This window comes from Pleuronectes platessa, chromosome 10 (assembly GCF_947347685.1).
Source record: "Pleuronectes platessa chromosome 10, fPlePla1.1, whole genome shotgun sequence".
Lineage (NCBI taxonomy): Eukaryota > Metazoa > Chordata > Actinopteri > Pleuronectiformes > Pleuronectidae > Pleuronectes > Pleuronectes platessa.
Genome location: NC_070635.1, coordinates 22994646 through 23118671, shown reverse-complemented (window position 1 = coordinate 23118671; position 124026 = coordinate 22994646). Strand labels below are relative to the sequence as shown.

At 40.9% G+C, this 124026-nt stretch overlaps 3 protein-coding genes across 3 annotated transcripts in view; 2 read left to right on the top strand and 1 right to left on the bottom strand.

Annotated features, from left to right (window-relative positions):
- Nucleotides 1-11249: 11249 nt before the first annotated feature.
- Nucleotides 11250-74206, top strand: LOC128449065 (myelin basic protein). Its single transcript, XM_053432065.1, has 4 exons — nt 11250-11557; nt 29580-29638; nt 46595-46691; nt 70425-74206. Exons 1-4 carry the CDS (start codon nt 11539-11541, stop codon nt 70721-70723), a joined length of 474 nt encoding a protein of 157 aa, XP_053288040.1. The 5' UTR covers nt 11250-11538; the 3' UTR covers nt 70724-74206.
- Nucleotides 70856-86712, top strand: LOC128449066 (myelin basic protein). The gene is made up of 5 exons (XM_053432066.1): nt 70856-70975; nt 80335-80439; nt 80562-80588; nt 83067-83147; nt 86470-86712. Exons 1-5 carry the CDS (start codon nt 70856-70858, stop codon nt 86500-86502), a joined length of 366 nt encoding a protein of 121 aa, XP_053288041.1. The 3' UTR covers nt 86503-86712.
- A 5134-nt stretch (nt 86713-91846) lies between these two features.
- The window catches only part of LOC128449792 (zinc finger protein 236), a 56865-nt gene continuing 24685 nt past the window's right edge, over nt 91847-124026 (bottom strand). Inside the window, exons 13-32 of the mRNA XM_053433096.1 lie at nt 121248-121508; nt 120837-121069; nt 120540-120641; nt 117241-117383; nt 114588-114688; nt 112011-112162; nt 111451-111627; nt 110423-110723; nt 109228-109331; nt 106084-106521; nt 104520-104656; nt 102200-102431; nt 101933-102124; nt 101019-101162; nt 99990-100147; nt 99712-99840; nt 99148-99342; nt 97553-97682; nt 95337-95510; nt 91847-92937 (exon numbers count right to left, since the gene is read on the bottom strand). Of these exons, the coding sequence (XP_053289071.1) occupies nt 92816-92937; nt 95337-95510; nt 97553-97682; nt 99148-99342; nt 99712-99840; nt 99990-100147; nt 101019-101162; nt 101933-102124; nt 102200-102431; nt 104520-104656; nt 106084-106521; nt 109228-109331; nt 110423-110723; nt 111451-111627; nt 112011-112162; nt 114588-114688; nt 117241-117383; nt 120540-120641; nt 120837-121069; nt 121248-121508 (3625 nt within the window). The 3' untranslated portion in view covers nt 91847-92815. The remainder of the gene's footprint in view (nt 92938-95336; nt 95511-97552; nt 97683-99147; nt 99343-99711; nt 99841-99989; nt 100148-101018; nt 101163-101932; nt 102125-102199; nt 102432-104519; nt 104657-106083; nt 106522-109227; nt 109332-110422; nt 110724-111450; nt 111628-112010; nt 112163-114587; nt 114689-117240; nt 117384-120539; nt 120642-120836; nt 121070-121247; nt 121509-124026) is intronic.

The window sequence follows — 124026 nt, the reverse complement described above, 5'->3', positions numbered from 1 at the left end:
CAAGATGGATACGGTTATTCTTCTGTGATATGATCATATGAACATTTTGAGATTGACATTTTGTACATCGTATATGTACTATACACATATTTACTGTCTCTGTAATAGCTGTATTCCATGTGTGTTTATATCTTTGAATATTTACTTTTTTATCATTTCTTTATCTCAGCAAGCTCTGTATGTTCTCATGAAGCTGAAGACTGTACACATTTTTTATTACAATTTTCATTGTTTTAATATGCACTCACCGGCCACTTTATTAGGCACACCTGTTCAATTGCTTGTTTACAAAAATAGCGAATTAGCCAATCAAATGGCAGCAGCTCAATGCATTGAGGCATCTAGACATGGTGAAGACGACTTGCTGAAGTTCAAACCGAGCATCAGAATGGGGAAGAAAAGGGATTTAAGGGACTTTGAAAGTGGCATGGTTGTTGTTGCCAGACAGACTGGTCTGAGTATTTCAAAACGTCAGAGGTCAGAGGAGAATGGGCAGAGTGGTTTGAGATGATAGAAAGGCAACAGTAACTCAAATAATCCTCGAACCTTGAAGCAGATGGGTTACAGCAGCAGAAGACTATGTCGGGTGCCACTCCTTCAGCTAAGAACAGCAAACTGAGGCCTGGTCTGATGAGACGCAATTTCAGCCACGACATTCAGATGGGAGGGTCAGGATTTGGCGCAAAATAGTTAAAGGTACCCTGTAAATATTTTTTTATTGGTAGTAGTTGTTATGCCCTCTGGTGGCTCGGGATAGGACATAACATAAATGCAGCAGATTTGGGGAAGTGACAGTGCAGTCACACAAAAGCCAGGACCATGAAGCCATGAAAGTATTTATTTACAGAAAGCAACTCAGGGATCAACAAGGTCTCTCAGTGGCACCAAACAAAAGAACACAAATACCCCCCCCCCCCCCCCTTTACAGGTGCTTAGCACCCAAAAGTACATCGGGTGGTGCTCACTCTAACCTGGGATATTAACAAGAAGTAAACCTACATGTGTGTTAGATGTAGACCCTGGGGTATCTTACCTGTCCTCATAGTCTCTGTGCGCACAACAAAAAGTTAACAAAGACAAAACAAAGTAGGCTGCTAACAACTCAAACAATACAGTTTAACAAAGGTGGTAAAACTAAAGATAAATCAATACACCAGCAAACAACCAAGCAAGACCAAGCAAAAACAATCAGAGCCCTGCCACAGCTCAGCCCAAAAAAGAACACTGTACGTAACAGTAGTGCAATGAAGTAATGTTTCGATGAGTTGACCAACTTTTGCAATCTGCAGGTGGCGTTAGGAGACACAGGAATGCACCAGCAAAAGCAGAGAAGGAGACAACAGATTGCGAGTAAGCACAAACGATGATCAGAATCAGAATCAGGTTTAATTGGCCAAGTAAGTTGTAAGCACATAATAGACTATATAGTTTGAAACCCTAATATTTTTGAAGACACACATAACACATTTTTTACACTAAACGCAGATGTATAAACTCCACAGGAATAATGCAACAATTTAGACTTGATGCTTGAAAGAGACAGCTTTAAAAATGATGGTCAAAGTCGATATCAAGACATCCTCAGGGTGTTGGTCACTAGTGCTGCATGTGTCAATCTCTATAAACACTGAATCTTGAGAAGAGATAACATCATCAGGGTTATTTCTTCTTCACAATAAAAGAGAGAAACACATTTATGCCAAAAAGTATTTTTGCTGGCTGAGTAGAGCAAACAATATGTCTAAAACAATGTTTTGATTTCCAATGTGGGCAATAAAAGTCTTACAGCAGCAATAATAATCAGTTTCAATGATAAGAGATAAACAAGGAGATCCAATAGTTTATAAAAATCCTAGCTGCCTGTTTGTTGTTGACATTTTTTTGGGATATCTTCCACTAGATGGGGCTATTTTATTTTGAAGAGATGCATTAAAGAGTTTTTTTGTAGATAAACATCAGTGATGGAAAAGTATTGTTTATATTTGAATGTTTATGATCTGCCGAATTACTGTTTGCTGCTGTCTCTGGCACTAATTTCCTCTCTATTTGGTGAGCAGTCATCTGTGGAAATAATGAGAACACTGTACCAGCCAATTTGATTTAGGGGAGTCATGCAGGTTAATCACCGTTATTTCAAACATCATTTACATATACAGCTTCAACATTTACTAATGCAATAACCACATTGGGAATGGCCCTGTGCTGCCACTTCTACAAAAACTGGTGCAGTAAATGGGTCTTTTTATGTTTTCGTTTTGCTGCACATGAGACCTTATTTCCCGCATTTGAAAATTTCCCTTGTGTGAATCAGGCATGCTGTAATCTAAGTTTGCTGTCACATTAAAGAAAGTCGATAAAGTCAAAGAACAAGCAGCTGTTATAATTTTTTGAGATTTTTGAGAGTTTGGCTTTAAGTCTTTTGGTTTCTTCTTACAGTCAGCATAGTTTAAGACAATAGCTGCTCACACAAACAAAGCCCTAAAAAGGATAGCTGTGCAAACCCGTGTGTGTGTGTGTGTGTGTGTGTGTGTGTGTATACACAAATTTCTGTTACCTTTTACTGTCTCATAAATACTGGAACAGAACACGATATTGTACCACTCAGGATCAGTACACCTCTTGTGGAACAAAGCCTAATAGGGTTAACATGCCATTTATGTGCTTCCAGTAAAGGTTGGGATAAGGTTTTAGGTAAGCTGTCCATGATGAATGGAAGACGGGGCAAAGTCAATGTCCTAATAAAAATAGCGGCACAAACCTGTGTGTGTGTGTGTGTGTGTGTGTAAGCTTTAGACTGGCTTAAACTGGCCTTTCAACAGGCTGAATGTATTTTTCATTACACATTCAGAAGAGACTAAATCCTTCTATCTATTTTCTCCCAAAAGCTGAATCTGTATATATTTTCGGGGGGTAAATTGGGACTATTCTGTGTATCTGCACCACACAACTTCTATATCCAAACCATTCAACCATATCTATCAGTCAACCAGAGCCTGTGTGAGATGAGAGTCTTTGTGTGAATGATTTGTGTTATTGCCATACCTGGCAGTGGTCGGGGCTTTGCTCTGTGTGTGAGATGTTATCTGAGCTTTTTCCCCCTTCCATGTGATTAAACCTAAGAAGGTGAAACCAGGTAATGTTTAATATCCATCAGTTTTCTTGGAGGTCATTAGCCAAATGTGTAGAGATAAGGTGCAACTGCTCGTCATACGCCCTGAGGTGCCCTTTCTGTGGAAGGGCTTTTTTTCTCAACTATATAATAACTCTGCACATTCAGAGTGAATTAATACAAGCTTAGAAAATGTCATCTTTAAATTTAAGGCACTGAGATGTCTCACATAAAGAGGTTGTTGCTTCAATTGCTTTTCAAATATAACATGTTCCAAATTGCGCTGCTGCCTGTGGGGTTTTATTGAGTTAAATATTTAGCATTTGTTAGAGTATTTAATTGTTGTCATAATTCACCTAGATATAAACAACAATCAATTTCAAGTAAGTGAGTTGGAGTCTTAGGAAGATATTCTAGCTTGAGAATCAAAAAGTTACCTGCGGGCAGGCATAAACTCAGCAGACAATCATAGATATTCTTATTTACAGTTCTCAGCAAACGCCATTTAACTGAGGGAAACACACACAATAAAATAAATAAACTACAATCAAACCATGCAACCATAAATACTGGTGAGAACGCGGCTTCACCTCCCTCTTCTCGTTATACAGGATCTACAATTCCCTTAAGGCCGAATTATAGTCGGGTTGCACGCACGCACGCATGCACGCAAGACACGCAACACGCCCCTTTCGTGCCCTCTGCGGGCTTGCATGCGTCCGCCAATTTTTCTAACTACACGACAAAGCGACGCGAGCCTCTCGCAGCCCGCAAGGCTTGTGATTGGTCTGCTTACTACATCCCGTCCGGAGTCTAGTTTCCGGTTTCATGCCCCACAATACGTGGAAATCACGGAAGATTTAGAAGAACGAATATGGACCAAATATAAGAGCACTTGGCAGAAGAGATCCGAAAGTATGACCACTTGTATAATCCGTCACTGACTGGCCGATTTGTCCGCCAGAATAGGCTATGAGGAGCCGGAGTGGCGATGTAAATAAACAGTCGCTTTGTCGTGTAGTTAGAAAAATTGGCGGACGCACGCAAGCCCGCAGAGTGCACGAAAGGGGCGTGTTGCGTGTCTTGCGTGCATGCGTGCAACCCGTTTAGCGTCTTTACCCACAATACCCAGGTGCACTACGTCACACACTACAAACTTTCCTTAAAGGGGCAGGCCATACCTGCAACACAACAGCTCTCGGTCTCATATACAGACAGCAAGAGAAAGCCGAGAGGGATTTTTACACACTGTCTGATAAAGATTCCGACAGTAAAGGCAAGGGGTAGTGACATAGATATATATAAAGCCTTTATATATATATATATATGGGTAGTGATGGACAAGGTTTTCTTTAACAAGTTAAGTTTTTCATTCTCACTTTCCACCTTAAAACTATGAACTAGATCAGAATTGAAATGATGAACTATGAACGTGAACTATTCATGTTTACTTGTATGAACTGAACTTTGAACTAGTTCATGAGGTTAGGGATACATAAGCACGTAAGGGACCCGGAAGGGCTCTTGCGCTTACGGGCCCGTGAAAACGCAGAAGCATGTTTCAGGCTTTAGACACAGCACTGTAACTCCACAGAACATCTGCTAACTTTCTTTTACACATAAAGAAGCTCATGTAGAAAGCTAAATGGGTCTATGAAAGTGATTTAACTGAAACATTACTATCACTGCCTAAAAATAACAAAAGCAAACTTTCCTGTAGAAAAAAGAAAACCCCTTAATTCCGTTTACACAAGATGGCTGAGCCTGTATACAAAATATTGTATAAAAGCAGGAAGTGTTGGTGGACTAGTGGCAGAAACTTGGACTATGGGCAGAAAAGGTCTCTGGTTCGTCTCTGGTTCGACTCCACAGAGAAACAACAAAAAGACGAACCTGGATTGATCTGTCCAAAAATCGAAGAGGATACTCCCTACCCTGTCTAGTGGCCCTGAGCAAGGCACCTTACTCCCCCAACATCTGCTCCCCGGGCGCCGTACATGGTCGCTCACTGCTCTGTGTGTCCTGCACCAGATGGGTCAAAAGCAGAGGATACATTTCCCTACCTGCATGAGTGTGCATGTGCATGTCTGTGCATGTGTTTGGGACAAATAAATGCATCTTAAACTTACATTGTCCATCTATATATTATGTCTTTTTTTATACCTCAGAACAATGCAATAAACAAAGAGCATGACTTTATTTAATTGGCTTGCTGTATAAAGATATATATATACACCAAGCCAAAACTAAAATATATTGTAATTTCTCACATAGCCATTAGGAAAAAGTCAAAATTGTATTGAAATAAATTCAGTTTTGACTGTAATTCTTTTGTAATGTTTTTGAATCACATTACTAGGCACGAACAAGCCAGAAAACAGCATGAATGAGCTGCACACTTATATAGCTACAAGATCTCCAAGCCAGATCTAAACTAACCTTTTAGTTAAAGATGAGAGGAAATCCTTCTTGCTGCTCCATGCATGAGGACATCCAATCAAGCTAATTACATCCCAGACAAATAGAGATGAGCGCAAGACACCTGAATTTGTTTTCCCAGAGTAATCACGCTAAACATCCGGCGATACATAAAAACATGAAATCATGAGGATTTGTCTGTTTCAGACCTGTACTTCACCATCTGTCCTTCTGTGCACCTGCACCAAAAAGGAACACTGTGGTCCACTTTCAATAAATAACTGAGGATATCACAATTTCTACTTTTCAGGAAATATGACCCGATACATCTTTCTAAGCAATCAGCATAAGTCCACAACACCGATATAGAGACGACAAACAACTCCCCCCTTCCCCACAGTTACTGGGATGGATAATCCATGTGTTTTTAGGCCCATTACCGCAACCGAGGCTGGGCTATTTCCATGACAACAAGTTTCTGTATCAGTGAAAATCGCAGCAGGCTCTAAGCTAATGGGATATTATTATATGACGGAGGATGTCGAGTCAGTTCCTCTGCCTTAAGCTGATCCCCATGATAAGCAATCGGATTGTTGATTCTGCCAGCGACCCCCCCAGCAGGCGTAAACGCTATCAGGAGCTCGGAGTCTTGGGTGGATTGTACCCAGTCCTTCCGGATATATTATCCAAGGCCATTTAATTTCTCTGGCAATCACTGCATCATCGTGTTACAGCATCAAATCTGATCATCTCTAAGCAGGATTTCCGTGGCTCGAATGTGAAGAGCCTCTGAAAATTTCCAATGGAGACATTTCACACTCGGTTGCTGTTAAACTGACACTGGAACTGTTTTACCCACATCTCTCTGAAGCGTTTGAAAAGTTTGGAATGACGGTATGTGGTTGTGTGTCCCCAGGATGACCTTTGTTGATTTATCTAGCACTGCCTCATCAATATTTCGGTTTATCAAAAAATGGTTTCACCCAATGTCAACTGGGATTGGCTCCAGCCCCTCCTAGATAATGGATGGATGACCGCAGTTGCTGCAGAGCTAATGACCTTCCCTTCAGCCTCAGCTGCAATTTCAATCTAATTTGCACACTAACACATCAAGTCATACACCAATCAATCTATCAAATTGTATTTGTATAGCCCATATTCACAAATCACAATTTGTCTCATTGGGCTTTATTCAATTTGTGACATCCTCTGCCCTTAACCCCCAACAAGAGTTAGGAAAAACCTTTTAACAGGGAAAAAAGAAGCTAGAAACCTCAGAGAGAGCCACATGTGAGGGATCCCTCTCCCAAGATGGACAGAAAAGCAATCATGGACAATCCCTCTCACCCCCTCCACAAAACACTGGACAAGCTAAGGAGCAGCTTCAGCCACAGACTCATTCAACCCCGCTGCTCTAAGGAACGATACAGGAAATCGTTCCTCCCAAAGACTGTACAACTCAACCTCTGTCAGAGCCACCATCACAGAACTGCACTAAATATACCTGTCTCCTTGCATTGTGTACCCTGTACAACCCTCCGCTCCATATACTGGAACACTTACTTCACATCATATGTGATATGTGTTAATATAAACCATATTGATATTATATATCATTGATACAATAATATTGTCTTTTGCACACTCTGTCTCATATTCTTACACTCATAGTATATTATATTATCTATTGTATAGTCAAATACTTATATTTATACCTCTACTATATATCATATCATATTATATCACTGTCTAACAATAATATTACCATTATATCCTCAGTACTATTACCATGATCTTACCACTGCACCTTATCTACCTATTTATCTTGTGCTTCTTTTTTTTATTCTTTCTACCTCAATATTTATTTTTATTTTACTCTATTGTATTGTATTTTATTGTATTCAAATATACCGGCTGCTATGACGATTTAATTTCCCTTCTGGGATGAATAAAGTAATCTATCTATCTATCTATCTATCTATCTATCTATCTATCTATCTATCTATCTATCTATCTATCTACTCTGCTTGTAGACACTTTAGGGACAGCATGTAGACTAAAGTCTGGTAGCGCAGTGCTCTAGTGGTGTGATATGGTACTATGAGCTCTTTAAGGTATGATGGTGCCATTTACTGTACTGGTTTAAAGTGGAGAAAACTGATGGCCAACGTAAATAACTACTGTCAAATTTTATGAAATGAAATAAATGAACAGACTATGTCCTCTTGTGCCTTTCAGGGCAGGGGACACGAGTAATTATAATGTTGGGTTAAATTCAAACAATTGGATTTAACTGAAGTTCATCGCTGAAGTCTGATTTAGGTTCACCTTCACTTTCAAAGCCAGGGAAGTTTTTTCCAGTTTTTCTCTTAGAGGATAAAAATAATAAGAGTGTTATTTTATCAGCGTCAGCAGCAGGAGCAGGAGCAAATTTGATTTCAAGGTTCACAGAATTCATGAGATATGGAAGTCATCACAGAGGGATTGTGGGAAAATCTTTCATGGTAATATTTTTTTTTAAACGATACAGAAATGGAAAATGAACAAACCATATAAGACAGTATGATATTTTTACATAAAAAAATATTTATGAGAGAACCTGATATTTAAATGTACACTTTTTAACACTTATACTACTACTACTACTAATAACATACTAACCTACTACTCAGACTACTACTAATAATAATATCTTCATCTGTTGAGCACCTTTCAACACAATGTAAAGTTTGTACTACACAACAACAACAAAAATGGTTGAAATACAGAAGGAAGTACTTACATATTGGTAATAATAACAACAATACCAATAACATGAATAACAATCATCATCATCATCATCATCATCATCATAATCATAATAATAACCTTGCACACCAAAGAGATTCAGGGCTTAATTAAAGGACGTAATAATGCTCTGGTCTCCAGGAATGATGTAATTTATCTATAGAATCCATTTCCCATGACTTTTCTCACAAATCATGATGCATTTAATATTTCCAAGAAAACCATATGGATTTGAAAACATGTCATTTTCATACATATCATAAGTGAAAATACACTTAATTAATTGAGAAACCGGCTAACGTCACGTTGGATAGTAATATAAAATGCTAACTTTGTAAGATCTTAGTCGGTTTGCATGTGTTTTCTTAAGTGTCAGTGCGTTGAGCCGTCAGAGCCTCTGTAAGAAGGAAGGACGACCACCTCAGCAGCACTGCAGCTGTCATGCATTTCATATGAAAGAGTGGAGAGATGTTAGCCTCTTGGAGGAAAAGGCATGCAGCCCGGAAAAGCACAGGTGTAAATAATACTTTTCCCGAAGGCTCGGTTGTGCTTCAGTTCAAGTGAACCCATGTATTCCCTTGACAGTGTGACACAACATCTACAATGCACGGTGACAAATGAAAAGCCTGCCTTCAAAATGATTGAGGCGCTGTCAACATGCACCTTAAGTGTCAGAAGTGTACTACAGCAGAATCGGCTCTGTCATTACTATTCATATTAATCTTGATACGGGCTTGTTTTTTACAGATGCAACTACATATTCTTATATATTTAGATATTTATATATATATATAGTTTTCTGCAGTTTTGTTTATATATATATACATTTTATATTTTATTGTACTATCCACTCCAGCAGCACAAGAACACTTTCCTACTGGACACTGACACAATCACATCATTGCATTCCATACCTGTATCTGTAAATTTGTTCTCCGTATGTGATTTATGTATGTATGTCAGTGATGTGTTAAGTGTACAAGCTACTGGATGATCTGAATTTCCCACGGGATTAATAAAGTATCCATCTACCAATCTATTTATCTATTAATATGTGGGCAGAGTTGTAGCGTTGAGCTCATTGTGATGACTTCACAGTGACGTACAGCTGAGCCAGTGCAGCTGCGACATACATGTGGCTGAATGAAAGTACAATATGTGTCCCTGAAATGTAGAAATTACATAGTATAGTGCAAAATTGAAATTGTACTTTAGCCCAGTAAACATTCAGCCACTGATCAGGTGCAGCAGAGCATGAGTCAGTGGAACCTACTCTGCTCTGAGTGGGTTCAAGATGACTTTGTGTCAAATTCTGTGTGTCTTTGATTAAAAATAAATGTATTCATTAACTGTCATAATTTTTCACTATACTATTTAGAAAAAAAGTTTCTATTCGTTTCAACATACTGTAGAGGGAATCAGTGAGAAAAATTTGCAATTAAGAAAAACACTGTTTCTTTGCTGTTATCAAATCAAATCAAATTTGATTTGATTTGATTGATTGATCAAGTACATTTTACACATTAGCATCTTCTTAGTAATCTCTACAATGTATGAGCGCAATGGTTTCTGCACTCATTAATCATTTTGTAACATTTTGTCAATCACTTGTGAAGCAATTTGAACTGTTTGTTTGAAAGGTGCTATACAAATAAAGTTTGATTGATTGATGATTGTTCAAGCACTTTTACTTGGGCAGCCATCAGAGAATGTTTAATATAAACCAGTGACCTGTTTTAATGTGGCGATCCATGTGCATCTGTCTGACTGTTAGATGAAGCATATACCATCTATATATCAAATATGAATCAAATGTATTTAGAACATCTATATAGTCTAATCTGATCGTAATTAGACCCTCAAATATTAGTATTTTCACTCCAGCATTGTACTTTTCCTTGAAGCAAAATTACAAAGCTACTTAGATCAATTCATCCCCAGCAACATGCAATCATTTTAAAGAGATTGTTCACCAAAAATGAACATTCACTCATGATCTACTCATCACTCTGCCGATGGACGGGTGGGTGAAGTGTTTTAGTCCACAACACACTTCTGGAGATTCAGGGGAGTCCATACAATTCCAGCGTACTGCTCCTGTGGTGGCATCCAAGTGTCAGTTAGCCCCGACATTCATATTCCACTCGAAACGTGGTCATTTAAGTTTTTAGCCCTAATGACCTCTGACATCCTTCTCTTGAGCCTCGTTCACGTTCAAACATCGCTCCCACTTTACACAAGCTCTCCTATAAGAGTATGCGTGGAGTGCACATTAGGATCGCTACACCTGTAGTGGACATTTAGGCTTAACGGTGTAAAAGAAGCCGTTTCAAGGTCAAGGTCGGGTTTGAAGGTCGGACTTACTTATAAGTGGGTGACACCACAGCAGCTGTATGGAGGCCTGTTATGTTTGTAATCTTTATTACGTTTTTAGAAGTGGTTACCATTGACTTGAATTGTTTTTTATGTGGCTGCAACACTGTTTACCCGTGAGACCCCCAAAGCGTTTTGTGGACTCAAACACTTCACAGACCCCTCCATCGGCAGAGTGGTGAGTAGATAGTCAGGGAAATTTAATTTTTCAGTGAACTATCCCTTTAAATATGAATCTATAGTGATAACAATAATAAAATTAAAAAATCCAAAGTGAACAATGTGGGATATTTGGAATACTTCAAGGACCAACCAACCTGGAACACCCTCCTCACACACACTGTCAGAGGAGTTTTCACCCCTTGTCACCTGTTGGTGCCCTTGAGCAAGGCACACAGACACTGTCCAGAGCAAAGCGAAGTGGTGCTGGAGGTGACGCTATTAGATTACTCACAGCAACTGAGACCCTTTTCTGTCATATTTCAAAATCACATGAGGAGACTGGTGCTTGTGTTGAACCTCCTCCTTATCATGCACGGACGTGCACCAGCGTGCCCTGTAAGCCCACATATCTTGGCGGACTGAAGCTGCATTCCGCCCCACCCCTTACAAACATCATCAGCGCCACTGTACCTCAATCAGGAAGCGCCGAGATACGTTTGTGTTTTTCTTTTCTTTTTTTTAACTTTATTTCAGATTTTTTTTGGTCTTTATTGTGAAGGAGTGATCGGGGCAGCGTATGATCAGGAAGGGGGGGCGAAGGTGTTTCTTGTAGCCGAGCACCGTGGATCTGTGCTGGGGGAAAGGAGACTGACAGTTGGCCACATCCAGTCCGAGGCTCTCAGCTGTAGATGACACAACCGGAGAACGGTACGTGCACACACCGAGGCACACCGATGCAAGCGAAGCCCGTTCAGACGAACACATGGTTTGCATCCCACTCCGCTGCTTTGTATTTATTGTGGTTCGCGGTGTAAACACGCGCTCCACGTCCACTTGTTTACTGTGCGTAAGGGACGGACCTGCAGGGGGACATGTGGTCGTGGTGTGGCCGTGTCCTCCCAGTCCACCTTAAGTCAGCCTGAGCATATGTTGTTTAATAATAAGCATCAGCCTGTGTCTCTGTTTGTCATGTGCTTCCACTGTGTCCCCCTCCTCTCCCCGCAACCCCCACTACTACAAACACCCTCTCTCTCTCCGTCTGTGCGGCTGCACCAATCACAGCCGACACACCCGGCACTTTAACGCGTCTTTGCTCAGAAGTGATAGAATTCACAGCGGTGATTGAAGGACGGAGGTCTGATCTCGACCGTGAGAGGGTTCTCTTGAAATCGGCGTGCACGCAGCAAACCAAACAAGACTGTGAGCTCATAACATTCACGTTTCCCTCTGATTGCTTCGTGCCGCTCTCTACCGGAAACACCGCTGTGTTGTGGTGGCAGAGGGCTGGTGCACCAACAGGGAAGCCAGCTGTTCAGTTCAATTACATCAAACATAAGCGTTTACATGGGGGTCAAACATAAGCCGAATTCAATAGTAGGTCCAGTAGATTCTTCTGATGTTTAATGTAGTGTTACACGAGGTATAACAACGTGTTCCAGAGCGTGCCACATTTAAATTAGAGGATTCTAAAGGGAGTTTGCACTCAGGAATGAGAGGGGGATGTGAACATATTAGCACTGACCCACTGTGACTGTGAGCAGTTTTTTTTAATTTAATTATAATGTATGAATGATTCCAAGCACATTTGATCATGTGCATAACATAAAGGAACCAATCATATAGTGATCACTACAACAAACATGTCCTCATGTGACATCTACTTGGAATTTACCACAAATACAATTGCATCAACTTTAGAATACTGAATCATTTCCTGTAAATGTTTTCACTACTGCTTGCATGTTAAAGACATGTGGCATGTCTTCTATTTAAGAAAAAAAAAAATGTGTTCAGTAGAAAGTCACTCAGTAGAGCACACACATCTGCCAAGGCCCAACAGTCTTTTTTCACAATTTCTTCTGTCTCGCAATATTAAAGAAAGTGAAAGAAAATATTCCTGGATCCGCCACTGCTTTTGATCCACACCAAAATGTAGCGGGTTCTTCCCTGATGTACACCGCATCCTTCCATCATGTTTTCATGCGTTCAGTTGTTTTTATGTACTCATGCATACGAAACAAGCCACATAGCAAACAGAGGTGAAAACATAACCTCCTTCAGTGTTGTCTCTCTTGCCGTCTGGTTTTCCGATCCTGTATTTTCCTGTCTTGTCGTGACCAGTGGACACACTGGTCTGCTGTTATCCAAAAGACAGAAACATACATTGTTAAGCCTGGAGGACATTAAGTATTACATCACTGTGTATAGGCTAGAACCCGTCGGCAGGAAGCCCCACTTGTTACTTGACTTTACATTAAAAACAGAGCAACAGGAAGTGTACAGGCTTCATAGGCGTACGTGTAGAAAGCAGCTGTTAACCACTGCACTGTCGGTGGAAAGAACAGCAGTATAGGACAACAGTCGAAGATCCCAGGACAGGCTTTGAGCTCTATAGATTTACACATGGTTACTTCGATATAAAACAAGAGATCAGAGGCCAAAGCTTTAGCGATCTGCTAACGCACTGTCACTGTTATACACGGTCTATAAATAAAGAGCTCACACATGAGTGGCCGCTTATGTCTGAACTGCACTGATTTATTAAAGCCTGCAGCCCTGCAGATCCTCTGGTCAGACAACACTCATCAAGGTAACCTCTGGCTCTGGTTTGATGCACATTACATACGCGTTTATTCATCATTGTGTCTATCTTCAGAGGATAAAGAGCACAAATCATGATTTGCTGAAAAACAGAGGAATCTCACGTTTTAATTAGCTTCACCATGAAATTTGAATAACACGCCGTCACGGTCACAGCATTGTCAGATAAGATGATTGTGCTAATAATATTTCACTTTAGTGACAGATTGGAGCAGCGGTGATTGGAATCTCTTTTGGTAGGATCTTATGGATTTGATGGGAGGTCAATGATTATTAATGGGACAGAAAGAGCTTCGAGTGACTGTAGATGCCGTGGAAAGGTGCCAGCTATTGAAATGTAACCTTCAGGCAGTGTTGGGAGAGAGCTGTGTTTGCCTGGCGAATACCTGCATTCCTTTGCCTTCTTACAGGATTGGCCTCAGCTCAGCTAGGGGAGAAAATGCCAAGAGGTTTTCTCAGCCGTCACGTGTCTCACTTGGCATTCCTTTGTCTTTAGGCACAAGACGGGCTTATAGCAGCAAACCGACCCTGAGTGTAGTTTTGCAGACACTTATATGGAAAGTTGGCTGGTTCTTTCATAATTTCCCGTAACGAATGAAGCTTTTCTTTCTGCTCGCTTTATGTATGAGTGACTGCACATGCACCACATCCACATCTGCTTTATCTTTGCAGGTGATGCACTGAGGTTAGTCAACTTCCGTCCTCACTGACTCGTACACTTCCTCTCTTCTCTCACTTCCCTTCCTGTCTGCGCCTGTTCTTGGCAGACAGGTTGAGTCACATTACCTATAACACAATCGTCTTGTGAGTTTTTGCCTAAGGCGTGGTGCTGTCACTGCGTCGCCTCAGGGTGCTACGGTGACAGCGTATCCTGTCCTCTGCTGTGGCGTCACAGCCTGTAGTGTGTCAGCTCCTCATGGAAATCACACCAGATGGTGGAGTTGATTCTATATTTTCCTCCAGATCCAATGGAGAGGTTGTAGCTTGGAATAAGGCAAACCCCAGGTGGCAGTGGCAGTATCTCCACTTTAAGCCTGAGGTCCTATCACTAGAACCCCCCGGGGAGTGACAGGAGGTGCCCATGCATAACGAAGCAAAACAAATATGTGCTTGAATTACCAAAGCGATAATTTCAGAAAGCACTAGACCCCTGGGGGCTGGGAGTATTATCCCCCCACCATTTTTGTCGGTAAATGTGCACAGTAACAGCTGTCCAGATGTTCGCACCCCCTCCATCTATTATCTCGTGGTAGATAGTACAGATCTGAGAAAGCGCTGGTCCTGATGCTTCAGACAGGCAGCTGGAACCCAGAGGCGTCTTTCTGTGGTGGAGCTGCTGTTCAGCCAGACAGTCACGACTCGCCGGTCACTGAGCTGACAAACCTCTGACGTCTCCTCCAGCTTCATTCCAGTGCACCACTGCCCTCACTTATTCACAGAATTGAGCTCCAACCACACTGGCTGACAGTGTTGCCTGGGAGTGGTGATGGTCATGATGAAGATACGGTGATGTTAGGATGAGAAGGGCTTTATCGTGTATTCCATATGATTGTGACAGTCAGAAGTTCTCCACAGATGCACCCTCCATCTTAAAGTGAAAATTCACACTTAATCTCCTCCCCACTAAGCCTCAGATGTAATAAAACAACAGAAAATACACAACAAGCCTCCATACTGCTCGTGTGGTGTCATCCAAGTGTTCGAAACGAGGTCATTTCCACCGTGTTTTAGCCTAAAAGGTTTTCTGGAAATAATGCTCATCATTAGTCATCAATCAATGAATCAGTCTAGCTTTATTATTATATTGAAAACAGCTTTTAATACAGGTTTGTTCAATTCAAAGTTCTTCATTTTAAAAGTTGATTAAAGTATAATTGATTTAGAAAATAAAAAATACTCCTAGTATTATTAGACGGATAAAATGGTTTACAAATAGATGAAATAAAAGTAGTTAACTACTTAACTGTAGTTAGTTGGGTAGAAAGCTATGAAGACATAAATCAAACAAATTTCTTACATCGTTGCATTTGTATTTCAGGTTTTGTCAATGCTATGAAAAAATGTAGTATTGCTCTTAATAAAGCCATGTTTTGATATGTAGGGGAATCCAGAGCTTGAACAACTTGTTGTGGTAACTGTGTTTTCTAAGCTGCAATTGTTGTTATGAGAATAGTTTTGGTGATGGTCACTTTATTATTATATTGCCAGGTTGACATTAGTTTTGTTGTTTTGTTCCTCTCATTGTTATGTAGAAATACAAATAGGTTAGATTGAGACACATGAGTTTCAGGAGTCAGTATTAGACAAGCCCCAGGCCCTGCGGTCATGTCTTTATCATCTCCTCCCTAAAGAAAAGGTGTGTGGTGCATCACATGTTGTGTATGTGCATTGTATACACCCATACAATGCATGTTGTACCTTGTTCCTCTTCTTCACTTCCTCCTCTTCACTCAATGGAAGTCACAGTTTTAACCTTATATTCTTTTAAATCTCTCAGTGCTACAGATATTACAAGGGTTATCTATTTCCTGCAGAGCAGCCACTGAACTCAAAACCTGTGTGGGAGTCCAGGGGTTCATCCAGAACTAATGACTGGGCCTGGAAAAGTCTGTACATGACTGAGGTATTGAAGATTAGACACATTTATATATATAAAGATCCATCTATCCATCCATTGTCTTCCACTTATCATTGCGTGGGTCCAGAGAGCTTTCCAGCTCTTCCTGATGGGATATGTAAATCACTCCAGTGAGTTCTGGGCAGCCCGGTAAACCTCCAACAGAAGGTGCCCACTAGGCATCATGATGAGATGCCCAGACCACCTCAGCTGTCCCGTTTCCATGTGAGGGCCCCGTGGTTCTACTCAAGGCTCCCTCCAAACTCCTCTATAAGGCAGTGCCCAGCCACCCGATGGAGAAAACTCATTTCTGTGGCTTGTACTCACAGTGTAGTTCTTTGCCTCAGTACTATACTATGGGTTTTGTCTTTTTTTAATAAATGAAAACGGTGTGTGTTATACTGTTGGGGGATATTAGTTTGCCTTGTACTAATGCAAACATTTCACACAGGCCTATTATGTATTACGATTCGAAAATTGTAAAATTTAAGATTAGCATTACCCAAATATGCTAGTGTGCTTGTTTACCTGTCAGTGGCAGATTAAGTTATATATGTCGGCCTTTTTTTAGAAGATGGCTTAATGTGGCTTTTCATAGTTTTCTTAATAACTAATTATTGCAGCACAACTAATCACAATAAGAAAAGCCTTTTTAAAAACAGATGTGCATGCGTCGACGAAACTCCTGGAGAAGAGACGGCCATGCCTCTGGATCTCCTGACTTTCCGACCAATATTTATACTGAATGAACATCGGTTGACATGCCTTTTAAGAGCAATGTTTTATGTCTTGGCATTTATTGACTGTGGATTCAAATTGATGAAACTAACCACAAAAATGCAACACAAGGTGTATTCAGGTATATCCCCAGAGTAAAGTGCTCGTGTTGTTTTAATATTTTCTGAGGAAGTTAAGTAGAGAGTAAAGCAATAGAAATATGATAAATAAATAAATACAAGCAATAATAAAACAGAATGTGCGTGGTGAAGACAAACTGGTTGCTCAGTCATATCACCCACAGATACCCTTATAAACAACACCCATCATGTTGCCAAAGACCTGATCGAAAGCACCGTCACACCCTGATGCAATGGGACACCTTTGCCATTATAGTCCAGCCTCCTCTATCACGTTGGAAAGTTGCGGCTTGGACAGTTCTTTGCTCTTCAGTAAACAGGCAAAGCAGAAAAACAACTGTCTATGCAGACTTGTGATGGAAACAGAGCCGGGATAAACAACTTTCCCTTGTTGTCCCTGAGATGCTCTGGGAAGGAGGCAGAAGCTCTAGAACAAGAAAATCATGGAGCTACAGACTCCTTGCGTGGGTTAGTTTTCAGTGGTGGGGAGACCATAACAGTCCTCAAGCACTCAAGCCAATCCCATGAGGGATCACTGTATCCAACCATAAAAATGTATCACCAATGAAAGTGACCTGTGACAACTCTTCAGTCAATACAACAAGCTGATATAGCAGCCAAGTGCACTTTAACTGTAGAGATGCAAATACCCTACCTCAACAGCTCCTGCAGGAAAGACAAACCCTTTTTATTAAAGAGGTTTCTGTATCACACTGTATTTCCCTTGCAACTTTTGTCTTGATTGGTTGTTTAATGCCATGAAAACAAATGTCATGATTGGCAGCTGAGACAGACTCCCAGTCGACCTCATTAACACGGCTCCACACCACGAACACTACTGTGCACACTCTAAAGCCAGATTGTATTGATATGCAGGATATTTTAGCTTCAGTTTTGTACCGGAGGAAGTAGAATATCTGTATTTTTGCATCTGCTGCAGAGCTTGTTTATTCAGTTATCAGATGTGGCATCATGGTGAACACCACATATTACACCTTTTTCTTCAAGCATCAAAGAGAAGAACACGCCCTGGCTGAAAGAGAAGACTTCCTGCAGTGTGCACTCATCACAATACAAGCAGATGCCTTCTCTCGTGGACAGAGGTTGACCTCTGACCTCAAATATCTTGTTATATAGAACAGCACTCTTCCCCGGTTGCAAGGCAGCGTGTAACTGTATTGCTATTTCTCATTGCACCCTCTCTTCTGCACCCCCCCTTCATGCACACAGACCCACATGCTCCGTATTCATTACGTAACTGACTCTTGCAGTACAGCATTACACAGTGCAGTCACTGAGGGCAGCTGCAAGTTCAGAAGAAGCCGTTGTATCGCTTGCACAAGAGCAAACTTGAAGCGAAACAAAGGAACGAGGAAACGTCACACAGATACACATGTGCTCTTGCTACTTCCGGCTGTTATGGCCGCCTGAGAGATGGTTTAATATGAAGAGGTTTATTTATCAGCAGGACCCTGCGCAGTGTTATATACCATGCAGGCCTTTTATTGAATCAAATATGCATGCAGTGGTTAAAGAATACATCTACTGCAGATAAGCGCATCTCTAGTGCTTCATGTATTTCCCAGTCATATGTTTTTGTTTGAAAAGTCGTGAGGACAAGGCTAAATAGAGATGTGCGTGTGTACCTACTTCAGAGGAGAGAGGTGTTATCTGTATGTCCACACGGAGTGATTCAGGGGAGGGAGTGGGGAGAGCCAGGGACATATAACGTGGTGACATGTGTTACTGAATGTGTGCACAATAGCTGAAGCAAGGTGTGCACATGCTGCACCACGTAATCTGGTAATATGCTAATATTCAGTTGATTCACATTATATCAAGAAAAATGGTATGTTGTTATTACAAGAAAGGTTTTTCCTCTTGTTATAGTACAATGAAAGTCTAAATAAACTTTTCAGATTATGACCAGATAGTAATGAATTTTTCTTTTTCTGGAATGGCAGCTTCGAACTTCTGATGCTTAATACTAGTGTTGCATGAAGCACTTCTTATCATAGGAACTTCAAACATTGGAATTTATTCTACATTCAACTCGGAGGGGACTCAGTAGAACGCTTACTTCTAGCAAAGCCCAACGTCCCCCCCCCCCCCATTCGACTAGATCCTGATTTTTTTTAATTTGGATTTGCACCAAATGGCACCAAACACTCCTAAATAAATATAATATTGAAAAGTGTCCTATTTTCCAATGCACAAATTCCTGGATCTGCCCTGTGCTTTGGATGCACAAAGAAATCGTCCGAATTTCATCCCAATTATGCACATATTGGAAAATGAATGTCTTTTGTATAGAGCTATGCAAGGACTGTCAGTTACAGATGTAGAGATATGACCTGTGATGGTCCCTTTGAGCAGAGACTCTACAGAGACAGAAGGTCTGCTCACTGACTCATCTGCCCGTTTGTGTTGATGGGACCTGAGATCTGCGGACAGATATTAGCACGGACCAAACTGACTAGTTTCCACACACTTCTCACTAGAATTCCACGCTCTCACATCTGTTAGCCAGAGATGATATCTCTGCAGCAAACACAAACAGACTTTAGATCCGTGTTCAGAGTTTTTTTTAATTGTCTGTCCCTCTCATTAATGTGATCAGCGGATTTGCGATAAGATTTCCACAGACAGCTGACCATCCAGAGTCATGACACCCCTGTAAACTGCTGGGGGTCCTTACAGATTATAACCTGATTATAACCTTCTCATTCGCAGCTAACATAGCCACCTATCATCTACATTAAGTTTTAGTATCAAATAAAAACCTTTTGCAACAACACAATTTCTGTAAAGGAAGTGTTTCATACCTAGGGCAGCCTTAACTGAACTATTTACAACTAGAACGGATTCATAGAAGACACACCTCCACTAAGTCCCCTAGATTCAGATTGTTATTTGGATCTGCACGAAATTAAACACACTCATAAATATCAGAGCCAGGACAAATGATGATTGGCCCCTTCATCACCGTACTGCATATAAAATGTCAGAGAGAGTGAGATCAGATTCACCATTTACACCGAATTTGCTCACATTAAACGCAGGCAAAATATCCAATCTCTAACATAGTTGCTAGGGTTATTTGTTACTGTAAAGTAAGAACCCCTCAAAATTATTTACTTTGATGAAGAAAATATGGATCATTGTCCAGATCTGCACATAATTTCACCTATTCGTAGATTTTTTTCTTACTTTTTCCATTAAGATCTCTCTATTTTTCCTTTAGTAATTCACAAAAAAGATGGATTAACCCCTTAAAACGTTAATGAGTTCTTCCTTGGCCTGTAGCCAATCCCTACACCAAGTTTCAAGGCTTCACTAGTTGTAGGTAAACCTGCCACTAAAGCTTATTTAAGAAGGAGGTAACAAGTAGCCACTGCGTAAACATAATATTTTACGGAGAAAAGGAAATACGAAGAGTGATCTTGGGAAGGATACAGCCATTATTACTGTGTTGCTGCTGCAGTAGTGTTACCCGCTGCAATTGAGTGACCATCAGTTTAAAGGACCTGTTAGAATCTGCTTATTTGACTCTAAGACGAGAATCAGGAAGCAGCTAGTTAAGCTTTACCATGATTACAAGTAGGAGTGAGAAACCTTTAACCTGGAGCTTTTCAAACTTAAGTTATTTTGAGGGTGTCGTGTGCTGGAACAGTTTATTCATCCACCTGCTGCTTCTGTGCAGCATCTGGTTGCCCGGCAACCGCACAGGGATGATTCAGGGAACTCGCTGCAGCCGGCGGTTGCTCACCAAGAAGTAGTTACAGCAACTTCGACAAATTTGTGAAACCACAAAGTTTCATTTTTACATGTGAATAACTGTTTTGTACTAACTAAGTGCAGGTTTATTATTTCCCAATCCCCTTTTTTTAAATAATTTTCACCAATAATTGCTGGATCTGCACCAAAATGTGGTTTCTTTCCTGACCCATACTGCACCTTTCTATCAAGTATCATAATCATCTGTCCATTACTTTTTGCATTATCCTGGTAAATGACCAGTAGTGATTAGAGGTGGGAGGTTAAAATGTCACATGTGGATTATATAAAGTTATTTTACCAACCATATGTAAGGTTTTACATTCTTGGGCGATATAGACAAATGTTATGCTAAAAACAAAATTGTAATCAAACATTATTGATTATTATCAAGGTAAATCACATAAAAATCTTTATTTCTCTCAGGTAAAATGTCAGATTATTTTGCTCTGGAGTCAAATATGAGGAAATCTGACAAACACTTAACAGCTAATTATTTCACTAATCCAAGCAAGAGCATTTGAGGTTGTTATTTGTCATACCTCTCACTTTGCTTTAACAATACAGAAGTTATATTGCTATTGTGCAAAACTATATCCCAGTCCCATGTGTTCCCATGATCTCAGCCTGCCTCTAGTACTCACACAGGAGGAGACCAGGTAGGAATGACCTACTTTTACACCCCCCTCCTCTTGCGTGATGGTTTTCTCCCTGTGTGAAGGATCTTGAAAAAGGTTGTTTAATCACCTGAACATCATCACACCGACCTGTTCTTGAACTCCACAATAACCGCTGTAGATTTGTGCATTGATCAGCGGACAGGATGTATGGATCTATGTGAATATGATGCAACTCTGACTAGCCCATAGTGTTTTTCTGCTTCATCTCCTGTGTTAAGCCTTCAGTGACCTCTGCCTGAGTAGCATATCTGAATAAACCCCATTAAACCAGAAGCTAACCACCATGAGTTACATATCCTCCAAAGATGTTTTTATTTCCCATGTTCTTTTGTGGGAAAATTTAATATATGTTATCTACCGGCTGAGAACATTTTGATGTGCAATCCTGGTGCATGGAACAAAACACACCACATTGTTGACTCGGCTCCTCACTTCCGTCTTTTCTGTGAGTCATAGTCTCACATCACTTGGTGTGTCCTCTCTGACCCTTTGTTTGTCCTCGCTCAGACGGAGGAATCGTGGTGTGGCTCGTAATTGTTCCCCTCCAAAAAATATAAACACAAAACATAAGTATCTGAGGTCTGATAGAGCAAAGCCGTGATCTTTTTTGATACCTTAATCTCCCCAGGAGTTTTACTGCTGTAGCGGTTGTAGTTTAATCCATTCTCCCTCTTTGTCAGCATTATAAAAAAAAACAAAAAAACTCACCAGGTCTTGACAGGAAGATTTATGTTGCAGCACGGTAATATCCCTGTTATCTTCACAGGCCAGTGGAATAAGTAGCTGTACCACCTCTATCCTCACAGAATTAAACATGGAGGATTGCCTTTATCAGCTGATCAAATGTTACCTGAACTGAAATTTGCAGGACGGTCAAGGAAAGGTTTTCTGTTGCCCTGCAGCAATCACACACACGTTTATTTTTTCTACAAAATGGAAAAGCACGGGTTATCCTCAGGGAGATAATCTACTTTTGATGATCTCCATTAAACTCTAAAGGTGTGAATACTGATCCCTGAAATCCCTGAGAAGAAGAAAATGGGGTTTGTGCTGCAAACAGATAACATATGGTGGGAAGTGTGTTTAAATGTCAGAATCCAGAATTTCCCCCCCTACGTTTTTCAAGCAAATGAGCCCCATGTCTCGTCCGCTAAAACAAAGCCGTGAAAAAACATTAGCGGTTTATGAGGACATGGATTTGAAATGGCCTCAGGTAATGGATGGCTCAGACAGACCTAATTGCTCATACATACTGCCTGCAGACTGGGCCGTGAGCTGCTAATGGCTTCTTCCAGGTGCTGGCCTGCATGTAGCCTCGCCCTAATAAGAGCATCTTCCATTTTGATTTAAAAGACAAAGAGAAATGTTTCAGAGGACGCACTGAGCCACACATGACAATCAACAGCAACCTATATGGGATGAATCGTGAAGAGGCGATTGGATGTGACTGTTTCCCCACAGCTTCATTTCTCTAAATTACAGGACGATGCGTGAGCACACAATAAAAACTTTTTATTTTTTTGCCGAGTTGTAATTGCAGCCTTCTGTCACACTCGCACTACGTCTTCCTCTCTGCTCCTCTCTCTTCTCTCTCTCTCTCTCTCTCCCACTCATACTCTATTATGCAACTGTCTTTTCTTGCAAGTCCTCGCAGGATCTCAGGTTTGATTGTGTAACGCTCGAGAGTGAAACTGCCTGCGAGGCCCCTCGTCCAGCCAACAGTCTTTCCTGGATATACATTTCACACGAACCTGAATGTGCAGCTGCTAGAAGATATAGTTGTGTTTTATTGGGGGGCCTGTTTCAGCTTATTTTTGTCCTTCCTTGTTTGTGCTTTCTCGAACTGTATTGGTTCAACCACAAGCAGCTTTGCTTCAACCCACCCTTTTTTTTTCTCCCTGTTTGAGGTTTTCCATACCAACATATCTCTCTGCAATTTTAAACCCCAGACAAACATTATGTCTGGTGATAGCGTGCTGGCCTCTAAAAGTCACAAGTCATGAATCTTGGCTGGCTGTATCATCAAGGTTGTGGACGATCACTGTAGCTGAGTAAAGATATGCTATTAAAGGACAGGCTGGTTTGAGAGTTTCTGAAACTGTCTCCACAGGCTCGACCGATTTCAATCAGAAAAACGAAAAACATCCAGAGAGCAGCAGATCTGTGGACGTGAGCGTTTTGTTGATGACAGAGGTCAGCAGAGGTTCATGCACATTTAACGCTTGATTTACTTAAATGGATCCACTCATTATCTACTCCATACCAATGGAGGTGTGGGTGAAATGGTTGATTCCACTAAACACTTTTGGAGTCTCAGGGGTAAACATTGTTGAGGCCAAATCCAATACAATGGAAGTAAATCTTTCTCAAGGTCTTTCTCAATGATACAGATATTAGCTGTTACTAAACTACAAACAAGACCAACGAGGAACTGATAACTGATGCTGTACAAACACCCCGGTCAGACTTGATCTCAGTACACTCAGCTTTGCTTTGAGAAAGACAATCGATACCTACTGTCTCTGTAGATAACGCGGTGTTTTGTGGGCTTGGCAAGGTTTATTCTCCGCCAGTCTACTTCACCTTATCCAAAATGATGGGGAAGAGTAAGTTATCCCGCTGATATTCTCAAATATCTATCATTCCTGACATAACTCTTTACAACAGAGGCGGGCAGAACAGCATCTCAGAAAGCACAACACGTCCAGCCTTGAGGTGGATGAGCTACAACAGCAGGAGACCACGTCAGGCTCTGTTAGTGTCAGACGATAACACACATCTGAGGCTGCATGTGGACACAAACTCTCCAAAACTGTACCGAGGAGCTTTGACCACTGTTAGTCCTTGAATAGTGACAGCGGTGTCCAAAAGGACAGATCTTACAGCTGCACTACCTTCAAGAAATTGACTTATCTAAGAGATTGCATTAAATGATTGCATTCCTTTCGGTAAAATATATTTTGGTTGTGACAGTAACTGCATTACCGATTTAACGCATTATCGCAATACCACAGTCACGTGAAGCCTTCTGCGGGATTGAGCGCAGAACCTTCATCTCGGCATTTGGAAGGTAAAAAATATTTTTTTTCTTTGCCGACTCTGTCAGTAACTTACTGCTCCTCTATGTGTCTCTATCAATCACGCCGCTCACTGCCAACCATATCAAACCAAACCGAGCAGAGCATCTCCTTAGGCTCTGCATACATTGTCTTAGTTTAGTGCCTGCATCGTGTGTGAGAGAGGAAGAGAGTGAGCAGAGTGCGCACTGCTATAAAGAAAGATTTAATTCATTGAAGAAACGTATCGGTCATTGTGTGGTGATCAGTGTTGATATTGTGGTGTCCTTTCAAACAAATCAACGTTTATACTGTTGCGGGGGCAGGGACGTCAGCTGAGTTTGTTTCAGTGTGTGAAAGAGAGAGAGAGAAATTTAAGCAGCGAAATAAGCAGTTTCCACTGTACTAGAATTTTATCGCGAGGCGGCATGGAATTTGACAGAGGCCGCAGCCACATCGCACATACGCAGGAATACACACAATTAAATGTATGGAACGTGAATGATCTGAATATCTTTAATTTCTTTACAGGATTATTCTTCTAGGGGTAGTAGGCAAACAGTGGTAATATGTCTGTTATCACTGCGGTGCATACTAATCCATACCGTCACAGCCATACAATATATATTCACATAAAGGAAACGACAATAGCTATAATCTCTTACCAGACTTTATCCTTAATTATTTTTATCATTATAATAATAATAATTATTATCTATTCTATTTGACGAACACATTCCTCAATGACTGACTCAGAAAACCTGGTGGTAGACTAACTTGTGCATCCCAGCGATTACTAATCATTTCCCCATTTCCTTCTGTATTTGTGTAATCTCTTCTTTTTTCCTGCTGGCAGTGGACGCTTCTACATTGCCAGTTTTTTTAATTTTTATCTGGCCCTGCTGTCAGATGTTTCTCTGTCTCTGTTGGAGTTTTTGGGAACATAACGTGACAGAGAGGCTGAAGGGAGAGCAGGAGGGTTGCCTTTCATCTTACACAGATCTCCCCCAGTGTGGCTCATGAGGTAGTGGGTCATCCACTGGAGAAGTGATGTATAAATGCAGACCGTTTAACATTTAGTCTTAATTGTCTAACATATAAAGATGTATTATTCTTGTATTGATTTGCACCGAAGTGCAAGCGATCAGATCAATACGGGACATCAATTACGGGAGGATTTAGTATTTTACGTGATTGACGGCAGACCGAGAGGATACAAGATACAAGATACATTTATTGTCCCACACACATGCACACACACACGACATGCAAGGGGGTAAATTTGTTTTCTGCTATGACCCATCTGGTGTACACAGGAGGACACACAGAGCAGTGGGCAGCCATGCACGGCGCCCAGGGGAGCAGGTGTTAGGGGAGTAAGGTGCCTTGCTCGGTGGCACTTAGACAGTGGGGTGGGGTAGGCACTTTGACAGTGTGGAACAGATCCAGGTGTTGTCCAGGTGTTGTCCAGGTGTGTTGTTTTTGTTGTCACTCCGTGGATTCGAAACAGAGACCACCGTCGGATTTTCTGACCGATTGTGATTTTGAGAAACTTGTTTCGCGTTAGAAGAGTTTCATGTGTTTTTATTTTATTTTATTATTTTAATTCTGCTCCTATAGTTAGAGCTGTTTACTTTGAGCCATGCTGCTGCATTTCAAAATCTTTGTTAAGCTTCTTGCATTTTAATTACCCGTGTTCCTCCCTGAGATCCTGAGGCACACTGTCTTAAACTGCTGCTGGTGGTAAACAGTGCACCCCAGTGCTCCCTGTTCAGAGGCCAGGGGATGTAATAACAAATCTCCATGGTTAATCTTTATTCACTGGGAGCTCTCTGCACACAGTGTTATATTCAATTAAACTCACTTGACCCTTACATAAGGAAATAAAATCACACGTGAACGTGAATTTGCAGTTTGATATTATTTTAGAACTTTCTTCTTCTGGAAATCATTCAAAGGATATATTAACATAGTTTTTGAAGTGTTTGGACTGATTGACCTATGAATATTGCATGCGAGAGGTGCATTTAAAATTCAAATAACAATTCTGATACATACTGAGTTCTTAAGTTATTAAAATCATTTTTCAACGGAGTTGGCTCTGAACATCAACAGACCATCATTAAAATTCATTACCAAACACTAACAGCTTATATAAATATTCTTCAGAGCACGCACTATCAAATAGTGTTCCACCACCTTATTCCAGAAATCTGTCTGTCCGTATGTGGATCACATATCTTAAGAAGCATTCACCTTATCAACTTTACACTCTGCATGTTTATTGTTAAGGGCCCCAAGGAAGTGCAGTGTCCAATTTATTATGATTTGGACACACGATTCGTTCAATACACAGACCTTAACTGTCTAGTTGAGCTGGTTTCTTCTATGTGCTCAGGTAACTAGCTTTAAGCAAGTAGCGGGCTCTGGGCTAAAACCGCAGTATTATCTATCCCCCAGATCATTGTGATAATTTTATTATTTTCATATTGACCACATTGAACTAACACAGACATGTTGTCGTGGGTGCTGATCTCCATCATGGCAACTACAGCTTTCATAGAATCACTTCCTCTTCATGTATTTGTCAAAGTAAGACAACAACATTTATTTTAAGTAAGAATTTTTTGTTTTTTATTGTGAACTTGGGTCTAAAGATGTGTTAGATGTGTAAATCATTCAAACTTATATATATATGACCGCAGAAAAGTATTACTTTTTATCAATTAAATAAGATAAACCAGACAAGATGAACACAAACACTTATGCATTATTATAAAAAGCTCTGCACACAATGTCCAGCACACAACCATAAAAAAGTAAAAAGTATATTGTAGAACTGTTTGAGCAGGACTCACTAATGACAAGGAATAAATCTGAAGTAGCTCCAGAATATTAACTCAGGTCAAGAGAGTAGCTGATTCCAAACAGGCATACTAACAACGTGAATGCATAAAACCCAAAAGAAGTAGTTAGAGGCTTCAGAGATTATGAATGGTAGTTTTGGTGGCTGTACAACTCTAAAAGCCCAAGCTGCATGCTGATGCTGCAGTTATTTGCAAGGAAAAAAATATTTACTGAGGAAAGACTGTTTTCAAGTGGTCTTTGCAGGCAGATATTTCCTATGCACTATTCAGAGTTTGTTTAATAAGCATTAGTTTACTTCCACCAAATATCTAAGGAAGAATCTTTGACTTCTTGCATCTCATTTTCAAAATGCTTGTTTGGTTAGTTAATGTGTTTGTGAACTAGGAGCTATAAGATCTCTTGTCACTTCACAGACATTTCTCACTTCCTCCATATCGTGAACACTGAGACTTCCTTCCGCTCTGCTTTGCCTCTTGATAGCGTACCTTTCAGGACTCAGTGATTCTTAGAGACTGGGCTATACGCCTGTTGTCAGTTAGTTTGCAGCAGATATTTAAGCAGCATGTGAGTCTGATGTAAACTCTTGTCCGACCATGTGACGGAGGAAACACAGTGTGATATGGGGCTGAGCTCTGATTTAGTCAGACAGCAGAGCAACAGGTGAAGGTGAGGATAAACAAGGTTTGAAGTTTTTCTTATAAAAGTAAAAGTTCATCATCGACTATGGAGAACTGTATCTGATTCAGAGATGGTGGCGCTAATGAAGAATCAGCTAATCACTGGCAGGCTACAGCAGCACAAAACAAAGCATTAGTGCAAAGGAGTCTAATGAATGCACCAAGGCACTGCACAGGGAGAGAGAGTTGGCTAAAGCCTGAAACATGCTTCTGCGTTTTCACGGGCCCGTAAGTGCTGACGGGCGTCGCCCCACTTTTCTAAAATTTACAGCAAAGCTCCGCAAGCTCACTCAGCCCGCAAGGCTGTGATTGGTCTGCTCTACATCCCTTCTGGAGCTGCATTTCCGGTTTCATGCCCCATAATACAGCTAGAAACAACGGAAGATTTTAAAAAGAAGAATGGACAACCGGGAAGAACTCCTGTCGGAAGAGGTCCGAAAATATGAGCACCTTTACAACTCCGTCTCCTCTCCAGTCGCTTTTCCTGATGGCTAATTATAAGAAGTTGCTCTTCAATGTCCAGCAGCTCCATCTCAATCAATTGTTGTTCGGTTGGAATCGTGAATACACTCTCTGCCATGGTTCACCGTGTGTTTGTAATGGAGAACACGACTGGTAGAAGGTAAATAAACAGTCAACAACGATTGCCACACCCACAAAGAAGGCGTCTCTCAGGTCGTCTTCGACAAAAAGCATTACTCCGCCAAGTGTTCTGGCGCGGAATTGCTTTGTAAGACGCGCAACGGTTGGGGAAGCATGAATGACAACGAGTCTTGCGCCACAGCGGCGTGAAAAGACGCAGACGCAGTCGCAGAAGCATGTTTCAGGCTTAAGACCTGGTATCCATCAGGACAGGCTTCGCTTTTAAAATCAGGGTCAGCCTAAATCTGGGGAGTCTGACACCTCACTAAAGGTGCTTCCAACACCTGCCGCGTTTGTTTCCGCTTAATCGAAATGGGGCATGTTTGCTGATTTCTTCCAATTTGGTTTTGGCTGGTGTGAAAGCTTTAAAGTAAAGTGGAAATGATGGCCCACATTTGCATAAAGCGCATCCAGCAGCTTGTCTGGTTTGCCCCCTAACAAAGCCAGGTAAAGCAAAAGCGGAATGGCGTCATTTCCTACATCCGCAATTTACTAATCACAACAGAGTGAGCCAGCTGGCCAATCACAGCGGACTGGGCCTTATTGGGAGGGGGGCCTTAAAGGGACAGGAGTGTTTCACACAGAGGCTGAAAAGAGGGGCTGCAGCAATGGACAGTGCGAGGAAAGTTACGTATTTGCTGAAGATTAGAGCACGTCGATATTTTCAAAGAATAATATAAATCTAAATTATAAAATCTCAATATGAGTGTCATTGGTCTTGATTGGTTTTCCTGTTGAAGTCAAAGTTCCATAACTTTTCATTCATTACAAAAACGGTAACAAATGAGCATTGGATACCCTAGTGTTGTTATTGTTTTTGTGTTGTTATACTGTCTCACACTGACTAAAAGGTAGCCTCTCTTGTTTAAAGAGAAGGAGGAGTAAACAATCTTCACATAACATGTTTACAGTCCTCTCCTGGTGTTAACTCTCCTATCTTGTGCTTTTCTTACAGTCTTTGTCACTAGCATGGGCCAGCATCTAGGAAAGAAGGAATCACCCACAGACAGCATGGTAAGTCTTTGCTGCGCAATAGCACCTTTAATGTCTTGGTCTGTGCATGAGGTGTAATAATAACATGTTGAGATGTGTGCACATGTGTAAGCAGTTTTGTGATGTGGGAATGAAGCATTTCTGGAGTACTTGTTATCAGTGTGAACACTTGCCTTTATCAGTAGGACTTTGGACTGTGTTCCAGACAAGCTCAGCCTCCTTCACTCACACCTTTACTGGGCTTTCAGTGTGACGAAGTGTGTGTGTCTTGAATGTGTTTTGAAAATGGCACATTATGTAACTCAGCATAAAGGTGAACATTTCATTATGTACCTTTCTTCAAATGCAGTGAATTTAGGTCCAAGGTCTGTGGATAGATATTTTTCTAGAAATTTTTATGTGATTTGATTTATTTCTGAACCTGTTTTCGGCAGTAAGGATTATATACATCATGCATTAACAAAAATACATATTGTCCATTTCTTAGATTGTTACTTTTTGGATGATTTCTATTCTCAGTAATTGTATAAACATTATATTTGGTGATTTTTTTTTTTTTGCGTTTTTAATATAAATGATCGATTTATTCTGAAAATCGTGCACTCTGACACATTTTGGAAGGCTAGCTTTTAAAGTATCTCTGCGTAGGTCGATTTTTATATAGTTTGCAAGCTGCGTTTAAAAACAATCATTGCTGTGATTGTCATTATCCCACTCCTAATTAAACTGTGTTGTCATGGCAGCAACCAATGCACAATTATTCTCCGTGGCTCTTGTGCGTCGCCCTACAATAACCCTTCAAAAAACCACAACCCTCTCTGCACCAGCGCATCCGCGACAGAACCCATATGAACTGGAGAGAGTTAATAGATGATTGTGTGCATCAGGGCTGACACTAAAGCCAGGTACACATCTCATGTAACCATTAATGGCTCCATGATCCTCTGGAAGGTTCAGCTGTCTGACACAGATAATTGACCATCCATTTGTCCACAAATTGTTATTTCCCTCCAGCACTTTCAATACCCTAGAAGTCAAATTTTTGGGTATTTTTATCAGGGCAGAAATGAAAAGTGTAAAACTGATGTTTCAGTGCTCTTGCATCATGTAATGTGTTGAACCAGATGCTTTACACGGGGAATTCAAGTCCCACACTGCAGGGCAAGGATGTGATGCCAGTTGATGGACTGCGCTTCGTCCTGTTACAGTATATTGTTGGAACAAGATTATATATTGCATTGAGAGCATCAGGCTGGGACTGTGAGTTTATACCGTAAAGATAAGGAAAATAATCAATCCTTTTATAGTGGTACTCAACAGAAGGTGTTATCAGATGACAAGTAAAATGGAGTCTAGTGACCAATTATGTCCAATTCTGTAGTAACAAACAAGGTGCTCTTCTGTGTCCCCGGAGCTACTTCACAAAAGCAGTCTGCCTCTCAGAGTGCTGTAATTCAAGAGAGCAAATATGTTTGAGAGATACAGTGGATATAAAAATTCTACACACCCCTGTTAAAATGCAAGGTTTTTGTGATGTAAACAAATGAGACAAAGATCAATCCTGTCCGAACTTTTTCCACCTTTAATGTGACCTTTAACGTGAACAATTCAGTTGAAAAACAAATTGAAATCTTTTAGGGAGAAAAATTAAAAATAGAAAACTTACAATAACCTGGTTGCAGAAGTGTGCACACCCTTAACCTAATACTTTGTTGAAGCACCTTTTGATTTTATTAAAGCACTCAGTCTTTTGGGGTAGGAATATATTAGCATTGCACATCTTGACTTGTCAATATTTGCCCACTTTTCTTTGCAAAAGGCTCCAAATCTGTCAGATTGCGAAGGCATCTCCTGTGCACAGCCCTCTGCAGATCACCCCACAGATGTTCAATTGGAATCAGGTCTGGGGTCTGGCTGGGCCATTCCAAAACATGAATCTTCTTCTGGTGAAGCCATGTTTTGTTGAGTTGGATGTGTGCTTTGGGTCGTTGTCGTGCTGATTGGTGAAATTCCTCTTCATCTTCATCTTTCGAACGGAAGCCTGAAGGTTTTCTGCCTTAATTTACTTTTAACTGTTCTTAATTTCCTCCACCTTGACTAAGGCCCCTGTTCCAGCTGAAGTAAAACACCACCATGCTTCACTGTGGGTATGGTGTTCTTTAGGTGAATGTGCAGTGTTGTTTTTGCGCCAAACATACCTTTTGGAATTATGGCCAAAAAGTTCAACCTTGTTTTCATCAGACCATAACACATTTTCCCACATGCTTTTGGAGACTTCATGTAAGATTTTAAAACGTTTAGCCGGGCTTGGATGTTTTCTTGTTAAGAAAAGGCTTCTGTCTTGCCACCCTGTCCCATAGCACAAACACATGAAGAATACGGAAGATTGTTGTCACATGTAGTACACAGCCAGGCCTTGCCAGAAATTCCTGCAGCTCCTTTAATGTTGCTGTCGGCCTCTTGGACGCCTCCCTGACCAGTTTTCTTGTTGTCTTTTCATCAATTTTTGAGGGATGTCCAGTACTTGGCAATGTCACCGTTGTGCCATATTTTCTCCACTTGATGATGATGATAGTCTTCACTGTGTATCATGGTATATCTAATGCCTTGGAAATTATTTTGTACCCTTTCCCTGACTGATACCTTTCAACAATGAGATCCCTCTGATGATTTGGAAGCTCTCTGTGGATCATGGCTCTTGCTGTAAGATGCAACTAAGTGAATGTCAGGAAAATCCTCCTAAAACAGTTGAACTTTATTTGGGATTAATCAGAGTCACTGGAAATTATGGCAGGTGTGTACTCACTACTATTTAACATGAGTTTGAATGTGATTGGTTAATTTTGAATACAGCCACATCCCCAGTTATAAGAGGGGGTGCACACTTATGCAACCACATTATTTAATTTTTTTATTTTTAGTTTCCCCCTTAAAAGATTTCAGTTTGTTTTTTCAACTGAATTGTTCACGTTATAGGTCACATTAAAGGTGGAAAAAGTTCAGACAGGATTTATCTTTGTCTCATTTGTTTACATCACAAAAACCTTGAAATTTGGGGGTGTGTAGACTTTTTATATCCACTGTAGATTTTTTCCGACACCTCGTTCTGACATTACAGGCCAGGCAGACACTGCTCCTGTGTGTTGGGCACAGAGGAGGACCATGCATAAACTAGGCCAGTAATGTATTTAAATGTGATTGTGTAATTGACCCTAGCCTTGCTTAAGTCCCTTTTTATCGCAGCTTTTCACTGCAGATATAATGACTTTGACCTATTATGCCTGTGGCTGCAATCAAATTTGAAAAGGATTCCGAGCTTGGTGTGAGAGGAGCCTCACCACAGACTGGGAGCAGGGACAAGCGAGGAGGTGAAGAAAGTAGAAAAAGAACAAAACAAATGTCTGCATGTGAGCCCAACTGAATTAAGCTTCAGTCTGCCTTTGGTATCACTACCTGGAGGGTGCCTGTTATGGGCAAAGTATTATGTTGGCGTGCTGGGGAATAAGAGACCTCCCGACCAGCAGGGAGGCTGAGGGCTCAGCCTGCAGCTGATGGGTTTCCTTCGCCTGCAAAGCAAACCCTGAGGAGAATCAGAGCAGGAGTCGGAGTGTGAAGCTGACAGGGAAGGTGTTAGAGCAGTATGTTGCACCGAAGCAGCGTTATTTATTTATTTAACTTTGTGGTTAAGCTGTGTGTCCCTCTGTATCTGTCATTTCCTTCCCCATTACTTTCTTTGGGTTTGATTATAGTGACATAAGAGTCAATTCACAGATCCGGCAAAACCGCCCAGTTGTCATAGTGACAGTGGAGCAGGAACAGAGCGTGACACAATAAACAGGGTTGTGTTTGGATGCTGTTGTCTGAGTCGTGATCCTGCTTCCAATCCCTCATCATTTCAGGAAGGGTGAAATGTACCTGCATCTCTTTAACCCCACCTCATCAGAGGCTCTGACAAAATGTTTCTCTCTCATGCACCTGAAACGTTCATACTGCTGATAATTTACAGCCATAAAGTCCACTTGGAATTATTGTAACACTGGCCCCAGATTGGTTCTGGAGTTCCCTTTCACATATGAAGATTGTTCTGATCAGACTTGTCACAACAACAGGAATATATTCGGAACATTCAGACGAGAGGTGGCGCCTGGTGGAACAGGACATGAGGTTTATATTCTGCTGCGGTTTTAATTTATAGTACATCAACACCGGTGTTGGCCATTGGCGCCAAAAGCACTTGAATCGAATCGTCTTTCCACGCCTTGACGTCTCATTCTGTGTCTTGTGGGTGATTGACACCTCATTTTAATCCTGAGATATTTGTATTCTGTCGTTTTTCTTCAGTTGGGTAACCGTCACATGTTATATATGTCATCAACATGCACACTTGCATGAATTTGACGTTTTACTGGACTCACTCAGACCTTCGGCCGACATTTTACTAGGCGGCTGGCAAGAAAGGTTCTGGAAAATGTCCTGAGCATCTGACCCTGACAGTTACATTCTGAATGGTTTCCATGATCCATGGTCTGAATGTTTAATTCACACCATAAGAATGTGAAAGAACTACACCTCCTGATTGGTTTAGATTCACCACTGAATTATATCCGCAATATTAGGGGAGAACAATAACAAGATATCAAGAAAGTATTCATCCTCTTTTATCCTCTCTCTGGATGGGGGTATGCCAACACTGAATTATAGACAGAGGCATGTAGTGGGGTATGCTCAAAACTTGCCAGATTTACCCATAGCTGTGTGTAAAGCCTGAAAATTCCTCAATAAATAAACCGACGGGTAGTCACCCAGTCTCATATCCGACTCTACAAATTCAGTCATTTTATATTGTATCTCTTTTTTATCAAACGCACTTGATAACAGAGAAAATCTAAAAATAATGAATCCACACATCTATTTCACACACACTTTATATGTCTGGTGTTTGTGCAGATCACTGGCCAACCAGAGACTTCTTTATTTTGTGGCTATTTCTGATATACACGTGAACATCAGGATGTGGTATATCATAATACATAATGTGACTCGACTTGAGATCTACTGATGCTGAACAATCAGAGACCATCTATGTCAGCAAAGTCAGAAATATCATTTTTCTACTGACAGTAACATTGGGACCATACTGCGGTACAGCCAAAGACTTACTGCATTTTGAATCAAGGACATACAGTCACTGTCACTCTTCTCCATTTGACATGACTCCCTGGCTCTTGCTCGGGGCTGGGCGATTAGATGACAGAGATAATTTGATAGAAATTTACGACATGATCGATAGAACTCATTACATCCATGTTTTGACAGACAACACAAATAGCCATTGACAATTACAATAGCGCTGCACCGAACCAATCATGTGGCTAGAATAGAGTTACAGCCACTTCAAGTTAGGTTGACGGGATCAGCACAGGGCGGAGAAGCAGCAGCAGCACACGTCCTAATGTTCCTGTGTGAGGAGGGACAGAGACGAGCACACACAGACACACACTCCTGCAGACAGAAGTTCTTTCTGCAGATTGGACACACACTACGAAGAAACATAACAGCAATAACAAAACAGGAACTGACATGGAACCCACAAGGCAAACAGGGTAGAGGACGACCCAAACACACCTGGAGAAGGAGCACAGATCAGGTATTCAAGAAGAAGGGGCTGACGTGGAAACCCCTAACCCTATGTTCAAAAAAGAATATAAAGGCCAAATAGAAATCGTTTTTTTATAAAGATCAGTTCTAAGTGTTGGTGATTAGAAAAGATCAGACGAGCAGAGTCACTTGTTGACCTATGCAGAGTAATGCGCCTCAGTGCAGTGCACTGATTCAAATTTATATCATGTAGGGGTGCAACGATTCGTCGACTTCGTTGACAAAAATCGATGACAAAAATCGTCGCCGACAAATTGACTCGTCGATGATTCGTTGGTTACGTCATAGCGCGTGTTTTTCGTGCCGTGCAGCTGAACTAAACTTCGTTTTACCGGAGTTGCTGACGTAAATAAATACATACTAAACTTGACTTACCGCAGAAACGGGAGCTCAGATGTCTTTAGCTTCTCTCTCAGGAGAACAAACCGAAGATCAAACCGTATTATTCATCCGATATGTGAGTGAAACCTGTCCACAGTCTCAGGTCATGTTAGCCTGTTAGCCTGTTAGCTCAGGTGAAGCCGAGCAGGCAACAGGCTAGGAGCTCGAGTCGCGTTTCGCATCATTCGAGTCGAGTTGCTAGGCAGATTTCGTGGGGGACATCTGAAAGTGCCCCCCCACCCAATGTTAACTTCGGCCTGTGTGGTTCACGCTCATTAGTGTCTCCATGGCAACAGTGTTAAGCTTGGGCCTTTGCCCCCTGAGCAGAGACGGACGGCAAGAGAGAAGCTCATTTCACAGAGCAAGCACACAGACAGAAACACACACAAATCAAATGACTCCAAAACAAGACTATAATGCTTGTGAGTCAAGTTTATTCACACACGCATTCACGCTGCTTTGCATATAAAATAAAATAAAATATATTTTGCCACAAAGTACAGATGTATTGAGCTTTCTGCACAGCAGTGCCATCTGGATCTGGTGGGGGAGTGCCCCATGTGCCCCTCATGTAGAAATACCACTGGTTATATATAAACGTATATACCTGTGCGCAGGATTCTAGAAACCATTACAAAGAAACGAGTTTTAAAGCATAATGTTATCCTATTGCCTGACAAATGTCTTTTTTTATTCACTATTATTTAGTCCGAAGAAGACTGTAGTTTCGATTGTAGACGTTTTTATTGCTGATATTTTCCTTGTCATATTTGTTAATAGGCAAAATGGATACTTGATTTTTTATTTATTTTTAGTATCAGCCCTTGGCCTGTTCTTGGTTCACAGGAATAAGGGAAACTTGAATTTAAATTATAAATTTTTTATTAGCACTTTGCCTGTCCTTGTTTTTAAATGGACAAAAACTTGTATTTTCTTTGCTTTTATGTCAACAGTCACCTTGTATGCAGCAAAGTTTATTAAGACATTTTTTTGAAGGTAGCATCAATCTTAATTTTTTTCCATATCGCCCAGCCCTACTCTGACATGATTTCTGAAGCTGACCTCACATATTCATTCTGTGGTACACGTATAAGCCACAGTACAGTTCACATCGGATGTTGCTCACAAGTAATTTTGTGAATTCTCAAATACAGTGTCAGATCGAGTATTTTTGATACTTTGGGTTCAATAAAGTGGCCACAATTTACACAGATGAGCCAATTACATGTCAAACATCCACTCACACTTCCTGATTCAGTAAGGTGCACATTAAAGTCGTTCCAAAGCCACATATCATTGAATATATGTTTTAAAATGTTTGAACTCCTTGACAAATTATCATATTTATTAAGAATTAAGTAAGTAAGTAGTACCTCCGACAGGACAGGGGCACTTCAGATTTCAAATGGGGCACTGGCCCTACCCCTTGATCTGCCTCTGTCACAAACAAAACATTTGATAATGTGCAGTAAAAAAAAATTTATGCAGGAGAAGACATACCTTTAAGGTATTTTGCACATTACATTTTTTCGTTGGCTACATTTATAGTCTTGTCTTTTAATTTCTGGTGGCTATTGCCATATTTAAGTACAAGTCAAATGTCAGGATCCCAGGTCTCATATTTTTGAACACATGTCCTTATTTTGGAGGTCAATGTACTGCGTGAGATTGCAGGTTATTAAGTCAGGCAATAATATAATTTATTTATCACAAATTATCCAGATTTTTTTTTGATTTAATTAATTGAGTGCCAGCCTCTCAGATTCAATTCATGTTAGTTTCCCTTCCACTTTGTCTGGTAGAATAACAGTTTGAAAACTTCTGACATGAAGGCCGAGTCTCCAGATGAGGGAGCTTGAGGCTCAGTTTGTAGCCAATTAGAGCACTCTGAATTGAGACCAGCCCAGCCGGCTCGATCCTGTCTCTATACTCTTCCTCTGTGTGAGATCTGTCAGAAGAAGATCTGAATCCTTCCAAGTCTTTCTTCCCTATCCCGAGACTTTACCGATTTGACTTGAAAAGTTATCTTTTAGCCAGAATACCCCTGATACACACAAGCACAAAGTAGAACAATGTTCAGCTTTTTCCTCATTCTGTTTGAGCTAGGACATATTGACGAATGTTTGCTAAACAAAGAAAAATCAACTGAATCTTAATATCATGTTATTTTATCTCAGTGATGCACAAAATATACGATTTTGAGAGGCTTAAACAAAAGTACCATTACAATTCTCAATGTTATCTTTCTGGCCTGTGGCAGTTTGGCTCAAAACTTAATTACTTGCATACAGCTGAATAACAAAGATATGGGATTGTCTTCTTGACCTCCAAGGAACATTATTACGATGTAAACACAGCCTTCTGAAGATACAGCCAGGCTCCACAATGTCTCCTGCTTTTTATATCCCGGTGGACATATGAAATGCACATGCTCCATTAGTCTTACATCTCTAAGATGTGGACAGGATGAAACGCTGAAGGGTTCCTGTCCTTATATCTGTCCCTGAACACGACTGGAATAGGGACTTGGATTCCTTTGAAAATATCGAATCAGCCAAACCCTGGAAGGTGTTGAAATCACTGCACTCTTCTTCTCCTCTTTCTACTCAATAAGGAGTACTTAGGCCCCCTAGTACTGAGAGGAGCTGAAGTGCAACCACCTTGGCTGAGTGTGGCTGCCTGAGACACCCCTCAAACAGGCTGTATACACACGCTCACAAACATTAGGCCACATGTCTTTTAAGCAAGGTCATTTGCAACAGCTCTCACACAGCTTGACAGACAATACATACAAAATGCCCTTGTAAGTGAGTGTTTGAGCACTTAGTTAAAACCTTCTCTTTTCACTTGGCACATGTACAGTGAGAAAGTTGGCAGATTAACCATTTGAATTCTTACCAAAGCGCAGATTCAGCAGCAGAAACAGCAGATTCTTGATTTCAAACAGTGGTTTGAATCAGTCACTATCTGAAATGGCCGCTGTCTCAGCAGCAATTGACCCCATCAAGGTGATATTTGTGCGTTAGCTTCAAATTCAGACTGCGGCTGGAAGATCAAGCTGTAATTTTGTTCCAGTTTAACCGCTTGGTTGTTAAGGGTACATGTTCACATTTTGAGAGTTAGGATTAATGACGCTATGCTGCCTGTATGCCACATCCATTTCAAACTATGTTACCATCACTGTCCACAAACTTCCATGCGTATTTATGTCGGCGTGGTAGTTAAGCAATACATCCACTAGAGGGCAGGGCAGAGTCGAGAGTTTCTGGCAACAACAAACATTGCGAGAGTGGAGGAGGTGGCCAGAAGATTCCTCTTAAGAAAGTCCCTGTGACTGGGTACCAACATGTCGATAGACATACCCGTAGTTTCTTACAAACACGCAAAGTCAATCCTCAAAATCCTTCGCCATTCAAATTTCTTCCTGTGTACTCGTTTTGGCTACGAACTTTCCCCAGAGTTTGCTTTTCACCCATGCACAATGACGCGCGGGGGGGGTTAGATCCTGTGATTTTTTTGACAACACACAGACACCATGTCGGCTCATCACCTAGAACTCTCGACATGCTCCTCAGTGTCTTTTTTTTCTTTTTTCCATTCCTTTTTTGTGTGTGTCGCTAGTTAGAAGTTTCATCAACCCCCCCACTCGCTCACAGTGAATCCAGCGGGGGATCTTTTGCTGTCTGCACACCAGTCATTTCTCACCATTACTTCAGCACGGGGGACGTTTTCACACACACGACACTAGAGCAGAGGTGAGGAACATCCAGCCTCTGGGACGAATACAAATCACAAGACAATGTCATCGGACCGGCAAGACAATTCAAAGGTGGTTTGTGGGCAGACGGAAGTGCACATTCACCTACTGAGTGTCATCTGAGTGGATCCTGGAAATAGTGCGGCATTAAAGAGGTGATACTTATGTGGGAGATTCGGTACATTTCTGGTCTACACGTGGTCTATAATTAAGAGGAAAATGGCCTGATACAGAAAACTCAGACGTCAGATGAGGATAGAGAATAGCAGGAGCTTTCAGAAAAACATGTATAATTGGCAAGTGTGAGCTGCTTTCGTCATCTCGCTTACACCCCGCAGGCTCAGGCTTTTTGTGCATTACCACAGTATATAATGTGCATTGAAAGAAAAAACATTAAGGCAACGGCATAACAGCAACACAAACAAACATGGAGGAACCTGTTAAAAGCTAAGTTATTTAGCTATTAAAAGCTAAATAAAAAAATGTGATTTGATTGACAGGGGTTAAACAAGCATGGCAATTGCCATCCGGTTCTGATTTAGATGTCTATATCCTGATTGGTGAGTGTTCAGCTTCGACCTTCCCACTTAAAACCAGTAAAGAGAGCACAAACACACATTAATACAACCATTAGGGTAATATCTTACCGAATTAAACAAAAACAAACTGTTATAACCCACTTAAAATTGGTTTGAGGAAATCTCTTTGTTAGAAAAATATATTCATCAATTCATCACCCTTTGACTTAAAGAAGATTTGACTTAGTTTGTGAATAGCAGTAAAAGTAAACTTCTTCTTCTTGGTTTGGTTTATTGGCGGGTGGCAACAAACGTCAAGGTGCATTAGCGCCATCCACTGTGCGTTTCAGTATCAATAAATCATACATATCAATATCGTACTTCTTCCAAAAAAGTAAAGGTATAAGGCCAGTCTTTTAAGATAACAATCACACTCTATAGTAGGAAGAGTCAAATCTGGGTTAGGGTCTGATATGAAGAGATAACACATTTCTGTATTTCAAAGTATTAACATAATTTGTTTACGTGATTGTAAGGACAAACACATTTTCGTAAGGATGGTGCACTTGCTGGTCTCTGTATGATTTGCGATGGTAAGTGCTTGCTCACCACACTTATCCACGTCCCCCCAGGCTGCCAGGACTTTGCTACATGCACTTCCCTGTATGCTCATTCAATGTTGATCAATGTGCCCACAGTTTTTGAATAACCTCATAATGGCAAATGTACTCAGGAATGGAAATGTTCAAGTGCCAGCACAGATAGGTTCAGTTTTTTCCCCCATATAGTGTAATAGCTGTGTGTGTTGTGCGTAAAGTGTTTTGCTGTGCATGTGTTGTGCGTAATGAATTGTGTTGTCTGTAATGTGTTGTGCGTAATTAGTTGTGTTGACTGTAATGTGTTGTCTTGGGCGTTATGTGTTGTGTTGTCAAATTGAGGAAGATGTTCTCTTACTTTGCTTATGTTTTGTCTATGTTACCAGCACTAGACCTAGGGGAAATCTGGACCGGCAGCAAGGGTTACACAGGCTAGGGAGCGCTGCATAACAAGTAGATACATGGATATAGTCTGTGGATTTAAGAAGGGAGGAGACTAAGTTTAGCGTCTTGCTCAGGCTGAACTAATTTATTATATAATATCACAATTTACAGATCTTCACACATCATTCATCTCAATTCTCCATTCGGTTTCACTCTCTTGTTAAAGTGCTTTCTGTTAACATTATACCCCAAAATACATTCACTTAACATAAATTCCTACACTGACTCATACACACATTACTCTGATTACACACAGACACACACACACAATGAATATCTCTCATACACACACATAATATAAACCAATTCCCGTTTTTAGCACTTCCTTCATCATACATATCGCCATTTTACGCTCCGCACACACACACTTCAACTCATCAGCGGCATCTAACAAAATGGCGTGACCCGGCTGTGACCGATAAATTGAATCTCGTTAGCATACAACATTTCACTTGTAAACTTGCGCTGGCTACAGCACATTTAAGAACAAATGTTACATTACAGAACCGCAATATTTGTTATACAGACTTTTTACACCAGTGGTTGAAACTTAAGTTCACATAAAAAGTATGTGCACCCGCCATGACGAAGCCTGTCAGGACGACAAGTCACCAAACATATTTTTGTACTTTAACCACACTTCTCACCAGGGTGGACTGGGACAAAAATTCAGCCCTGGCATCGTCTGTCCAGACCAGCCCTCTACATTATCAGCGGACACCCCATAGAAGTCCAAAAATCTCGCGGCGTCTTCTCTCATGCATACTACTGTTACCACCTAGCTCAAAGATGGCAACAAGAAGGGAGGCCACACACAAACCTCTCAAGCCAAAAGTAAATTTATTTAACCCCAAATCAAGATAGCTCTAACTACGTAGTGGGATGTGTCAAATATGTTACGCGTCAGTGGTGTTAACAGTGTTTGGATGTGTGAAAATAAGGTGTGATGTAGGTTGTAAGGTGCAGAAGCAAAGAAAAACAAAGGCTGAGGGCCCCATGCCCCTGGAAGCAACCTTTAGATCTGCAGCTGAAGCCCAGCCCAAAAGGGCAGGCCCAGGGTGAGTGGCAGCTCTACCTGTGTCTGGAAAACAACTCCTCAGGCTCTCACATGTCAAGTGGTCAACCTGAGAAGGACATGGATACATTATAATGTCTCTAATCATCACAAATTAAGTATGATTTCATAAAACATAAAAAATGATAAACTCACCAGACTACAGGAGACTCAACAGACAAACTTTGGTACAGTGAAGGCAGAGAGTGGAGGCAGACAGAGAGCAAGTCCTCGAACATGGACAGAGGGGGAACAACTCCTCAGGCTCTCACATGTCAAGTGGTCAACCTGAGAAGGACATGGATACATTATAATGTCTGAAAAATAAAGAAAATGTTTTCCTCTGTCCTGCACCTAGAGTTGAGAACTTTTTGGATGTGTGTTTCTTTTAAAACCTTTTGAAAATTATTATAATTATGAAGTATGAATTTATACATAAAAAAATACATGATAAACTTACCAAATTCTAACAGTGGTCCCAAATGTCCACATATAAAAACAGAGGGAGAACGAATATATCACAAGAACCTGTAATGGAGAATGATTGATAATTTAGTGTACATGATCACACCGTTAAGGATCAACACATAAGCACTCTCATCTCTATTTACAGCTCAGAAAGTTTACTGTTGCTATGGCAACAGTAAACGACGTTAGCAGCTCTTAGCTAGCTTAGCTAAATCATCTGAACAGTAATAACCCATAATATCACAATTCGGGATATTAAAACAAAATCAAAAACGTTTCCTACTTTGTTTTGGACATGTCTAAAAAATGTAGCCTAGCCAGCCCCAGGCCAACGTTACTCACCATGTCTGCCTCCACTCGCTCATCATGGTCGAGTCCTCCTCGCTCGTCTCCCGGCGCACCTGCTGCTGCTGGGCTGGTGAACCCGGCACCAAACAGCTCCGTCAGTTTGGCACATTTAGCAGCCTCCACCTCCAGAGACTTCAGCTTTTTTTTCCGATGCTTCTCAGAGCCACCCGGGCGTTTTTTACTCTTATTATCCATTTTAAGTTTCTGTCTCAGCAGCAGCCCGTCCCGCGACTCCCCCCGCCAATGCCATGAGGTCCCGCCCCACCCTGGTTTGTGTTGTGATTGACAGCACTGTCAGGGCTCTCTGAGCCTGTCAGCCCATGATGATTGACAATGACAAACAATAGACCAATAATATGTGTCGATGCTGGCAACACACTGCTAGCCATCTGTAGCCAATTGGCCGGCCCAATTGGAGGGAATTTAGAGCCTGAACCTGAACTCACGCAGAGTCTGTGCTTACATCCCTTCAGAATCCACCCCTGTACCGACAGCGCCACCTATTGACTTGGAGTATATTGTCATGTTAAACCGTTGTAATAGTTCAGTTGTATTTAAAAAAATAGGGTGGGCATCTGTTTAAAATAAAAACTAAATGCATAGCATTTCCAACCTATTGCATCTACTTGCATGTGTTTTCCTAAATTGCGGTGCAGTGAGCTCTCAGGGCCACGATACATAACAATTTGCAGAACAAACATCTCAGAACTTGACTTGACATCTCTTTAAGTTTTGTTTGTTTTGTTTGGGTCCCACTGCCAGGTTCTCTCCCTGCAGCCGTCTGTAGTGACAGCTAAAGAAACCTTTGATTATTGGAGCCTGACGCTTTAGTTTTTTCAATATATAAACTATTAGGATTTTAAATGGGTGTGATCATGCAAAACATTTTAATTAGATCACAGACTTTGTATCAAGAGAAGCATCAACCCCAGGCTCATTTCCCACCTGACACGGTAACATCTGTGTTGACTTTCAGTCATCTTTTTTCTATTCTGTGCACATATATTCTATGCTCACTGTAGCATTTTACCGCAATGGCTGAAGATGATAACATGTAGTCTATTGCCAGATTATTACTTTTCAACTATCAGCTACTTTTTAGGTGTTCACCCCTGCCCCTTTTTTTCTGGTTTGTATGTAGTTATACCCACAAAAAATGGTGGAAGGCTGCGGTATGGCTCAGGGAGGAACATGGTTCCAGATCACTGATTACCCAGGAAATAATTAATGGAACTCGAAGACAATTAGCAGTAAGGAGACTAATCTCTATTAGTGTGTGCAGCTTAAATTAATGTAAGGGGACTAGTGGGCCATGTCAGAATTATGCACACTACTGAGTGCCATTCTCGTTCCATCAGGTTTTGCCTTGTTCAAACTCTGTGCCATTCTTTCTGACGATTGTGAAGAATAATCTGGCAAAAGCAAACTTTCATTAAGATGTGTAGTGTCTCGTTGTGAATGTTTTTTTCTTTAAAGAACACTTCAAATCCTATGTCTATACAATTTAATGTCCGTTCATCAACATCTAAACAGATAACTGGGATTTTCACAAGTTTTCCTCCACACTGACCGCCAACATATACCTGCAGTTCTGCAATGACAACACAACAAACTAACATGAAATCATTAAAACATTATATAACATGTACACTAACTTCTGATGTTATTTACAACTTAAAAGTAATGAAAGTCAGAATAGAGACAAGAGTGCGTACCTTCTAAAGGGAGCCCAAGGCAAAGAGGAAGTCCCACCATGGAAGCGCTGGTTATGTCATTATCATAGTAAAACTCCCACTCCACTTCCTCCAGTAGTCCCTGACCCCCCCGACAGAAACAAAAATAACACCATCATCCCCTCCAAACTGGTCACTGGAAACTCAGTGACATAGGCATCAACACTTCCCTCTGCAACTGGATACTGGACTTTCTATCCAACAGACCGGTCTGTTAGGTTAGAGAACCACACCTCTTCAACCCTCATCCTGGACACCAGCGTGCCACAGGGCTGTGTGCTGAGTCCTCTCCTCTACTCTCTCTTCACCTATGACTGCACACCTGCACATGGTTCTAATACCATTGTCAAGTTTGCAGACGATACAATGGTGATTGGCCTCATCAGCAACAACCACGAGTCGGCCTACAGAGAAGAGGTCCAGCATCTTGCGGAGTGATGCGCCGACAACAACCTGGCTCTCAACACCAAGAAGACCAAAGAGCTCATTTTGGACTTCATGAAGAAAGGTGGCACACACACCCATATCCATATCAACGGGACGGAGGTTGAGCATGTCACCAGCTTCAAGTTCCTGGGTGTCCCCAACTCTGAGGACCTCTCTTGGACCCTCACCACCTCAACCCTCCTGAGGAGACTAAAGAAGGCCCATCTGTCTCCTCAGTTTCTGGGGAATTTCTACCACTGCACCATCGAGAGCATCCTCAACCAGCTGCATCTCAGTCAGGTATGGCAGCGGCTCTGCTGCGGACCGGAAGTCACTGCAGAGGGTGGTGAAAACTGCCCAACGCATGACCGGTTCCTCACTCCCCACCATCGCAGCTGTCCAGAGCAAGAGATGTCTGTGGAGGGGGCGCAGCATCGTCAAGGACAGCTTTCACCCCAGCCACAGACTGTTTGCCTTCTCCTTTCTGGAAGGCGCTACAGGGTCCTCCGTTCCCGGAACCAGCAGGTTCAGGAACAGCTTCATCCCTGCGGCTGTCACCCTGCTGAACTCTGCACCACAGTGATAGCAGCCGCAACCCCACACCCACACACACCTTCTCCAGTGACTATACTTTCCCCTTCCACCCTGGCTTGGACTGCCACACACCCGCTTCCAGCCACTGAACATTTGAACATTTGCACTAGACTGTTATTTTTTTTACTACTGTATTATCCCACCTATAGTGTATTCATATTTATATATTCAGATATTTATCTTGCTCATAGTGTATTCATCGTTCTTACGTCATACAATACCTCTTAATACTGTTCATATTCCAAATATATTTCTTATTGTACATAACTTATTTATTTACATATTCCACTTTAAATATGCACAATACTCTGCACTTTTACTGCCTTTTTTTCCACTTCTGGTTAGATGCTAAACTGCATTTCGTTGTATAAGTACTTGTACTGTGCAGTGACAATAAAGTTGAATCTAATCTAATCTAATAAGCTTAATACATTTATACACAATTAGGCAAGATTGATGAAGAAAAACAAAAATATCTGTAGTGTCGCAAACACATCAGACTGTGTCTGCTTTATCTGTTTACCAGCTGTTGGAGGGCTGAATACTGTAGCAGTTAAAACCAGCCTGTTTAATTGGATCAAAACTTTAATTAGAACTTTTCTAATGTTGTACAAATCCATCCATTCTTCCATTTGTGTCTATAGAAGATGAATCAGTGTAGGTTACTTTAAATGTCAAGAGCAATAGGAAAATCACAAGAATCCTGTTAAAATCCTGATGAAGACCACTGATAAGACACATACAGTTCAGAGCTGGCATCAGAATGAGTAAATACTATTCATAGAACATGATACAAAATTCATAGCAGCTTCTTTGGAGTATTAAATTAATAAGTCTGAGTCCAATTCTGCTGTAATTACAAAGCCTAATAGTCTAATGGCCTAAATTGCTGTAACTGTCTCTCTCGCTCATTCTCTGTGTGGCTGTCTCATTCTTTGCTCTGTTGCCATGGTACCTCAGCGCCTCACCTCTTAAATCTGTTTTTGTCCTCCTATTAAAGGCTTCTTCACCTGAACCCAACGCAGCACCGACAGCAGCAGCAGCACCAGTACCAGTAGCAGCAGTAGCAGAATCTGAATCGCAAGATGAAGTCTTTGGTAAGACGTCTTGAATGTACAATACATGCATATTGAGGTGGAAGTAAGCACGATCAGGAAAATCCACCACCCTGAGCAGACTAACCCCCATCAATAGAATCTGTCCTGCTGCCTAATGTGACTGATGATTCCTCAGTTATCGTATTGCACCAGCCTCTATAGCCTATGTGCTCAATTTCTAATCAGGGAATGTGGTTTGGTACAGAAGAGCATTAGTGTTCAGTAAATATGAATATGCAATCACAACATTGTCACTCAATGATGGTTAATATTTACTGCTTTTACGATTTTTCGGGATATCATAATTAAAAGTTTAGTTTTTCTTTCATGTGGTTCTTTTTAAGGGCTTAGTCTTAAATCATATATGACAAATGTATCACTGTGAAATTAGTGGAACCTTAAATTATCATGAACACAGTAACTCCTGCAGTGCATCATTCGACTGAAGTGAACAGGCTGACCTTTAAAAAGTTCGCTCTTACCAAAGATGAATGAAACACAGTGGTTTTTGTAAGACTGTTATTATTCCTCATTATGAGAAAAATGTTCGAAGTTAGTGTTCCACTCAACTCAACATCTCATTTGTCACAGTTCTGCTCTCAGAGAAGTTCAGTCCCGTTCATTGTGATGTGTTAGTGGTGTTTAAGGGCAGGGGTTAAAAAGTTCCTTTGTAATACAACAGCTCAGCAGATGAGGGCAGAGTCCGATCCACAACAAAGGCCTTCTGTACGTTGGCACTATGCTCATTGAGTTCAACGCTGGATATTTTTGTACACAATATGGGATGAAGCGGATTATCCCTGAGGACAAAGAAAATGTTCAATGCTCGTGCAAATTTGCTGAATTGTCTTTTTTTCTATGAAGCAACATCTTAGATTTAAATGGACCTTCTGCGGAGATATTGTAAATTAAGCACTTTATTTTGTATAGCAGATTGTTTTATATAAATTGCTCATAATGGACCAAGATAATGTATGTGAAATATTAAGAAATATTAGCTCTACTAAGACCTTAGATAAAACACAAGTTTATGAGACATTTCCTATGAAATCGACTGATTTATTGTCTTTTTCTTTTGTGAATGAAGCCGTTAGTGTCACTGAAGCTTCTGTAGGCTCTTTGTCAACTTTGATGATTGGAACGGAGTGAAAATGCAGCCTCAGGCGCTTCTCAGAGTGAGGGAAATTATACATTTTTTGTCCTTGCATACAATATTGTGCTGTGGCCAACCACCCGGAGCCAAACATCATCTACCGACTTGGCTTCTCGTGGCTTCTTGTTTGAACTCTGTGGCATTCCAAAAAAAAGTAATCACACCCAGTAATGAGGAGCGACAGAGGTTCGGGAGGAGGAAAGCTGGTTATTCACTCTGCGAGAGAATGAAACCCACAATACCTTAGCCTCGTTTGTCTCGTAGGAACACGGAGCATTCAAGAGATAGGGGGACGGAATACAAGTGCAGTTTTCTTGTCTCTGTGTCAGTTTCCATTGTTTTCAGGGTGAGCTGAGGAGAAATGCAAGAGAGGGGAAGGATTTGGCCACATTAACAAACTGCAAGAGCAAAGGAGAAATAATAGTTTGTTTGTGTAAGCCTCTTTGAATGTGCGTGGGGGAACAGCATGAGATGTAAATGTCTGATGCTAAAGCATTTTTGCTCGTATCTGCCAATGCAGAGACAGCAGCCATTGTGAGTGTTAAAATCCTCACTGTCCCTCTCCTGTAGAGCTCTCTTCTTCACAGGGCACCTCACAGTTAGATAGAATGTCTTGACACAAACTGCAGATTTGACACAATTACCTGTGATATATGGTGGACTATGAATCTCACTAGCATACATTCTAGGTTTTACCACCACTACCTCTACAAGGGCTGTATATCAACTAATGCTTGGGCTGAAATTGCAACTTTTGCTTCAAAGTGCAATTTTTACAGGAGCTGCAGTTTTTCTTTAGGCTATAACTCCAATAATCAAACTAAAAGATATGCAAGAGTTGGCAACAATCTCACCAGCAAATTTACTCAGCTACAGCTAATTTACCCAATCTCCGTCTTCTGGCTAAACTACAAATGTGAATTCAAAAAATTGGCTCTTTACATACAAGTGTCAGTAACCATGGAGATTGTTAATGGAGGGATTTTGAAGATGTTAATTACAGCTCAAAGAGACCTGAATATGCAGTACCTGCAAGGGAGGGAAAGCCTTCTGGTCTCAGTTTCTGGTTTGACCAATCACAATCGAGCAGGTATTAGTTTCCCACTGGGAAACCGTCCGTATTCAGATGCCTGTTAATAGAGGTTAGAGATTAGCCAACTGATTCTTGTCTGGACCCAGAACACCTACAAAAAGTATCACAAAAAATCCAGTCGTTTAGATGTCCACTATCAACTTTAGTCTTGTTCAGACTATTGGCGACAGCCGCCGAGAGTGATTACAACCTGGTTACTCAACACTACTGAATGTAAACTACCAACACACACACACACACACACACACTGATTGTGTTTATTCCATTGGTTCAGGTCTTCTGATACACACAGAGCAGTATTGATTGATTATACAACAATGCAGAATCATTCAGTCTGCATTAGGGGGTGTTGCGCACTAACCAACGGATTTTCAAAGAAATGTCAATATTGACCTAATATTATGCTCGAACTATTTATCAGCCAAGTTGCACTGTTCTTCTCTCTCTCTCTGTGTGTGTGTGTGTGTGTGTGTGTGTGTGTGTGTGTGTGTGTGTGTGTGTGTGTGTGTGTGTGTGTGTGTGTGTGTGTGTGTGTGTGTGTGTGTGTGTGTCTGTGTGTGTGTGTGTGTGTGTGTGTATATATTGAATTTGTGTTTTCTTATTTTATTCTACAGCAGAATAATCGTGTCTCCTGGTGCAAAAAGAAATATGTATTACAAACTTGCTGTTCTCACTTATTCTTTATTATCAACAGCAAAGCTAAACCTAGCAGAGGCTTCATCAGATTGATCAGCTAGTTACTTGATACGCTTCCTCTCCTGCAGCTAATTATTGTCCCTTGTGTTTAACACTTGTCAGCATGGGGCAAGCATTGCGGATCCACCATTGACACGTGCAATACTTCAAAGCAGCCACCCACACAGCACACTTGTACCCTTTGGGGAAAATGTATTATCAGAGGAGGGACAAGAAGTTATCTGACCCACTGAAACTAACTTTGTTACTAATCAGGGTTGTTTGATGCTTCAGTGACCTTTGTCTCCTGGCTTTACATCACCAGTGATGAAACGTGACTACTTCCTCAGATGCTTCTGGCAACTCATGATAAAAAACACAAATTTATTAGGATGCAGAAGTGGCAAAATCTTTAAAACGGGAGGAAAGCAGCAAAAAAGCAAAAACCAAACACACGATCTTACTGCATTATTCAGATTTTCTCAGACAGTTGCTTAAAATTGACCATTACAGAGCTGTGCAGCATGAAGAGAAATAATGAGCTTAGTATTTTGGTTGGTTCATCTTCTAAATGAAGGCAGGTGAGTTTAGAAGCTTTGCGTAATGAGTAGCCTGTCTTAATTAGTTTTCTGGAGGGGTAAGTGGAAATCAAAGCTCTGACGTGTTGTGCGTTTCTCAGTTATTGGTCGAAAAGCTGCTTAAAACTTCTGAGTATTCATTTGCAGATTCCACTTTGATGTGGAATGTTTAATCAATGCTCAGTCAGCACTGCTCTCTAGTTTTGTTTTAACTTTCTAACTTTGACTGAGGGAACATTGCTGTTAGACACATTAAATCCTTCCCCTCATCTGTGCATCAAGGCTGAACTAATCTAGAGCCATTAGGTTCCTTCGCAGCGCGGGCTAAAGGAAATACGAGGAATTTGCACCAAATTGACACAGCGTGAGTGGTTTATGACGGGCAGTTTAGCGGCGCTTTATTGGAGCCTGCTTTGGTGTGGTTGTCATCAGCAGGCGTCATGACTCATCTCGGCCTGTCCAGTGTCTGGGGATGTCTCCATGCAGCACTTCCTGTTTGCAGTGCTTTTCCATTAAATAGCAAACACCACCATCGGCCTTGCAGCTCTTAAAAGCCCATTACAGCCCCATTACCTGGCCCAGCCTGAAACCCCCATTCGGCAAAACAGACCCACTCTCTCTGTCTGACTGCCTGTTCTTTCCTGACTCTGTCTGGGTCACAGTTTCTTCATCTCCACAGGCTGACCTGAGGAGAAGCCAACAGCAGTTTTGGACAGAAACTCAGGAGTGCCAGAGAACATTGGGATGGACTTAGCAATGTTTGCTTGACAAGCCAATGTAGGGCAAGGGTTGAAGATGGTTTTGTTTGTTGTGAACATATAGATGATGGGCTAGACAATTCTCTCAGAGGTGTCCTGTTAAGTAAGCTTTTTTTTTACCCTATAAAAACTACTCCTAGTCAATCAGCGTACTCCAGAAGTAATCATAAAGTGAAATGGATCACAAATATTTATTATTCCTCTTTCAGAAGTATTAAGACAAATATTTGTAGCTGTTTTCGAACCTACCAGCATGGATTGCAGTCCTACGAAGCAGTTACAGTGTTGCAATATACAATAAACAATCACATTATTGATTCATTTTTTCAGGGGATTATTTCTTGTTCCTCTGTGATGCTCACTTATTATTTTCACCAAAATTCCAGTTGGATTAGATAGTTGGGTTAAGTTAATTTAGCAATTTCAGGAAGATTTTTGCCATCGTGTCCTCTGCCTCTTTATACAGGAGAATCCGAATCTAAAATTAGCATTAAGTTCACAGTCATCAGATGTCAGAGGATACATTACAAAATGGCTGGCAGGAATGTGACGTTTTCATTAGAATGAATGTAATACAAATTATTAAAACTGTCAAAAAAGTGATATAGTTCTCTTAAATTAAGGGAAGAGAGAAGCCATCTTTCAGAAAAAAATCTTACTCTTTCTCTGAGGCAATCTGGCTCCAAAGGATTGACTTTTCCTTGTATAATGACTTTGTTGTTATGCTTCAGTCTCCTTCACCTTGCACATTCTCACGAATAACACTTTAATGAGATGAATCAATATGGTTACCTAAGCTCTTACATAGTGGGTCAGTCTGTTCTCCTGCAAAGAATCGATTATATCAAAAAAGCATTTTTTTGGGTGTATTAGAGGAGCTTTGACCATACAGTAGCACTGTATCTTTAATTATCCCTATACATTCTATCTTTCATTTAAGCATTCACAGGCTTTTAAAGCAAGTTAATCCCTCCCAGTATGGAGTACTGTTTCACCACTAGAAAGAGAGAGGAGAGCTAGAAAGCAAAGAACCTTCATGGAGTCAAACCGGTCCTGAGTGAGAGAATCCATGCTCTCTTAGGGATTAGGTTTGAAAAGGGCTTAAAAATCTTTGGGACATTTAACACTTCATTCAATGGTTGATTTAAAAAACCTTTCTCGTATTTTCACAATTTCTGTTCTTTTCCAATGTTTGACAAAAATAATTAACGAGGTGTGTATAATGCCCCTATATTCTCTCTCTGTAGAAACAAAGAAACGAAATGAAACAAAGCTTTTTATTATATCTTGAAAAGAGCCCATGCAGTTAGAAGAGTAATCTACAGAAAGCCGTGTGTGTGCTGTATACCCATACTGCTGTGATTAACCTCTATTCTAATGTAAACATAAATTAGGTTGTACTTCACTTTGAATTCCATATAAACCTAGTCATTGTTTTGTACTCTGCAAGGTGCAAACAGTGTTTGTACTTAATAAAGTGGGATAATAATAATAATAAAAATGAAACAATGAAAGATTAGAAATAATTAATATTCACATCCTTGATCGTGGCATATTTTTAATCATTAAAAGGCTCCCTCGGCAATTTTTGACCTCTATTCATGCAATGTGACAACAAAGCAGTGTTCAATTAAATAAACAGATAAACGACTGTGTGACATGAAACTTGATTACAGAAAAACCGTAAAAGGACCATAACAATAAATCGATTACAGAAGTAAATGGTCATAACAGAGCGATAAAAAGACGACCTCACATGAAAGTCAGTCTATAAAAATGAGGAGAGATTTAAAAGAAGTCCCTGACTCTGCGAGCCTTATCTCCAGGTTGTTCCAAAGCTGAGAGGCCATGAAGGGAAAAGCACGGTCACCTTTAGTTTTCAGCCTCGATTTTGGAACAGCCAGCCGGGGGCCACCTGAGAATCCAAGGCTCCGATTAGGCCCAGAAGGAGTCAACATGTTTATGATGTATCTTGGGGCTAGTCCCCAGCATGCTTTGAAAGTGATTAGTAAAATATTTAAATCAATTCCAAAAAGGAGAGGGAGCAAGTGGAGAGAAGCAAAGATCTGGGTGATGTGAGTCTATGGGTTAAAACCTGTAAGAAGCTTATTAACCCTGATGCTCCGTTCAAAATACTTACATGATTGGCCCTCTACTGTTTGTTATGTGTTATGGAAAGAGAACTGTTTAGAGATACACACAATGCACTTTGCTCAGTAACACTAAAGACACCCTTGAGGTTTTAGTTCAGCTTGATTCATCATTTATGTAGTGCCTGTAACTTTACCAATTTAGGAAATGAGAATATAAATAAAAATTAATTGAGGGCAGAAAAGTACTAGTAGTATAATGTTCGCCAGGGAGGAAGAAACCAGTGGTCAAAAGCCTTTGTGAGCAGGTATATTTTCTGGGTGGAGTGGGGATGGAGGAGGTCAGTTGCTGGGCGGTCAGGGCATAAAGGGATCTATTGGTAAGGGGGAGGACTTTGCATGTGATATGGGACTTGGCCAGTAGCTAGTGAAGAATGAGTTAGGGTGCTGCTAGGGCTTCGTTCAGGTGAGAACACATGGCAGCTGAGCTCTGGACAAACTGTCTGAGGATCTGGCCAGGCCTCCGGCGCAGTGGTCCAGACAGGAGGAGGTGACTGCGAGGAGGGTCCCAGAGAGGGGACCGAGCGTCATCTTCTGCAGTATGTGAAATCCACCCCAGCCTCTCTCTTCCTCATCCAGTACACTAATGCACATCTTGTTTCCTGTCTAACTCAATGTGAATCTCCCAAGGCAAAGGCAAAGGCGTAACAGTAAAGTATTTTACGTATAGATGGAGACAGCCACAGAATGCAAAGACATTGAAAGAAAGGCCATTGTTGGGGAATGAAGGAGAATAGTTTAAGAAATTGACTTTTAAAAAATAGCCACATCTAACTTATTGTAAAGGTGTAAAAAAAATCTCCTGACAGTGCAAACGACAAAGTAAATTAAACCGTCTTAAATTAAAAAAGAGGCTTAAATAAAGAACAGCATTAGATGGAAAAACTAGAAAAGCAAGCAGCTGATAAAGTTATGCACGTAACCCGATAAGAGACTGTCCCCTGGTGATCTGACTTCATTTCGGAGTCGTCCCCCTCTCAAAGTCTCTCTGGAGCTTTTATCAGGGAAATTGAACGATATTGATGTGAGCCAGTTATCACTCATTTCATACCATGCGTGCTTCCAACACTAATTATATTTGGGACCCACTGGCCACTCGTAATGGGTGGATCAGAGACCTCTCTGATTGCAGTGATCCCGTCCAAGCCTGGGAGGGTTACCGTGTTAGAAGTGCTCCTCTTTACCGCTGGCTGAGGCCGAGCCGAGGGGGCGAGCTGAAGCTCACCAACTGCTCAATGCAAGCTTTGTAGAGAAGCTTCTGAAAACACAAAGCATCCCAAAATGAAAGATAATTAAAACATGCTCTGGTAATTATATTTTCCCCCATGAAGTCTTGTGCATGTTTGCTTTGGTGTCTGAGGATTGACAGTGGCATGGCGGTGTTAACCGAGCGCTGTCTGTGATGTACGGCTTGGTTTTCATTTACTCACAAGCCCTTCATCTGCTCTGCACGCTCCTTCTGCCTTTATCCCTGGGATTGTTATTCTTTTCCCCTTCTTTAATCTGCTGGCTGTCCTGTTTGCCCTAAACACAGAAAGTAATATTGTTTTTCTTTGGATAAAAGAACAAGTGTTATGGATTGGTTTTGCTGTACCCCAAACAGCTCACTCCATCACACTCACATCCCACACCTCTCAACAACCATCCTCACACAGATCCACTAGTTGTCTTTAGAGTGGCACAGCTTAGTATCTCATTAAGTCTTTCATTATTACCTTCATAGAAACAAAATCCTTTTTCTTTGGACTAATCTTATGGAGCTGGCTTTGGAGCGCCCTCAAGCACTAATTAATGTTTATCAGGCGGCAGATTTTTCTCAAGATGCTGCTGTTCAGGCAAGGCCAGTGTATTTGTGGAACACATTTTATACCATAAGGCAGATTAAAGTGCTTTGCCTAATGCATCACATGCATTCAAAAATGATTGAATAAAGCATGAGAATGAAAATTAAGTTTTTAAACTTTAAACTCTGTGCCATCCTGTTTTTTTTTTATTTTAGTTCCTTTCCTTTTAGTGTGTTATATGTTTTTTGTATACATAAAAGGTCTGCAAAGTAAAAAAGCCCAAAGTCCTCGAATGCTGTGCCAACAATCAGGCCAGTACTTCCGGGATATGGTGATTTCACATTACACCACAATGGCCCACATTTGCATAATGCATGTGTAAGGGCTAGTCTGGTCCGTCCCCTAAAAAAGCCAAGTAAAGCGAGAGTGGAAGGTCACATTTCCTACACGCAGTTGGCCAATCAGAGTAGACCAGGCCTTATCAGGAGGGTGGCCTTAAACAGATGTATCAGGTGTATCTCTGATATAGTCTCTGCCATTTCTATCCTTCTGATCAAGTAAACAATTTTATGCAAACAACACAATTGTACGTGCATTGGGCTTCCAATCCAAACCAGTCTATAACTTATATTCATACAGCTTTGACTTTACAAGTCTTTGATATTTTTGATCAAAGACTTGTTAATGCAGATAAGTACATAAGTACATCAATTACACCGAGTCATATAAACATAACAGACTGTCACTTAAGATTTATATTCAACCTGTGGCTCCAAAATAATGAAGGGATTTGAAGTTTTCTTTTCATTTCAGAACTATATTCCAGTGAGCATCATCATTACTCCAGCAGCTGAACCCTGTTTATCATGGTGCAGATTTGTTTTCACTCCCTTGATATTCATCCATTAAGTCTTAATCTGTCATTGGAACAGCTCCCACACATCTCTTCTCTTATTAGAATATATTGTCGACAGTAACAGTTATCCCTTGTGGTGAGGAGAGAAAACATCTGCCTGCTGCTGCTGAAAACCCACACTGATAAGAGCAGTGGCAGAGAACCTTGGCAGTAAACTTGCATATAGTAAAAACACAACAATCAGCTTACAGGCAATGTCACATAGTAGAGAGGAAGCAAGCAAACAAATTAGGTTTGGTGATACTTCTCTATGGGTTCATAACAACAAGTAAATACATTAATTTAATCAATTGCTAAAAAGATCTTTGATCAGTGAGTTTAAAACATCAGATATATTACAAAGTCAGCACTGAGTTGGAATTCATTGTCAATTTTGGAATTGAATTTGTGCCTATTAGTTCAAATTTCACTGTGGAGCCAGATAATCATATGAGTAAATATTGCTTACTGTATATTCTCCTTCCTCTTGTCACGCTCTGTTTGACTTAAACTAGATCCTCATAGGTTTACGCCATCTAATTGGGGGTGTAATGGAAGACGTACTTGTACCGAGCATTTTCGGTATGAGCCTATTGGTTTGGAACGAATGCATGTCTTAAACTAAATAAAGCAGCTCCTTCGGGCCACATCTTTTTTTGCAATTTGTGAAATTCTAGCTCTGCTGAGCCCGAGATGCACTCTGTCCAAATCCAACATGAGCCCATTGTTTTGTTACGTGTTAGTGGAAATCCCTGCCAACATGACCAAACACGACCCAAACCAAAATATAATTTCAAAACATAAGTCATTGAGCTCCGTACGTACTCTTGGATTTAGTTCTAGGAAAAGAATATTGTTTTGGCTGTACAGAAAACTTACTGAACCGGTGTATAGAATGTTTGTGTACCGTATCATCCTAGTATCTACACTAAAAATATGTTATTTGCTTGTGGGTTTCGCAGATCCACATCTTTCTGTTCGATTGTACGTGTATGTACTGCTGACTATGCCTACAACACAGTATTGAGATAATGTATGAGTTTGTTCCTCTGCTGTACATTTCTTAGTTGAACAGTTGTAAAAGTGCAGTGGCTCAGTCGTTTGTCTCTGTGGCGCGGGCTGACTCTAGCTGGTACAGGCCCTGGCACTGCCAACAGGGAGCACCTCCTCTCCTCCCCCCTCAAAAGCTCTGATTGTTAAAGGGCAGCATTCATCACTGGACCAGTGTTCGTTGGTTTGACACCATTGTTCACATTCTCCCTCTCGGTCCCCTCTCACCTTACTTTCTCTTCTCTGATCCCTTCACAGTTTGTCTCAGGGTTTCTCTCGCTCTCTCTCTCTCTCTGTCAGATTGATGAATGAATCTCACGATTACTCAAACATGCAAAAGCTACACCATGTAGGGCATGCACAGGTTTTCTTCAGCCATCAGATTCAACCCAGTTTATACAGGCATGTTCCGTCCCTCGTTTCTGCAGTTTTTTTCCTGATGGATTTAATGTGGAAAGAAATCATCTATATGTGCATTCTGCTTCTATGTGTGTATGTGCCATGTCTCAGATTGTGCCTCCGTGTGCCCATGAGTTCAAGAGACCACGTCATCCAGCCTCGACCATCTGGCAGGACAATCTCTCTGTGTGTGCGCGCGTGTACTATTGTACAGCTATCTTTGTGAGGACCAGTTTGAGCCTACAACCTACATTTTGGGAAAATGAGGACATTTTGGTCAGTCTTCACTTTGTGACCCCCCTCTAATGGACTGTTTGGGGGTTAAGACTTCATTTTAGGGTAAGAATTAGGTTAGGGTTAGGCGTTTAGTGTGGATGGTAAGGGTTAACCCTAACCCATTATGCCAATGAGTGTCCTCACTAAGATAGCTGTACAAACAAGTGTGTGTGTGCGTGTGTGTGTGTGTTAGCAGCTAGGTCTGTGAGAAGAGTCCAAGGGGAGGGGATGAAAGACAACCAAGAGTACTACAGTAATACCCTAGCCACTGTATCCCATATGTCCCACAAGACAAAGTGAAGAAGAGTCTCATAACAAACCCCACTTAAACAGGAAGTGCAGCTGTGGATGAGCCAGTGTCAGTTCCTTAATGGATTTTGCTTCATTGTTGTCTTGTTCTTTGCTCTTTGTCACCTAACATTCTAAATATACCAAGGGATTATTCAGCATACCAATTTTAGTGACTTTCATTTTTTTTCATTATGCACATATACTATGTAATCAATATACAGTGCCTTGCATAAGTATTCACCCCCCTTGGACTTTTTCCCATTATGTACTGTTACTAACTGGAATTCAAATAGACTTAAATAAACTTTTTCCCGTTTGATCAACAAAACATGCATAGTACTTTGGAGTTGTAAAATAAATTTTATTGTGACACAAACAATAATGAGAACAAAAAAGTTGACATCTGTTGGGTGCATAAGTATTCACCCCCCTGTGTCACTACTTGGTAGAACCCCCTTTCGCTGCAATTACAGCTGCAAGTCTTTTGGGGTATGTCTCTACCAGCTTTGCACATCTAGAGATGGAAAGGTTTGTCCATTCTTCTTGGCAAAAAAAATGAAGCTCAGTCAGATTGGATGGAGACCGTCTGTGAACCGCAATCTTCAAGTCTTGCCATAGATTCTCTATTGGATTGAGGTCTGGGCTTTGACTGGGCCATTTTAAGACATTAACATTCTTTAATCCAAACCATTCCTTTGTAGCTCTGGCTGTATGTTTAGGGTCATTGTCCTGCTGGAAGATGAACCTCCGCCCCAGTCTCAAGTCTTTTGCAGACTGCATCAGATTTTCTTCAAGGATTTCCCTGTATTTGGCTCCATCCATCTTTCCCTCTATTCTGACCAGTTTCCCTGTACCTGCTGAAGAGGAGCATCCCCACAGCATGATGCTACCACCACCATGTTTCACTGTTGGGATGGTGTGCTCAGGGTGATGGGCAGTGTTGGGTTTTCGCCACACATAGCGTTTTGCATTGAGGCAGATTCTTCCACCTCAGCTGTGGATCTCTGCAACTCCTCCAGAGTAACCATGGGCCTCCTGGTTGCTTCTCTGATAAATGTTCTCCTTGTCCGAATCTTCAGTTTGGGTGGACGGCCTCCTCTTGGTAGGTTTGCGGTTGTGCCATATTCTATCCATTTTCTTATGATGGATTTTATGGTGCTCAGAGAGATGTTCAAAGCTCTGGATATTTTTTTATAACCTAACCCTGCTTCATATTTCTCCACAACTTTATCCCTGACCTGTTTGGTGAGCTCCTTGGTCTTCATGATGCTGTTTGTTCAGTAATGATCTCCAACAAACTCTGAGTCCGTCACAGAACAGGTGTATTTATACTGAGATTAAATTGCAGACAGGTGGACCCTATTTACTAATTATGTGACTTGCAAATGTGACTTGTGAATGCAATTGGTCGCACCAGATCTTTGTTAGGGGTTTCACAGTAAAGGGGGTGAATACATATGCACTCAACACTTTTCAGATTTTTATTTGTAAATAATTGTGAAATCCATGTAATATTTCCCCCCACTTCCAAATGATGCACTATTTTGTGTTGGTCCATTACATAAACTCACGATGAAATAAATTTTAATCTGTGGTTATACCATGACAAAATGTAGAAAAGTCCAAAGGGGGTGAATACTTATGCAAGGCACTGTATATGTAGTCACATGAGCCTGAGCTATGGATCTCATTGACTATATATCTTCTGTTAAATTTCACCCATCTATATTGTGTATACATTTGAGTAGAAGTGATTCATATCAATTTTTTTTAAAGGATAATTAACCTGTAATTTTTCAAAAAACTGAAATATGTTTCTAACCATCTGTATGAAAGATAATATTTCCGCTGCAACATAACATTCATTTTTAAACCTGTTTCCCAAGTTGCTGTTTCAAATCCAGCATCCAGGATTTCGTTTTTGAATTATTTAATTAGACCAAATGTTTTTCATCCAGATGTTTAGAAAACAATCTTGGTTTATCTCTCTGGATCTTCACAAACTGGGGACAGTTGTTGGCTTACTACAATTCTCTAGACTCATATTGAGCCTTGGACAATTTTCATCTGGTAGTAAACATCTACCAATCACATTTGTGAGTTGACTAACAGAGATTCATATATACAGATAAAGGTGTGGTATAAGGTATTTGGAACAGATCAGTTCATGTCTGACCTTTTCCTGAATTGTCTGCCCTCACAGAGATGATAATCGTTCAAATGGAGTTATTTTGGTTCACTTTGAGTATTTCTTTTAAAAGTTTAAATTGTGGGACACTGTCATCTTGTGATAAGATCGAGATCCATATCAGTGAACTGCGCCCGGAGTGTCAGAATCCACCTCAGTCCTTCTCTCCACCAAGTACATCTGTCCCACTTCACTGCTTATTGACCTGTCCTGTTGCAATAGAAAAGCTTTGTCTGCTAATGTTCCATCTTAGTATTACTGACTAGGGATGGGCATAATTAATCGAACGATCGATTATTGATCATTAAGAATTTCATCGATGAAATTATTTATTCATCGATGAAAAAACTGGATTTCGTTATGTGGTGGGAGGTCGGAATATCCGAGTTGCCTGGAACGCAGCACAGTGAGGATGTTAGCAGCTGGAGGAAGCAGCCCGGAGCTAGCCTCCGCTGCTCGGCTTCATGTCCGCACACGGACCCTCAGTCCATGGGAAAGGGAACCCGGACAGACCCGGGTCTGGGTGAGGGGTTCCGGGAGTGAGGGCGTGACAACAACCGGACTGAGAGGTCGTGAACCGTCAAATCTAATGTTTGTAGATGGTTTTGTGTCCGAAAAGCTCTTAGGAATGATATAGTTTATCAAAAATCAAAGTGCAATGTCGTAGCTGAAGCTTCTGAATCAAGCAGCCTGCAGGTGTACGGCTTCAGGACATTAGTCATGTCAACTGCCATGTTGAAGTTGGTGTATATGTAGAAATTGCTTTTCAACTCCAATGTCTCCATGGGTGAGAGAAGGTCACTGAGCACTACACTGATGGCATCAACCAGTGCTGAGTAGTATTCTTTCTCTCACGCTGACCCATTCACACTGGATGCCAATGAAATACTCTACAAACACAGCTGTCATGACTGAGATAAATTACAGTGTTAATTCACCAGGATAAATTCATCGAGCGAGCTTGGGAAGAAAAATAATTAACATTCAATTAGAAAGTTCTCATGCCTGAAAGTTATGAGAATATATCAAGTGGGGTTTCAACTAATTAATATTAATACTTAAAATGAATCATGAAGTATATATAACTTGTAAAACATCTCAAGGGAACTGTTGGTTTGTTTCTTAATGGGGTCAGATCATGGTCATTCAGAGCTTACCGACTGAAGAGATTTAGCCAGGATCTAAGAAAATAAGTCCGATTTGTTTGTGTTTTCAGAGATCCTGGTTAAGATTAGTGGTCCAACGTGAAGTGGTTCGGTTAAAGTTAAGATTAGGCATGGATTGATCATTGGTTATTGGTCAGGGACAAGGTTTGGGTTCGATTGTCCATAATGAATGTAAGACAAAGTTTAGTCCTAATGCGAATAGCTGCTGTTTGTGTGTGTTCTCTTTTACAGCTATCTTTGTGAGGACCAGTTTGACATTTAGTTGGAGGGTTAGGGTTAGGGTGGGGGGGCTAGGGAATGCATCATGCCAATGAGTGTCCTCACCAAGATAGCTCTGCGTGTGTGCATGTGTGTGTGTGTGTGTATGTGTGTGTTTTTCAATACCTGTCATAAGCAAATGCACACGGTATGACAATCATCAGTTTTCCTATCATGGTGGTACACCATTAAACATTTTATTCCGTTTTATACCATCATAAATGAAAGACCTACATCAAAGTAATAGCAGTAGAATGAGATGGAGCCAGGTTATTTGATGTTGTATGTTATTGTTATTTGAATAGGTGCACATTATGTGCAAGGACACTGTGTACCTTGCATTTACAAATGACACACTGAAACTGTTGTGAGAGAAATCCTTTTACATGTTTGATCCACTCCTGTCAAGAAAACGAGAGTGATGCCGAAATGGGTGTTAACAAAAGACAGAGAAAACGTTGTGTCTCTTTATCAGGTCACACATGGTTGTGAGGAGCTGTTCGTGGTGACGAGGGCTTTCATTATATTTGGTAATGCTGCAAGGTTAGCCTCACAGCTGTTTGGATAAATACTGCAGCACACAGCTGTGCATATAATGGAGCTTGCAACACCAGCAGAAAACACAGGTCAAGGCAAAGGATCCTCATCATTAGATGCAGTTTGGGACATTCTAAGTGTTTTTTGGTTTTGATGCAACATTTGGAGAAAACAGATGTTTATCTACATCTAATCTTTATCATCACAGCAGAACACTTTTCCCTTTGAGTAACGCCCTTACCCACTTGAAGACGCTGTGAATTGGAAAGGTCACAAACATGGCTTGGGTTGTAAGAAGGGAGTGGATCTGCTGCTCTTATCTCGTCCAGAAAACTCTCTGGAGGACTAACGTCCTGAATGCCAGATGGGGTTTCAGAGACAGAGAGCGTCTTTTTTCTTCCAGGCCTGTGGGTGCTTCAGATCCACCATGAATGCGGTGGCATGGGGAGTGTTTCGCCCCTGGGTAGGAGGTTTGGTCTGGGGCCACATAGCGATGGGTGTTTTTTCAGAGGAATGCTTCCCGTGCCTCTGTCCCACCACAGTCCCTTGTTGTTGTCCCAGATGCTAAGCTGCACATCCTCTTCACACTGATGAAGAGGAGGAAAAATGAGCTTGAGACCCACTCCATGCATACCTCTTCCCTTCTAGATGCCGATCTTTCCCATCTTCCACGAATTTCTTGGCTGAACAGATTAGACAGGCTGTTTTTGTTTTTTGTGTCCTGTATCACGCAAGTGACGGTGACTCAAAGGCAACGGATCAAATCCATAGTCTCCTATAATTTCACCAGAATTATTAGGCCATTCTGATGCTTAAGTTTCCGTAGAGACATCTTGAATTTGTCCTGGTGACTTAATCAAGATGAGGTAACGGGCTAGTATATCGTCACCCTCAGACTGCAACTGTGTCTTGAGGACATCATGAGAAGCTGCAGACATATGTTGAATGAGGCCAGTATCTCTAAGTGCGAATAAATGCAGGCGTCGCTACCGATGCATCGGTAACAACATATGTGCAACAGGTGCTGACCTCACTTTCCTCTCCTCTGGTGTCCTGAGGACCCCTCTGCTAAATCAGTTACAGATATTCCTGAAAAACTGTCGTTAATAAATCTGGTGTTACTGTTTATGAAAGGAGCCAGCAAAGTGAAGAAAGCACGCTCTCAGCAGACCCCGGCTTCTGTCTGCAGTGTTATGCTTCAGAGTGCTGGATAATTTGCCCCTAGTGTTGTTTACAAGTTGTTTTGAATAACCAGTGTCCAAACAGTTATGGCCGTGCAGCTGGAGGAGTTTGTTTTTTAATGTAGTGAGAGACAATAGACAGAAAAGAGAAACATGCTGCATCCCATTTGGATTCCCGCCTTCTTCTCTATAATATTTAAAAATTACATTTTTATTTCAACACATTTCAATATTTCCAAGGGAAACACAACAAGGTTCAACCATAAATTGTCACCGTGAAATTGACAGTTAATATCTGAGAAGTTACTTCAAGATACACATTAAAATGTGGAGAGGAGATAAATCCTGGTTCCCAGGCTGAGTGGCACAGACAATTTAAATTAATGATAATTGGTTGGGTGTGTGGAGTGATTGATTCAGGTCTGCTCGCTTCCTGACTGACTGACTGACTGCAGAACTCATGTCATTAAACGAAAGGGAAGATTAGTAATGGAGGAAACAAGTCAGTGTCTGATTGACCATAATTAAGATATTGAGCCTTGGCCTACTCAAAAAGTATGAGCGCAGGCAATCTCACTGGTATTTGTGATTGGGCTGGATAACCAAATCCTACACAGCCAGTACTTACTGGCAGGATCTCTGGAAGTCTGTCAGAGTTTGGGTTGCTGAGACGAAGCCCATATGTTGCTGCCATATTACATGCAGTGCAGCTAAGCAGCATTCATGATTTTTGAATTTATTTCAAATTGTATAGTATTGTAGAACAATTGTAGAACATTTAACATTACAAAAGGCAACAAATTCGTTTTTTAGGCAATTCAATTATTCACATATTGACCAAGATTTCAGGGCCCAAGATACATTCTATATCAATGGCACCTTCTTGGTCAAATTAAGGTAAGTTAAGAGATTACATTCTTTTGACATATTTAACCCACATTTACAACCAATTGTGCTACATCTATAACACATTCTTTTAGAATGTCCTTGCCTACTGAACTGAAACACAACACAGAATGCTGTGTGTCAGCTTTGGCGCAAATAGTTGTCGTGTTTACAGGTTACATAAACAGCATATGCTTAATTAATATCCCATTTAATGGTGGCAACAAGTCTTTATGGCTCTGGCAGCATGTGACCTTCAGTTAGCCTTCAGTTGGCTAGATGTAGCTCAAACCCAAGTTGACACAACAACAGAAAGAGTTTTGCACTTATATATATATAAAATATGTAACCTCAGTTTTAAGTACTTTAAACTGTCAATGTCCAATTTGCATAAGCAATAAATTTGCCATTCTTATTTTTGACAGCGAGTTATTTTTATTTTAAAGAAAAAGGTCTTTGTCCTGGCACAGGTATCGGAAAAACCCAAACAACACCTATCACTAATCAGTGACCAAGCCACTGAAACCAGGTAAGCAAGCTGTATCTCATAGCTTGCACTGTAAAGGCCAATTTATGCTTCTCCGAATCCGTTACGGACGGACGGATCGGACGGACACTTTTTGATTTATAGTTCTCCGTTGCTGAAACAATTGGGCGCCAGAACAGTAGGTGGCGCAATGGAAGACTAGTTTAGAGAAGCCTACCTCATGAGTTCTCAGAAGAAGTCCACGTTCATTATTTACCTGCTCCCGGCTTTCCTCACACACAGTGTACGATGGCAACTCAATAAAATAAAGTGACACCCAGCAGGTCATAATGCTTATGTTATCGTTTCTTAGCGCAGCAGTTCCCCGGTCTTGTTTCGGAACTGCGTTGCTAATTCAACAGCTTGAAGCTACACCGAGGCAGCTAGCTTCCCCCCCAGCTTCCACACACAGTCAATAGGGCATCCCGATACTAACTACCATCAAGTATTTGCTTCTAACCTGACGGTATTTGAGAAACGGTGTCATGATAGCTGTGGAATTAAAGTCGTGACAGCATGTTTTTTCACAGTTATCACCGCAGTTAGCATGGTGGCTAGGACGCTAGCGCGGTTATGAAAGTTCGTTATAACCGTATGTGATCGTACACACATGCCGTCAGGGCTCTAACCGAACACCGTCAGCCGGACAACTCCGCTGGCTTGACACACTTGTCACATTAATCGTAGAATCGTAGTTGTGTTTGGGTTTATTGTGATATAGGAAATGAAACAGGAAGTTTGAGGTCCGGAAATGATGTCGTTCCGAAAATACTGTCGATAGCGGACCAATCACAACCAATGGCTATCCGTAGGCTCTCTGCCATGCCGACGTATATCAGAGCTGCACGAAAAGCTCTCCGTGGAGCCCGGAGAGGAGGTTCCACGGCAAAGAAGGCGGTCCTATCTGTCCGTGTCCGTCAAAACGGAGAAGCATAAATTGGCCTTTAGAGTTGAACCAGCAGAAATTGATATAACGGGAGCAGGAACCTTCAGGGAACACATCATAGACAGTTATTGTAAGCTGTGTAGAAAGCAGGCAGCTGTGTACTGGTTTGTAGATGGGGCAGAATGCAGAAAGAACAAATCCTAACATTGTGTCCTCACAGCTTTCTTATCTAACATACTGGACTTGTCCTGATGCATTACTTACAGTTCTTGCTACCAGTCACGCAGCAGGATATTGTCCAGATTTCCTGTCTCTCTCGATAAAACATACACAAGAGGAATGTTATAGATTAAAGGGACTGGCTGTTTATAGTCCACTTGTTTTATATCACATTTGGCTATGTATTAAAAACTCTTAAAGCTATTATAACAATCTTTCACAGAGACATTAGGCTCCTACATGTCATCTTTCACAAACGATGCAGCTTTAACAAGATCAATTTAATAATGGATGTTTAGTGTGTAGAAAAAAACATGATGAAGCCGAGATTAATTAAATATAGCTGATCACAATCATGACTCGCAATTAAAGGATCATTACAATCTTTTTCAATGTGACGGATTTCCTTTGGCACCCAGAGATTAAACCAGCTCTGATCATTGTTTGATTTTGTGTATGATGGGTGGTAACTGTACAGATGAGTAAGCTATGTTATATCTGCAGAGATTCAATCATTTTAAAAAAAGGTGATTAACTCAATGATACAGTCAGAACAACAATAATACCACCTTGTCCTATTTTTTCTAGCTTGAAAACAGTTGTACAGTTGCAAAGCCTGGAGCAAAACTGCAGAAGTGACTCTGTGATCCGCCATGTTGATATTGTGCTTGAAGTTGTTGCACGTGCTGCTCGGTAATCGTATACATTGACATTACGGTTTGGCTGAATGGCTCTGTAGTTGGTTCTTAAAGGGTTAGCAAGCTGACCCAACTTTGAACCAAACCTAGCACCAGCACCTACATCGGAAATTGCTACGACTCATTGGCACTGGTCAACAATTGTGTCATTAAGCATCTTTAACAAGAGGAATTAATCTGGTTCATCAACAAAGTTCAACATCAGCACGCAAGCTTTTTATGGCCAAACATGACACATGTGCAGATATACTGGGGTATTACTGACTGCGGCAGGTTGTCGTGGTTTTAGTGGCAGCTAGTTGCAGTGCTGGGCTCAGAAAAGGGAGCAATGGGGACCATATCTTTATGAAACTGCTCCATGTACAATGACCCAGCACTCTATTAGGAACACTATATGATTGTTGGTATGAGTATGCAATTAGCTACATCTGCAATTTGTACAAGTGCAGCTAATTATCAGTATCAGAAGCCAGTGCTGCTTTAAGACATGCACGTAACTCCAGAGAACTGCCTGGAAATCCCCAAGGGGCTGTAATTTATGACGTTTTTAACATGCGAAAGGCATAACCCTATATATATAGATCAGGATAAAAAATAGGAGCCATTCACGCAGAAGATATCAATAAAGATGTCAACTTCAATGTTTTTCAAAAGTTGACACAGAATTATCTTTGTTGACAGTTTACTTGTGGCTAATATATAAGTTAGAATGGATTACTTTACTGGTGTTGTTTGTTATTGTTAGGTCTGTCAAGCAAGCAACACAATTTTCAAACAGAAGTTGACAGCTTTTCAGATTAGGTGTTTCCACTCTAGATAAAGTTTTGCACTTTGTAGAAAAACATGGCAAAAGGGGAAGTGAATCCGATGTGGTGTTTTGTTGTTAGAGCCGGTCCACCTCAAGTTTTGAGGAAGTGCATTCTGGGATGCTATTCTTACTTCATTCAATTGAAATGTTCTCACATTTTCAGCATTTTCAGACCCAAACTTATCATACCACTGAGATGTTTTCCTCATTCAGATGTTCCATTTGAACATGAATGAGCAGATGTTCAGCTGTACTTAATAAAGTGCTTAGTTAGTAGTAATAACTGACTGATTTGCTAACTGCATGGTAATACCTCTAGAGAGCAGATCGATAAAACATAATAAACATGCAGAATGACAGCACCTTGCTGCCGGCTACCACAACCACGACTTCTAAGAAGAAACTTGAAAAAGCAAGACACGTCTTTTGAAGGTTATTCTTGAAATTGTTTTCACAGTGAAGAAAAACATTTCAAGCCAATGAAGTAAAAGAAAAACTGAACTGTGCTGACCAACACAAACTCCTTAAAAGAAAATCTATTATCGAGAAATCTGGCATCAAGCTGAGTGGGATAGTCAGTCACTTAAAAAAACAAAACACTGAATTTTCAGAGCACAGAGGAGACTTTGAAACCATTCACTGCAGGTTGAAGTCATACATCATCTTTATGCACAGACGCTTATTGTAACAATAAATAGCTCATCTTTTAGCGTTAGTATCAATATTTTTTAAAGCCACAATGTTCAATTCCCACAAGTGGGCTAAAAGCGTCACTGCAAATAATAATAATAAAAAAACTCACAAAATGATTTAAGTTTGCTTTATTTGTTTAAGCTTCAGCCTTGTGAACTTTACATTTTTCCACATTTCATTGATTTACCTTCTGTTTTTCTGATAATAACGTTGCTTAAAGCAGCTTTAAACCCTTAAAGAATCGGATTAATTTCTACTGGGAACTCGTTCACCTTGACGAGGATGTAATTACGTGGGAATGAGAAGCAAAGAGCGAGACAACATTCACAAAGTACTTTGTACAGCAGCGCGGGGCAGGGTGTGTGTCGAGCCCTGCTGTTACTATCTGGGTCGTGGGATTATGCTGAAGTAGGAGGTATTATTAGATGTTTTTTATGAGCCCTCTTCCCATCATGTTGCAACGCACAAAGACGTTCAAAGTCATTTTCTGAAGGATGTTTTAGTGTCTTGATCTTTTGGTCTTTCTATTTAATAGGGAAGCAATCGGATAAACTGTCAAAATCAAAAGCTGACATGTCCACCTGAAGAATAGTTTTTTGAAATTGCATTTAAAATGACTGAACAAGGATAATCCATCTGGTGGGCGACAGGTACACATCAGGGAGGGGCCGTTTGTCAGAACACAAATGTCCAAGCGAATGGTCTCCAAACATTCTCCGGAGTTTCTCCTGCCAGCCCCCCTGGTCCAAATGAGTCCATGTGTAAATACAGCAGGATAGTGTCCAAAGAAATCACCACGAGTGATCGGACGTGTTGATGTCTCACACGTGAAAGACACACAGCTATAAAGATACACGTAGAAGACAGGGGCACGGACAAAGACGTCAAACTTGGTATTTCTGCAGCAGAGTTTCTACGTTAGGTCTTATCTCTTGCATGCTGAGCCACTCCTCATCTGAACACTTTCCTGTTGTCTCACCACAGAATCTCTGAAAGACACACTCTAGAGAAAGTCCAGGCCTCATGGTGCAGATATGTTCCAGAGTTCATGAAATGCTCAAGTCATATTTGCATCTATTCTCCAATGACAATCACAGCGGATACATGACTTGCGAATATGCCAGAAGGAAAACGAGCTGGAGAACTCACTGGACCAAATAATAAGAGTTAATGTTGCGGGTACAGATTTTTTTATCAGGAGTAATTCAATGTAGCAAACCATGGAGTGAATTTACAGACGTAGCAGGAACTGTAGAAGCAGAGACGGTAGCCTCGAAGCTCTCGGGTACCAAATCAGATGAGTGTCAGCGGGCTTTGGGCTGAAAATCCATACTTATAGGAGTTATTTTAGTGACACTGGGCCTTTTGTCTCTCCGTAATATTTATGCAGCTCTGACAACGACCCACTGTTCCGCTGGTATTAGCATGCAGATTCTCTGTAGTGCTACACCATTTCTCCAAGTACAGTGTGGATATTGTGTCGGAGGCAGGAATGTGCTGGATGTCCAACGCTGTGGGAGCTGAGCGGCTTAATGGATAGCTGTCAAAGTGGTCTCAACAGGAACAGCTGTGTCTCCGTCTCACTGGAACTATCACACTGAAACACACTTTGAACTGAAAACATGAACTGTGGTACTGTAGGGAGATGAGATCGGATGGTCTATGCAAGGTTGACTGTGAGGTGGTGCAACCTGAACATGTCAGGAGGATTTATTTCTGTTCATATTTTTAGACGCTCTCTGCCTAAAAACAGTTTAATCCAAGTTCTGTCAGAAATAAAGTTGTGTTAAGGCCAGTGTGATGGATTGTACACCAGTGAAATTAAACTCGCAATTGTTGATATAACATTTGACTTGTGAGGCGTCACCTCTGAAAACAGTAGGCGGTGAAAGAGACCTCAGAGTTTAGGGTGTACTTTTCAGTACACGACTGCCATAACAGAAAACACAAATGCAATGATGACAACGCTACTGCAAAAGCCACAACATGAAGCCACAATGTTGACAATGAGATGAACAGACTTCTGCTTTTTTTTCTGTGGTCAAAGTGAGTCATCGTTTGTCAAAACGAGGTCAAGCCAGTTGCCGTTAAAAATGTGATGCCTGTCTGTTTGAGGTGTTTTGGTAAAGGTACTCAGAGATCCCCCAAAGGAAGTACACAGGCATTTTTTTACTTCATCTCTTTTTGGCATTTTAAGCATCAACACCACAAATAGAGAAGCTTCACACTTTAAACATGGACTTGCTTGTCTCTATGATGAATCCATTGTGCTTGCATTTTCAGTTGTGTGTACTTTTGTTCTGGCTTTTGAAGTTGTGTTTTCATTTCTGCGTTGTTGCTCTCGCATTGATGTTTTCCTTTATTGTGCTGGTGTCTCGGCCAATGTACGAACGTCTTTAATCTCTCGTCATAACTTCCACTTCAGCAGGTTCACCCTAGTAAAGATGTGAAATGTTAGCTGTGCTGCTCCCTGCTACAGCAGGAAGGGCACGGCCGCGTCAAAAGAGCCCATTGTGCTGCTGCTGTGGTTTGTTATGTGCCATGCAGGCCCGAGCCCATAGATGACCCTTGTTTGTTTCTGCACAGGACTGGGTGAGGCAGATGCGTACCAGAACAATGGCAGCATCTCGACGAAGCCGGTGGTGACTGACTCCACGGGCGCTGAGGGCCCCCTCCAGTCCTGGACCTCCGCCAACACAGCTGACCCTGACGCCGCTACGCCACGCCCCCACCTGGCCCGCCTCTTCTCCCGAGATGCCCCGGGCCGCGAGGATAACACCTTCAAAGAGCGACCCTCCGAATCGGATGAGCTACAGACCATCCAGGAACACAGCGGAGCGGCTTCAGAGTGCGGATCGGATAACCCAGAACAGGACCTAGACTAGGCTAGCTTTTTTGTCCTCCCTCTCCTCTCTTTTCTCTTCTTCCTACTCTGTCTTTCAGTCTCTCATTTAAGAGAGAGACAAGAATTCCATTTTTCGACAAATACAAATATACCAACAACTACCGCTACCACCATGGCATCTGCTAGCAGCTCCGCACAGGCCGCCTTCGGGCTGGGCCGCAGGAAGAAGGACCCCAGCCTTTTGGATCAGATCGGAAAGTTCTTCGGAGGGGAGAAGAAGAGGAAGAGCAAGGTGAGAATGCAGGGAGAGTTGAAGTTGAAAGAAAACTTGACAAGTCTCATGTAAATCGGTTCATTCTGCTGATTAACTCCCAGAACCACTTCTTTTTTAACTTCTAATTCTTTAGATCTTGTAAGAATTTTTTGCTTTGTATACAAACGTGGTGGTTTTAATGTTGTTTTCATGGTGGACCTGAGTCTGATACTGTCCTACGATTCATGGTAACTGGCTGATAGTTGACGAATCAACGCTGTTTAATGGCTTTGGGTGCAGTTTGATTTATTTGATTTTCTTTTATTACAAAGAGGCTGTAATTTTGAATCATTTTGAGGATACTTTTCCATATTGTTCAGTTTTTCTTTAAATGGTACTGACATGCGTAGCTTTTGTTTTTAATATATCTGTTGTATATGTGAAACGGTGGACATTGTAACCTTGTTACTGTCAAATTACAGTTTGCTTATTACAACTTTCGACAGAGTGGAGATAAGAACAGCTGTGTATGAGTTCAGGTACTTCCCTTAATGATGATGGGGGGATTTGATGCTGACACTGAGATATGATGCTTGTACATTTTCAAGGCTTTGGGAAATCTTTAGAGAGTTAGTGCTGCTTCGTCTCTGGGCTCATTTTGAAACATCTGTGATAAGTCGGCCACAGGGACAGGTACTTTGCTGCAGTTTGCACAGTTCAGCAGTCTGCAAAGTCACATTAACAATTATATTAAGACAAATGATTATATTATGATATAAATTATCAAAGAGGAAGACGATGTATATTAAGATATAATGATATGCAGTATATTTCAGTAGGAGCATATTATACCCCCCCCCCCCCACCACAATTGGAAATATATACACGAGGCTGCATCTCATAAAGTAAGAGCAGGCTTATCCAATCTGTCAGACAAGTCATTATGAGCATGCATTGCTATTTAATTAGTCTGTACTTTAATGAGGTAAGGGTAGCAGAGTTTTTATGATAAGTAAATATGAAACCTTATTAATCAGGTCTACTTTGTCAAAAAAGTAAGGAAAATATAGCTTTTTGGTGTTGGCTTATTTTTACTGTAGTGAATTTCTGATTTTGCTCCTGGCACCAGTTTGTCCATCACTTCAAACAGACTGGGATCTACTTCCAGTCATGATGGACTGCCTGGCACTGTTGCCATGGCTATTAAGAACCAGACTGCAGCTTTGCTGGTTCCACGCCTTTCCACTCCATGGGGCCATTCACTCAGTGATACCAGCTGGGGGTGGTGTTGAAACTGGGATTCCAGCCTCAGTGTCAAATGTGGTGTAAATGTTCACGGACACCACTGAGCATTCATTGTGATCCTGACTGCAACAAGCTGAGGCTGAATCCCTCAGCCTCCTGTAGTGATTTCAGGAGGAAGGCCTGGCAGTGTTACTCTGTATGTCCCCAACATGAGTCACATCTGTACAGCTGTGCACGTCACTGATGATGGTGAAAGGAAAGCTATGTTACTGAGAGCTGAATCCTGATAATAACGTCCACCATTTCTAACTCTTGGAGCACTAGTCAGTGCTTTTGGCAAGGACATCACTGAGCAGGATGAAAAAATCCAGTCCCCCCCCATGCCTTATGTCAACTATGAAAAGGTGTTCAAGTAAGATTCAGGATGAGAACATTATTTTATACATGTATGCTTCAGGTCTCAAGGCTCATTTATGCTCAATGTCGTTTGTATTTGTGGGCGTTTTCTGAAAGCTTATATTCAAAATGGGGCAGTACCACCTGAAATCGTGGGGGGGCAGTGTAGCAAATTGTTCAAGCTAGATGACCCTAAGGAAGAAACCAAAATGAGGAAATTTTATCAATAGCTGTACAGATTATTTTTTAAAGAAACTAAGGGCATCTATACCATATTATAGCATGGCACACAGTTCAAGTCCTTAGGCGTTGCCATGATTGTATTCGTCAGAAATGATAGACTCTGCACTGCCCTCTAGTGGATGTGTTGCTTCACAACCATGCCATTAAAAAGCACACACAGAGGCGTGAGCCTTAAGAGCTTGCGACCATTTTATCATTCGAAGCAGGAGCATAAATGAGCCAGTAGCAGGAGCCTGTTCTGCTGATCAGATGATTTTGTTTAGCTTTTTGTGAAAACTGTTACTTCTTGAAATGTTCAGGGAAAATGTCAACAGAACAAGTTGTGAAGCTTTTAATTAACATTTAGGCTCGTGATCAATTTGCTGCAGTATTTAGTTCAGATTTTCTTTTTCTCTTTTTGCCACAAAAAACTTGTACAAAGATATTTATATACTATATATATATATATATACATATATATATATGTATATATATGTATTCACCAAGGGTTTGCCTTCAATTTATGAGTGTTAACATCTCAACTTCTCAAGTAAATGACAGTCAGGTTCGCCCCACCTCTGTTGCCTAGCAATGTAAAACAAAAGAAAAAACAGGCTGCGCTAACTTTCTGCTGCAAACACTTATTTTTCCAGAAAGAATTCATTGTGGGAACAAACATTTTTGCATAGATTCAGATCTTCCCTGCCTGTGTGCACAGATTCTCCACAGACACTCCTAACATGTACTCTGACTAGTTGGCTGCAGTGTTAGAGGGAAGATTGTGTCCTTGCTTGCTGTTATAGATTATGCTATGCATGCTTATTTCAGTAAAGCTCGATTGTTTTATGGTTTAAAGCTTTGTCTGATTTACTTTATTTTCAAGCCTGAGCTTTGACAAAGTGTTAAAATGATGAAATGAGTGACGACACCAAAATAGAACCAAAAAACGACTGCAGGAAATCAGCATTTGAATGCTAACAGGGTTTTTATTATCATTTCAAATTACATGGGTAGCTAATTGGAGGGGAAATTAAGTTTGCATGAACAATAGTAAAGAAAAAATGATTTGCATATGAATTTCTTGAATGCCTGAAAGAATCACACGTATGATACGAGGCAGGAGTGATTTATTTTTATTAAACAAACCTTTTTCTGAGGAACAGAAACTAAAACCTGTGTGACACTGTTCTCTAACCGCTGGGGTCTCAGATGGAGCCCCACATCAGCTGTAGCTCACCTCAGGTTCACATGTCTTTGCCCCAGTGGGGGAGTTTGAACGGGTCGCTGCTGATCCCCGCTCTGTAACGCCTTCAACTCTTGAAACCATTTGTATCTGTTTCTAACCTGATCCTGTTCGGAGCTTTTTGTCTTTTTGGATTTCTGCTTGATTAAAACTCTTTAACAACACTCTGTTTTTTTGGTTGTTTTAATTCGTGTCTCCATGTCTAATTTTTTTTACTCTTCTATTGTTGTGAATGTGTGAAGATTTGCTCTAACTGCTCGGCTAACTCCTGTTAACAGACAGCCGCTCCGATTCGATGAGTCCAATTTTTGCAATATTACTTTTGGCGCCATGCGTCTAAGAAAAGCAACGAGTTGTACAATGCTTAACTTTGAATATTCATTCAGCGTGTCTGGGCTTTGTTTGCATTCTCGCTCTCTCAGATTATAGACGTCAAGACAAACAAATATATTTCACAGTTGAGGCAGTCAGTCACATTTGTGTTATGGGAAACAAAAGAAATTATCAGAGGAGGTTTAATGGAAAGTGGAGCTACTGTTTATCTCCCTCCTGATAGTTGGGAGTAATGGGTGACTGGCTTCAATTGTTTTTTTAAGCCTAAAGAGGAAACAGCGAGAGGAGAGAATGAAATAAACTCCGTGATCACCGCAGGCTCCTCGTCTATGTTTCCTGGAGACACATGTAAAAGACACATTAAAAAAATATTTATTTTGGAGAGAAGTGCCGCTGCTGTTGAGTCATTTAAATTCATCAGAAGCAGCTTTGTGTTAACGTGACCAGCAGCATTTTCGCAAGAGTTAGGCCTCTCGTGACTTCCGCTCGCAGATTCAGTCAGTGCAGGCTTATTTCAATTTCTGTTTTCAGATGCTAAAATGTGCAATTGTATTCATCTCCTGTAGCCGGGTGCCCTGAGACAGGAGGCTGTTACACTAGACAAACACTGCTTAGGAGCTTGGAGAGACTCCTATTCTAATTTAATTTGGTTTAAAGAAAAGGTGAAAAGGATTGATACAGGAACAATTAACAGCAGGCCTTCCTTATCAGTCCCACATTGAAAGAGCCAGTGTATTCGCTGTGCGTGCAGCAAATGTTACTCAAGCATTTAATGTGGATTGTGGTTTTATGGGCTTCTTGTCAAATGTTTAAACAAATTAACCTTATGGGGCTGTGTGGAAATTAATGCGGTGGGGTGGAGGCCTAAATATTATGTGTCTTAATTAAAAAAAAAGAAGAAAACAGTCTCTCCTGAAAGTATAGTTTCCATCATCCATCATTTATCTACACCACTTCTTTGAGGGTTGCAGGGGGGGGCTGGAGCCGGTCCCAGTTGACATGGGGCACAAGACAAGGACTAACATACACACACCATTCAGACCTGGTAATAACATCCGTCCTGAGTGATACGATCACAAGTGATAAGCATTAAGCAAGTGTGAACGTACTCAAATGTCTCCTCAACGCAACCTGTTACAGTTTAAAAATGACTCCAGAAGTAATGTTCTTCTCAGTACTCATATCTGGACTTGTTTCTGGTTAATACATCAACACCTAACAACACATGCGTTTCTGTAATTCTTTTCAAATGGATGAAATCTTCCTTTAGAGCAGGTCTTAGTGCAGCTCATCGGTTCATTTCCGCAGACATTCAGGCTCACGCAAATGTCGTCGCAGACATCCGTAAACTCAGGCTGCGTTAATAAAAAAACATTCTGGTCTTCACGAATACAAAGGACCTTCTTGGTTATTTTCACATAGAGCAGGGGAATGAGTCACAAATGCTCACCAGGTCTGAACAGAGCTCCAGAGACAAACAACCAATCAGGTTATGAGGAAAGTTTGAGTTTGACCATAAATAGTTAAAAGATGCGACATAATTTTGCCACTACAAATTATGGAAAGAAAAGTTCTACTGTAATTTGAAACCTATTGATATCAAAACACAAATTTCAAACTTCAAACAAAAAATAAATCTATATAGCCCCTTCACTTTTCATACAGTCCTCTAGAAATTAGTTTTTCCCTCATCGGTCCTGAACGACAGCACAGATAAATGTTTAATTAAGCGTTTTACTCGGTGCTTGATCTTGTCGGGTGCGAGACCTGATTGCCTTTCCAGTATCGTGCTGCGGCTGCCAGTGGAGTCTGTCTATCGCTATCAGGCAGATCGATTGGCCCAGCACCGCCTCTGCAAGTCAATCTGAAAAAGTGCAACTACAAAACAGAAAGGATGTTCTTAAGAGTTGAACGTACTAATTACTGTGGACCTCAGGTGCACAGGCTGATATGTACATTTCAGGTGTGAAGCTGCAGAGACGCTGACATCTGTAACTCCGCTTCCTAACAACCACTGGGGGGGGGGGGACATGGCTGTGTGAAACAGAGGAGTGATGCTTCCTCCCATCAACGTCTTTGCTAATGATGAAGATAACAATTCTCAACCATGCATCTCCAGCTCTCCCCACTCCAGGATTAATTATTAAGCAGCATTCATAATGAAGCAGGCTGGCCGGGCCGCGACCTCTGACCTCTGCGATCATTAACTTGCACTTTGCGGTAAGCTTCGGGTCGGGGACGTCTTCGTCCTGAATCCTGATTTCTGCCATCGCCCTCCTCGTTTCCTCCGGCTCCTAATACCTCCTCTGAAGAACGATGTACAGAAACATCGGAGAGATGCTCACAGAGGTAAAGATTAAAGAAATAGTTTGGTGAAAGTTAGAGGAGAAGATCGACACCACACATCAGTCCGTTAAAAATTCAATGAAAGATTTTTTTGGCCACATAGGGTCGGGTGTATGTATTTCTTATGGACATTCCTCAAGTTTTTGGTTCCTACCTGCACATGTTTACGGGGATAATTGAAAAGGTGACGTATTAGACATGCCATTGAGAGAATAACCCTAACCCATCTGCGATAAGTACTGAGTTATATTTTTGTCAACTCGACTAGCTTATTTTGTCAATTTCCTTTTTTTTGTATTCAATAATAATTTTAATTTAGTGTTTATATGTTGTTTGTCTGTATCCTAAATTATAGAAAGAAAAATGAACCTACAGACTTTTTTGAAAGAGGTTATTTACAATTAATCTTTTATACGAAGCATTTTTTTAAGTGTGGATAAAAAGAACAGAAGAAGAAATGGCTGAAGTGATGACAACACAGCAAATCAAACACTATTATAAGGAAATCCAAAGGAAAGATGTTTCTACACTGATTGTGCACAAATAGTGTGTGTTTGTGTGTGTGTGTGTGTTTTACATGCAGATGAAAGTGAGCTGTTTCTCGTCTCTTTACCTTCTTCTTCTTCCTCTCTCGTACAATCACAGCTGAACCACTTCAGACATCAAACAGGGTCATTGATTGCGAAGGGAGATTTGGAGGAGAGGTTTGAACAGCAATGGCTCCACCGGTGGCAGCACAAAATACTGAACACTTACAAGAACGGCTTTATATTTAGCAACAGGAACAGCTCAGACCTGGCTGAAATGCTTCTGTGCCACAGCTGATGATCTGAAAGTAGCCATCTTGATTAGTAGTATGAAAAATGGAAACATCACACCCCAAAAATATGTTTACATCTTAATGAAATACAGATTCATCTGCTTAAACTGAATGTAAAAGTCCCTCCTCATGAGAACAGACACACGCAAGACAGAAAAGGTTTTTTTCACATCAAAGGGATGAAATTGGAGACGGCTCCATCCTGGATTCATACAGCTTCATTTCATCTGCTGTTTCTTCTCTCATCTCTTCTTCTTCTTTTCCGCCGCAAACAAAAGGCGAGGTCGCCAAAGCTGCTCTATTTTCTCCCTCCTCCCATTTTTCTCTCTGCCTCCATCATTTGCATCCGTTTAAAAAAAACACAGTAGGTGATGTAACAAACTCACACACACACAGAGACACACATTAATGAGTAGCACACACATTAAAGTGGACATAACTAATGGGGGTCACTGTTGAAGTACTGAGGAAGCATTATAAAAACAGACATCACATCGTGGACATAGTCGTTATTATAAAAGTACATTTGGTGACAGAAACATTTTGGCAGGAGTCATAAAAACCATGTCCTCCGGAAGCTGTGATTTTACACGTTCGTAGTAAAATCTCAAAAAAAGACATTAAGGTGGCACGTGATGTGACAGCGCACGTCTCTCACATCGTGTGATGATCCTTTCCACCCTTTTGGTTACCTTTAGGCTCTTTGATGTGAAGTAATGTGTGAATCATCATCACAAGCGTGGCCTACACCCCCCCCCCACACACACACACACACACACACACACACACACACACACTGATGTAGACGCACACATTTTCCTCCTGCATTAATGGGGTTACAGAGAAATGGGCTGAATGAGGCAACATTAATGGAAAAGACTGGACATACTGAGTGGGTGGAAATGTGTGTGTTATTTTGCCCCTCCCGTGGGAAGCAGGTTGGAGTCCTACTTTTCACCTGTTATGTGTCTGACCTGTTTGCATGTTTTATTATATTATCCTTTCTCTCTTTTCTTGTGCGCACCATTTTTTTTTGGGGCCTTAGAGACGGAGCGTATGGACCTGCGTGCGTCTCGGTAAAGCCTTTGTTAATCTGACTTGGAAGTGCTTAGCTCCATTGATTCATTTTCTTGTTTGAGATAAAGCCATGACAACAGAATACAAAAAAAGAAAAAACTTCTAATATGAAATAGTCAAATGTACCTTAGGACACACACTAACTCTCAGAAGGGCTCGACACCAGACTCTTTAGCCAGTACAGACGCTTTTATGATGAACATTTTAAATACATTTTTTGCCTGTCACATCTGAATGGGGATAAAAATGCTGACTGGTCTCATCCTGTAATAAAGTAACAATTACAGTAATTACCACGGTGACTGGCTGACAGCCAGGCAGGCGGTTCCAGAGCTTCATTTCAGTTGTCGTCAGAAGGAACTGAACAATGGAACTAGCTGCTTCTTCATTTCCTGTCCTCAGTATCATCATGATATTCTAAAATTACTTCTTTAGCGAGCTGAAGCCTTCCTTCTTCAGTGTAACGTTTGATACAGTGTTTTTATTTCTAATATATACATTCCTCAACTCAAGTTTTGAACATTTTCGGCTAAGTTTAGCAATTATACCGATAACCCTGATCATTTTGGTCCCTATAATTGTGTTACATGAATTTCACATTGTTTCATGTCTGCACCTGATCCCTTTGCTTTGCTCTTCAATTATTTGCAAATATTGGAAAGGGGTGTCGAGATGTTTTTTAATTGCTCTGAACACATGAACACAGCACTTATTTTTTACAGTGTGCATGCTTTTCTCCACATTCCCACGTCAAAGCACATGAACACCAAAGTCGGAAAAAAACGCCTTCTGAACTTCACGACCTTATGAGGAGCATGTGAACGCACAGTCCATGAAAATCTCATGGTGGATGGAAGTTAACAGGAGATTAATGTCTAAGTAGAGTCGGCAGCATGAAATTATATTCAAATTCTAAGGTGGTTCCTCTCAGCAGCCACGTCTTTCTGTGGTTTGCAAGGTCAAGAAGTTCAAACCTCAATACAGTGAAGTAACTCTTTACACAGGTGTTGGAACAGATGGTGAAAATGACAAGAAAAACATTGAAAGAAAAGTTATTAAAATTATAATTTTACAACCATGACAGTGCTACAGATTCGTATTTCTTCCCTCCTCTGTTACAAACCATAGCTACGTGCACAACACCACACACGGTACGTGCACTGTGGTCTGATCCATACAAAATATAGACATCCTTTTTATATGTTGATCTAATGTACTGAAGCTGAATATTTCAGCATTGGGTTTTACTGCTGCCTCCGATGATGATAGATAAAGATAAAGTTATTATGCAACCTGTAAATTTATTCAATATTCAATTCAGAACTAAATGCTTGTTAAATAAACTCATTTATGCAACAGCTCTGAGCTGCTGTTCCAATCAGCCACCTCCTGTGATGCTAGGGCAGCATGTCATTTTGGTGCTTTTGTCTTCATCATTCAACAGGTAAGTGGAACAAGCAACAGGACGGCCTGTTCAAACAGGAGTGATTTTCGATTGTTCATTTATTTCATTCCCTGGAGGTAAATAAACTCTTTTGTAACAGGGTTACTTCTCCATCAGTTCAGATACTAATCCTACACTTAATGATTTTCAGTATTTGAGGAGGCATTTCACTCTCAAGAGTTTAAGACCAAGTCAATGTTGTTTTGTGCATAAACATACATTTGACACGTATGTCTATTGTTCCTCTTTCTTTCCTCTCCTCTCCTTCCCAGGGATCCTTCCGTGGTGCTCTCTCTCCAGGCCCTCAGAAAGCGTCTGCCACCTCCCCTCGTAAGCGCGGAGCAGAAAACGCTGTGGTCACTTTCTTCCGCACGATTGTGAGTAATGCTCAGAATGAACTCCACTGATCGGTTGGCGACTCTGTCTGACCTTTCCCTCTGTCGGTTTCTCCTGGTCCCTCACTAACTGTGATGCATTTCTGTCATCAACTCTTCTTCAGGTGTCCCCTGCCCCTCCTAAGTCCAGGGTGAGTCTGATTCCCACTGACCCTTTTCTATAAGTTAAAGTGCATACAGCTCCCACATGCAATGCTGAGACTTTTTCTATATTTGCATATCTTCATGATAAATACAACATATCATAGACCTTCTTTGTAAATTGTAGTGTCCCATTTGCATACTGTGTGGCAAAGAAGAGCACACTAGTACTACTACATTAATTCAAGAAATGCAACAATCAATCTGATCCTACTCAGAGACTAAACAAACATATTTTTAAAATGGATGTTCCTAATGTGCACTTTCCAACATTATAATTTTGCCAAGAAAGGATGACAACTGTGCAAAGAGATAAAACTTAGCGATATATCGATTGAAAGGGTTTCCCATGATGCATTTAGGTCTGTGTTGCTGCTTAATGTCACTAAACCTGTGCCCTTTTCAATGTGAGCACCTGCCTCGCTCCTCTCTCCTTCCCCCCACATATCTGCCCTCCTTCCCTCTGCTCCTCATCTGCTCCTGTCCCCCCGTGACCCTGTGACTCCTCCCCCTCCTGGACGGACCCTCCTACCTGCCTCCTCTCCTTCCCATCCTGCCTTTGCGCCGAGTAAGACCCCCGTTTCTATTTTGTCCCCTCTGTCTTTTACCTCCTGTGCTTGTCTCTCGTTGCTCTACACACCCAGTGGACAGGACTAGCAGCCAAGATGGGCATGGTAGGTTTGGCTTGCCTGGTGAAATTAAAGCAAGGGCGAGTGAGGCCATCCTCTAAAACAGTGGCTCATTTCCATATTGTCTCCATCAGGCACTTTAGCCGTTGTAATCTGTCCATTCATCACCGGAGCGCTTCCCTCCGACCTCAGTCCATTTCAAACAGAACATTTCCATTTCGTGGTTTTTCCTGCCGCCTAACTCGTCCATTTCACGTACGTCGATGTTATAATCATGACTACACAGGCATTACTCCTCTCTTCATTATCCTTGTTTCATTTCCAAACTCCTCTGCGGCTGGCTGAAGTGAGGCTGCCTTCTGCTTTAAGTGACGTTATCCGCACTTCATTTAAGCCCCTGGTGATGGTGTGTGTTTGGGAGCTTGTGTTTGCTTAATCTGAATCCTGAGGCAGCTCTAGGCTGGATGGGCGTAAAGATTGACATGTGGCCAAAGGAGCCACTGCTGAGGGAGAAACTAGAAAACTCTATAGAGCGCGTTCCTCCCCCCAAATTCCACTCAATGAAAACAATTCCATAAATATGCCTGATTTTGAGGGAAATCAGTTAAAAAAATAAAAACTCCTTTCTCGAAATGATAAAGAAAGTAAAATCCAATTCATTAATTTGTCCCCCATTTAATGGGTTCTTCCCTGACCCTTAGCGCATTCTTCCACCAAGTTTCATGGTTTATCCATCCAGTTGTTTTTGTGTAATTGTGCTTACAAACGAACAAACCAGCAAGCAAACAGACAGGTATGAAAACCTCCTTGGTGAATTCATGGCTGTCAGGCTGTTTTCCTTTCTTTTTCACTAATCCTGAATTTAACGTCTAGTTACTTCCGCTTTCCTTTGCAATATGTTGCAGTCAGTCGATATACACAATGGTTCATAAAGGACAAGAAAGACGGTTTTGCCTGTGCATACTTAATCTGAATCCGTTTTTCAATCTGCAAACTGAGGCTTTCCCAACTCAGTCGAGCACATACCTCCGCCGAGGCTGAACAGTCCCACCAAAGTGAACTTCTCATAGAAGAAATGTAAAAGAAATAACGAATTGCCCGTCAAAATAAAGCCTCTAATGGTCTCTGTGGTTGTTCCTGTTAAATATGAACACACAGCAAATCCATCAACTGCGTTTTAAAGTTCTGTTTGAAGGGGATTAACCTTCAAATCAGTTCCCTTAGCTCAGTTTCCATTTTATGATGTGATTCAACATCTCTGCATGTTTGAGCGTTACCAAAATAAAATACAGTTCCTCCACTCTTCAATAACTGATGAGCATCAAGTTGTCCTTTGCTGTCGTGTTCCTAAGTGACGGCTCTCGGACTTGGTACTGTATCCTGCAGGTATATGGATTGATTGACATGTGGTCTCTAGAGGCTGAGACCTTCACTTTCATACAAAAGAAAATTCCCACCTCTTTTCCTCTAAAAGAAAAAATCATTGGTGTCTTGAAACCTTTCCCTTTCTCACTGACCCTTGCTGCTTTATAGCTCCTTCACTCATGTATAATTCAAATAAAGCTCTCGGATGAAACCTCTCCAGCAAGTGGAACACAATTATACTGTAAAAGTAGGCAGGAACTGGATTGCACCAGAATGGATGGATACTTTCAGTTAGTAAGAGCACGCCCTGGAGAAGCAGGTTTTATGTATCATATTCTCTCCTGACTTTTCTGTTTGTCTTTTATCATCCCCCTCTCCCCACTGAACTGAAAAGCATTAAAGGGCTCCATGCAACCGCTCAGTCCCCAGTCAAACATCTCCAAGACTCTCTAACACACTGTCTGTCTCTTGCAGGGCAACCAGAAGTCCCAGTCTAAAGCCAAGAAGGCCAGTGCAGGGGACGGAAAGGGCTCCCTCACTAGGATCTTCAATATGGTAAAGAAAGACACCGTGTTAGAACCTGATATCCAAGTGGCTCCTCTCAACCTCTTATCTCTCGAGGAAATGAAACCGAATTGAAATTTGAATATTTCATTAATCACTTTCGTTGCCCTTTTTTTTTCCTTTCTGCCGCAGTGATGATATCAGCAGCAGAGTGAGTAACTGATACCTGATGTAGTTGAGTTGAAGTCTCTGCACATTCGTGCAACATTGATATGCTCAGAAGACATCCTAATCTCATCACTGCTGCAGCTGCAGAATAATAAGAGGCTTTTAGAGGCCAGATTGATCAGCGTGCACGCTACCAGCTTTGATGCCAGCTCGGTCATAATCATGCTGTGGATGGATCCACTTTTGATAAGGGTCCAGTGGGGGCTTTAGCTAACGTACTTTAACTGCTTTACAGGGAAGAGGTTGCTCGTGCACAATGTATAATACAGCAATATCCGGCAGTGCCATCAATCACTTGCCAAGCCCCGTGAGCATCTTCAGGCGCTTTGGGCGACTCACTGCCCACAAATGTTGGTGGAATATGAAACCAAACATTGAACTCTCTCTGTCCTGATGTGCTCATATTGACAATCTGTTTTTCTATGCAGTCTATGAGATCTTCTGAAGTTTATTTGACTAACTTGCTACACATGAAAGCAGTAGCAGGGATGATGACGCCAAATTCGTAAGCTAGTTTGTAACATGTTTGTTCTGTTTTGTAAATGTTGTTTTTTTGTTTGTTTCTTTTGATAAAAGCTTCTTTTTTTTAAGTCTTTATTCAACATAGGCAAAATGTGTCCCTACCACATAAAAAACACATAGAAGTCATTATATACAAATTACAGGAAAATGTATCGTTAACAGGATAATGTTAACGATATACAAAGTATTGATTTAAGTGTCTTTGAATACAAATAATTTATAAGCTTGTTAAAATGTTTTATAATGTCCTGTCCTTTATAAGGTACCGTTATATATTAATAGCTGCCATAATTCATTATTTTGTAGTAGCAATTACTCAGATGACTCTGGGGCTGTTTGAACTTAAAACTGGTTCTGATGGTTAGAGGCCCTGCACCAGAAAGACAAGTAACCATCCTCAAGTGGCTCTCAGTATGAACTGTGCTGCAGAGATCAGGTGATCTGTTTACAGCACATCCACACCAGCGTCTGCACTTTTCACCGAATGCTCTATTGACATCTTCCTCATGTGTCACTGCTTTTTCATCCTGAGATATTTGTTTTCTTTACTTATTTTCATTAATGGGACGTTTCACATGTCAGAAACATCTTCAGCATGCACACTCGCTCGCGACGAATCCCTCAGATAATCTCCTGCCATTTTCTCAAATGGGCATTATCCTGCTTTTAATTGGGGGCTGGCATGTGAACCTCGAGAGAAGGTCGGATATTTGTCATTTGTCCCCTACTGATAATGTCAGGAGATTATCTTGAGTTCAGTGCATGTCCGAAAGCAGCTTTAGTGTTTCTGATCTGCGGTGATCGTGGAATACCACACTTTTAAAGTAAGACATTAGAGGAGAGATAATAAATCCCAAGTCAAAGAAAAAAATGAAATGCCAAAAAATTAAAAGTCTAAATTTCTCATAGCACAGATGGAAGATGTGACTCGGTTCTGCTGTTGTGACTAAAGAGACCTCAGGGATTCAAACTCCCACACAGAGAGTTTCAGGACATGTTATCTTGATACTGTGTGTCACACTCACCCAGGCCTGCTTTAGACCACTGTCTTCACAGCGACTGGACTTTTTAATTTACAGAGACACTTCTCATTTGTTTTTCGTACTGACTGCCATGAACAGGAGTGGCAGCTCCCATGCTCTGCCGGTTCACCCCCGTCAGTGTTTCATCAGCCGGGCTCTCTCATGGCACCTTCCATTAGTTGGTTTAGCAGCTAGATAGTGACGATGGACACAAATCCTAATTTCCCCGGGGGCTGCGTCCTCTTCTGCAGTGGCTAAACTGTTGTCACTAATCTGCTTGAGAGTAAACAGTGTGGAGATGAAGAACTTCTGGGACGCTGGTTTCACGTCTCTCTGATAAGACTAATTAGCGCCGGCTCCTTGCTGTCACACCATCACTTCCGTTTTTTTCTGCGCTCGAATGGCATCACGTTGCAAATGTAAATGAGCACAAAGCCACATTCACTTTGAATTAATGTTTAACACTTAGTTTCTATTCACTCTCTGCTTTCAGATGTAAATCTCAGTTCACTTGCTGTGTATTGAGTTTTCCTCTTTAATGACAGACAATGGATTTCATTTGAGGAAAAGCTTAGAACAAAAGCTCAATCCTCAGCCTTCGCGAGCCATCCATAAAGATTTGTCTCATTTGTATCCTGTAATCCTTCTTTCTCTCTTCTGGAGTCCTCTACTCTTCCTGTTTAGTTTTTTTTTTATCTGAATAGGAGAGTGGGAAGAAAAACAATACAATGTGGTTTCGGAGATGGCTTTGTTGTAAACACAGAACATCTTGTCTGGAATTCAGGGAACAATAAAATGGAGACACAGGGTGTTTGGGTTTTCCTCTGAAAACCTTAAGGACATATTTGAAGGATTTGTGAAGCAACATGTTCCAACAGCTCTTCCTCCTGTCCAACTCTATTTCCTCTCATAGGAGAAAATAATAAAATATTGTGTAATAAAAGTTGGACGTTTTTGAGTCAGAATAAAATTCTGAAACATTTCCCTTCACCTGAGTATCTGCATCACATTTCTGATGCGCCTGCTAATCCAATTGGCTTTACTTTGATTAGTCATGTGTTAGATACATATCGTATTTGTGATTTATTGTAATTTATTATTTTTGAATAACATTGTTTAATTCTCCAATTATTTTGCCTTTGTTTCCCAAAAATGTTGACTGCTGTCTAACTTCTCTATTGACAGGACCACTCTGACATTTTCAGAGTTATTTAGCCTTGGTTTTGTTTTTCAGTTTAAAAGCAAGAGAGTTATTTGATTAAGTGAACTGGCACGTGAGCATGGCTGTGTCTCAAATTTCTATTTTACTATACAACTATTAAATATACTTTACCTGTTATTAAGAGGACTTCCATGTAGAGGACGGTACACTAGCTGTTCACGATGCACTGTGGGATACAAAGAGTGCACTATATAGGGTAGAACAATGATCTAACCTTTCTGACACCCCTACAAAATGGCCAGAGTGATACAAAGTGATACAGAGTGATAAGTGAGTGACAAAGAATGAAAACAGAAACATCACAGTGGTTCTTTAACGGCAGACATGCGGGTTGGCCACCTGCATATATTCACCCGGTGATGTGTTGTGTGTTTTGCAGGGAAGCAGGAGCGCATCTCCAGCCAAACGCTGAGGTCCCTCTCCACTCGACGACCCCCCCCCTTCCAACAGCTCGAGGGCAGACCTTCAAGAACACGGGACTAACGTGGGGGAGAAAAGGAAAAAAGAAAAAAGAGGAAGAAAAGGAGGAAACCTTGTCACCCGCGCTCACACTCGACCTCCCCTCCGCCTCTGATAACACTTTAATGTTTCGCTAAATCCCTCGCCTCTCCTTACCCCCCCCCGCCTTGGCTGGTAGATAGCGACACAATCTGTTAACCCCCCTCCCCCCATCCCTCCCCCCATCCCTCCCCCCATCCCTCCCTGCATGCGTGGTGCTGAGTAGTTGTCATCACGAACTGTTTGCTGAAGTTGACCCTGAAGCCGCTCACATGTGCAGCCTGAATGACCCCCGCTGACCCCCCCCCCCCCCGCCGTGGCTCTCTCCCCCCTTATACGTGTGCTGCTTGAGTCTCTGTGGACGTCTCACATAGTTTCTCTACATTTAAAATAAAAGGTGGCTGAACTGAAGCTCACCCGGAGCAGCTGAAAGTCGAGGCCGGTGCAAGTCCGACTGACTTGACCGTCACTGCCGCTCGTGGACTTGGATGAAAAGGCCGGGTGGCTTCTGTCTCTAGTGAAGAGTGATTTTCTGTCTCGTCGCGCTGTCGTTCGTCGAACCCCTCCCACCTCGTGTTTGATTCTTTTCTAATAATCGGTTTAACAGTGTTCACATTGCTATGGGAGCCATTGTGTTTGTTTCCAACCCTCGTGTCTTTAGCTGTAGCTAAGTGTCCTGTCCTGAATGTCACGTCAATCTGTGTTTGTCGTTACGGCCGGCTGCAGGTTTGTTGTGGTGAAAGATTCACTTCTCAAACTTTCTAAAATCAATATCCTGTAGCAGCCACCGTGAGCAGGAGATAAATCAGTCGTTTCTAACGCGTCGTTTTTCTTTTTCAGTCCACGAGATAATGATTCACACTCATTCTCATTTCCACATGTAGAACTAAAGAGCTTGAAAGTGAATTATTTTCCATTTTTTTTAAAACATTCCCACTCTGAATCCTCAGCATGAAGCCAGATTCAGAGCTTCCATCTCTGCTTCAGCGTAGTCTTCTCTATGTTTTTCGTAAGCGCAGCACAAGTGCCTTTTCCTCCTGACTACCAAAAAACAATGTGCTGTGTCTGTGGATAATGATAAAGAAAACACAATTTCAAGAAGGTGCTCTGTAACTAACTCTGTATTGACACATTATAAGGTGTTTACTTGGGAATGTTGTCTGACAGCACTGTGCCACTCGGGCTGTTCCAAACGTCCCCCCCCCCTCCCAACGCAGGCCTGTGTGATGTGTGGCGTCCGCCTCTCCTCCTGTTTGTGCGTGCTTCAGCCTCATCGAGTGCTGTGTAGTGTTTGTTTCTTTCCCCAAGTGAACGAATGTAAAGAACCTCCTCATTACTGTATGTGTAATAAACATGACCAGCCACTTAACCGAAAAATAAATAAAAAGGATAAAACCAACTCTATTTCCTGTCTCGTGGAGTGTGTGCTTTGTTCACCTAGACACGACCGACGAGGCTGCACCACTTTAGAACTGAAGAGAGATACAGGGTCGGGTCACGGCTCCACAGCAAACACAAGTGGGACATGGTTTCTTTCATAGAGCCGCTGAGTGAGTGATGGTCATTCACGATACTGAGCTGCAGCAGCGGGAGCTTCTTCAGGCTCAGGTGTAATCACAGTGTTAGAGCTGGGTGAACCCTGTGAGATAGCCTCTGGCCTCCGGGCTTGGGGAAGGCAGAGGGGCAATGATTTTGGGTCTAATAAACCCAGAGGTGATTGGTTCATTCACCTGATGCTTTCTGAACAAACACACATGGGAGCTGCAGGCCGTCTGTCCCGGTTATTAAGTCCTAGCGGCTTGTCTCTGCCCAGATGACACACAATCTGATCAGATAAGTCTTTATCCATGATTAGAACAAAACCCCAAAAACTCACGACAAAAGCAAGCGTCATAGAACATAAGGCTAAAACAATAGTAATTGAATTAAAGTGATCAATTCCAAATTTTAAATGCTGATAACCTAGTTTTTATTTTTAAATCCTGATAGGCTCTAAGGTTTCCCCACTGCACAGAAAACATGTGTGACAAAAATATGTGGCGGAAACTCGCTGGTGGATTCAAATTCTTACATCTCTGATCTCTTTAAATAACCAGCTCAGTTGAATTTTACTGATAAGTGAACCTGCCATGATGTCGGATTTCTACCTTGAACCTGAGCAAAACCTCAACATGTCCTGATTGAATAAAAGCAGTAAAGGAAATTATTAGATTAAAGGTCTGTAATAGGACAGATATCTTACATCCCCATTCTAACATCTCCCGAGCACAACAGGTGGGATTTGTACAAAGACAGACAGAGATGTCATCAGACATTTGGATGTTAAAGTAAAGCAGGGTCGGCTGGGGCATCTTGTTTCATGTGTCACTGAGACATGAACCCTGACTCGAGGCTGCTTAGAGGATCAGACTAAAGCTTTATAAAGCACAACAGATTATGATACAATGAGACAGCAGTTGAACAGACAATAGACATATTGTGCTTGAATTACCAAGTCATCTACCTGGAGTGTGGGATTTGATTTGCCAACTCAGTAACATTCAGGAAGATTTTGTGAGATAATGTTGACGGACGGAGAGATAAATAAATAATCGAGGCAGCACTTTTACAAGTTGGTCTAAACGAGGCATTAAACCAGGGGTGTCCAAACTTTTTATCCTGAGGGCCAAATTAGAAGGTCTGGGCCACTCACGCCGCCACGCCCCCCTGCCCTGGAGAGGACTGTTGACAGTGTGCCTCAATCGCGTCACTCAGGGCGGGGGGCGTAGCAGCGTTCTTAGGGACAGCTGGCAGGTCAGGGGTGAGTTGGGCTACACATAGTGTCTAAACTGAGAAGAACAATACAGTGGGCTATAGTCCATTACATTACCATTCATTTAGCTGACGCTTTTATCCAAAGCAATTTACAATCAGTGCTTCAAGGGTAACCGTGGGTACAAACCCAGAACAACAAGAATCAAGAAAGTACAATTTCTTCAAAAATAGAGCAAAACTACAAAGTGCTATAAGGAAGTACCATTTAAGTGCTACTAAATTGTTCCCATTATGTACTGTTACTAACTGGAATTCAAATAGGCTTAAATAAACTTTTTCCCGTTTGATCAACAAAACATGCATAGTACTTTGGAGGTGCAAAATAAATTTTATTGTGACACAAACAATAATGAGAACAAAAAAGTTGACATCTGTTGGGTGCATAAGTATTCACCCCCCTGTGTCAATACTTGGTAGAACCCCCTTTCGCTGCAATTACAGCTGCAAGTCTTTTGGGGTATGTCTCTACCAGCTTTGCACATCTAGAGATGGAAAGGTTTGTCCATTCTTCTTGGCAAAAAAGATGAAGCTCAGTCAGATTGGATGGAGACCATCTGTGAACCGCAATCTTCAAGTCTTGCCATAGATTCTCTATTGGATTGAGGTCTGGGCTTTGACTGGGCCATTTTAAGACATTAACATTCTTTAATCCAAACCATTCCTTTGTAGCTCTGGCTGTATGTTTAGGGTCATTGTCCTGCTGGAAGATGAACCTCCGCCCCAGTCTCAAGTCTTTTGCAGACTGCATCAGATTTTCTTCAAGGATTTCCCTGTATTTGGCTCCATCCATCTTTCCCTCTATTCTGACCAGTTTCCCTGTACCTGCTGAAGAGAAGCATCCCCACAGCATGATGCTACCACCACCATGTTTCACTGTTGGGATGGTGTGCTCAGGGTGATGGGCAGTGTTGGGTTTTCGCCACACATAGCGTTTTGCATTGAGGCCAAAATGTTCAATTTTGGTCTCATCTGACCAGAGCACCTTCTTCCACATGTTTGCTGTGTCTCCCACATGGCTTCTGGCAAACTCCAAACGGGATTTTTTTATGGATCCCTTTCAACAATGGCTTTCTTCTTGCCACTCTTCCATAAAGGCCAGATTTGTGGAGTAGACGACTAATAGTTGTCCTGTGGACAGATTCTCCCACCTCAGCTGTGGATCTCTGCAACTCCTCCAGAGTAACCATGGGCCTCCTGGTTGCTTCTCTGATTAATTTTCTCCTTGTCCGACTCTTCAGTTTGGGTGGACGGCCTCCTCTTGGTAGGTTTGCGGTTGTGCCATATTCTTTCCATTTTCTTATGATGGATTTTATGGTGCTCAGAGAGATGTTCAAAGCTCTGGATATTTTTTTATAACCTAACCCTGCTTCATATTTCTCCACAACTTTATCCCTGACCTGTTTGGTGAGCTCCTTGGTCTTCATGATGCTGTTTGTTCAGTAATGATCTCCAACAAACTCTGAGTCCGTCACAGAACAGGTGTATTTATACTGAGATTAAATTGCAGACAGGTGGACCCTATTTACTAATTATGTGACTTGCAAATGTGACTTGTGAATGCAATTGGTCGCACCAGATCTTTGTTAGGGGTTTCACAGTAAAGGGGGTGAATACATATGCACTCAACACTTTTCAGATTTTTATTTGTAAATAATTGTGAAATCCATGTAATATTTCCCCCCACTTCCAAATGATGCACTATTTTGTGTTGGTCCATTACATAAACTCACGATGAAATAAATTTTAATCTGTGGTTATACCATGACAAAATGTAGAAAAGTCCAAAGGGGGTGAATACTTATGCAAGGCACTGTATCTACAGAATCTATACTGAATCCTGCCAGCCTGCTGAAGACAGTAAAACCATTATGGATGGCCGCACAACACAGGTCACTGGTCTTTGTAGGATTTCACCTGGTGCTGCTGAAGATGAAACTGACAGACTGTCTGCTCCTGTACACACCTGTAGGTTTTGTGATCTGATCACAAGTGGAGAGCTCTGAGTGTGTTCACACGTGGCATTAAGATATGGCCCCACATGTGTATCTTAATCCTTCACATGTGGCCCAGGACGGATTTGCGTTTGCATTGCTAAAAGAATGTGGACACACGGCCCAGACCACCTCCAAGTGCGGTCTGGCATGATTGGATTGCTATCCGATCTGATTCACTACTGTACTTAGAGTTGTTCACTTGTGATCGGATCACAAACAACACATTTTAATACCAAATGTGTACGGGGCGTGTTTGTGTGGAAGAGAGAGAGGGAAACTGAGAAACTGTCAAACAGCAGGAAACCAGCGAGAGGAATCAGTCACCAGTGGATCTGTTATATGAACACACAAGGATCCTGGTGATACAACGTTGTTCAATCGTGCAATAAACATCGGTGTTGTAATCTCCAACATGCCGACTATTCTAAACAACAACAAAAAGAAACAAGGTTAAATTTGTAGAAAAATTACTTTAATCTCCTTAATTTACTATGGACAATAGAAAATGCAACTGCAAAAAAAGAAGAAAACAAAAGCTGATCGTCTGTACATTGGCTTTGCGTCATAACAAATGCAACATTTTTGCCCAAATGACATAATTCCAAACAACCTATGTTGTGCCTGTTCATCAGAAAAATATATACACAATCTAACTACACTATTTACAGCAGGAACTAAATGATAGGATTGGCTGCAGGAAACATGATGCGGACATGTTCAGTCAAACAGCTCCAGAGCAGCGTCCTCACAGACGATCTTTACAAACACGTGTGATGCTGCTTTGTAACTGAAACAGACATTTAATGACAAACTGCAATTGATATTTCACTTCAACACGAAATATGTACAGTATAAATAAGTTAAAAAAAAACTCTTGTAAACCAGTGAAAAAAGGATTTCTACGCTGTGTGCCGTCACACAGATGCTTCACAAGCAATGGCAGCAGGGCAGTTGTTGGCAGCTCCGTGTTCATAACTGGGAGCAGAACAATAATACACACTCGTCTCTGGGGAACTTCCTTCTCGCAGAACTCATGTTTCCTCTCTTTTGAACAGAGGCAGCATTTGAGGGACTGGAGGAGAATACTTTGGGATGCCTGTGTTTATTGAGCTGGAACCTCTCCGGAGGTTGTCATATTGATGGAAATCAGAGAGTAGAAAAACAGATGAATGTCATTAAGCCAATCAGAGGGAACCAGACTCTCTTTAGTTCTCTGCTAATTTGGACTAACAGCAGGGGGCTGCTGCCGCCACGGTGAAAGCCCTTGATTCACAGTGGAGCAAATCTAAAATGTCTTAAATATCTCCTTCCAACCGAATAACCCTTTTGAGAGGAGGAATATGTTCGACATATTCATTCAGTTGTAAAAATCAAGACGCTGCTCAGTGCTTTTTGACCCTTAGGACTCGTGGTTCGTGTTTAGGAAAAGACATTTTGCCAGTCTCCTGATGATTCAGGAACAACCTCCAGGTCAAGTTCCGACGTTACTTCAACTTGAGGTGCTGTTTCGTCTTGGCTCAGGGACACTTCTTGGATCTGACCTGGAAGCAGAAAAGAGGGGGGCAAATGAAGAATAAACTTTGCATCAGTCTCAGGCTGTGAAAAGTATCCCTCCTGAGCTGGGTAATAATGGAGCTTTGTGAACCAGAAGACAAAGCCATTAACAGGCATTGCAGAGCAGCACCAGCAGCTCAGATCCTGTATTCAATTTGCCAGCGGCTGACATGCAAATGAGACCATCCTTCAAAAAAACAATCTCTGCTCACTCCTCCAACATTTGTTTTAATATCTCACCCCCCCCCCCCCCCCCAATTTGCTCTTTCTTCAGAGACCATGTCAATTATACAAACGACATAATAAGAGCTGACAGGTGTGAAATATGCTCATTGTGAATACGGCATGAGTCATGTGTCACAGTACATTCAGCCGGAAATAACTTCAGCACTGAATAACAAGCGAGTCACTTCGGTGCAGAGCTTCAGTCTCCTGCTGGAGGCCACACGAGGAATTGAGTCTTACAGTGGGAGTCATTTAATTATTCCCCTCTATTTTCACTCTATATCTCAAACACTTCAAACAGATATTCATTAAGTTGCAGGCGTATGAGTGTGTGAATCCTCTGGTGTTTGTCACAAGCAGAGGCACTGCACCAGAGTCCGTCTCTATGGAATGGACGAACAGCATGACTTGTCAAAGACTGTAAATAACCACTCGCACATGAAACTGAGGAGAGAATATCCCGAAAAGCAGAGGACCAGAGGAAGCCTTGTGTGATTTCTACCATCTCAGTCATTAGCAATTATTGTTCTATTAAAATATATATCTGCAAGAGGTTTATGAATAACACAAAAGAAATACGAATAGATTAAATGTTGAAATATTGGAATGGCGTCAGCAGAGACAAGACTTCCATAACAAAGACAAACTTCAGTTCTCCTTCAGAAACCTCTCTCTTACTGTTTTCAGACGAGAAAAATGATATTTTCCTGCTATAGTCTAACATAGCTGGGATGGTGACTGTGTGACCCTGTAACCTTTTCAAAGTCGTACTTAAAAACTGGGCAACTTTCCAGATGTTTAACAATACTTCACACATCTCCAAATATTTGACCTGACCTGGAAATATAGGCTTTACTTTCTACAGCTCTTGCAGGATGTGCACAATGAGGCAGCACCTTAAAAGAAGCTACCATCTTGCTCTATGCCTGGCGACACTACAGAAGGCATCACTTCAGACATGACTGTTTTAAAAAATCTGACACCCAGTCAGTGTGAGGAATAATCAAGTCCAAGAAAGTTATGGAAACTTTCGTGGAGTTGATTTTTCGAGTTGAATAAGAAGAACAGATCGCTCAGCATAGTTCTCCTCCTCAGGCCAACTTCAATAGGTGCCTGCCAGGCTGCGAGGTGGGTTGAGTGAGTGATTTGAAAAACAGTGAGGGTGTGTGTCTGTCCCACTTTTGTTCAAGGTTAACGAAAGGTGAGCTACAGCCTGAAACCTGGACCAAGACTGACAGAAAGATTTGACGACATCAGGACAAGTGTCTGCTGATATCAAAGATATTCAAACGAACAAAGATGACAGATCTGTCATTGCAGTTTTCTGGCTCTACAGTACTGTGTGTGTTTATGTGTGTGTGTGTGTGTGTGTGTGTGTGCATACGGATTAGAAGTAAGTGTGAGGGTGACTGAGTTCTGCCATTGTCCGTCACGTTCTCAAAAGAAGAAGAACAGAGTTTGAGAGACGGTTGATGTTCGAGCAGGGGAAGGCCGACACCGTCAGTCGCAGCCTCAGTGCTCAAGGACACCATCTAATTACCTGTGACTTACAAAAACTGAGTCACCACAGTCTGTTTATGTAGGAAATAGATACAAGTAGTTATGTGGACTGTGTGTGATGGCCAAGTGACACAAAGACATGTACACATGCACACCTCAAGCTGGAAAATGGGACCAGGGTTCAAACTGTTGTATTAGGGGTCGATTAATATAGTATGAAACAATGAAAACTGATGACAATGAGGTCTTTAAGGTAATTTTGTTAGTATTGAGATTAATGTTACCAGTTATTTTTAGACACCTTAATTTTAACTGTAACGGTAACATTGCTGCTGTTTTTTGCTTTCTAGATTACAAGTTAGCTGTTTCTCCTTGTATGTGAAGCAAAGCTACAAATTTTCCGGTTATGTAAAATGTTATTGTTAAACTAATCTTTCAGGATGGCTCCTGGAGGATGGCAAATACAGTTTGAGGCCCCAGGGACTTCATTATCAAATTTGTTTCTATCCTGATACACTGGTAATTACTGTTCCTCAAAGAAAGTGAGATAAGAAGAAATAGAGAGAATAGAGAGATGATAAATGTCCCACATTTGCCCAACGGCACAAACAGCCTGCACGTGCGTATGTGTGTGTGTGTGAGAGGCCATCCAGCTGCTCACCGTATCCGTGGGATCTCTTCATGTGGTGTTTCATGTTGCTCTTCTGTGTGAACCTGATGCTGCACATCTCACACTTGAAGGGCTTCTTTCCAGTGTGTTTGACCATGTGGACCTGCAGAGCACTCTTCTGGTTGAAGGCCTTGTCGCACTGGCTACATTTGAAGGGGCGCTCGCCTGCACAAACACATGGACAAATGCAGCATTTAGCTATTTTTCATCATCTTAAAACCACTGTCAGAGCAATGGATATTTGGTATGGTACATCGACCTGACTATTGCAAATTAACGGCTCCATGATTGAGATTATTAGACACTATTTAATGTGACGGAAGAGAAGGCTGAAAGCTCTTACTTTCTCTTCAAATTAGGCAAAACTGCAAATATTGATAATTTTTTATCATAACCTAATCTGTTGATTCATTGTATCTGACCCACCTGGTCTATTTCATTTCTAACTTCTCAGATGTGATTTCTCAAAAGGTATTGAACCCGAAAAATTTAAATATACAGTGGGGTCCAAAATTTGCATTTCGGGAAAGCATGTTCAGACTTTTTGTCTTAAATACAAGATAAAATGATTGGCTGCAGATAATTGACTAATATCTGAAATCAATAATTGGTGACAGTCTAAACTATCATGGAATATTAAAGCTGCTTTCAGACAACTGAAGTCTGGGTCAGCAAATCAGCACTCTGACTCCTCACGAATAAAAACCTTAGTTAGATGTTGTATCAGAGGCATTCAATGTTATTTATCTTTTCTGGTTTTATTTATGTTAAAGTTATGTTAAAAAAGCAATGTCAGTAATACTTCATTCAATCAGCTGCTAGAATCTTCAATTAATATCCTCAGTATATAAGGAGCATTTCTTAACATCTATATGCTTGTCAGTGTCTTTTTGAGACAAAAGAACAGAATAGCAGGGAAAGTTTTAACTTTTGCTCTTTTGATAGGTTGAGATGTTCTGATATAAAAATGTAAAAAATTCACAAAATAGGAAACATCTGCCAGCTAAATCCCTTGAGGGACCTTTTGAGTGCTTGCCGAGCCCTTTCATTCAAGGCACATTCTTTAAGCTGAAGATGGGGACACTAGTGAACAGCAGTTAGACTACAAAAATGTAAGATTAGACACAGAATGGGAGCTTTAACCCTGTAACTTTTTTTCAATGATGCTTAGAGACAAAAGGCAGAAAAATAGACTCCACAAGGTTATGAGACGAACCAATCGTAATCTTTCATAACGGTATTCAAATATGTCTATTCAAATGGTAATCTGCAGAGTGAATAGTTTTCTTCTTATGTGCATTCGGGGTTGATTATCATGCCTGGGTGCCTGGGCTTTCACATGGACGAGAGACATTCGAGGCATTTAGCTGCTAAGTCACTGCGTCTGTATAAATGTAAGAATTAGTGAGAGCGAAAGCTGACAGCTGTTAAATATCACATCCAGCTGGGAAGAATGCGGTTGTTCAGGACTGTGTCAGGACTCTTTATTGATCTGAACACGTTTATATGTTTTTACATGTCAATAATCGCTCTATGATGGAAGTTGTAGGAAGCCATTTCCCTGTGTAAAATTAGGAATTTAACAACATGGAAGCGGATAAAGTTCTACATGTTGTCACAGGCATGTTGCTGTGGAGCACAAGATGGGATTTCTGACATATGGTATAGAATAAATAAACCATGACACTGATAATATCTACCCATGATAAGACATACATTTGTGATGGTGGCAAATGTTTAACTTCCTCAAAACTCACAGATGTCTGATGAAAATAATCCTGTGAAAGTCTGTCCCGTTATATCTAAACCCCCCAACTTTTTATAATCAAATTTGACATTATAAAATAAAGTAATGAATAAATGAATACAAGAATAACTTGTTTAAAATGTTGTTACTTTTTTTTAAATATACGGAATGAATAAAATCATTATTGTAATAATAAAAAAACAATGACAAAACTGTAATTTAACATTAATGAATAAAGTTGAATTATTATTATAATTATTACATTCTTTCACAAATTGTGGGTTCATTTACCTTTACAATGTATTCATGATTATTTAATGATTACTATATTTAGGTTGACAGTTTTCAGGCTGCATAGGTTGTGGAAGAAAAGTATAAATAATGGCTTTTAATGTGAATCACACTGCTGTAATTATTGTTATGATGTCATCAAAAGTCATAATGAAAGTTGTCTTCTTACCTGTGTGTGTTCGGTTGTGTCTCTCCAGCTGGCTGCGCTTGGCGAAGGCCTTCACGCAGGAGGAGCAGTTGAAGACTCTGGGCTTCTGGGAGCTGGGTGAGGGGCCCGGCTGGTGCACCCGTTCATGTTCCTGAACACAGATCCAAACGTTTTATTTCACCGTTACAGCCGAGGACACGGGGTTCCTGCTCTAGCATGTGACTGGAGCTAAAGAAGTTTGTCCTTTTTTGGCTTTAGGAAGAACTGACCGTTGAAAAAGCAATAAGAGCGATTCTGGATGTAACTGCATCAAGAAAGGGTAGAGGGTGTTTAGGGTCATGTTGGTGGTAGTGTTTGTTACAGTCCCTTGGGTACGTTTGGGAATAAAAACACGAGAGCTGAGTAAATATGCAACAAACTGAAAAATACTTGCTGCTGTCCTGTCTTCTGTATTTACCTTAATCCCGATGTTTGCCCTAAGCACTGCCTTTTCCCCAAAAATGTTTCCCCAATTTTATTTTATAAATAATTTTTCTTTTGGAAAATTCTACAACCTTTGAAAATGTCCAACCCTACATTGAGGTTAATTAATGCACGTTCTGATTGTCTGTGTATGCATGTGTTGCAGATTAATGACCAGGTAACTTCGAACGGGAATGGAGGCTAGAGGCCAAAGTGGACCGATACACCAGGTCCCCTTTAATCTCTCTGGATCATGTGATGTGAAATGCTCGGCTCTTCCCTATGAGAGGCTACCAATGCTCTCTAGCACATGTAGCACTGCCCGTCGAGCAGAGACTGATGCAATTCATTATTTTTCTGTGTTCTAATTATAAAGCCATGGTTTAGGTTTACTGGCTATAATTAAAATTGCAAATTTATTATCCACAGGCAAATAAAATGAAAAAAATAAAAGCGATACCAATTTGTCTCTCTCGCCGCTGGGCCTTTAAAAAAATCTAAAATCAACATCCGACATCTCATTGTAGACTAATGAGCAGCCTGGGGACCCGGAGAGCATGAAGATTGGTCACTCTCACTGTGACATGTACCTTATCTTTGTGTCAAGAGAGACAATTACTGCTCAGCATATTGAGGCACGTGGATCAAAGTACAAGCCTCTGGCACAGGGGCAATTTCTTAGAAACATGATTTGTTGGAAAACGAATGGAGCCATGTCCTCCCCGTCCTCCTTTATCCTCCTGATCTGAGGAAGTCGACATTTATGTGCTCGGATGTTTCAATGACAAGTAGAGAATGGCGAGAATAGAGAAGGACACATGCTCTCTCCGTAATTGGGCTGCAAAACACTCCTAAGTTGAAGTGTTTTGTTTTTTCGTGGAGAGTGACAGTTTACAAGAGTCTATGTAAAATCAATTTGATAAAATTCCTTATTTTTGCCTCATACAAAGAGACAACACTTTCCTCGCTGACCCCTAAATCTATTGTGTTTTCAGCCTGAGGAGGAGGGGGGGGGGGGGGGGCACAGATGACAAAAAATAAGATATGCGTTTCTTTCATGAATGCTATTCATCATATGAATATCAATTCTGTTACAATGGCCACTTTGCCTATAGAGAGGAAGCAGTGCAAAATGCCTGTCATCCGACTCTTACCTTCAGGTGTGTGGCTCGCTTGAAAGCCTTGTTGCAGAGACTGCAGACATGGCAGCGGTCCTTGCCATGAGCTTGCCTGCAATGGCGTCGCAGTGAGTTTGCATTCTGGCACACCAGGTTACAGTAGTAACACTGGTTCCGGTTTTCACCCTCCATCTGTGTGTCCTTCTCTCCCTTATCTCCATCGTCAGGAATCTAAAACACACAGAAATTGATAACTTAAGATTCATACACATACATAACTGTAGTGTTTTCAGTCTGGTCTTGTGTCAAAAACTTAAAACTGTCTGAAACTCAGGGTGCATATTTCCACAGAAGTTTATTTCAACTCGTGACTTTATATCCTTTATAAAAGCACCAAATATCCATACACACAAGTGTAAGTTAAATTCCTAGTGTCCGTGTCCACCAGTCAGATAGGGTCCGCTATGGAACTCTCAGCAGACACAGAGTGCAGAAAGTTTGGTCAAACCTTGAGAAACCACTTCCCCTCAAAATAGCTTGAGTTGCCATTTTCTCATTTCACTTTGTTTGGCATCTCCCCCTTGAGTCAAACACACTCACGTTGTACCCGTTGTCTGACGCTCCGTTTGCAGATTGTGAATGGTGGCTGACCAGTATGACCTGCTGGCCTGAGCCGTCTGACTGCCCCGACAGACCAGAGTCATTCAGCACCGCAGGAAATGTCTGACTCTGAGGAGCAGAAGGATAAAAACATCAGTCAAACAACATTGTGTTACCTTTGATCTTCACACACTGATAATTACGTCACTTGAACTGCTTTGCAGTCAACTCATTTTTGGCCAATTTGGAAATTAAGTCTGTTCACAACTATTTTTTACCTGTGTGTTGAGATTGAGCGTGACGCCATCCAGCATGCCCTGTGCATCAGCGAGGGTAAGTGTCACACTGCCATCACTGGCGTCGCCTCCTGGTGACATCACTAGGCTCTGGGACACAGCTGTGTGTGACAGGGTGGTGCTCGGTGTCAGGCTGTTTCCTGAAAAGTTGAAGATAGACACTGTGTGTTAGACCCACTGAGCTTTTTACTGCAGTGACTCGTTTTCAGCCAATAGCAGGAGTCCCTGGGGGAATTTGCATTGTGGACAATGCTGTATTCTTACTATATTCAAGTGGGAAGTTGAATTGATGCAGGATAATAAAGGGGTTGGAGCAGGTATTGTCATGATGACCACAGCATGTTTACCTGTGTTCACTGATCTCACTGTAACCAACTGGGTGCTTAAAAATAGTAGTGACCAAATGAGGGGAGGAACTTCCATTACGTTACTGGTGATTAACCAGTAATTAGAAGTTTAATAAATATGGGCCCCATACAATATGTCTGTCAAAGCATCAGGCTGAACTGTATTTGCATTGAGAGAGACAAGAATGTGACACTGAACAGCAAACATAATATAGAAAACTATAAAAAAGCTAACTGAAACAGGGGGGTCGGTTTATTAGTAACCGCGAATTTCTGAGAGGCTTTTCAAATCTATTCTATCTTATGGAGACATAATTTAAAAAAGGCAAGGAGGTACTTTTCATTGATATGTATATTCATGCAAAAGTTATTCAAGCAGTCGCAAAGAAGGTGATACTGCATGGCTGGCAGTAAGGCAACAAATTGAGTTGACTTTTTGCTGTTTGGATCTTACAGTGACATGACTTCAACTTAATTGTGTTATAGATGAGAGGAACGCAGAGTGAGCATTGATTTTTTTTAAAGGAACTAAAATTGCACAATTATCAGCTTTTCCGCTGCACAACAAAACAGTTGCTTTCGGGACTGAGGCTGATTTGAATTCACTGTATGAATTTTAAGAAAGATACTATTTTTGCCCACACATTTGTATACCAGTCCTCACCTGCCATTCCAGTGCTGGCGGGGCTCTGAGGTAGGAGGTGGTCATTGCTGATGGTCAAGGTTGCACTTGTGGTCTGGCCACTGAGCGGTGATGCCAGTCTGATGCTGCCATTGAGGTTGCTATGCTGGGGGAGCAGATCCTGACCTGCAGGAATGTGGCAAAAAGGCCTTTTGAATCCAGAATCCAAGAAAACTAGCTATTGTTTTATTTTTATTTCATTAGGAGAGGATAGGGCATAGAATACTGTGGTCAACATGAGGAATAACAATGATGTTCTTTACATCTTCTAGGAATGCTTCCTAAATTTGGACCAACTTGAAGACTGAAAGTGACTTCAGACATTTAGCCTGGAACGCATGCACTGAGAACTATTCACTTCTTTGACACATTCTGTTATTTACAAGAACAAAACAGTAATCAAAATGTCATCGTGCAGAGACAGAAAATACATAACAGGGTTATAAATAAGAAGTTTAAAATAAAAGTTTATAAATACATATGATACTTTTGCTATTTACTTTGTTTACTAAGGGTTTTAATCAGAATACGATGAAGACTATATATCAGATTTTTGAATGAAAGAATAGTAAAAGCCAGAGGAAAAACTCTGCTGATATATACATTTTAATAGGCTTGTGAAGAAGAAGAATGGCTCAAAATCCTCTTAGACTGAGGCTTTTATTCTTGATTTGTGAAGCAGCTTCGAAGTAAAAAAAATTTGGGTTGTTATTGGGTTTGTTATTTCTCTCCTGGCAAACGAGTTCAACTGGGCGAGGAAATCAATAAATGTTGTGCTGACCCTTGAGCATATTTTTGTTTCCTATTGATAGTCCGGTTTAATATTTATTAAAAGAGAGAGTAAATGTATACAGCCTTGTAATTGCATGTAAGTTTTTTAAAGATCATACTCATACCTGATATGGTTAGGGTAATCTCTTGAGGGTTTCCTACCCCGCTGCCAGAACCAGCAGCTGAGGCCTGGGCCTGTACCTGGGCTAAGGCTTGCGTAAAGCTGGAGTTGTTGATGGTCAGTGTGATCTCCTGACCGTTGCTGCCTCCGGCTACCAGCCCAGAGCTGGTTATTACATGGCTTAGGTCATGAGAACCTGCAAGAACCAAAGTAAATGATGCAGTTATTCAGTGTTTATGTGTCAGGTTACATTTTCCCCAAGCTAACGTACCTGAGGCATCCTGCTCAGAGAGGCCAGCCATCGTGACCTGAGCAGGTGTGATGGTGGAGGGCTGCAGGGCCAGGCTGGTCAGTGGGTGGATGATGACATTGGCCGACACAGAGGGGTCGTTGCTGGACATGAGCTGGCTGTTAGAGTGGGAAATTAGGCCATTATCGACACTCAGGGGATGAGAGAGGAGGCCGCCCTGTTGCAAGGTCTGCTGGAGGAGGGCATGGTCAATCTAGGAAGAGGAAGATATACGTTAGATGACAGAGGTAGGCCAAGGTTTCAAGGGAAATCTAAATTTCGTTCCACTTTTTGCACGATACTGCAGCTCTGCTGAATCTCATTCTGGTGCTCTGGGATTTCACTCGACTGCTCATTTTCATCCCTCACACTTTATATCACTCTTAGTCCAATTCAATATAAGGGATTATCACATTCTCAAGTTCTAGAAGTACAGTTCACATCAGGCCTAAAGGGAATGTACAAAGTACATATAATGTTGGCAAGGACTCAGTGAGCTGTGCTGTGAGCTAAAACAGCTCTGTTTATTTTAAGGCAACATTTGTTGTACAACAATTATCAGCGGATTACTTTGCTGTCTTCTCATAGAACTCTGCCTTGTGGACATAAATGATTTGAATATTCAGGGAGCTGAGCAGCTGCTCAGAGGAGCCTACGGCTGCTGATTGAAGGTTTGAGGAGGAGGGTTTGCATTGTGCTCCTTTCCCTTTACAATCTAAACTGAAGGAAACAAAAATAAGGCTCTAAAGTTGCATAAACATTTTAAAATGTTTCATTTTTAACTATGCATTTTGTAGATCAGTCCATCTTCTACTTAAAGGTTCAGTGTGTAGAATGTTGTGACATCTAGTTGTGAAGTTGCATGTTGCAGCTGAATACCGCTCACCTAGGGCTGGGCGATAAACGATATAGATAATTATCGTGAAATAACTTTTACGACATCATCGATTACTTACTATTTTAGAATATATGACTAGATGGTGAATATCCCAGGGGCTTATCAGTTTTTGTGTGAAGAGGGGCCGAGATGAGCGGGGACACACACACACAGAAATGACTTAAAGTGGTGTTTAAACTTCATTGTTCATTGGAGCGATTCCATTTATAAAGATCAGTTCTAATTTTGAGTGATTAGAAAACATCAAAGGAGCAGAGTCACCTAAGTGCAGTGGCGCTGATTCAAGATAAGATAAAACTTTATAGATCCACACACCAGGAAAACTCAGTTGTTACAACAGCAGGCAGGTCATAATGATGTAGACACGAAAATAAAGAAAAAGAAAAAGGCAATAGAAAAAATAGAGAAAAATTGCTGACTATGTACATTATATACACTTTTTCACTGTAGTGGTTTGTATGAAATGTTATAAGTAAAGTGCATTGGCAAAGGAGGATTGTAAAATCGTTTTTTTGCATAAGAAAATAACGTTTGTACATCAGGAGAATATAGGACATAAACACAAATGTGAAAACATGTATTTATATTTTCTGGTTATTTGATTTATATCATGATGATATATATTGATATCTGATATGAAAAAATATTATTTTCCATATTCCCTAGCTCTACCCTGACCTTGCTTTCCCCTTCCAAACATGAAAGAAATCCTGGGGTAACATTTTAATGGCGGCCTCAATAGAGAGGACCTGCTCCTGATGTAAATATAGAGTATTTAAATATAAAGGGCCCATTCTAGGTTAAAGAAAACAATTTAATCAATTAAGATGATTACAAACTAGTGAAAACATAACTATGATTAGTCTATATTCATTTCTGCCAATAGATTCCATTTACCTAAATCTTACACTGAACTCTTAATTCACTGTTCACTGTACCAGAAATATTCACTATACAAATGTATAAGAGTCAAAATATATAACCTACAGACAAAAGGCAGCATGAAATACATGTTTTATCTAGCATGTTTACCATGATCAAACATTATGGACAATTATGGAAAATGGTAATACTTTATATATGTAATATTAAGCGATAAATCACAGATACCATTATATAGGACCTATTACAGATAGTACGTGTCTCTATTATTGGCTCATGAACAGCATTTTAACGTGTTTACAAGGCTTTTGTGAAGTCACAATGACCTTGACCTTTGACTACCAAATCTCATCAGTTCTCTTGATCCAAGTGAATGTGTCAACCAAATTAGAAGAAATTCCCTCAAGATGTCGAGATTTTGGGTTCACAAGAATGGGATGGACGGACAATCCTAAAACACAACTCAAGGTGATTACAAAAACATGGATAATAACACAAGGCTCAGTAGGAAGTGTGTGTAACCTGTAGCGTGATGTTGTTGGTATCGATGCCAGAGATCTGTACGTTGGGGCACACCAGGTTAGTAGGTGTCAACTGAAGATGGATGCCATCCAGTGTGGTCAGACCCTCTGGGAGAGACACAGTCAGGTCTCCAGCAGCTGCAACACAAACACACACACATAATATCAATTTTTTTTTTTAACATGACTAATTAACCTTCCAGTTAGCCAAGTGTCACAAAGGAGTGCTTTTCTGCATCAATATTTGTTTACTTTTTATAATCAACAAATATTGAATGATCATCAATTCTTAACTCAATAAACTATTTATGACTTGGTAAGCAGGTTACAGCATGTAAAGATGATCTCCTTTAAAGTAAGAATATCCCAGAAGTACAGGTACTTCAAACGCTCATGAATAAGTTTCAAAAGGCTGAGTGACAACAAGGAGAATCTTGCCATGTTTTTAGTTTTTCCCCCTCTTACTGTGAACTGAAACCTCCAAAATGCACAAAGAGAGAGAGAGAGAGAGAGAGAGAGAGAGAGCGCGAGAGAGAGAGAGAGAGAGTCAGAGTATGACTCTCTATATTAGGCTGTATCTTAACACCCTTACATGGCACCATGCTGGATTGTTTATCTTTCAACACATTTATAATGCAATCTTATGCATTTGTAGCCATTTGTAGTGGGATGGAGCCACTGCAGCAATGTTCTGTTAATACAGGTAATCCAACAATCATCTGGCTCAAGGGTCATGTATGTCATATCAAGAGAACTCATAATTTAGATTTCAGAAAAAACTTCTTTCAATACTGAGGCTTAGTATATTTTCTGTCATCTTTTATATATTTATTGAGAACCAAACACTTTTATCAGCACACAAAGGGAAACCTTCGTCACTAGGCTGCTGAAGTGTGAAAACCTGTTACTGAGGCCTAAAGAGATACACACAAATGCAGCTGAGTGGAGTCAGACATCACAAGGGAATGAATGGAACCTCTTAAGTGGGCTTTTAGTACCACATTAAAGCAGGGATGTCCTGAAAACGATCAAAAGGCATTTGGTGATTGGAGGAAAGAGAGTACACGGAAGGTGGCCTGTGGCGATAAAGCATCTTCTCATCAGGTATGTGATGTAATTCATCTTATCCTGAGCTACAGCAATGATGGTGCCAATTGAATACCAAGAGACCAAAGGTCACTATAAATTAGGATTGCTGCAGAATTTCTGTTACACCCACAAACGTCATTGCATTAATCACTCCCCGACATTAGGAGTAGAAGCCAAATGATAATAAAAAATTTAAATTGGTGGGTACTCTATTTGACTCTTGGACACAATGAGTTAATATAACAATCTAATCACTGTAACAAACAGACTTGCTGCAAATGCAAATGTTCTCCCATTGCTCTTCCCCGATTTGGACATTCTCCAAAATGTCCGCAGTAACTGATTATTGACATTTGCGTTCTCACATATCGTCCCTCAGGATATTCTTCAGAAATTATCCAGAGGGATCAGTGCATATCTGAAAGCAGCTTCTGTTTCTTTGAGTATACATGTATCAACAGAGTCATAATCCCTACCTGACATAGAGGCCGGCAGGATGGCCTGTCCCACCAGCCCCGGCTGGAGCAGATTCTGGTCAAACTGCCCTGTCAGGACTTGGTTGGCAGGGAGGTAAATGCTGGGGTCAGAGTTGGTTGCTTGTAGAAGACCCACAGATTGTAGAGCCTCTGAAGCACCCGGCTGCTGCCCCTCACCCTGAGCCTGAGCTGTCTCTGGGTCCTGACAGTGACCGGCCTGACCAGCCAACAATGCGGACCGCTTGGACTTGCGGCTCTCGCTGTTTGGACGGAAGTGACACTGGATGTGGGTTTTGCGGTGTCCTGATGTTCTGAAGCGGAGTTCACAGAAGGGACATTTGAAGGGCTTGGAGCCCGTATGGAGGCGCATGTGCACTTTTAAGCTGCCCTTTGTAGAGAAGGAGGTGTTGCACATGTGACAGCTGAACAGTTTCTGACCTGCAAAGATAAGTAGGGGGCGTTAGGTTAGGTCAACTAAATATGAGCTCTATCACTCCAGACTTCAACTGATGTATGTCGCCTTGGTCAAAATTTAAGAAGTCCTCTCTTTTCTTTGTCTTTAGTAGGTTATTTAAGCAATGATGTAACTGTCCTGAATTTTGCCGAATTAAAATAAAAAAGTTTGCTCCTGAGAGTCTGCAATCAGGTGAGGAAACTTTAACTTTTTATTTAACTAAACTTGTTATTCTTCTAAAATACAAGGTTTAAAGTTTACATTTGAACTGATAATATATTATACTAATAACAGGTATATAATACCATATATAATGCTACAAACAAACACACACACACATATGTGTTTAGTTTAATATTTTATGAAATATCCTTATTTGTTTTCTTGCTGAGAGTCATATGCTTTACCAATAGAAACATGGGAAAACAGCAAACTATTTATATTTTCATTATTGTATCTGAACAAGGTGTAAAATGTTATTTAAACAGTGATGTTGAGCCAGGCTGTGTATCTTCCTGCAGTTTGACAGAAAATAGCTATTTAGACCTGGTATTACAGTTTTTCTCCATTGCTTTGGGTCATTTCACGAAACAGAAATGACATTCTCAAAACAACACGTGCAAACCTCCAAACCACTGGGCACTTGTTCACAACAGATTGGAATATCTCATTCCTTTAATCAAATTGCAATTGTATTAGCACATCCTTGCAATGACAAGTACAATTTCCAACAGTTTGCACAAATTTCAAATGATTTAGAACACCTTTGCAAACGGTTAGGTACAATTGCCTTCAGTTAGCCCAATTACCAATTGAATATATATTGCTGGTCAAAACTGACTGTCGCTTCTCAGTCAAGTGGTTGTTCTCTGCAGAACATGTTGGCATAATTTCATTGTTTACATCATCACCTGCACAATAGTTCACTCTACTGTCAAAATCGTACAGGCACATAATACCATGAAAAACATCATGGTATATACTGTAATAAGGATATCTTGGATCATTGGCTTAATTTTCAGGTGCAACTAGAGCTTTAGTAATCAAGGTTGAGTTTCACACATCTGATCACCAATCACACAGTAAGTTTACAGTTTTTCTCAATTGCTTTGGCTCATTTCACGAAACAGAAATGACATTCTCAGAGCTCTAAGTGCAATTGGCAAAATAGCCCATATGGTTCAGCACAACTACATAGATCACCTTCAAAAGGTCATATCTCACCATGCCAAATTTTAGTTTGGATGTGCTTATTGTTTGACAGTATATTGTGCTGTACACATTTTCTGTTACTGTAAGCATGATGTATGGTAATTACTGTAACAATTTCCATGGCAGTATGAGTTCAATAAACATATTTTATGTGAAACCTTGAATTAATCTTTTTTCTGTTTGATACACATAATATTCTGGAAGGAAAACATCTACTGTAACCATTCAGTGACCATTCAAGGACTGAGCCAAGATTGAAATGTGCACATGAGGGATATTTCTATGGTCCACTGCCATACTGACTAAACATCTAAACATGTTGACCTGTAGTGTTTAAACAATGCCAAAGGGACTTTTCATTTTGGGGGCACTGACTATTTGTATGAGAAAAGGATTTAGTTTTGACTGATGAGTGGTCTGTTTTGGGAGAGATATGACCTTTTGCAGGTGTGCTATGGAGTTTTGCTGAACCATCTATGTTGTTTTGAGAGATGAGCCACAGCAATCGAGAAGGAAATTTTCATTTTGGGGGCACTGACTATTTATATGAGAAAATGATTTGGTTTTGAAACTTGAGTTAACTGTTTTGGGTGAGATATGACCTTTTGAAGGTGATCTATGTAGTTGTGCTGAACCATATGGGCTATTTTGCCATTTGCACTTAGAGCTCTGAGAATGTCATTTCTGTTTCGTGAAATGATCCAAAGCAATGGAGAAAAACTGTAAAATCCGTCTGGAGAGATCCGATCACAAGTGGTCAGTGTTAAGTTCCTGTGTTCAAATGGGTCCTGAATGTGTCTCCTGTGACCACTCAGGGCTCCAGACTAACTTTTTCCACTAGTAGGACTGGTTTTAGGGGCACCAGCACAAAATGTAGGCGCACCACTTACAATGACATACAACGCAAAACATTTCAAATTTGTTCCCATCTTAACTTATAAATGTTATGGTAATACATATTACATTTACAATATAGCAAACACAAAAAAAACAAGTAAACAAGGACCTTCCTCTGACAGAAGGCCTCTCCTTCCCCTCCCTTTAGAGCACATGGCCCTGAGGACCACTAAGGGCTGGCACCTCTGAAGGCCTACCCTTGTATTTGGCCCTTTAGCTCTTTTGCCCTGACTGAAGCTCATCTATTCAGCCTTCTTGGCATCCATCTCCTCCAAGCGAGTTCCCTCAAGACTTATTCTAATCAGATCCTCAAATGTGTACACATGCAGGGATCCTCTGACATCAGATTGAATCATCCTCTGTGCTGAGAATCCTGTTATATCGTATTTGGAAATTGGCTATTATGCACTTTCACTTTAAGTACATACTGATTAGGGCATTGCCACTGATAACCCAAATTAATTTGATTACGATTCACAATGTTCCTTAAATTCTATGACCGATATGAACCCTGTTATAAAGTAAAACAATATCAACCTCAAAAACATTGAAGTAATGAATTGTTGTAATAAAACACTAACCTGTATGCGTCTTTACGTGACAGTCCAGAGTAGATTTCACTGTAAAACTCTTCCCGCATTCATCACACTTGTAAGGTCTTTCTCCTGTATGGATCCTGATGTGCCTGGACATTGAGGTAGATTAACACAAGCACATTTGAAAGAGCACATGGACAGATGGGAGATTATAGGTGGGGAGAAATACAGCAGTGATTACTAGTTATCCCCCATGAGCACACTATGATCTCCTGCCTTAAGCTCCCACTGCCTGTTGTGACATGAGCTTCCAATGCACTCTGACTCCAAGTATGAAAAGCTTATTGATAAATGTGCTTCACTTGTCAGTGTCTGGGAGAAGAAATGCCAACGCTCGGTTAAAAGTGAAACATCTGGAACTGGACATGTCCAATAGACATCCCCGGAGGGATTTAAAAGGCCCATTGCATTTTTACTTTTCATTAAGTGTGTCATATCTGTTTGGTTCAGACCAAAGTCCTTCTCTCCCACAGGATACACTGGTTCTGAAACATCTCATAAAGCATCCTTGAAACCATGCCCCACAATTGTTCCCCAATGTCAGAATATTTTCACACCCTTTGAAGTTATTTTCTGAATGTTATAAAGATAATCAAGAAGGTGGCCTTGTCCATTATTTCCTAACTTGTGCTGTCATTGCCATTTTTATCTTTAAGTGGGATGTCTGGCACATAACTGCCGCTGTTGATTGCATGGAGAGAGTGGGCGACCTGCTGACCTGCGACTGGATTTCCGTGGACGAGATTCATTAAAATAGACAAAGAATTGTAAAAACTCTTGCCACATGGGTGTGGGGGAAAACAAAGCTTGGTTTATGCAACAGAAAAATATGACCTGACCTCCAGCAATGTGCTGTGTTTGCCAATTGGGAGATGTTACCTCTGCCTGTTGCCAGCAAGAAAACAAAACAACTGAAGCGATCTACACACTTGGGTGAAGGTTGCAGTATAGGTTGGGGTAGAAATTGTGATATGGATCTGGATCGGTTTTCTGTGTTCCCGGGAGAGAGTTCATGGTTCTTGATGAAACATATTTAGGCAACTAACATCTACGGGTATATGCAATGCAGCTTGATTGAATTTAAGGGGACTGTTGGGCCTCTATTTGAAACTTGCAGTGTGTAGTGTCTGATGTCCATATCAAACTAACATGTTTCCATAACTGACACAGATGTTATTACCTGACAAGGTCACTGGGCTTTTTGAAGCTCTTGGGACAGTAAGCGCAACAGTTTGCAAACTTCGGTTCTGTCTCCAGCTCCACAGCCTTGTCTTTAATCTCGCTGATGCGATCCCTCTCAGCCGCTGACTGCGCGAGGATCCGCTCTGACACAGAAGCCTCCTCGCCGGGATCCTTCGCTAGCTCAGCCGCCTGCTCCTCCGTGAAAGTAACGATCTCCAAACCCCTCCTCTTTGACAGTCTCTGCTCGCTGTCCTCGTCTTCCTCATCTTCCTCAATGTCTTGACTATCCAGACCAATAACTGGGAGAATAGGAGTATATTATCAATACTTGTCTTATGCTCACATTTCATTATGGACAGCTAAATCCCATCCACATTGAGGTAAAAAAGGAGACAAAAATCGATCTGTTCAACTTTAAACAATTGCATGTACATTCTCCTGTTTACTGTCATTCTCATATTCCTTGTAATGTATCTTATATATTTTGAAACCTTCAAATTTGTTTCGACACACAGAGATGAATATAATGCTGCAATAATAAATTATAGTACATTAGATCAACATGTCAAAGGGAGGTATTTCTTTTTTGATCAGATTGGTTTTAGAGCATGAGATAGTGTTTCACAAGTGTAGCTGTATTTTGTAAGAGTGGAGATAAGAAATAAGCTATTGTCCTCGTCTTCCTCAATATCTTGACTATCAAGACCAATAACTGGTAGAATAGGAGTGTATTATCATTATTTGTCTTATGCTCACACTTAATGGTTAGCAGCTAAAGCCCTGTCCACACAGAATTTTTTTATCATGATGTAAAAAAGAAGACGAAAATTCATCCCTTCTATTTTGATCATTTGCATGTATATTCCCCTGTTTACTGTCATTCTCATGGTCCTAGAAAGCTTATATATCCTGCAGTTTCTTTAATTTCTTCCTACGTGTAGAGATGCAATCGGATTTTAATAACTCAGTTCGGAAAGAAAATGTGTCATGAAATCAAACATTAAAATGTTATATTGGCATCCTTACTCTGATCGTCCACAGAATGCTCCTTCTTCATATGCTTTTTACACAGCTGGCTGGTCCTGAAGCTGTCGTCGCACATGGAGCACCTGAAGGATTTGATGTGGATAATCATGTGGCGGTTCAGGCTGCCATTGGTGGTGAAAGAGGCATCGCAAACGTTACACTTAAAGGGCTTCACTCCTGTTGGGGAGAGATGAGAGCAGCAGGTCTCAGGTAGTTATATTGAAAAAACTAAAAAAAACATTTTAGGGAATTTTATTATGGAACTGCGTGACTGATCATGACCTGGAGGTTTTTCCCAGGCACAATGTGTACCTTTTTCCCACTTGTTGCACATCACACAGGAATGGATGTTTATGAATACATTTTGCAAATTTTATTCAAAACCATTCAAGTTGTAATTGTGATGTGAATGAAATGCAGTGCCAAGGTTTGGGGGATAATTTCACTTGATTTAAAAAAATATATATTTTCCAATTTAAACAAACAAATCTAGTTAAAAGCGTCCATTCACTTCTAATTAATTTCAGTAGAAATGATTAGATTTATTATAGCGAGCTCACCTGTATGTGTGTTGAGGTGGGACTTCAGCACTCCGGCTGACACAAAGGCTCGTCCACAGAGGTGGCATCTGTATGGTTTCTCCCCAGTGTGGGAGCGCACATGCTGCTTCAGATGGCTGGACTTTTTGAAGCCTTTATTACACCAATTGCACCTGAAGATGGAGAAAGTGGTATATTCATAATGGGGAAAAGAGACGTTACATTACATTACATTTAATTTAGCTGAGTTACTATTAGTGCATTCAAACATGAGGGTACAAAGCCAGAACAAAAAGAATCATGAAAGTACTATTTCTTCAAGAAAGCCAAACTACAAAGTGCTATAAGTAAGTGCCATTTAAGTGCTATGAAATTGTTAGTTTAAAATTTAATTCAGGTTATAGTCAGAAGAGGTGTGTTTTTAGTTTGCGGCGGAAGATGTGTAGACTTTCTGCTGTCCTGATGTCAATGGGGAGCTCATTCCACCATTTAGAGCCAGGACAGCAAACAGTCGTGATTAATATGACATTAATTAATATGTGTGTATGTGTTTCCTTCATATAATGCAAATAAAACAAGATTAGGTAGCAGCTTCTGAACTAGGAGTCATGCAGATTCTTTTTTCAATCTGATATTCAAGAGAATGCTAAATATTCACAACAAACATGACTCATCATAAGCAATAGTAAAAACCCCAGTGAAGTAACTTAATGCCACTTCCTCTGCATCATTCTGACAGCCAAGTGTCCACTGTCCCCACAGCAGCTGGCAGGGAAAGCAAAGTTTGGTTTGTGTATTTGCTGCGTGGGCAGGTTCTGTGCCGCCATCTGTTAATTATGTTGGGTGATAATCTGAAGCAGAGGATTTACAATAGGGAGGGAAAAGTAAAATTTTAAATCGTTAAATACATTTTTGATTTATGGGGGCTTTTATGCCGCACTGTGGACAACTGACTCGTAGTTATAACTAGAATGGAACTCAGTAGAGTGTGTGCCCCCACCAAGACCCAACAGTTCAGTCAAATTCAATCAAGCCTCATAGCTAAGGCCAAATTCTGTTATCTCAGCTACACGTTGGTGTTAAATACAGGTTTCTAGTCCTCTTTATTTCTGTTTAGCAACTGAAAAAACCCTTAACCCTTATGAAAACACAAATTTGCTAGATCAACACAAAGGTAAATCCAGCCCCTAAATATGACAGATATTGTTCATCAAGATCCGTAAATTACTCCTAGGGAAATTCTGATCTGTGCAAAAATGTAATTGGTTCTTCCTTAGCCCTTGTCCCATCCGTTCACCAACTTCTATGGGAATCTGGATTTGCATAATCCTGCTGACAAACAAAGCAGCCAACAAAGAAACAAACCAATGGATGGGCCAAAACATGACCTCCTTGCTAGAGGTAATAATACCATAGCTAGTTGTATGAGATTGTTTTCATTAACTGCAGCTCAGTCCTTACACAGTGATGCCTGGGTTGATTGATTAAAGGGATAGTTTACCCAAAATGGAAAATTCAGTTGCAGCTAAATACAATCAAATTAAGTAAATGATGACCACTTATTCAAATGTAATAAAACAATTGAATAAAAAAAGCTCCTGTGGTGTCATCCACGTGTCCGTAAGCCCCGACATTCTAATTTGCATAGAAAACGTGTCATTTACAATAAATATCGGAGGATCTTAAGGCTAAAAACATGGCGCAAATTAAGCCGTTTTGAGTCAAATTTGAATGTCGGGGTTTTATGACACTTGGATGACCTCACAGGGGCAGTATTGAGGCATTGTTTTTTTCTGTTCTTTTTTTTTTTTACATCTAAAATTTGTATTGGATTTGGCTGCAGCGCTGTTTACCCCTGAAACTAACACTTCACTAACCCCTCCATTGGAATAGAGGTGAGTAGATAATGAGCTTTCATTTTTGGCCGAGCTATCACTTTAAGCTGCTGCCCTAAAAAAAACATCATCCGTATCTCACAACTTAGAATGTGAATGTCCACATATAGGTTTATTTGGTTTATCCACTGAAAGTTTATTGAACAGTTTCTGCACATCAATGTTTAGCACCAGTGTAATCAAGCCTTAATGGTGGATCACAAAGTACTAAGAGTGCAGATTCCCATTGTTTGATGGCACAAACATTAACAATTTTGCCTGAAATGCAAGCACTTAGGTGAAAAACAGGTTTTGCTTCATTGCATGGTTAATGCCAAGACTATAGTGGAGTGCAGCTGTGTCAGCATCCAGCAGAGAGCTGGCTGCATGGGGGGAGAGGATTGAAAAGGCAATGGACAGAGTGCAAACAACATCAAGAAGGGTAAAAAAAAAATGAATGAACCATTCAAATGCAGGATTTGACTACTGAAAAATGATTAAGGATCACACTTCACTAATTCTGTTCTGACAGAGCGTTCAGAGGGTCCATGGACAAGACAGGCAGTGAAGGCATTGAGAAGGAATCCCTATTAAAACTGCTGCTTTTACAAAGGGTTGGAATTTAAAAGGTGAAGAGATGAGCGTAGTTTATGAAGCCACTCGTACCGGCACGGACTCACACACACATGCACGCACGCGCAGACATAATAGCACAAGAGTAAACCTGTAGGCTCTTTTGGTGTTGTCTTCACTGTTGTCCTGGTAGTCCTGTGTCTCTGTCAGCTGAAGCTCACTCTCACTGCTCTGCTGAAGAAGCTCATTCGTCTGGATAACCAAAGACAAAGCAACAGGACCTTAATGCATAATTTCACAAGCAAATTAGTCACCAGATGGAATAGTTCGTTCAGAAAACAATTGCCATTTTTGTCATGTATAATGATGCTGTAAGTATAAATGGAACATAGGGAAACAGCAAGCGTGGCTCTCCAGAAAAATTACAACTACCAGTACCTTTCAAGAAGTTGTGTATTTAACTAAGTGTTGTCTAAAAAAACCTTTCCCTTGATAATAACGTGCTGTCAAAAGAATTGAGTCAATGAAGGGACAGAGCACAATGGATGAGTGTAGATGCAAAGAAGTACATGGATGGGGTTGATTGCAAAGCAGGTTTGTAAATTGAGAGGAAAGGGAAAAAGAAGCAATGTCTTACCAATGTTGACAAAAAATGTAAAAAAGGACAATTTGTGGCTTTACATGAAGTTACATGCCATATGTACCTATTGACAGGAAATAATAACCAGTTTGTCAACTGTTCCATGTGGTTTGATGTATGTTGGAACATTTGATTCAAATGTCTATGCTAGGCCAGGTTAACAGCTTCCTGCCTCTGCTCCACTTTTCACACAAGGACTTGAAATTGGTATCCAGCTTTTTATAAAACTGACCAGAAAAAAAACAAAAAAACATTATTCCCTAAAAATGTCTAACATACTGTTGAGTTTAATATATCTGTTTAATATAATAAAGCTATATTATAAACCGCTAATTATAAACTGTAATGATTAATAGAGATGAAAAAATTTGAACAATGATGCTTTCCTGTATCACACATAATCATTGATTAACAGTCCATTAATTAAGCCAATCTTTGCTTTAATTTAAAAAATGAATTATACAGTGCCTTGCATAAGTATTCACCCCCTTTGGACTTTTCTACATTTTGTCATGTTATAACCACAGATTGAAATTTATTTCATCGTGAGTCTGCAATTTAATCTCAGTATAAATACACCTGTTCTGTGACGGACTCAGAGTTTGTTGGAGATCATTACTGAACAAACAGCATCATGAAGACCAAGGAGCTCACCAAACAGGTCAGGGATAAAGTTGTGGAGAAATATGAAGCAGGGTTAGGTTATAAAAAAATATCCAGAGCTTTGAACATCTCTCTGAGCACCATAAAATCCATCATAAGAAAATGGAAAGAATATGGCACAACCGCAAACCTACCAAGAGGAGGCCGTCCACCCAAACTGAAGAGTCGGACAAGGAGAAAATTAATCAGAGAAGCAACCAGGAGGCCCATGGTTACTCTGGAGGAGTTGCAGAGATCCACAGCTGAGGTGGGAGAATCTGTCCACAGGACAACTATTAGTCGTCTACTCCACAAATCTGGCCTTTATGGAAGAGTGGCAAGAAGAAAGCCATTGTTGAAAGGGATCCATAAAAAATCCCGTTTGGAGTTTGCCAGAAGCCATGTGGGAGACACAGCAAACATGTGGAAGAAGGTGCTCTGGTCAGATGAGACCAAAATTGAACTTTTTGGCCTCAATGCAAAACGCTATGTGTGGCGAAAACCCAACACTGCCCATCACCCTGAGCACACCATCCCAACAGTGAAACATGGTGGTGGTAGCATCATGCTGTGGGGATGCTTCTCTTCAGCAGGTACAGGGAAACTGGTCAGAATAGAGGGAAAGATGGATGGAGCCAAATACAGGGAAATCCTTGAAGAAAATCTGATGCAGTCTGCAAAAGACTTGAGACTTGGGCGGAGGTTCATCTTCCAGCAGGACAATGACCCTAAACATACAGCCAGAGCTACAAAGGAATGGTTTGGATTAAAGAATGTTAATGGCTTAAAATGGCCCAGTCAAAGCCCAGACCTCAATCCAATAGAGAATCTATGGCAAGACTTGAAGATTGCGGTTCACAGACGGTCTCCATCCAATCTGACTGAGCTTCATCTTTTTTGCCAAGAAGAATGGACAAACCTTTCCATCTCTATATGTGCAAAGCTGGTAGAGACATACCCCAAAAGACTTGCAGCTGTAATTGCAGCGAAAGGGGGTTCTACCAAGTATTGACCCAGGGGGGTGAATACTTATGCACCCAACAGATGTCAACTTTTTTGTTCTCATTATTGTTTGTGTCACAATAAAATTTATTTTGCACCTCCAAAGTACTATGCATGTTTTGTTGATCAAACGGGAAAAAGTTTATTTAAGCCTATTTGAATTCCAGTTAGTAACAGTACATAATGGGAAAAAGTCCAAGGGGGGTGAATACTTATGCAAGGCACTGTATATGTAATAGGACGGTCAGCAACTTACTTTCAGTAAAATTTCAATTAGTTTGTGTTCTATCATTATGCAAATCTATGCAGCTACTTATTCCAAAATCCAATCTTTTTAATTATCGTCTTTATAAGAAGGAGCCGGTGGTGCAAGGTCAAGACTACATCTACAACTCACTGGACTTAAATTATTAACATACCATGCTATAAAATATTCAGTCACAATATATTAAAAAAGAGTGAGATAAGAGAATTGGAGGCCAGGAAAATGAACGTTAGGCCCAAGCAGTCCCCTACTCACCACCTCATCACTGGGGTCGTGCATCAGATTGGGGGGGTGATAGCTGGAGGACAGTGCCTGGGACTCCAGGGTGCTGGAATCCTGCAGCTGCTGGACAGTGGTGAACTGGGACTGACTGTAGTTCGATTCACTGATGGTGAAGCCTGAAAAGAACCCACAGATAACAATCAGCCTGTGAGTCACTGATCAGATTTAAAACTATGAGCATTGAAATATTGGATCCACACAGAATGGGATTTGTTATTACACATAAATAATCAAATAATTAAGAACTTTTAATAAAAGCGTAAACCAACGCCAAACTGAAGCCAGCAGATTATGTCGTAACAGTATCTGCAACTCAACAAAAATGCAGTTGATAAGTCAATAAAGCCAAACTTCCTCTCAGCAAAAATAATGATTGGAAACTAGGAAACTGAGGGGACTGAGTATATTCAGCTTCAGTCAGCAGCAGAAAGATATTGGATGATTTACAGCAACAGACTACAGCTTTGCCTCTACTCTGTGAACATAATGGCTGTTTCCAAGGCCATATGTCATTCATCGGCTCCTTCTCAAAGAAACTGTTGTTTTCTTGTTGTGTAACAGCTTGCAGAAACCAAAGTATTTGAAAAATGGTCATTCTGTGGCACAGAAGGCACAGTCTAGGTTGTTTTGTCCTAGGAAAGAAAACTCCATACAGGCCGGATTACACAATACATACAAAGGCTTTAATTGAATCATCCTATTTCAGCTAGGTGAATGGATGGATGGGGAAATCTATTGCAGTCAATGGCTGCCTGAAGCAGGAGATGTTTATCTTCCCTGTTGATGCTTTCCCAGAGAGTTACTGCAGCCTCATTCAAGCTCAGGTGACTTTCTCAGTCAGTCAAAGATATTACACCTGTTCAGAATATTGCTTCAGGCATACGTTGAGGATCTTTGTCCTCACAACTAATGAAATGTCATCAATGAGCTTTGATGCACTTGGCACCTTTATACCTCTGCATCCATCCTGCTGCTTCTGTCAGCAATGAAGTTATCAATAAATGCTTGTGTGCCACTGAGAACCACACATTACAAGCCATAACAGATCCACACACTTTATTTGACGGATGAGGTGACATGCTTTGAGTTATGAGCTATTCCTTCTTTTTCCTCTGCACACTTTCCTCTTTCCATCATTTTGATAGAGATGGGTTTTTCCTCTGAATCCATAGAACTTTGCTCCATAACTCTGGAAATGTTCCTTTTGTGTATGTCAGGAAAGTTTGTGACTTAAAGTTTCTTTTATTATGCTTGACCTAAGTGTTGTTTTGCAGGTGGCTGACCTGAGTGCTCACAAGGCTTCAGCAGGAATGCTTTAGATTAGGATGTTTTACATGTTGTATTAGGGCATCCTGCACCTGCCAAGAGAAGAACCTTGAAAGTATTTGCTCTCACCAAGATAATGACGATCCTGACATGAATTCTTGTTCCCTCTCATATCTAATGATTACCTCTGCCACGGAGGTTGTGTTTTAACCCTTGTCCAATATTTCTATGTTTATCCACTGGATTACCGTGCAGGGTCAGAGCAGGTTTTCACTTCCTTAAACATTGCAAGAAAAAACGTTTGTTTTCCCAGATTTCCAAGAGACTAAATAATGAACCGTGATGCAACAAAACTGGCACATTCAGGGAATTGATTGATATGATGAGTGTGTGTAATTTGGTGCAACTTGAATTTAAAGTGGATTGCTAAGGTGTGTGCTCCACTGAGTGCTGCTCTATTGTACTTTCTATCTATTGTACATCAATATTCTAAATATATTCTGCTGATCCTTAAGGCTTGTGTCACTATCATCATCTTCACTTTCCTCCTCAATGTGACAGATGGCTCAACTTAAAACTAAATTGCAACTCTCATCTATCAGTCAACTCTAAGCTACAACGGAGAACTTTAGAGCTGAGGACCTACGGCTGAAACGACACACAGCTGCCAAAGCAACATTTAGGTGTCAAATTGCTTTCCAGCCCTTGTAATTTGTGCACTAGATGCTACATATGTGTTATATATACCGTATAATCCATCAAGGAAAACAGCCAAAAGCTTATTGTTTGTGGTTTTGAAGGTGTATGTTGTCTGGAAGTGTAGTAGCTCAGTATTCATACATTCTATGGCAGAGAGTCACTAAATTTGCTGCAGATCCATTCTGTGAGTCTTAAACAAAGCACAGCACGTCCACCTGTAATATTGGAGCTGCAGCAATTGACTGAACGAGATCCTGAGATAAGAGAGACGTCTGTTGTTAGCAAACACAGCATATCGGACAAACTTTAGGACTTCAATGAAATAATAATGCCAGTAATAATGCTTGAGCCATAACAGCATTATTATTTGTGGCTTCAAATATGATTAGATGCTCAAGAGTCATCTTGCACAAGCTCATGAAGTCTGTACCCTTGAAAATGTAATGACACTCAAGGCCATACGGCCCTGTACTTAAGATGATGAAACTCCAGTTCTGTTCCGGACGGATTTAAAGGATAAAGATAAAGTGGCTCCTGAGAGAATGGAAAAGGTAGATGTGCCAAACAGATGTTTGCTGTCAGTTTGCTCTGCTGCCTGCAGCAGCTGCCCAGGGACCACTGTTCTGATGACACAGATTCCAGACTGGCAAAAACAATCAGTTGGAATGGTGGGAACATGGTGAGTTGTTTGGTGGGAGTAAAGAAGCGATCGTATGTTTGAGAGCACTACACTGTTTTAGACAGTGGAGAGGGAAGAAAGGAAACAGTGAGATACCATGCAATTTCTCAGATGGCTCATGTAACAAATTAATAATTCTGTTTGAATCTAGCTTTTTAACATATAAGAAAACAGCCATTTCACCACAACAGCTGAGCATTGAAAGTTCCTACTGTTCATTAACGTTGGTTTTTTGATGATTTCTCCTTAAAGTATCATGATGTCTTATGTGGTTGCTTGAGGCAAACATTTACACACTGCAACTTCAATTGACCCTCACAGCAGGAAACACTCCAAGGTTATGACTGGAACATAAATGTGTTGCTACAGTTCATTGTTTGTAAGCAAACATTTGTTTTGCACGATAAGAAAGAATACAGTTTAAATAGATTTTCTACTTCTTTGTTTAATAGACAACACCCAGAAGCAAATTTCTCTGCCTTACAGACATTACAGATTTTTTAAATGGTTGCTGTATCCTGACATGAGTAATATCCAGAATGAAAGAGACTTGATGAATGAAATCTGTGTGTGTGTGTGTGTGTGTGTGTGTGTGTGTGTGTGTGTGTGTGTGTGAGTGTGTCCGTACCTTGCGTTAGAGCTTGTTGGTCAAAGGCAGGCTGAGGAAGTGCTGGTGTCTCAAACTGGCTGATATTCTGAGGCAGAGCATGTTGGGTGGCCACATATGAATCTGTCAACACGGAAAAGGATTCTACTTAATTGAATTATAACACTGAACTTTCTTTGTATGTAATGTAAACAGATGTTCATATACCATTGAAATGTCATTAAATAACAGGATAGCTGAGGTCAAGACTACTGCACTGGACCGTTTACATAGTGTTTTCTTTTAGAAAACCCTGAATCCCACATAAGTTATTCTTACCCTCTCCTTGTACCAGGGCCTGATCACTCAGAGGTGCCTCCAGTGTCACTTGTTGACCTCCATTCACAACCTCTGTCTGACTCAGTCCCAACATGTTTTGCTGCTCTACTGAGGTGGCAGGTTGTTGCTGGAGGGAATCACCTTCTATTTCCACCTGCATATCATGGGCCACAGAGCTTTCTCCAAGTGGATCATCTGTTTCCTCGGGTTGCAGCTGCTGGGCCAATTCATACCTGGTTTGGTGGATCAAGAAAAACAAATCATTAGATATAAACACCTCAAATTCTAATTTAGAATTATTTACTTTATTTTTACTTTCTAGTATTCATAGTCCTTTCTTGTATCTAGTGCACTTTATGGTATGTAAGAATGTGCTGAGAAGTCAAACACAACAAGGCATAAGCAAGCAACCTGTGTGTCTTCATGTGCTTCCTGCAGTTGGGTGATGACTTGAAGGTCTTCTGGCAATAGGGACACATGTAAGGTCGTAGGTCACTGTGGGTGGTCATGTGGCGCCGCAGGCTGCCGCTGGTGGTGAACGTGGTGTCGCACATCAGGCACTTGTACGCCTTGAGGCCCGAGTGTGTCCTGATGTGAGCTTTGAGCACTCCAGAGGAGGCGAAACCTCGACTGCACTGGATACACTTGTAGGGTCGTTCTCCCGTATGAGACCTGCCGTGAAAAAAAAGAATGGCAGTTAAGCATTAAAGTGCAGTTTCAGTATTTTGTCTTAAAGGATTATGCTCAGAATTAAATTTCATAGTATTAAATTGTGAAATTACTTGAAAAGGTTTACATGTTCTAATGGTCAGAAAATGAATCACTGTTCTCATCCTGTCCATTGCTGCAGCACCTCTTTTCAGCCTATGTCTGAAACTGGCTACCGTCTCTTTGAGACATTTTGCTTAATATGAGTTTGTTGGGGGCTTGTAGTAACATTTTGAACAATCTAAAATGTGGAAATATTTGTACTGTAAAACCAGAAATATTTCGGAGAAAAAACTAAATGAACAGAAACCACTACATGATAATGTGGAAGTTGCATGCTTAGCTCAGAGTGAGCTGTCATGACAATTTATAACTCAAACCCCCTGATGTATTTTTTTAGGTGTTGCTGTTCCAAATTCAACAGGGATCCAGGGAACTGTCACTGGTGGCAGATATTGATGCTCTATTTGAGATACGAGCCATTATCCTAAATCTGCCAGCAAGGAAGACAAATGGAGGGGTGCCAACCATCTAAAAGGCATTGCAAGGACGACAGCAGCATGATATAGATTAAGTTCTCAGTATTGAAATGAAGACAAATGATATCAAAATGAAAACCCTAGCGAGATACATAGATAAGAAAAGTAGAGTGCTCAGGCTACTTATCTTTCTTAGTGCTGCTGTTTCAATGTTCTATATCTTATTTAAGATTGACAAGGTCATGTTTAAGTTAGTTTAACAAAGGGCTTGTACTGTTCATCTATGTCAGGATTTAAAACAAGTCACTAATGAAAAGGTACATTTCCGGAGAGGACCTTTACAAACAGTATTGAATTTAGAATACTATGGATATGAGTTTAATAGGTTGTTTTGTTTCTTGTTTGATGGTATATTGGGGACTTAAAGCTTAGGCCAAAGTTAACTTCCCAAGCTGAACACTATTATCTGTAGCTGTCTGATAGGAGCCTAGGTTTTTGAGAACTATAAACAGATTTTCTGAGATTTGCAACTGTAAAGACTCAATCAATGTCCTAGTTGTAGAGGTCAAACCATTTCTGTAATATTGTAAATGGTAAACATTCTTTCTCTTGGGAAAATATTTAAGCAGACATTTTGGATTGAGAGTGGTGAAAAGGCGTCACCTCAATCAGCATATTGACTTGTTCTCTGAGGACTTATTATGCAAACCAAAATGGTTGGTAAATATCTTATAGAACTAGCAGTGACCTGTGGTATTTCCCAAGGCTCCATCCTTGGCAAACTTTTGTTCTCCTTTTGTATAAATACTTCTGTTACGACATATTATCCATAAAAACTACTACTTTCCAGAAAAAATGGCATCTTCCATTTCATACGATTTTGTCACACCATTAAGTTTTGGACGTTCCCAGCCATTCTCAAGCTATAGTAAAAATAAATCTAATATCAAACCTTCAGCCGGTATAACTGAGTCAGTGTCCTCTGAGGTTAAAGGTCACAAATGTTTCCCAATTATACTTCCTACAATTAAATTCTGAAAAATCTGGCCTTTCCTCTCTAATGCTCATACAAAGAACATCATACGTGCTTTCCTATCATCATGTATTGATTTCACCTAGTAATTGGTATTAATGGTGTGTGTGTATATATATATACAGTGGAGGAAATAATTATTTGATCCCTCGCTGATTTTGTAAGTTTGCCCATTCACAAAGACACAAACAGTCTATAATTTTAATGGTAGGTTTATTACAATAGTGAGAGATGGAATATCAAAAGGAAAATCCAGGAAATCACTTTAAATAAAATATATAAACAGACTTGCATTTTATCGAGTGAAATAAGTATTTGATCCCCTGCCAATAAATGGCTTAGTACTTGGTGGCAAAACCCTTGTTGGCAAGCACAGAGGTCAGACGTTTCTTGTAGTTAATTACCAGGTTTGGGCACGTATCAAGAGGAATCTTGGTCCACTACTCTTTGCAAATCATCTGCAAATCCTTAAGGTTTCGAGGCTGTCGCTTCGCAACTCGAAGCTTCAGCTCCTTCCACAGATTTTCGACGGGATTAAGGTCCGGAGACTGACTTGGCCACTCCATGACCTTAATGTGTTTCCTTTTGAGCCACTCCTTTGTTGCCTTGGCCGTATGTTTTGGGTCATTGTCCTGCTGGAAGACCCATCCACGACCCATTTTCAGTGCTCTGGCGGAGGGAAGAAGGTTGTCACTCAGGATTTTACGGTACATGGCCCCGTCCATCTTTCCATCAATGCGGTGAAGTCGTCCTGTCCCCTTAGCAGAGAAACACCCCCAAAGCATAATGCTTCCACCTCCATACTTGACGGTGGGGATGGTGTTCTTGGGGTCATAGTCAGTATTTTTCCTCCTCCAAACACGGCGAGTCGAGTTGATGCCAAAGAGCTCAATTTTGGTTTCATCTGACCACAGCACTTGCTCCCAAGACTTCTCTGAATCATTCAGGTGATCATTGACGAACTTCAGAC

Excerpts from the sequence above, each read along its gene's own strand:
- LOC128449066 (XM_053432066.1), top strand. The coding sequence starts at position 70,856 with ATGGCATCTGCTAGCAGCTCCGCACAGGCCGCCTTCGGGCTGGGCCGC. Across the intron at positions 80,440-80,561 it reads TCACTTTCTTCCGCACGATT|GTGTCCCCTGCCCCTCCTAA; the intron begins GTGAGTAATGCT and ends ACTCTTCTTCAG. Across the intron at positions 83,148-86,469 it reads TCACTAGGATCTTCAATATG|GGAAGCAGGAGCGCATCTCC; the intron begins GTAAAGAAAGAC and ends TGTGTTTTGCAG.
- LOC128449065 (XM_053432065.1), top strand. Across the intron at positions 29,639-46,594 it reads AATCACCCACAGACAGCATG|GCTTCTTCACCTGAACCCAA; the intron begins GTAAGTCTTTGC and ends CTCCTATTAAAG. Across the intron at positions 46,692-70,424 it reads ATCGCAAGATGAAGTCTTTG|GACTGGGTGAGGCAGATGCG; the intron begins GTAAGACGTCTT and ends GTTTCTGCACAG.